Source organism: Pecten maximus, chromosome 13 (genome assembly GCF_902652985.1).
Source record: "Pecten maximus chromosome 13, xPecMax1.1, whole genome shotgun sequence".
NCBI classification, from domain to species: Eukaryota; Metazoa; Mollusca; class Bivalvia; order Pectinida; family Pectinidae; genus Pecten; species Pecten maximus.
Genome location: NC_047027.1, coordinates 10824642 through 10968820, shown reverse-complemented (window position 1 = coordinate 10968820; position 144179 = coordinate 10824642). Strand labels below are relative to the sequence as shown.

General features: G+C 35.2%; 5 protein-coding genes and 2 long non-coding RNA genes across 9 annotated transcripts in view; 5 read left to right on the top strand and 2 right to left on the bottom strand.

The window, feature by feature from the left end:
- Window positions 1-38682: 38682 nt before the first annotated feature.
- Window positions 38683-41854, top strand: LOC117341136. Its single transcript, XM_033902983.1, has 4 exons — window positions 38683-38799; window positions 39634-39741; window positions 40143-40247; window positions 40700-41854. The coding sequence occupies exons 1-4, from the start codon at window positions 38688-38690 to the stop codon at window positions 40747-40749; spliced, it is 375 nt and encodes a 124-aa protein (XP_033758874.1). The 5' UTR covers window positions 38683-38687; the 3' UTR covers window positions 40750-41854.
- Window positions 41855-60079: 18225 nt separating this feature from the next.
- Window positions 60080-62012, top strand: LOC117340287. Its single transcript, XR_004535420.1, has 3 exons — window positions 60080-60185; window positions 60552-60647; window positions 61544-62012. It is a non-coding gene; the product is annotated as an uncharacterized LOC117340287 (long non-coding RNA).
- A 16285-nt stretch (window positions 62013-78297) lies between these two features.
- LOC117341447 (DNA-directed RNA polymerases I, II, and III subunit RPABC3-like) lies at window positions 78298-96934 on the top strand. 3 transcript variants are annotated; one of them, XM_033903296.1, is made up of 4 exons: window positions 78298-78588; window positions 81437-81520; window positions 84304-84478; window positions 96353-96934. In XM_033903296.1, exons 1-4 carry the CDS (start codon window positions 78516-78518, stop codon window positions 96468-96470), a joined length of 450 nt encoding a protein of 149 aa, XP_033759187.1. In that variant the 5' UTR covers window positions 78298-78515; the 3' UTR covers window positions 96471-96934. The 3 variants fall into 3 exon arrangements, with proteins under 3 accessions (XP_033759187.1, XP_033759188.1, XP_033759189.1); XM_033903297.1 differs by lacking the exon at window positions 78298-78588 and adding an exon at window positions 78987-79213; XM_033903298.1 differs by lacking the exon at window positions 78298-78588 and adding an exon at window positions 78987-79224.
- LOC117341448 lies at window positions 88068-89381 on the bottom strand. The gene is made up of 2 exons (XR_004535631.1): window positions 88942-89381; window positions 88068-88395 (listed from the first exon to the last, which is right to left on the bottom strand). It is a non-coding gene; the product is annotated as an uncharacterized LOC117341448 (long non-coding RNA).
- Window positions 96935-109562: 12628 nt separating the features above from the next.
- Window positions 109563-110807, top strand: LOC117340423 (vegetative cell wall protein gp1-like). The gene has a single exon (XM_033902185.1). It carries the CDS (start codon window positions 109563-109565, stop codon window positions 110805-110807), a length of 1245 nt encoding a protein of 414 aa, XP_033758076.1.
- Window positions 110808-118732: 7925 nt separating this feature from the next.
- Window positions 118733-137424, bottom strand: LOC117341446 (conserved oligomeric Golgi complex subunit 8-like). Its single transcript, XM_033903294.1, has 13 exons — window positions 137328-137424; window positions 134276-134347; window positions 134031-134155; window positions 132352-132455; window positions 127638-127809; window positions 126785-126946; window positions 125935-125986; window positions 124305-124468; window positions 123717-123916; window positions 122952-123033; window positions 121795-121979; window positions 120400-120568; window positions 118733-119389 (listed from the first exon to the last, which is right to left on the bottom strand). Exons 1-13 carry the CDS (start codon window positions 137389-137391, stop codon window positions 118862-118864), a joined length of 2079 nt encoding a protein of 692 aa, XP_033759185.1. The 5' UTR covers window positions 137392-137424; the 3' UTR covers window positions 118733-118861.
- Window positions 137425-141099: 3675 nt separating this feature from the next.
- The window catches only part of LOC117340422 (contactin-2-like), a 9007-nt gene continuing 5927 nt past the window's right edge, over window positions 141100-144179 (top strand). Inside the window, exons 1-4 of the mRNA XM_033902184.1 lie at window positions 141100-141109; window positions 141828-142187; window positions 142627-142890; window positions 143376-143636. Coding sequence (XP_033758075.1) covers window positions 141100-141109; window positions 141828-142187; window positions 142627-142890; window positions 143376-143636 — 895 coding nt within the window. The remainder of the gene's footprint in view (window positions 141110-141827; window positions 142188-142626; window positions 142891-143375; window positions 143637-144179) is intronic.

The window sequence follows — 144179 nt, the reverse complement described above, 5'->3', positions numbered from 1 at the left end:
TCTGATTCAGACTCACTTGGCCCAAGGGTTACTCTCAACATCACCAGAGAGAAGGAGCAAAAGTCTAATTATTAACAAAGTGATACATATCGTAGTAGAGAGAGATACAACACTCTTAACTTCATTAGGTACATTCAAACCAGTAAAATGTATTTGTAACTTAATCGGAGTAAGTAAGACATTCACCAATAGCGGTAATACATGTAGTACAAATAGCACAAATAAGATGTCTACAAGCATAGCTCCAGACATACATGCGTGGTTGCAAAATACAGAATAACAACGATTGTAAAAATGGCCTATCCGGATACAATACAAACTAGGGCAAATCGGCATTTAAGTTACAGAGGATAATCTTTGGAGAAACATGAGAAATCATCCGGATAGGGTACATAATGAACCATTTCGTACTAAGACCAACAGAGATTTGAGTAGGAAAGTATAATGCAGTGTAGTATTTGAGGAAGAGTATATTTATAAAAGGGTGAAAGTTGTGAAGGGAAGGGGTCGTGCAAAAAATGAAAAGTAAAGTAGTCAAAAGGTTGGAGAGCATGATGAACAGTAGATGGATCAGGAGGATAGAAAAATCAACTTGGCATGAGAAAATGGAGGAGTACGCTAGGAGAATATATATATATCCATACATACATAAGTCTAGAATAAGGACATATAGAGCAGTATAATTAAAAACGTGATGCTTACCTCAATATAATAAGGTTTAAAAAGATATAGATTCACACAAAAGAAAAGACGTGTCAAGACAGTTAATTTCTACCCCAAAAGAGATCCGCGAAACAGGACATCTAAAGGAGCGTTGACAGAAAATGAAGCCAAGAGACCCGAACAGGAGGGATCGGCAATAGCAATTAATGTACAGAGCAGTGTCGCGGCAGGGCATAGGTAAAATGAAAGAAAAAAAAATCGAGCTGTTTCGCAGATCTCCCCTGAGATAGGGGAGATCTGCGAAACAGCTCTATTTTTTTTCTATTAGAAAGAGGTCGATCTCAGAACAAAACAGTACATGGTAGAATACAAATAATCAACTTTGACTCGTGTATTGTTGCAGGATATACAACGAGGACGAGGATATTTTGCAATTTTAATTAATAACCCAGACCTGCGGCCTTCGTTATTAATTTAATTGCAAAATATCCTCGTCCTCGTTGTATATCCTGCAACAATACACGAATCATCGTTAATTATTTCTTAAGTAATCGAGATCCTTATGGTTTTACTTCTTATTCGTGTATCACAAGTCATATCTTCACTGAAAACAGGACTTTAAAAGATGTATTCACAAGTCTGAGTGGGCTAGTATACCGCTAAACAATACCAGGTGTGAAAGTACCGTCCACCAGCTCGTCACACCTCTCACTACACCCAATTATGTGTATATTGGGTTTGTATGTGGCTGGGGAGGGGTAGGGGATACATGTGAGATTGTATGAATGGTGAGTATGGGCATAATCTGATTGAAGTTATGTGTAATTAAGTTTCCATCAAACACACTAATTACATCTAATTTCAAATAGATTGAATGGGCGAGAGGCGTATGGTGAAAGTTGTGTGCCAGGTAGATACTTGTGCTGTTATGTTTGCCTTTGTATATAATGTATCATGTCTTGTGATAAGTTGTAAAACTTAAGGAAATAAAGAATCTGAAACCACAGGTGTCTGTGATTTATGGTGTTCTAATCGGTACGCGCCGATAATTGCTTGTGAGTCTCGGCAATATTCTTTTACAGGTTGTACGTAAATTGAGCTTGAATTGTATTAACAATTGCGTTTATACTATAGGGAATACATTTTCATGTTGTTGAAATCAAACACATTTTTTTGGAATTCAGTGAGTTTCGTTTTCCTTACAAGCGAAAAAAAATCGTAAGTCAAAGGTTTGTCTACAGAATAATTAACCTAAGTTGCCTCGTTCATATGTAACAGTGTCATTATTTAATGACATTTGGGTATTCATTTAGATTTATCTATTTTTTGTACTACTGTGTATTTACAGGCTCCGTATTTATCATATGTATATGTGTACGCAGTTGTACTGTATGCTATTTATATATATACATGTAAACCTGTTTGACAGGTCAGAGGTCAGAGCTATTTTTACGTAAGATTGACCATGGGTCAGTACGCACCCGCGCTTTTGGGAGCTTTGTCACTCCCGTGCAAGTCTTCAATAGTGTTGGACGTGTACACGTAGGCTTCCGTCATGTACAGAGTGCTCCTAGGGTAATAAGAAATCCTAAATTGTAAGTACTTTGATAATAGTTATGGCCTTTACATTATCTATATTTCTTGTTATACCATTTGCAGTTGATTGATTGATTGATGGGGCTTAACGTCTCTGTTCCGGTTATAACCGAGCCTAGGACACTACCATTTGCAGTTGTAAATCATTTACTTTATAACGTAATTTAAACTGGTTAATCACTGGGGTCGATGTTTTTTAAAATTTGCCTTTCCCGCCATTTTGTGCTTATTGTATTCTTTGACAAAATGGTTTAATGTAATTTGATGTTCTCTTTTGCATCATATCAGTTATATTGAATATTCTTGTAAACGTCCAGCGTCGGTACATTTTTGGTAATTGTAATTATTTTCTTAGTTGTAGCGTAATATTGCACTGTAGACGGTTTGCCAGGTACGGGTTGTCTCCCTGGAGTAAAACCCTCTTCGTTTATGAAGAGGTAGGTTTCTTGTGTGATTCTCTATGGTGCATATAATTGTTGTCAAAACATTATTAATGTACATGTATATTTTTAACTATGATATCTGTCAGAAACTGTATAATGCATTTGGAAATTAGATAGACATAAGCGTTAGGCTCAGATGATTTAATTTGTGTAATGATAACGCCTGTGTTATTCAGTGTAATTGAATAGCAGTATTTATATAGTGAAGCGTAAAGTATGTAGCTGGTAGCAGGTGCGTTAACCTGTTGCGTTAGTGTGTATGGATGATTCCATTGGAATGCATTAGCTACATGTACTGTTGATTGTTTTAGTAAATTATGTTATTTGTTGTTTTAGGGTTTTTCTACAACCGCTATTAATAAATGGTTAAGCGGACCTTGCGTTGGAGTTGTTACTACAAATAACCCTAGAAAATACACGGTTACATTTGGCGCACATGTATGTGTGATCTACACAACACCCCTTCGCTGGAGGAGTCCAGGGTCCTCCTAAAGACATGAATGGACCTGAATCTGGACCTGAATGGGTTTTAAAGGTGTTTATTGATTATAAATGTGTTATTTCTCAGTGTTTTATTCAAGAATGGGTGTTATTACATGGCGAAACATCATTTTCATTTGAAAAAAAACAAATCATAATGATGTTTTTTAAAGCTCGATAAATGAGTCGCTAATCGAACGACAAACACGGCGGACCTGAATGGAATCGAGTGGACCTGAATTGGATTTTAGCTGTATTATAGCTAAGTTTGTATAATATTTTTTGTGAATAATGCAGGAAGAGATGCTACTTCATAGTAAAATACTATTTCTGTACAAAAAAACCATAATGATGTATTTTACAGCTCTATAAATAGGTCACTAATCGAACCGACAAACATGGCGGACCTGAATGGGATCGAGTGGACCTGAACGGGATTTTAGCTGTATTATAAAAAAAATGTAGAACTCTTGGCCATTTGAAATGTTTCCAGACTCAACGACGAGGACGTGGTTCTACAATGAGTCCATATAATTTTATTATAGAACATATTTTGAGTACCGATCAAGTGACAAGAAAATATATGTGAATATGTGTTTCAATCAGTGTAATGAAAAGATGAGACTCTCAGAATTAATTGATTTTATTTCTAAATTACACAATTAAATAGTATATATCCTATAAAGTTATGTGAACTAGCCACAAGGGTGTGGACTACATGTATGTCCAAAGGTACGCAGAGCAGTCCCCATAATTGCACTCTTGCAGTCTAGCCCTAATAACATAAAACATATTATACAAAAGCACTAGTAAACATCTAAATAAATATCTAAAAAAAACACCACTAATTAATGATTTACATCCGAGCATTTATACGCACAAGGCGGGCTGCAGATGAAAACCTATTGAATATTTAAAGCACTAATGAATATCTATCAACTGAAAAAACCACTAATGATTTACATCCGAGCATTTATACGCACAAGACGGGCTGCAGATGAAAACCTATTGAATATTTAAACCACTAATGAATATCTATCAACTGAAAAAAAAACACTAATGATTTACATCCGAGCATTTATACGCACAAGGCGGGCTGCAGATGAAAACCTATTGAATATTTAAAGCACTAATGAACACCTATCAACTGTAATATTAAACTCATTTTGTACCTAACCTAACAGTGCTGAGCACAAAACCAGGTATCACCTGTAGATATATGTGTACACTGTTTATGTTTCCAAACATTGCAGATGTTTTTCCCCTTGCTCCATTCACAGCCTACCATATCTTCCCAGCAATCAGGTTTGCCACAAGAGCAGTTGAATTCTACCTTGACAGTTTTGATTTTAGAATTACTGCAAACCTTACTTTGAATTTTAGGGAATGGTTTGAATGATCTATTTTCTAAACAGCTAATCAAATGAGGACGGAGATACTGGGGAAAGAACTCAATTTTCTTAGAACCAGTGAACTTATTAAAACATAACTCTACCAAAAATGCTATAGCAAATAAACCACAATCAAAACTGTTTTTCTGTTGCTGAACATCAGGAATTTTGACTAATAAATTATTACCTTTTTCATATATAGATGACAACTGGATCTGAGGAGAATCTGAAAGTGGAACTGAGTTTTGTAAACTGTCAAGAACATAAACTGCATTTTCTGATGTCTGAACAGATGTTACCCAGTGATCTTTACCATTGTGGTGTATTTGCCCAGAAGGAAAAGATGTTGATTTAAACAAAGAACTGTTTTTCCATGATCCATTTTCATGTTTTGTTGGAGCTAATAGAGTATCCTGAAATCCATTTACTAGTATTGTTGGAAACTGATTAGATAGAATTGAATTTACACTTGACATAATGTCCGAACACAACCATCCATTGTTTTCTATCTTTGACTTATGCATATATTTTAGATTTCCTGTCCATGTTCTCTTACTTTTTGACATACCATACTTCCTTTTTTAAACTGGCAAACAGTGATTTGAAGCTTCTGGTGTAATAGTTTTGATACTATCAATTTCACTAAATTGCAGTTTTTTCTTGGATTTAGGAGTTACTGGTGCACATACTGTTTCACTTATATCTTGCTGAGGTGTATTTGGATTTGAATTACTATCTAATTTTGCAGCTTTGGAATCTGGAGCAGGGATTACCTCTTTATCAACATCTAACACTCTTGGACGTTTTCTTCCTGATTTTTTGTCTGATTTCTTATGAGAGTTTTTTCTTAGCTGTTTCAAATTTACAATCTTTTTTCTATCTGAAAATGTCTGACCTATTGAAAGCTTAGCTGATATAATATGATAACAATTTGAAGTTGCTGGACAATGTTCCCTTGGAAATAAAGTAATAGCATATTTCCTATCATCTCTACCATCAACTAAAAATGTCCACCACCATGTTGACGATCACAAATCTTCGCTTCACCTACACTGGTATCTTTGTCTGACATATCACTACTACTGGGAGTATCAACATCAGATACAGTACGTACATCTTTGTCTGACCTATCACTACTACTGGGGGTATCAACATCAGATACAGTACATACATCTTTGTCTGACCTATCACTACTCCTGGGAGTATCAATATCAGATACAGTACATACGTCTTTACCTACACTAGTATCTTTGCCTGACCTATCACTCTGCTTGCTTTTCATAAACTGTCCAGATACATATCTAACACAACTTAGAATTGATTTAAAAACTGTCTTAACACCTGACATGCTGAAATGAACACCATACCTACCTAAAAGTGACCTGTCTAGACAACCATTTGTCATGAAATAGCCATGCCCTATAAAATGTAGCTGATCAATAAGTGCTGAAACAGCAGAAAGTCCCTGATTAACTGACATAGCCTCTTCATTGATTGACCTAATATAGGAATCTTTTACAAGCATGTTGCTGAATTTATTGTCACCTCTTGGTGGTGTTGCTGAAATCACTATATGTATTGTTGGATTGATTTTCCAGACATTTTCTACAAGATTTTGGTACTTTGAAAGAACTTCTTCATCAGTTTCCCTTTTAGCCAATTCATCATAACCCAAGTGGAGGACCAAAATTTTGTAATTTGTTACCAAGTTCTTCAACTGATTCCAAGCGTTTTGAAATTTTAATCCACTTTTAGAAATAACATGTATGTCACATTCATTTCAATTTTCAACATGTTGGTAAAAATACCTAATCTGAGAATTGCCAAACACTAAGGTGGCCATCATGAAAAAAAAGCTAACAACACTATTAGCACTACACAATTACTTGGTAAAATTATCTGTTGAAAATATAGGAAAAATATCTAGTCTAACAATAAGTATTAAAAATGATGAATTATTATATACAAGATTAACAGTAAAGCACTAGTAAAGCAGAGACTATGAGTGGCTATGTCTGCAGTGAAACTATACACAGTTTATATACAAACTACAGGGCTGCTGTATTGAGTGATATACCCAAGCTGACACTAATTGACTATAATGAGGTGACAATATACAGGATCACCTGAACACCTATCCAGCTGACTAGTGTTTATAGAACCATTCACAACACTGGGCAAAGGTATTTGTTGTTTCAAGGATATATACCTTTACCGGTGCAGTGTGTGTCTTAATATTATTCAAATAATTAAAGGTAATGACTTAACACTGTTCACCTATACACTCAGTCCTATCATGTTGAACAATTTGTGAACATTGTTTTTCATTATGAATGAGAGTGGTCAAATAATGTGTTAATTTTTTAATTGATATTTTCCTAACCAGTTACATCTCATTTATAATTTATGAACATACCATGTACTCCTTATAGGGGAAGATATATATTTAGGATGCTAATTAAAGATTGTTTTTCTAGCATTTTTTTCTTAGAAACATATTTATTCTAACATTAATCCTTTGCAAGGATCTTACTTCACTTATGTGTATCTTCATACAAATATATAAAAATATAAGTGAGGTAAAATCCTTGCAAAGGATAAATGTAAGAATAAATATATATGGTTTCTAAGAATAGATGTTTATTAAATAACATACTAAAATCCATAATATATTTGTAAATAAGCAGTTGCATTATATCTTCAGACGCTTTACATATTTTCCATTTAATTTTGCGTTTAAAATATATATTTATACATATACGTATATATCCGTTTTATTGTGTGGTTCATTTTGTATTTTAAGGGTTACTTCCCTTGATCCAATTCAGGTCCGCTGTGTTTTATCGAGCATTAAAATACATCATTACATTTTTAAAACATAAGTTATATTTTCCTATGTAGTAACATCACTTCTTTTATTGAAAACATGAATATTACAAAAAAAAAAAAATTCAAACAGCTAAATTCCCGTTTAGGTCCACCCGAGCCAATTCAGGTCCTACGACGTATTTGTCGGTTCGATTAAAATACATCATTATGATTTTTTTTTGTACAGAAATAGTATTTTACTATGAAGTAACATCTCTTTCTGCATTATGCACAAAAAATATTAAACAAACTTAGCTATAATTCAGCTAAAATCCCGTTCAGGTCCACTCGATCACATTCGGGTCCGCCGTGTTTGTCGGTTCGATTACCGACCCATTTATCGAGCTGTAAAATACATCATTATGATTTTTTTTTGTACAGAAATAGTATTTTACTATGAAGTAACATCTCTTCCTGCATTATGCACAAAACATATTATACAAACTTAGCTATAATACAGCTAAAATCCCGTTCAGGTCCACTCGATCCCATTCAGGTCCGCCGTGTTTGTCGTTCGATTAGCGACTCATTTATCGAGCTTTAAAAAACATCATTCTAATTTGTTTTTTCAAATGAAAATGGTGTTTCGCCATGTAATAACACCCATTCCTACATAAAACACTGATAAAGAACACATTTATAATCAATAAACACCTTTAAAACCCATTCAGGTCCAGATTTAGGTCCTTTCAGGTCCATTCATGTGTTTAGGAGGACCCAGGAGTCAATGTTAACGGAAGTCTACTGACACAAGACTGTGGACTGTGATGATGTTTCAACGGCATGGTGTTTGTTTTCGTAGCTGCTTGAACTTTGCAGTGCAGTGATAAATCCTACTGACTTGAACATGAGGTATTCTATGTTATGATGAACTTTATATCTTCTCATATGTGTTGATTATATTTGGCGATTTGCTTGTCTGTTCCACATTTCCTGTGAATTACCTCGCCATGGATGCTGTGTCCAGTGACATTTGTTTACAGTATTTGAGGCACGGGGCCAGTGTCATGATGTTAGCCTTAGCCTACGTGTAGAGACATTTCATATTTGCTTTAGTCATTGTAGTACATTTATGCTGATTGTGGTATAAGATCTCATCATACAACCTGTGAATATTGTGTTGATAATTAACCACATTTAAAACTATTTGAAAAAGTATACGTATTTCACTGTATTTATTTTGAATCTTGTCAACATATTCTAATCAGTAATTGCAATTTATTCATCTGTATACATATACATGTATTCATGATATGATACATTGAACTTGCGGTTTCCATGTGTATTACCATCTGATATACACTTTGTATTGTGGTGATTCTTTACCGATATTATTGTTTCATACTTATCACTGCAATTTATTTGAATTTTGTGATTTTTGCTGATGTACAGTACTATTTTTTGAATTATTATACAAATATTATATAACCAGTATCACATTTGACCATGGCAACGGGGGAAGATAAACTCAATTTACCGAAGCAACAGCCAGTTTCCAAAGATCCATTTAGAGCCATGGCTGAGATGTTTCATAAGATGTCTACCAAGGAGGGCAAGGCAGGTAGTGAGAACTTACAGATGTTACAGAAGCAGATGATCGATTTTTTGAGAGCTACCAAGGGTTTACCTGAGGCAAGTGGTGATGTTAAGACAGAGGCCAGTGATCAGTCAGAGGATAGTGCACATGCTGGAGATGCTGTTCCATTACAGGTCAACTCATCTGTTTCGGATACCCGTTTTTATAAATTACCTACATTTTCTGGTGAGCATGGTAAAGGGGAATCATCATTTGAACTTTGGCGATATGATGTCCAGTGTCTAATAGATGCGAGGAAGAATGATGAGGTTATTCGTCAGTCCATCAGAAGATCTCTGGGTGGTCCTGCAGCTGAAACTGTTATGAGGTTGGGGTCATCTGCAACGTCTTCCCAGATATTGGCAAAGCTGCATAGTTTGTATGGTATTGTCGACTTACAGGAGACACTGTTGGAAGATTTTTACTCGGCACATCAGTCTTCAGAGGAGTCTGTGACAGACTGGGCTTGTCGTCTTGAAGGGTTGTTGACTCGTGCTGACTCGTCTTTGTCGTCGTTGAACAGGAATAAGAGGCTTCACAACAAGTTTTGGTCTGGGCTTCGACAAGATTTGCGGGAAGTATCCGGGCACAAGGCTGACGCTATAGAAGATCTTGAAGAACTTTGTATTGCTGTGAGGTACATAGAAAGATCACGACATAGTAAAGATCGGGTCAAGGTCAAGCCAACCACAGCAAAATCAGCAACCTCAGCACCAGCTCAAGAAGATGAGGCTACCGGTCTGAAGACAATGGTAAATCAGCTCACTGCAGCTATTAAGAGTTTAGAGAAGAAATTTCAGGAGGGGCCGCCCAGTAATGCTGGATACAGACCCAGAGGTCAAGGTCATACTTCTTGAGGACGAGGTCGAAGTTACGGAGCCGGCAACCAGTCTAAGCCTAATGTAAAATGTTGGCGATGAAATCAGTGGGAGCACATTAAAGTCAACTGCAAGACGGTGTTGCCAGATGATTTAAACGAGAAGCCACCTACCCCGAAGGACCAACGGTAGGTGAGAGAAGTACAGGTCTTTCACCTATGGCAAGGTCATTACGGACAACTGAGTTAGTCGGTAGCACTAATGAGGTAACCATACAGGTGGAGGGAATTGATGTTGATGCACTCCTCGATACAGGGGCCACTATTTCTACTGTTAACGAGTCGTTTAGACGGGATTATTTACACCATTTACCGACCAGACAGCTTGATACCATTTTGAAGGTGGAGTGTGCTGATGGCCAGCCGCTGCCATATAGCAGATATGTGGAAGCTAGCGTTAGGTTTCATGGGTTAGGAGGGAGCAGGGATCTTAGTTGTTTATTCCTCATTGTTCCAGACAGCGAGTATAACACCCGTGTACCTGTTCTCTTGGGAACTAATGCTCTCACACCACTTATGGAGGATTGTCAGAAGGAGTTGGGAGTCAGGTATGCCCAGCATGGGAATTTTGGAACTCAATGGTTTTTAGCTTTCCGGTGTTTGTCCATGAGGGATCGGGAGTTAGCTAGGAATGGTAATGTTATTGCTTTGGTCAAGAATGCAGCCACAGAGGGGCAGATCTTGAAGCCTAACGCTACTGTTACAATACAGGGAGTTATTGACCAGAAGGTTCCCTACCCTGTTACCTGCGGAGTTTTACAGAGTTCCAAGAGGTCCACATTGGCAGGAGACATTGATATTACACCTTCTATCATCTCTTGTAATACCAGTAGCAACGATTTTATAGATGTACAGCTGTCTAACGTTACTACCCACACATTTGTAATTCCTCCTGGGGCTGCACTGTGTGCGATTCAGCCTGTGATAGTTCAGGAGTTGCCGGTTACTGAGGAGAGAGCCCTGCCCAAATTTATGGAGAAAATAGACTTTACCGAGTCTGTTGTTGGTGGTGAGGAGCTTCAAATGGGAATCAACCTGATCAGGGAGTATGAGGATATCTTTTCTCACGGTGATGAGGATCTTGGCTGTACCAATCTTGTGGAGCATAAGATTGAGTTGCTTGATGATCGACCTTTTAAACAGCGGCATAGGAAGGTTCCTCCATCGATGTATGAGGAAGTACGGACACACCTGCAGCAACTGTTGTCGGCGGGAGTTATTAGGCACAGCCACAGTCCGTTTGCAAGTAATATTGTCCTTGTTAGAAAGAAAGATGGATCTTTACGTATGTGCGTGGATTTCAGACAACTCAACCGAGGTACCATCAGGGATTCCTACGCACTTCCAAGGATCGATGATATCTTGGAGAGTTTGTCAGGATCCAAGTATTTTACCAAACTTGATTTAAAGTCGGGTTACCATCAGATTATGATCGCTGAGGAGCACAAGGAGCGAACAGCATTTACAGTGGGTCCGTTAGGTTTTTACGAGTTTAACCGAATGCCGTTCGGATTGACCAACGCACCAGCCACCTTTCAGCGACTCATGGAACAGTGTATGGGTGATCTTAACTTGACTATTTGTTTAGTCTATATCGACGACTTGATAGTATTCGCAGACTCATAAGATGAACATTTGGATCGTCTCAGAAGAGTATTTTAGCGTCTTCGCGAGAGTTGCTTGAAATTATCTCCCAAGAAATGTGACTTCTTCAGAGATAAGGTGATTTATGTAGGCCATGTTGTTCGGCGAGTGGGATCGAGGCTGACCCTGCCAAGATAAAGAAGGTTCGTGATTGGCCGACACCTTGTAACTCAGATGAGCTGAGGCAGTTTTTGGGATTTTAGTCAGATCGCCCGTCCACTGAATGATTTACTATCACCTACCCGTAGAAAGAGGTCCAAGAGCCCGCTACCATCCAGTGCCATCAAGTGGTCATTGGATACGGAACAGGAAGAGGCATTTAGACGACTGAAGGATGTACTTTGCAGTCCAGTGGTACTTGGATATCCAGACAACAGTTTGCCTTTTGAGTTGCATACTGATGCTTCGGGAAATGGATTGGGTGCAGTGTTATACCAACATCAAGATGGACAGCTTAGACCCATACATTACGCCAGCCGGGGAACCAGTAAGTCGGAACGCCACTACCCCGCTCATAAGCTGGAATTTTTGGCACTCAAGTGGGCCATCACAGAGAAGTTCCACGATTACTTGTATGGGAGTACCTTTACTGTTTACACTGACAACAATCCCTTGACTTATATTTTGACGAAGGCTAAGCTTGATGCTACATGACATAGATGGCTGTCAGCATTGTCTACATACCATTTTGACATCAAGTATCAACCTGGAAAGGGGAATGTAGCTGCAGATGCTTTATCCAGATTACCAGTTTCATCGGACAGCAAAGATGATCAGCTAGATACCCACACAGAGGAAATATCCATAGACGGTGTGCAGGCTGTCTGTAAGGGAATGGTATTTGCTGAAGATCCCTTGGTGGAGAGTGTTTGTATGTCAGCTGATGCTGCAGATGTACTGGACCAAGATGTTCAGGATATACAGGCAATGACACCTCACACGTGGAGACAGCTACAGTCTAAGGACCCTCTCATTGGGCAGATACTACCTTTTGTCCGTCGCCAAGAACGTCAAAGTAAGAAGGCGGTTCCCAAGAATCCTGAGTGGGCTACTATTGTTAGGGTTTGGGACAGTTTGAAGCTGAAACGTGGAGTATTGTATCGATGCTTGCAGCAAGGAGATTCGACAATAGACCAACTTTTCATTCCACGTTCTATGAAAGACAGGGTTTTGACATGCTTACATGATGATGTCGGCCATCCTGGACGCGACCGGACATTGTCCTTGTTAAGAGATAATTTTTTCTGGCCGTGTTTGTCTAAGGATGTAGATGCTTGGATAAAGAAGTGTCCGCAGTGTGAGTTGCGCAAAACCCCTACCACACAGCGGGTACCATTGGTTTCCATAGTTACGACACAGCCCATGGAACTGGTCTGCATAGATCACCTTACTCTAGAGACTTGCAAGGGTGGATATTCCTACGTACTAGTAGTGACCGATCACTTTACGCGATACGCTCAAGCTATTCCGACCCGGAACATGTCCGCTAGGACGACGGCAGATTCATTGTTAGCTTACATACAGTACTATGGTATACCACGTCGTTTTCACTCGGACCAGGGTGCTAATTTCTGTGGGGAGGTCATCCGCCATCTGTGCTTGTTGTTGGGGATTGAGAAGTCTAGGACTTCGCCATACCACCCCAGTGGTAACGGTACCTGCGAGCGTTTTAATCGTACATTGATGAATATGCTTGGGACTTTAGACGTGGACCAGAAGCGTGATTGGAAGCGTCACCTGGGACCTTTGACCTTTGCATACAACTCTACTCGACATGACTCAACAGGTTACTCGCCGTTCCAGTTGATGTTTGGACGCCAGCCGCGGTTACCTGTTGATTTGGTTTTTGGATTGGGTGAGAGTGAGGTAGCCCCGAAGGTACCCCAGTATGTTAAGTATCTCAGGAAGCGGATGAGCTAGTCTTTTGAGCTAGCCAGCAGGAAGGCTAGAGATGCTCAGCAGCGCCAGAAGGCCACCTATGACATTAAGCCTCGTCACGCAGTCTTGGATACTGATGCCTGAGTCTTGGTCAAGATTTTAGCTTTCGAGGGGCGGCATAAATTGTGCAATCGATTGGAGTCCGATGTTTATATCGTCGTGGGACAGGACAATCCAGACATTCCAGTATATCGAGTAAGGAAGGAGGATGGTCACGGCAAGGAGAGGGTGTTACACCGGAACCATCTACTCCCCATTGGATCTCTGCCCATGGGGAATAAGGTTGAGATGGCTCGGCCATGTCCAGCACCCCGGACAGGGATAAACCGGAGTCGGAGGTTGGAACCAGCTGTAGAGTCGGTCTCTGATCATCAGTCAACGAGTGATAGCGACGATGATTTTGATGACATGGGAGAAGATGTAGCAGCCTACATCTCGAGGCCACCCATACCGGAAGGGAGTTCTTCTTCATCCGCACACGACTCGAGTTCAGATGATGATGATGATGATGACGAGTTGGTTGAGGAAGAACCGGAAGCTGGAGTTCAACCTGAACATTTAGCAACGCCACCAGCCGATCCAGTCAACGCTCCGCCTACTCAGGATGTGCCACCAGCAGTACCAATTCCCACTCCAGTGCCTAGGAGATCTACAAGGGAAAGGAAGACTCCGAGTTGGATGCAGTCTGGGGATTTTGTCTGTAAACAGGCATGTTTCCAACCCGAGATTGCTGAGTGGGAGAAGAAAGCTATGTTTTTAATTAACATTACTGCTGGAGATATGTTTAATCGAATGTCTGATGTTGCCAGGGATACGTTGCTGCATATTTTAAAGTCTTAGGTAGGGGGTTTGTATACCTGGGATATATCTGTGTTTTTATCATTTTTATTTTTTTCCTGACTACATTGTACATTTTATTTCGTATTTTCCATTGGTTTGATGGAGTTTTTTGTGGAAGATGTGAACATCTTCTTTGAGAGCAGGGGAGGAAGGTGTACAATTTTTGTGTATTTTTGAATTTTTATAAGAGTATTATCACGTTCATATTTTTTGAACATGACGGTCATATACTATGTGACTGCGAATTGTATTTTAAAGTTTTTTGTACATGGGTAGTTTTTTTTTTGTAAGAACATTGTGATGCTGGAAAGATGTGGACATCTTTCATACAAGGAGGGGAGAATGTACCAGTGTCATTATTTAATGACATTTGGGTATTATTTAGATTTATCTATTTTTGTACTACCGTGTATGTACAGGCTCTGTATTTATCATATGTATATGTGTACGCAGTTGTACTGTATGCTATTTATACATATACATGTAAACCTGTTTGACAGGTCAGAGGTCAGAGTTATTTTTACGTAAGATTGACCATGGGGCAGTACGCACCCGCGCTTTTAAGAGCTTTGTCACTCCCGTGCAAGTCTTCAATGGTGTTGGACATGTATACGTAGGCTTCCGTGATGTACAGAGTGCTCCTAGGGTAATAAGAAATCCTAAATTGTAAGTACTTTGATAATAGTTATGGCCTTTATATTATCTATATTTCTTGTTATACCATTTGCAGTTGTAAATTATTTACTTTATAAAGTAATTTAAACTGGTTAATCACTGGAGTCGATGTTTTTTTTAAATTTGCCTTCCCGCCATTTTGTGCTTATTGTATTCTTTGACAAAATGGTTTAATGTTATTTGATGTTCTCTTTTGCATCATATCAGTTATATTGAATGTTCTTGTAAACGTCCAGCGTCGGTACATTTTTGGTAATTTTAATCATTTTCTTAGTTGTAGCGTAATATTGCACTGTAGACGGTTTGCCAGGTACGGGTTGTCTCCCTGGAGTAAAACCCTCTTCGTTTATGAAGAGGTAGGTTTCTTGTGTGATTCTGTATGGTGCATATAATTGTTGTCAAACCATTATTAATGTACATGTATATTTTTAACTATGATATCTGTCAGAAACTATAATGCATTTGGAAAATAGATTGACATAAGCGTTAGGCTCAGATGATTCAATTTGTGTAATGATAACGCCTGTGTTATTCAGTGTAATTGAATAGTAGTATTTATATAGTGAAGCGTAAAGTATGTAGCTGGTAGCAGGTGCGTTAACCTGTTGCGTTAGTGTGTATGGATGATTCCATTGGAGTGCATTAGCTACATGTACTGTTGATTGTTTTAGTAAATTATGTTATTTGTTGTTTTAAGGTTTTTCTACAACCGCCATTAATAAATGGTTAAGCGGACCTTGCGTTGGAGTTGTTACTACAAATAACCCTAGAAAATACACGGTTACACATATACCCACGATGTTGAAAATTTACTCTATGAATCTTGTCTGGGTGTTCCTAATCTTTCATGGACAAGTTTTATCATTTTCGGACAATTATCCGAAAATCACAATTAAATAACGGTATCTTCAAGTGTATTTTGCAACGTATCCATTGCTGTTTTGGCTAATAAAAATTCAAAATTGTCAGCATTTATTTTACATCGTGTATGAATTGTATTTTAAACTTCTATTACTAGAAGTATTATAACCGAAATCAATATTGGTATGTAACAAACCGGTCATGCCCTCATAATAAAGGCTATATGATGCAAGTCGTTATAAACGGCCCGTTATTCAAATGTCATACATGTTACAACGACCCGTTAAAATAAAAAAATTATTCAAATTTTACATGTTATATACGACCTGTAATAATTGAAAATAAGTAAGATGATACACGTTGTATTTTGCCCGTTATAATAGAAAATTAGTAAGATGTTACATGTTGTATATGGCTCGTTATGAGAGAAAATTAGTGAGATGCTACATGTTATATATGGCCCGTTATAATGGAAAATTATATGTCCCTGGTTTCGGTAGCACTTATTAACTAATTCACAAATATAACTCAAAAAGTTTATTCAGCACTTTCATTATTGATGTCTAATTCGCATTAATTGCAGGCACATGTTCACGTTTGTTTCTATAAACCTCTGACGTCACAGGTCAGAGGTCACTGAAACGAGGTCAACGGCTTTGGGCCTCAGGTGTGTTTTCGAGAAAAATCGCAATTACTCAAAAACCAAAGTCGCTATGAACGTCGGACTTTCAGCATTTTTAGTTTCATCCTAAATCACAATTGTTTTAGCTTAACATAGCAAATCGTTCCGGGTACACTTTAAAGCTTATAAAACAACTCCCGCTACACTAGGGAATCTGAACACGATACCATTCTCACAGATTTGATGATTTATTTTGGTATTATCAGTATATCAAACAATATCTAATATAAACATCTTTGGGTACCCAGAGGGCGTTACCGACCTCCGACATATGCCAGATTTACACTCTTAAAAGTAAACACAGATAAAACAAAAAAATGTTTTTTCTCGAAAAAGAAAAAGGAAGCTACTCTCTGAAAGCTGGACTTTTAATGAAAACTAAATAAAAATTGTCGATAAGTTTTGTTGGCCTAATTCTTAACTTTATTGGTAGATAACTGCAGCATTAGATACTTTGGCTTCTCAAGGACGAAAAGCATATTATCTTTTTCCTCTCCAGAAAGAAAAACTCTCCTCGTAAGTAATTAAATTAAATATGTTTTGGAAATTAAGATAACAGTTTTCATGTATAGTGTTCTTGTGTATATTTAGAAATTAGTTACTTATATCCAATAGTATATTTTTAAATTATGACGTCCTACTGTCATGACGTCAGCTGATGCATCAGTTACAGTGTTCAAAATCAATATGTAATTCATTATTGATTATGTGTCGTAATTAAATAGCTTGTGTTGTGTATCTTGTCGTTCAATTTGCAATATGCAAACATATATATGAAAATTTTGTTTTTCTATATGCTGTGTTCATTTGGAAATAAAATGAATTGAACAATTTAATTGATGTCAAACAATGTTATATATGATTATGGGGTTCGGATTTCAATGGTTTCAAAGATATAACAAAGAAATTATGTCTTAAGGGGCATATCATCCACTTTTGGGTCAGCTCGAACAATTGTAGCTTTTTAAATCCAAACACCCTAGGGAGGCTATAAGTCACATATGAGTGATATCGATAGCCTAGTTACAGAGGAAAAGTCGTCAATATCAATATTGTCAAATGAACCAAATTTGGCCCCATTATCGTGTATAATGTGCTACATAATTATACCCCCGCAACGAAGTTAGGGGGGTATACTGGAATCAGGTTGTCCGTCCGTCCGTCCGTCTGTCTGTAGACGCATTTTGTCCGGACAACTCCTCCTAAACCGATGGGCCAATTCTGATGAAACTTCACATAAATATTAATGATCATGTGTAGATGGGCATGCCACTTTATTTTTCTCAAAATTATCGTTGCTATGGCAACTGGTCACTATAAACAGGTTTTCCGATAAGAACCATAACTTTAAGTTTGTCCGGACAACTCCTCCTAAACCGAAGGGCTGATTTTAATGAAGCTTCACACAAATATAGAGGACCATGTGTAGATGAGCATGCCACTTTATTTTTCTCAAAAATATGGTTGCTATGGCAACTGTTCACTATAAACAGGTTTTCTGATAAGAGCCATAACTTTAAATTTGTCCGGACAACTCCTCCTAAACTTAATGGCCACTTTCAATGAAACTTCACACAAATATAGAGGACCATGTGTAGATGTGCATGCCACCTTCTTTTTTTTCAAAATTATGGTTGCTATGGCAACTGGTCACTATAAACAGGTTTTCTGATCAGAACCATAATTTTAAGTTTGTCCGGACAACTACACCTAAACTAAATGGCCAATTTCAATGAAACTTCACACAAATATAGAGGACCATGTGTAGATGTGCATGCCATTTTTTTTTTTCAAAATTATGGTTGTTATGGCAACTGGTCACTATAAACAGGTTTTCTGATAAGAACCATAACTTTAAGTTTGTCTGGACAACTCCTCCTAAACCGAAGGGCCGATTTCAATGAAACTTCACAAAAATATAGAAGACCATGTGTAGATGTGCATGCCACTTTTTTTTCAAAGTTATGGTTGCTATGGCAACTGGTCACTTTATTACTGGGTTATCTTAGTTAGCCTCTAATTAACAGTTCCAATTCACCATTGACTCGTGCAGATTGCGGGGATATTAGTCAGCCATCCTGGCCACAGTCCTAGTTTGAATAACTACAATACAATACAATAATACAATATTTTATTTATTAGAGTGTCACACATTTTTACAACATGGTAAAAACAAAGTCATGATAGATAAAAATACCAATTAGAGTAAAAATGTCCAGCCATATTTGGCTTACGAGACACTTAAAAATTATATCTATTAAGAATATCAAGTATCTTGTTAAAATTATTTAGGATTTAAGAACACAACTCTACTTATCTAAAATTGCAAGATTAGAAAAACTACCAGTGTAGTAACATAACCTCCATATTTGGGTAAAGATACATAATATTGTACAAATTAAACAAAATTAAAACATAATCTTCGTCTGTACATGTTGTATAATGTCGATGCTAACGTGGATTGTAAGTTCGTATTTTGCATAAGAAATTGTAATTTGATTGAAGAATCAAGATTTGTGAAATTTGGTAAATAAAATAATGCTATGTTGTATAAAGAAAGTTTCAAATCTGAGTAAAAGTCACAATCTATGAGAAAATGAGTTTCATCTTCTATAGAGCCTGAATGACATAAAGTACACTTTCTCTCCTGTAAAGGCGTAACAGGATGAGAATACCGACCCGTCTCTACTTTAAGTTTCAAATTGCCACAACGAAATTTGGCTAAGGTTTGTCGATGTTAATAATTCATGATCAAAGTCACATAAGGTTCCGGAGCTAGACTATATTTATACGTTTGGTAGGTCCTAAGTTTATTAACATTGTCTTGACCAGAATCGTTCCACATTTGTCTTTACCATGTAGTTTCATCCTCTTGTCGGAGCGATAGCTTTGCTTCATTGAGACATGATGTATAAGACGGGTTAGGTTCTAAAAGAGAGTTCAAGTTCCGTACATTTAACAGAGATTCCACGCGTTTGTCCCAGCTTCTTCCTCGGGAGAGAGACAAGATATGAATTGTTTTTATAAGACGCTCGGTTTCATAACACTTGATTTTTAGCCAAAGCCTACACACTATTTTTTGTTTCGTTGCGCATGAGTTCCACCCGAGGTCGCCTCTGGTCGCCACGTTCGAAGCATTTTTTCCGGAGCCCAAGAAGTAGCGCCCGGCCTTGTTTTGCACAGTTTGAACAAAACGATAAGAATTAACTCCCCATATACCGGCACAATAGAAAAGTACGGGCTCCACTAACGATTCATAAAGGTTCTTAAACACACAAAAAGACATGCCACCCGCGAATCTAAATTTGCTGTATAGTGCGCCGAGTGCTCGACTTGCTGATTTCGCTAATTCCTTAACGGTGAGTTCCATGTCCAAGTGTTCCGTAAACCAGACACCCAAGTATTTAAAACGATCAGCGGTCTGGATATCAAGATCGCCACATTTGAACTGGAAATTTGATCTAGATACAGACTCGTTTCTGAAGTGAATGACGTTAGATTTTCCGACGTTGACCGTAAGACGCCACTTCCGACACCAGTTATGTAAACAGTTCATCATCCGTTGTAAGGACGGCTCATCGGGCGCCAATAACGCCACATCGTCAGCATACAGAAGAATCGAGAGCATACTAACACCGATCGTGACGCTGCATCGAAGATTGTTGATTTCTTCTACAAGATCGTTTATGTATATGGCGAATGTTTTATGCCGTTGTTCACGTTGAACCAGTCGGTGACGTGATTGTTCAGCCGTACCGCACATTGCGACAGTGAATAGAGAGATTTCACTGCGTCCAGGAACAATCCACATATGCCGATCCTTTTAAGTTTGTACCATAGGCAATGCCTGTTGACGGTGTCGAACGCTTTTTTAGCGTCTACGTAACAAACAAACGTCGACTCCCTGGGAAGTTTTCGGTTATTTATGACACTATAAAGCGAATAGATGTGGCCGAGGCAGCTCCTCTTGGAGCGGAAACCGTTTTGTTCGTCCGCTAGTAAGTTGTGGCGTTCCAGCCAGGTGTTTAAGCGTTGTCCTAGAATATCGGTAACAATTTTACTAGGTACGGACAGGAGAGATATCCCGCGGTAACTAAGCGGATTGGTGAAGTCCTTTGTATCCGACTTGGGGATAGGATGAATTATTCCAGATGTCCAATCTTTTTGTACAGTACTGTTGTCAAAACAATATTTAAAAATCGTGAGAAGTATGTTCACACAAAAATAAAGGTCCTTCTCAGCGCCGTTACTGAGTTTTATCCATAAAATATCATCTGTATTGTCATTTAAAATATCTACTTTGTATGAATTATAAATGTCATTTTTTATGAAAATTCCTACACCGCCGCTTCCCCGCTTAGCGTTTTGATGTAAAGCTTTTCGATTACAGCAATACCTCATATTATTTAGCAAAAGAAGTAACGGTAAATAGTTTGGATCCCTTTGATGTCCCACACAACTCGGCGACTCTCAGCAGGCAAAACGTTTCTGATTGGTTGACCAATCAGTGTACATTGCCAGTTCGAATACAAACATTCGATTGGCGTACGATATCGGTGAAGTGTTTCGAGTAGGCGGGGTTTACCCGAGAAATTCATCGATGAAACACCCACTTCAGCATTGTCAGTCAGGTCCGAGTTTGAAATTATTTGGTATTTAACCGGATTTTGTCTTTTTACGTAAAGGACCATCATGAATTTGACAGTTTAACCCAAAAGTTAAAAAACACGTAAAATTTCGGTTGTTTACATTTAAGTGCATTCAAGTGTCCCGATTCATCGGTCCATTAGGAAAAGATTCTGAAATCACGTTAAATTGCAGGGACGAACCCACTAACGAATCGCAACATCCTACCCATCGGAGTCGACTACAAAGGACTCGTCAGTGTTACACGCGTATCACACCTGACGGTTTTGGCGTTAGGCGATATGTTTCATCATGCATTAGTTCCTGTTCAGGGTCTTGCAACGATATTTTTGAAGCACTGTCAAAATGTAGTGAAGTCACAAAACGTGTATATGTATCGGGTATCATACATGTAATTAAAAAATGTATACCATATGTTCATGTATATGTAATCTCATGTCAGTTACCTGTCTGTTGGTCACTCTATTTCTATTTGTTTGTATTTTATTCAGTGTTGCCCACTTTTGGCTGGAATTAAAAAGAATATACTGAATTGAATATTGCTTCACATCGACGGTCAAGAATACGTGTACAAATATCGACGCCAAACCAACACGTAACAGCACAGTTGATAGGCAATTAAAATAATTTACACAACGTCTATGACTAAGATTCGTGTTCTTCTTTAATCAAACCATGACTCTTTCAGGTAAAGAGGTACAAATATGAAGTGGTATATCATCATCGATACTCGAGGGGTTACGATCACAATACGCTATACGTTATACATAGGGTCTAGTTAGTAATAACGACGGTAAGGTCCAATATAGGTACTGGATATAAGTCAACTGGGATGATTTTTTGTTCGTAAATTAAGAATTATATGGTGATTTATTTTCTCGGTAAATATCATAATAGATAAGACTATTATCCTAGAGTGAGCCATATGAAAACTTTAAGTACTTGTGTTCTCCTGCAGGATTTTTTTTTAAATACGCGAAGTCCTACCCATCTTACAAAATGTAAACCTTACACGATATCACAGATAAACTTTTCTTTCACTTTAATTTGTCTTGGGTGTGACTTTTGACAACTTTATTTTATATCTATAATGGAATGTAAATCCTCGATTCTTCACTTACAATGTTACTGTAAGTTATAGTCGAGGATATCTCTGACGCAGATCGAAACAAGATTTTTGTAATCATGATCAAGATGCTACAACAATGTTTCTTTCAAGAGGGAATGTGAGGTCGGATAAATCAGCGACTTATATATGTTCCTGGTATCACGTGCAATACACGTGTTTCTTTGATGTCGTTATGACCAGATACATTTATATATCAATATATGCCTCTGTTATGATGGAGGGATGCTGTGATTCGATAGCGGACTGATAGTAATCCCCGTCCCTAATTTCTGTTCTGAACCGTGAATCGGGATACTTCAATGCAGTTTATTGTAGAAGTGTTTCTACAATTAACATGATAATTTTTTAATGAAATCTTGAATAATAATACAATCAACAGTACTGTGATTTTTCACGGCAATATGCCAATAACTAATGACCATCATCTCCGAAGCACTGCGTGAAATATCATTGGCTGACATCCACCAATTTTATCGAAATATTACATATTTTAATGTTTTAATTGGACCTCAAGTTCAACGCAGTTAATGAACAATACAAAGTAAACGGATTATTGTAGCTATTGTTTCTAATATACATATTTTGATATTCCAAAACGTTTTCTTCATTCTCACAATTTAACAAAAAAATAGTAACAAAAACAGGTTACATTTAAAATAGTTTTAATAGACTATCCAAGTTTTTGGCCAAAATACCATACAAGCAATTGTCATATACCCATTTTTTTTTTAAATATTTATCATGTTTCGTTCTCTGATATAAGATTTTTAGCTTATTGTGTAGGCTTATCTAATAAAAGAATATCTTTTGTATATGGTTATAAAAGCCTATCTAACACTCTTTCCCTCGTATTCTTTTTTAAATTCTGCAAATCAACGCGTACACAATTTATTATGAGTTGAAACCATCAATTTGGCCCAAAATCCAATCATACGAACTTTTATATGTATATTTAATGGAAACATTCCCAATTCTCCATATATCATAAAGTTTGGTGTAGATGTTTTCAATTTAAGGATATGTTTACAGAATTTCATATGTAGACGTTCTAAGAGTTTGGTGTCACAAAACCCCCAAACCTCACAGCCATATAGTATAATCGGTTTGATAGCTTTATCAAAAATATCCATTTTACAATCGATGGACAGATTATGATTTCTGCATTTTGAAATAGCACCAAACATGACCCTAAGGCCTTTTTCATATAATTATTTAATATTCAAATGTGTAAAACCATTTCTACTGAAACAAACCCCGAGATAAATTTTCACAATTTCTAAATTATTGCCATTATATGTGAACTGTATATTTCGTGACACCGTTCCTCTCCCAAAAACCATTATCTTAGTCTTGTCAATGTTAACTTTAAGATGCCACAATTTTGAGTAGGTGTGAAATACGTTAAGTTGTGTTTGTAAATCTTCGACTGACTCTGCAAGTAGAATGGTATCATCGGCATACAACATTACATACAACTTTAGATAAACTTGTATCTCTGTCTCTAGTTTTCCCGCCAAATTAGATAAACCTCTACAGTCATGTGATATTAAGAAATGTTCTAGATCATTTAAAAAGATTGAAAACAGAAATGGGGACACATTTTCCCCTTGTCTTACACCGATAATTAAAAATATTAGAGACAGAACCGCCTTTAATTACTTTGGCCTTAATTCCATTGTACATATTAATTATGACTTTAAAACATTTCCCTCCTTTATTACTTGTAATTAATTTGTTCCACAGTCCTAATCTCCAGACATTGTCGAAAACTTTCTCAAAATCTATAAATGCGCAGTACATTTTATTTTTCAATTGTTTTGATAGTTCAATTAAAGAATAGAGTGAAAAAATATGATCAGTTGTGGAATGATGTTTTCTAAATCCCGCTTGGTTTTCTAGTATAAGTTCAATGCTATCTGCATAAATGGTGAGTCGTTCATTGACAGTGGTTGTAAATAACTTACCCAGACAGCTTACCAGTGTAATTTTAACCAAGATTTGTTTAATCAGGATTAAGATGCTACAACAATGTTTCTATTCCAAAACGTTTTCTTCATTCTCACAATTTTATTTTTTTAAATAGTAACAAAAACAGGTTACATTTAAAATAGCTCTAATAGACTATCCACGTTTTTGGCCAAAATACCATACAAGCAATTGTCATATACTTATTTTTTTATATATATACATTTATCATGTTTCGTTCTCTGATATGAGATTTTGAGCTTATTGGGTAGGCTGATCTAATAAAAGAATATCTTTTTTTATGGTTATAAAAACCTATCTAGCACTCTTTCCCTTGTATTCTTTTTAACATTCGGCAAATCAACGCGTACTTTTAAGCTACTCGCTACTTAAAATGTGATTGTGATATGTTGAACACTTGCTGAAAACACCATTTTAAAACTATATGTATAAAAATGCTAGGTGCTTGCATAAAATGATTCGGAAATTTTGACCGACTATTTTAGCCCCGCCTACTTGCAAAACTGCAAATACATTGTACGTCAATCGAACGTTTGTATTCGAACTTGTAGTGTTTCACTGATTGGTCAACCAATCAGAAACGTTTGCCTTCTGAGAGTCGCCGAGCTGTGTGGGACATCAAAGGGTTACAAACTATTTACCGTTAGTTCTTTTGCTAAATAATATGCGGTATTGCTGTATTTCCAATCCATCGGTATCCATTGATATGTGGTTCATCATCACCTTTCAGGAATGTTTCGCACACCGCGAAAATATCAAAGTTCATTGCAGTAATTACTTTTTGTCTAAAATCAAAATTGTTTTTATTACTCATTGACAACCCTGCCAAATTCCAAAAACCTAGAGACAGTCGGGATTCTCCGTTTTCCTATCTACGATCTTTGTGGTGTCGCGGAATTACAGTGAGCTAATTGCCGTTGAACATCTTTATTTAGGTTATGTTAAGTTGAGGTGGTATATACCTGCGACACACCATTACGTGTATTGTACACTTAATTTGTACTACTAAAGACCGGGGGATAATACAAAGGATTAATTAATTGAAGGTATTTATAATGTAGAACTATGCTTATAATAAAACGTATATGCTTTCAAAGTTTTTTTTCCTAAATAGATTAATTTAGAAACATTATAATTTGATCACAGGCTTTTGTTTAACCTTTACATTTTACCATTCACGTTTTGTACTTCTATCATTTTATTTATATATACATATGTACATGACCGTATATTGATGACTACTTATTAGTACTATAAATATCAAATAATATAAATTCAATGGTGGGCGCCAAGATCGCTCTGGGATCTCTTGTTTTATATGACAGTGGTATGTGTACTCTGTAAAGTACAAGGCCGGAAACTCACTTCAATCGACTAAAAAACACATTTATTAAAAATGACACGGTGCACACTATATGCGACCGTCATCAGGAAACATTCATCTTTAACCTACCGTGTCACTCAATACGAATTGTTACATCCAAAACACAATAATCTGTGAAAACATCGCTCCGAACGCCACTTTTCAAACTGCTACCTCAGCCTGTCCAGATTGGGTGCCGTTTCGCTCGTAGCGGAGTTGCCCACCTTCCTTATTACACAGTACAAATACCACTGATATCATTTTTATAATTTTCATTTTCTGTGCAAGCGCCTGTGCCCTTGAATGATGAATATTATCAGCGGAATACTGTACTTATCAAGTATTTCGTCCCAATAAGCATACAGCAATATTCATGCTGTGTCGAAGTGGTTCGCTTCAGATGCATTCTGTGACGAAATAGCTTTCATCTTAAAATGAGAACACAGAAATAACAAATATGGTGTTATATGTTCATGTAACAGAGTGAGAATGAAAAAGATTGCCTGAAATTCCCTTCATAAACAGCACATCTAAGCACGTTTAATTTTCATTTAAAATTACATGTTTATTATCTTGTCATAGGATACAGCATTTATATGATGTAGCATGTCAGCATGTTTTGGGTATTAGTGTTTTTCTCCTCAGTGTTTTAAAAATAGAAGGCGGCATAAAAACGAACTAGCATTGATATAGTGTGCAAAGGTTCCTAATTAATCCAATTAGTTTGATACAGATACTTTTCACAAATATATTATATCGTTCAGAACACAATCGGTTACACATACACGCTGGTAGAGTTGGCACTATGGTAAATGCACCGTCCTTATTGACTATCGACTCCAGTTGCGTTAACGAATGCAAGAATGAGATATTTAAAGAACAAATCATTTCATATTAATCTTCCAATATGATTTATGTTTTCTGAATTACGACAAGATTGTAAGTAACGAAGTATACGTATTTATTCTACGTTTTCAATAGTACATATACAATGGGCTTTAATACCTTCCGTCTTGAAAGTGGCAATACTAAGAAAAGTTTATTTGAAACTAAAGCTATATATATATAGATGAGATAATTAATTCACAGTACTGATGTCCATCCTGTTTACCTTGAATTATTGTTATCCATTTGTTAATATTCATATTCTTTTCACTGTGCTGTTTATGTTTATAATGATAAACAATTATAATTGTATACAGCTCAAACTGCTGAAATGCACAAGTTATGGAGCAGAAAACGTTCTACACGTCATGCAGGAATAAGTACTTCATCATCTCGATCATTTGTGTGCACCTACAAAATTACAAAAAAAAACCACTGCTATGTACCCTAATGTTCGGCCGAGGACCGACCGATCGACTACACAGTTATTTTAGAGGCTAACATATTTAAAATGTTATTTTTAGATTTTATCCTTGCCGTACATGTACGTTCGAATACGGATGTATGTATAGATGTTGATGTAATACACCAGCTTCATTTATCATGCTAAAGACCAAATATATTCATAACAGTGTTAATTCAGATACAGGACCATGAATTAACAAATACATCATCTTTTTTTTAATATCCAATGAAGTATATCTAATGCAATTTGAAATATGTTATTGTTTAATTATATTGACGTGAATGAAGAACGTTTGTAGTTATCTAATATTTGAGGTCTTTTTCACTTTGTGTTTCAATGTGTTATTGCCATACAACCTTCGCTATTTGATCTTAGATTTCTTAACAAACAAAATGTCATATGTGCTAAACAAATTGTTATTAATAAGAAATTATAGATATAAAACGAAAATAACGAAAATGTTGCGCCCCTAAGACATCATTCGACACATTTAACTGGTACCGCAGACATACCATACCTCACCACCTGCAAAACAATGACATCAGAGAAAATCTTTTTTTATTCAATTACCGACCAATGTGTGACTGCGTCGATCCAAGTGTACAGTAGGATTTCCGTATATACTCTGAACCGTTTGACGAGGATTTTTATGTCAGACGTGGGATTATTTAACTCATTCATGCATGCATGCATATATCACCTATATATCTTATGACCAATCAGCGGGTGTTATTTTAATGCATTTTTATGTTTTAGCGAACTGTACACCTAAACGTAATATTAGACATTACGGGACATTGCTTCAAGCGGAGCTATTGGGTACATGTGCTACGGCTGTCTTATCCGATAAAGGTATTTATATATTTAATGACATTAATATAACATTGTAGAAGTGTATATATGTATACATAGTATATGTTTAAAAACGCATTCACCTTCATATTTTTTTCTTAATTGAAAATAGAAAAAATCATATCAGTCCATCAAGATGATAATTTCTTAATTTGAATGCCACCAAAAGACACTGTTCCATTTACCTGTTTGTTCGGTATATAAACTCTATATTTTGTTAACATACCAACACCTTTCTCAGAGTATTCTTTCTTGAAGTCTTTGAAGAGTATGGTTTGATCCGGATTTTCCGTAAATCCCTCGATGATGATTTTTTTCTCATCACAATATGCAACATATAAAAATCGGAAGATAATTACTTGTTGGGTTTCTTGTATGTCATTTGGTTCAAACGGACATGTATATACAAAATATGTTAATAACAATGTATATCAAAAGCAAAATCATCTTCAAATGGCTGAACTCTAATTATACACTTGATAGAAACTCTATCTTGGTAGTCGATGTTTATTACGTTTTTTAAACACTAAATCTATAAAACGTGTATTAAGATGCACAATATAAATCGTTTACATTCTATATAAACCGGTATTTGTAAATGCCTTGTACAAATGAAAAATGGAAATTGTGTAAATGAAAAAGTCTAAATAACATTGTTAGATATTAAGTATATAACAATAAATAATGAATAAAATGTCGTCTTTACCTCTTAGGCCAGTACCAAACACCAGTAACTTTCATTTTGCCCAGTTGGTATTCGGTATCACTTCCAAGATATTGTTTAATCACTAAATACAATGTCATTACTTCATTTATTACGTTATCATTTTATCACCGTACATCCAATATCAACGAATGATGTGGAACGGACACTGCATGTCCCTGACGCATTACGTCACGTGACACATACAGCTTGTATTGTAAACGTCACATTGCTTCAAAGCGACTCGCTTTCAGATAATTACTTATTAGATTACTCGTAGGTCGTCAGATATTAGGTAAACATACGTCCTTATAAGAAAGGTATAAAATCGAGATCAGACGAAGGAACGATGTGATTTATGAAATACTTAAAATACTCTAAAATGAACTATGCCACAGACAAAACTACCTCATTTTCCAATTCACTGTAAATATGGTTATCACGTGCACGTGGGACGCACAACACATACACTTCGCTTTAGAACAAATCTGTGTGAAAGATCACTATCGACACTTAGCGGTATTGTGGCCAATACCTTTATAATCATCACAAACCATAAATTATCAAACTTGCCTTCAGAGGAAAGACAGAAAGTGTTAACTTTCTTCTCGACTTCCCGTCTTCCGTGGCATTGTAAACACTGGATTTCAAATTGAACATACAATGCGCATGTCAGTGTAGGTCACATACATTTGGAAATCTGTGCATAATCTGTCAACATGTTAAAACTTTCTATTTGCAAGTGAAAATGCTTCTATACAATATTCACCTGCTAATTGTAGCATTTTCAATTTTCCCTTAAAATGTTTATATCAGATATAACCCGCAATACAGACACCAATCATTAATATATTACATAAAATATGTTACAAAATGGCGGACTCAGTCACATAGATCATTGTTTATACCCGTGTACCTACCCAATTTTACGATTCCCTCTCATATAAATCCATAGAACTATGACACGTTATCATTTTATCACCGTAAATCCAATATTAACGAATGGTAATCCATTATCCAATACATTTATTTACAACATGGAACATGCACATATTCCAATTCCGGAACAGACACTACCTGTAGCCTGACGCTGACGCATCACGTGACACATATAGCTTGTATTGCAAACGGCACATTGCTTCTAAGCGACTCGCCTTCAGATAATTACTTATTAGATCACTCATAGGTCGTCAGATATTAGGTAAACAAACCTTTGTGATACGTCCTTATAACAAATGTGTAAAAACGAGAAAACATGTTTAGCCAACGCGGGATGATAGAACTCAAATGAACAAAATCTTACGATCTTGAATGTATTCTTAATTTCAGTCGAATTGCCCGAATACATTTCATCCATTGTTTATGCATGGACTTTTGACACATTCTAGACTAATTGCTGATCAGATTAAAATCTAGATGGTCATTCTCACTACTTTATATATAACGTAGTGAGAATGACCATCTGGATTTTAATCAGATTGGGACATACAGATCAGATGGCCCCGATCAGCAATTAGTCTAGAATGTGTCAAAAGTCCATGCATTGAAAATGGATGAAATGATTGTGTATGTCCGAACAGAATGTGAAGAAAAGATACCCTGTAACTCTATATTACCCCCAACAGGTTTGCGGTATTACACCTCAAGTTATCATCGAACAATACCACGTTATGGCTGAAGGTAACTCGAGCAACTCGAGTTTTTTTCAGTTTTAAAACTTCCTGTAGATAAATGCTAAATTTAAATAATACACAAGAAAATTCGTTCATGCTCCGCCTATATATATATGACCATTAATTTCCTGTTTTAGCGAACTGTGCCAACTATGTACACCTAAACGTAATATTAGACATTACGGGACATTGTGTTCCACGCGGAGCTATTGGGTACACGTGCTACGGCTGTCCATTATCCTATACATTTATTTACCACATGCACATATTTCGTGCATCGGGCACTACCTGTCCCTGGCGCATTACGTCACGTGACACATAGAGCCTGTATTGTAAACGTCACTTTGCTTCAAAGCGACTCGCCTTCAGATAATTACTTATTAGATCACTCATAGGTCGTCAGATATTAGGTAAACAAACCTTTGTGATACGTCCTTATAACAAATGTGTAAAAACGAGATCAGACGAAGGAACAATGTGATTTATGAAATACTTTAAAATACTCTAAAATGAACTATGCCACAGACAAAACTACCTCATTTTCCAATTCATATGTCTAACATGAATATATTACATTTCAACACGGTAATAATCTTAATATTCGTGATGCCAGATTATTTTCTCAAGACAAACATAACTGATGCAATGGACAGAATCGAACATCTATTAACTTGGATGTTTGTTGGGAAATATAGTATAAAAAATCAATCCGATAACAGAGAACAAGATTCGTGTACTTTCAAGTTTGTTTTCAATCAAAGAAACATTATAAGTGGATCACGGGCTTTTGTTTAACCTTTACATTTTACATTTTATATTTTGTACTTCTATCATTATATATATATATATATATACAATGTATGTACATGACTGCCCTGCAGGTAGGGCGTAAGAATTGTACCTGCTGCCCCCATTGCATGATCGTAAGAGGCGACTAAACTTGGGATCTTATCTTTTCTCTTCTTTCTGAACAACTTTCTTCTTCCTAATGTCTCCCTTGACAATGCCTCACGTTTAGCCTTTAGTTGAGCGTTCGCCGCTGTGAGGAAGGTTTTGGGTTCTGTCCCCTAGCCAAGACATACCAAAGTCTTTAAAAATGGTTATTGCTACCCCTGCTTAGCGCTCAGCATATTTGGAGTGGGACGACTGGTTCGCCTGTTGTCAGTATAATGTGACCGGGTGGGGTGTGCTGCTGGGTGTCTTCGGCAGTATGCTTCAGTGAGATAGCACTATAAATCGGCAAAAGTTTCGGCCCATCACAAGGAGACTTAACACGAACATACCGCAGCCTCCCAAAACATACATACGCACTCACCACACGCATACATGTCGCAGGCACGGGAGGCCGTCCTTGAATGACCTTGGCTGTTGGTAGGACGTTAAACAAAATAAACCAAACCAAACCAAAATATGTACATGACCGTATATTGATGACTACTTACATATATGTATCAGTACTTCGTGATTTTTTTCTTTGGTTAGATCAAATGTAAAGTATGTAAAGTAATTCAAAATGTATTGTTTACTTGTATAAATATAAATAATGAACAGTTGTAAGAGAGGCCATTCTTTACAAATTTGTTTTCAATTTTCTATGATGACGATGGTTTTAAATATTTATCAAGTTACTTGCAAATCCACTTTGATTAAACATCTACGATTTATGATATGGAACCCGTCATTTGATGAAATGCCTACCCTTGAATGAATGAATATTACAAGGTAATACTGTTCCTATCTACACGCAAAGTCATTGTTATACGTAAATTTACACTTACTTCATTACTACCTTATTTAGTACTAATATAGATAAAGAAATACTACTACATACAGTATACTTATATATATGGATATATGTAACATACTATAACCCTACATTACCTATATCTCACCAAATCCCTTAACTGTTTCCCTCTCAAATCTGACTTTTATTCTTTAACTCACGTATGACATTGATTTGACTTTTTTTAATAATTGTCCTGTTTTTTGCTAGCATTTCAATTCGAGTTTGGGACTAGTCATGAATTTTTATTTTAAATACTGATATATTTTCTATTTTTGTTTATTACAAAACAAATGCATTATATAAATAGATAATTTGTAGTTATATGCGGCAGGAATGACTCACATATATACCTTCTGTAGAAGTAATCTATCCTCCAAAGAACTACTTAATATGAAGATTGTATTATGAACAAAGATGTGCAAAAACAATTACTTAATCATAATAATAAAACCAGTAAATATGTGATTTTATTTGTCTGCTCCCTTTCATCAAACAAAGCATGATGGAATATTACATAATTGTATATATACAATCAAATTATACTTCCAGAATCTTGAAAATGAAATCTGTATGCATGCGAACTAGCATGACTTAAGAGTGAAAGTATTGCATAATCTGTTAATCTAACTCGAGTAATTTTGTCCCTATAAGCATACAGCAATATTCATGCTGTGTCGAAGTGGTTCGCTTCAGATGCATTCTGTGACGAAATAGCTTTCATCTAAAAACGAGCACACAGAAATAACAAAGATGTTGTTATATGTTCATGTAACAGAGTGAGAATGAAAAAGATTGCCTGAAACGGTATGCCAGTATGTATAAATGGAACAATTTCCTTCATAAACAGCACATGTAAGCATGTTTAATTTTCATTTAAAATAGCGTATGATCAAGTTGTCATGGAACAACTTCATTTTAAAATAGCATGTATGCTTGCTGACATTGGCCACCCCTATCTTGTCATAGGATACAGCATTTATATGATTTGTCATATCTGTATGTTTTCGGTATTAGTGTTTTCAAGATCGAAGGTGGCATAAAAACGAACTAGAATTGATATAGCGTGCAAAGGATCCTAATTAATCCAATTATAGTTATTTACAGATACTTTTCACAAATATATTATATCGTTCAGAACACAATCAGTTACACTTACAAGCTGGTAGAGTTATCACTATAGTAAACCCACCGTCCTGTAGTGTCCTGAGAGTCGATATTTATAACGTTTCATCAACACTAAATCTGGAAACGTGTATTTAGATGCACATTATACATTGTGTACATGCTATATAAACCGGTATTTGTAAATGCCTTGTACAAATGAAAAATGAAAATTATGTAAATGCAAAAAGTCCACAATAACATTGTTAGATATTAAGTATAAAACAATGAATAAAATATAATCTTTACCTCTTAGCACAGTACCAAACACCAGTAACTTTCATTTTACCCAATATGATCAGTTGGTATTCGGTATAACTTCCCAGATATTGTTTAATTACTATAAACACTGTCATTGCTTCATTTATTATATATATACCAAATCTAATTAAAATCTAGATGATCATTCTCACTACGTTACATGAAAATGTAACAACATCCCATCAGAGGTGGCTTAAAAAGTCATTTCGTCCCACGTAACATATAGCTATTTACAGGCTGTGCCGAAATGGTTTGCTTGAGATGCAAGCTATGACGAAATGGTTGCTTTAATTTCATCGACAAATAGACAATTCGCCCTGAATTTGACCTACAGTTGAGTGTAGACTAAAGGTTACACCCAAGTGCACTCCGAGTGCACTCCATTTGGACTCCGAGTCTACCTGTGGTCCTATAAGACACCATGCCAAACCCAGTTCTACAATCAGACTATATCATATATATGTATTAATACTTTGATGCTTTTAATATAATTTACATATAAATAAATAGATATTTACAAATTACTTTTCTTCTGTTAATATTACTATTAACATTTATTTAGTCTACTAGGAATATTTATCTTATTGTTAATACATGGTAATAATGCCTAAATGTTATATTTATATAAAAGACAAGTTATACAATTTATGCCATAATCAGGTTTCTATGAAAATTAATTGCTTATTATTTCATTAACATGTAAGTAAATTGTATTTCATTTTATTAAGGAATTGAAAATTATTTCAATTAGAATATTTATTACTGTACATATATCATGACTGTAAAGGAAGTTCAGATAATATATCTATATTATGTTATTGATTATTCAAAATATTGGAAGTTTACAGTATTTAATGAATTATGTGTTTTTTTGATATAAGACATTCTCTACATATATGTACTCAATTCAGGCAAGTAATTATAGAATAAACATTCATTTTAGTTTGTATAGGTTATATATTTAAATGTATCATTAGAAAAATATACATTTACAACTGTACATATTTACGAGCATTACCTAGTTAAATTAATGTTCTGACATAATGTACACACAGGTATGTAGTTCTGGACTACCCATAATAAATGACAGTATCTGTTTAATTGCTATTATGATTGGCCATGCATGACTGACTCTGGTCTGACACCCCTAATACTGTGCCAGGGGAGTTTTAGGAGCCAGCTACAGGTACTGTCCTGGGATCACAGAATTTGTCACTGTATCGCTTCAAATGATGAAGCTATGCAAAGCAGGGTCACAGTGTTATAACCTCAGGACAATTAACAGAACAGTAAGATTATCTCCTGACTTGAAGGAAAGGATTGTAGCTCTCCATTTGAGAGGCCTTAATCAGACCAAAATTACATGTATAAACGAAATGCCAGTGTAATTCAGGTGGAAATGTCTAGATAAGTTGTAAAACCATTAACAAATTGAATAACAGGTTTAAGAAGACAAACTCTATTGAAATGAAGTCATTCTTTACTGAAATTAGAAAGTAAAAATAAGCTGTTTCTTATTACATTGTAACCTGTCTAAACCGTAAGTCATTGAGACCAAACGTATTGGCTGGTTTATGCAGGTGTCCGGTATGTAGAGGTACAATGTTGAATGATATAAGTTCAAAAAAATTTAATTCAAATCAAATTAAGAAATGATGCAGTTCTTATCTTGTTATATTCAAAAATATAAAGACATTGCTTTAAAAAATTAATTGTAAAGAGATTAAAATAAAAAAAAAATAATAATTTCAGTGTAATTCAAAATGGTATAATGAATGTAAATTCACCATTTCCCAAAACCAACCTAAAGCCTTATACCAGTAATTAGTTCACATTGTTCTCATCCAGAAAATAAAATTAGAGAGCCTGAGGTAAAATTTGCCTCAGGGCAGTTGGACACAGCAACCTATGTACCATTTACTTGTAAAACAAGATAAGATAGCTTATATAAGCAGCTACCATTTTTAATACGTACAAATGCAGGAAATATATACCAACAGCATTGTTATAGTATGTTTAATTCTCCTGAAAGTAATATCTTGTATTTTGTATATATGAGGGTTGGAGACTAACCATGTTTTACACTATAGGATGGTACAGTTGTAACTTTCATATATCCAGTGTGAAATTTAATTAATTATTAAGATGAGCAATTTGCTCATTAATATGCAGTACAATTATTTACTAATTAATTCAAGGCTCATGTGTAGCCTGATAATACCATAACTATTACAGACTAGTGTTAGTCTCTGAACTCCAAAAAATAAGTATGTGACATTGATAATCTATATATTTTAATCATTGTATAATTTAACAATAACGGATAGCATAATTGATAGCTTTTAATAGATTTTAATCGTAATTAGTGTCTCAAAAGCCAGTAATGGCTGGATGTCAATATGTAATTTATTGTTCTTATGTACATTTTTTAATCAAGTATTGTATTGACATGTGACACTCAAATAAAATAAAACTTGAACTTGAACTTGAACTTGTAAAACTGACCTGTTGGAACTACATCGTTTTCTATTCCCATTCAGTCAATATCTGTCATAGTATGTGTCACTCATACATTTTATGTAACAGATACAGGTCATGAATGTTCAATGGTTGTTCAAGCCAATTATAAAATCATAAAGTTAAATGTTCAATCTATAAAAAAAAAATTGCATAAAGCCCGCTGCAGTTGGTGTATGGAATGTTTGATTACTTAAGTATTTACTTAACTCAGACATGAAAATTATGTTAATCTATGTTGATTTACATATTGACCTCTAATACTCTATACATGCTTCCATTATAATATCAAAGACATAAAGTAATAGTACCAGTGTGAAATTTTTTTTTTTTTTCAAATATTTTTTTTATATTAATGACTTATAACTGTTAATATTATAATACTGTAATAGGAATGGACAATCATATAATTTCAAAAGTGTCAGATATCGACCGTCAAAAGTCTGTACCTATATTCTATATGACCTTAGGTCAGCCTGAGTTTCCTCTAGCCCTGACACCATACCAGACATGGTGCCAATGCCAGAGGAAACTCGGCCTAGGTAAAGGTAAGGTGTGATGACCAGTTTCCATCTAACAATTAAGGGGGTCTTTATCTAGTTAGATGACTGTGTGTACACCTGTCCAGATCTTCACACCTTATGAGGTAAACTTGGAGGAAGGGGTCATTATTGGGGTCAATGTTTGTCTTTTCTCCACACCCCTGTAATCACGCTTGATATACAGGTAAATATTGACCTGGAAGTTGGGGGGGGGGGGGGGGGGGGAGGGGAGGATGTATCTGATATAACTGTTGAAAGAACACCATGTAAGACCTGGATTTAATGAGGCAGGCATAACAAAAAAAAAGTTGGTTTACCAAATAGAAATGTAAGTCTGATGTTAAACTGTAAATCAAAATTAGACATTAGATCCGGAATATGCTATCAAGGTGATAAAAAAAACTTTCTTTTTTGTTGTATGTTAAGATAAATATACACTGCTGGAAGAAAAGTGTTTGAAATATATTAAAAACAGTCCTTAGTACTTCGAGTACAAGTTATGTCCAGTACACAATGAAACCCTACATTTTGAGAGACCACAAACAACTTGCCAAATACATTTTTGTTTATTGCCAATTTTCTACTAATTGACGTGGCTTGTTAAAACTCTTCAAATCAAAGGAATGCTATCAAACATTTTTCAACGACGTGCCAGATCTATTCATTTTATATAGGGTTAACTAATAGAAAAAATCAATTATATTAGATGCTGTTAGTTAACCAACGAAAAATGAAACAACAAAATAATAAGATGATATATACAAAGATAAAACAGTAGCAATATCTTATTGTTACATGTTTAAGGAGTCAAAATGTATAAGAGTATACATCTATCTATAAACATTATGTATACATGTACTTGGTTACAGGTACACGTGATACATGTGGACCCAGGTAGGATTGGGGCCTGATAGGACTCCAGGTAAACTTGGAGTGCACTCCAAGTGCACTCCAAGTTTACCTGGAGTCCAAACGGAGTGCACTCCAAGTCCAAACGGAGTGCACTCGGAGTGCACTTTGTGTAACCTTTAGTCTACACTCAACTGTACACATATCTCAAAGGTCACCCTGACGTGACCCCATATGGGATGTTGTTAGATGTTCATGTAACGTAGTGAGAATGACAATCTATATTTAAATTAGATTCATATATACCCTGCTGTCTATGTCATTGTTCTCAGTGCCGACTACCTGTATATACAACCGCGGAGTGCCAAATATTCCCACGCCATACATACAGGACATTTCTGTATCTTGTTTCAATGCAGGTCACATACATTTGGAAATCTGCATAATCTGTCAACGTGTTAAAACTTTCTATTTGCAAGTGAAAATGCTTCTATACAATATTCACATGTTAATTGTAGCATTTTCAATGTTCCCTTAAAATGTTTTTATCAGATATCACCCGCAATACAGACACCAATCATTAATATATTACATAAAATATGTTACAAAATGGCGGACTCAGTCACATAGATCATTGTTTATTCCCGTGTACCTACCCAATTTGACGATTCCCTCTGATATAAATCCATAGAAATATGACACGTTATCATTTTATCACCGTAAATCCAATATTAACTAATGATAATCCATTATCCAGTACATTTATTTACCACATGGAACATGCACATATTTCAATGGTGGAACGGACACTACCTGTAACCTGACGCATTACGTCACGTGACACATACAGATTGTATTGTAAACGTCACATTGCTTCAAAGCGACTCGCCTTCAGATAATTACTTATTTAATCACTCGTAGGTCGTCAGATATTAAGTAAACAAACCTTTGTGACACGTCCTTATTATAACAAATGTGTAAAAACGAGATCAGACGAAGGGATGATTTGTCTGTAATTTATGAAATACTTTTTGATAACAAGTACGTGAACTTCTCGCTCTTTATTAAAAGAAAACATGTTTAGCCAAAGCGGGATGTTTGAGTTCAAATGAACAAAATCTTACAATCTTGAATGTATTCTGAATTTCAGTCGAATTGCCCGAATACATTTCATCCATTTTCAATGCATGGACTTTTGACACATTCTAGACTAATTGCTGATCGGGACCATTTGATCTGTATGTCCCAATCTGATTAAAATCCAGATGGTCATTCTCACTACGTTATATATAAAGTAGTGAGAATGACCATCTAGATTTTAATTAGATTGTGTATGTCCGAACAGAATATGAAGAAAAGATATCATGTAACTCTATATTACCCCCAACAGGTTTGCGGCATTACACCTCAAGTTATCATCGATCAATACCACGTTATGGCTGAAGGTAAGTTATTTACTCTTCAATGTTTATTTGAATATGTATTTCAAACGTATAAGGTGATTCCTCCTCACACCACATTTCAACAATCTTATCCTTTCACTTGTTTGAAGAACCGGGAACTCTCGGTTTATACGAAGTCTTACATAAATCACTGATTGATTAACGTAAAAATGTTTAGTTACGACTGGTTGATGCAAAGGCAATAGTGATAAATGATCATAATTGTTTGTCAAAAACAAAACAATTATTGACTTATATACCAAAGCTGTCGGGGTATTAGGAATAATTAGCTTCACGTAAATATGCAAATTGTATGCTGTATTTGGTGTATGTATATTTATAACTGATAAAAACAATAAGATCTAGCACGGGTCGAGCAACAAAAATACATTCTTGATTTGTTATCAATTATTGAAGATATGAATGAAATAATGTTATAATTTACAATCAATCAAGTCATATGTATACTATGAGTAATACAATATGTAGTGGCCCAAGGGAGGTAATCATGCAATTTTATCATATCGATTGGTTATCTTACCGACATATTTAAAGATAGTATCGAATGTAAACAAGAGCGGGTTTCTGTGTAGTTTGATACAAAATCATAAGTTACATACTTTACACAATTACCACCCTCAGCAACTTCGAGTTTTTTCAGTTTGAAAACTTCATGTAGATAAATGATAAATTGACCCACAAGAAAATTCGTTCATGCTCCGCCTATATATCTATGACCATACCGCGGGTGTTATTTTATGTATTTTTCTAAGACACAGTCTGTATATCCAGTCGGCGATGTAAATGTGATGTTTTTAACATGTATTTCTTCAAAAGGTAACAAGCTACCAACACAGGAGACGGGCTATCCGGATCCTTATCAACACCTGCGACAACGATTCCCCGCCGATCTCGTGGATGAATGGATACAACAACAAGTATCAGGTAAACGATATACTGAGATGAAGACATATTTGAGTAATAAGATATCTGTAGTGGTCCAAGGGAGGTAAGCATGTCATTTTATCTTGCCGACATATTTAAACAAAAAACATCTTAGACGCAAAAAGATTACTGTAGAATGATACACAAAATCAAAAGTTACACACTTCATACATTTACCACACTCAACACCTTTGAGGATCTTATTATTCTTTTATTCTTATTGTCTTTATTGTGTACGGTCATGGCTAATCATTAACAGGACGCTGTCATAACTTGTTTTTGATATGTTCGTGTAAATTGAGTTATTTTGTACAGTCGGTGTAATTATTTTCATCTAATCGTGAAGTAGTCCGTATATGCTGTTAGAGATATACCATCTTTAGCATGCATTTCTTTAACAGGTGAAAAGTTACCTATACAGGAGACAGGTTATCCAGATCCTTATCAACACCTGCGTCAAATGTTCCCCGCCGATCTTGTAGATGAATGGATACAACAAGTACCAGGTATATATTATACTGTTATACACCTTGATCAATGTCAAAAGAAACGAAAACCAGTAACGTACGATTACTGTTTAAAATGTCAGGTGAATTCAACTTCCTCGGTTGCATAGATTTGTGTAATACAAGCTTAGTTTTATATTCAATTATATCTATGGTGGAATGCAAAATCGTGAAATGTTTCTGTCATTGTTGGAAAGGTGCGTGATACCTAACATTACATTGTTACGGTGTTATGCACGACAGAATTTAAGTCAAAGCATGTAGACCACAAATGTATGTGTATTTACAATACTACCTTTACTATTACAGTTTCTGAAATATTTTTTGCTATCGCACTTTATAGTGAACTCAAATACTGAGATATGTTCTTAGTGAACGGTAAAACCGTCATCGACATCACTAACCTACGTTGAAGTTAAGAAAGCTGTGACAGGTTGTTTTATACATTTTAGGACGTGATGCGTTACCTCGGCTGAGCAGGACAGTGACCCCTTCATCATAAGTAGAAACAATCGGATCATGACGTCTTCTGGTGATTCTTTTTAATGACAAAACACTCAAAATTGTATTTAAAATTCAATACATAAATTTACAAGGAAGAAGTGTGATAAAGAAAATGTCGTCTACAGTGACCAATCATAACATCAGTACAGTAACCATGGGGACGACGACGATGGGCCATCATTATAATAACTGTCTAACCTAAACAATTACACGTTCAGTAACGAATAATTTATCATAGTGTAAATCTCTAGTAAATCTAAGAAAGGTTAGATTTAGATAAAATCATTTCACTGACTCACTGTTTGTAATATGTATAAAAGCTGCAAAAGGAAAAGATGCAGTAGTGCCTGCAGCGTTATATGTATTAACTTCGGCGTTGCAATATTATCATTTGTGATATGTAAATGTGGAATAATGTATATTTAAATTATTTTTAACTAGAAAACCAACCAAACCATCGTACCGGTGTTGTTTCCTCTGTAAAGTTTTCTGTTGATAAAATCATGAATTATTCGTCTCAACGTTTTTTGGGATTGGGGGGTGGGGCATATCGTTTACTTATAGTAAATGCAAAGTTATTATTTGATTTTGCACATTACTTCCCCCTTGATGATGAGAAATTTCATAGGATTTGGAATTTGCGTAAAGTCTCAGAGAGTGACAAAATGGACACTCCGCTGTCTACCTTGGTTAGATAAAAGGTTTTCCAAACTGTTTTCCTTTTGATCCTTTGCTCCTTTAATGATACAGTATGTTGATATCAAAGACGTCCAAATGCTTCTAAATGATGTGTTGTCTATTTTAAACTAATCCTTTAGAAATGTAGATTTGCTTTCTATGATATGGTCAATTGAACGAAGACATGCCATCTAGCTATTTTGGTACGGTATGAAATATTTTGTGATTGTTTTAAAAGCAAATTGAATAACTACTTTCAAATAATATTCATAATGTTTGAGAGTAATGTTTCATTCTCCAGAAACGTAGTGGAAGAAGACAACCAAATATTTATTTGTTCAAATGTGTTGCATATATTTCAGCATTAGATGATCTTGTTATGCATGTTTTTAACGTCACGAATATCATTATTTGCTTTGTTTTATCTGCTATTGATTTTTTAATGTTATGTGCTATTGATTTTTATTTTTTATTTTATTTTTCATTTACAATTGTCTTCTTGTTATCATTGTTATTATTAAACAGAGAGAGAGAGATTTTTTTTTTTTATTTCTGTTTAACAGAATGAAGTTGAAATTTCGTATTTCATCGATTTTCATCCTGGATGTTTGACGTCATTTCCTATTTTTATATTCATTGATTGGATACATCAAAATGCAATGAATAAAGTGATTGTCGTTTGTCGTCGTGTCTTTTTTTGTGTGATCTGATCTAACAATAATACTGTATATCAAATACAATATATATACCATGCTGCAATAAAGAGTAATCTTAAACGACGAAAAGACTGTTAATATACAAATGTCAAAAGTTATATAATTTGTATGTGTTATTATAGTTGTTCATTCCTTTTGTTAATTAGATTTATTTCCATTCCTTTTGTTAATTAGATTTATTTCCATTCCTTTTGTTAATTAGATTTATTTCCTTGTTCTTCTGTGCCATTTGTCGTTGTTCAATGGTGAATTATAACGCCACGTTTTATTTCAAGAAAAAAACATTTTACCAAAAGACACTATAAATATACAAAACGCTACCCGAAACAAGAACGATATCTAAAATATAATAATTGATAAGTCCATACACTAAATTCTCGGTCAAATCTCCCGAACTCTCCCTGTCGGTCGTGCGAAAGACTTGCAATTGCTGCCCCAAATGCATTGTGTCTGCAAGGACTCCTTTCAGTGGCATACAGTACGAGGAGGGTGATTTGGTACTCAAACGCTCACAGAGCGTTGATCCGCGCAGCCATCCGCTCAGAATTTGAGCGGGTTTGCAGCGGGATTGCAGCGGGATCTAGGCGGGCTTCGAGCGGGCTTGAGCGGGTTCGGGCGCGAGCTCGAGCGGGCTTTAAGCGGGCTTCCAGCGGGTCCGCTACATGTCCGCTCAAGCCCTCTCGAGCGGACTTGTAGCGGACCCGCTCGAGCGGATTGTAGCGGACCCGCTCGAGCGGACTTGTAGCGGGCCCGCTCGAGCGGACTTGTAGCGGACCCGCTCGAGCGGACTTGTAGCGGACCCGCTCGAGCGGACTTGTAGTGGACCCGCTCGAGCGGACTTGTGTTCCGTCACTTTCATTAGATAATAACTTTGCCTATATTGATATTTACCCTATCAAAATATCTAACGAGCGTACTGTTTGTACATTTCGCATAATCTGGTTTGTCTATATTTGCTTATGAATTGTTCCTTAATTTCTTCATAACCTTGTTTTGATAAACCTTGTTGGTTTAACAGATTAATTTGAATTTCAACTTCATAGTATTTTAAAAATTCTCCGTTTTCATTCATCTAAAGAATTCAAAGTTTGATTTCAGTATGAATTTTTGATGATATTTTAGTAAGTTCATGAATGATGACGGGAACTGGGGTATTGGTGTTCCTTTTAATATTTTACCAACATATAGCTTTTGAAGCATGACATTTTACATAAAGAATATCTAGATAAAAATATACAGTCGAACCCACTTAATTTGAAATCGGATATATTGAAATATCGTTTAATTTGAAGTGAAATAAAATCCCCGTCCAAATGCCTTCTTTGTCTTTGTATTGTTTCATCGGTTATTTTGAAATCGGTTTATTTGAAATATCGCTTTATTTGAAACGAAATTATTGCCCCTGGCAATGCTAAACCATTGTTTATGTACCGCTTAAATTGAAAGTCGCCACGACTAGCTTAGATTATATAATTACCGGCCGTTACGGTACGTGCGTCCGATCAATAGATAGGTAAATATGAAATTCTAATTTACACAATACAAATATATTGTGACTTTTAATCATTAAATGCGTTCGTTATGAGCATGAATCTGTATTTGTTTATGAATATACCTCGGGGGACACAGCTTATTTTGGCTTCTGCTACATATATACATCTAAATCGACTCTCATTTAACTACACGCGAGACAATTACAAACGACGAGGCCATTCTTAGGGATTCGACAGAAAATGAAAACAACGTAACCAGACCAGTAATTTTGACAACGACCCTCAAACAATTCGTGAAAATCCATCTATCATCGACGCACATGTCTGATTTCAGACGGTAGTTTCTTGGAAATTAGCCCGGATGTACGGAAACTGTTCTCACGTGTGTCCGCGAACTCAACATAAACAAAGACAAGCAACAGTCGAAGACTTCTCCCGTCGAACTTAACATTATTTTTAATAAACTGTGAAACTATTATCATTTTGCAACCGATTGTAAATACTGACTAAATAAAATCAACTATATTGAACAATGGTGTGTTGTTTGACGTAGCGCGGTACCGAAATATGTCGGCAAAAGGCTGGATCCCGGTTATATTGAAAACCGGTTAATTTGAAGTATTTTTTCATTCCCCGAGCATTTCAATATAACCGGGTTCGACTGTATATCTTTCTCATAAGAGGGAGTGATTAAAAACAGCTAAATGCATGTGTTATTCAGCAAAATTAATATGAAATATTATTATCAAAATTATTATTCTGAAATATGTGGGAAAAAATGTGCTATTGGCAGAATTATTTATCGGAAATCACACAGCATTTGAAGATATTCTAGATCTTAATTACATGTACTTGTACATGTATAAAATGTACAATTTTGTAAATATGCTGTTCGAAATTGCCGATTATTGTTTCTGTATATAATATTAATAACAACTATCTAGATAAGATACATTTTACCTAATATCGCCTGGCATAGCTGAAAAAAAAATGAAATAAAAAAAAGGTTTGACCGTCATAGTTGAGACGGTCAAAAAGTTTCCGGATAGACAGTATTTTTACTACGACAAAGATTAGATGATTTTTAAGTGTGTCTTATTTAATTGTCACAAACATGTACATAAACCGACCGTAAAATCTTTCTCCCTTTTTTCTATGCATATTTTTCATGGTTTTGAATTTCCTGAAAAAAATGGCATTCTATGTTCTTTAATTGTTACTCGATAAAGGACATATTACCGCTGATTTAATAGCGTTTGATACCTCCTGAAGTTGGCAACAGACAATTATATAAATATCAGATTATTAGGAACTTGTGTGAATTTGCTTGTGTACTCATCACCGTTTGTCAACATGTCACCCGATCACAGCCAGGTAAGTTGTGAATTTTATTACAGGTAAATTGCAAGGTTCCTTTGAACTGCAGTCAGGGAACTTTATATCTACCGTCCTACCTGTAATGGTATTGAAGATAGGTTAAAGTGTACCCTGAACGAAAAATTATATTGAAATATGTTATTGGTATTGATTAATAAACAAGAATGCAGAAAACCGCATAACAATCGGCCGACCTATTACCGAGTAATTGCGATTTTTCTCGAAAACACACCTGAAGACCTCGTTTTGGTGACCTCTGACCTGTGACGTCACAGGTTGAACACGATCGGAGCCGCCATATAGGAAATATATAGAAACAAACGTGAACACGTGCCTGTAATTAATGCGAATAAGACAACAAAAATGAAAGTGCTGAATAAACTCTCCGAGTTATATTTGTGAATTAGTAAACAAGTGCTACCGAAACCAGGGACATATAATTTTCTTTTTAAACGGGCCATATATACCATGTAGCATATCACTAATTTTCTCTCATAACGAGCCATATACAACATGTAACATCTTACTAATTTTCTATTATAACGGGCCAAATACAACGTGTATCATCTTATTTATTTTCTATTATAACAGGTCGTATATAACATGTATATTTAAATAATTCTTTTTATTGTAACGGGTCGTTGTAACATGTATGACATTTGAATAACGGGCCGATTATAACGACTTACATCATATAGCCTTTATTATGAGGGCATGACCGGTTTGTTACATACAAATGTACCAGTATTGATTTCGGTTATAATACTTCTAGTAATACAAGTTTAAAATGCAATTCATACAAGATGTGAAATCAATGCTAATCATTTTGAATTTTGTATTAGCCAAAACAGCAAGATTGTAAGTAATTGTCCGCAATTGATAAAACGTGTCCACGAAAGATCAGTAACTCCCAGACAAGATTCATAGAGTAAATTTTCAACATCATGGGTATATATATGAATGAGGTAACTTAGGTTAATTATTCTATAGACAAACCTTTGAGATACGAATTTTTTCGTTTGTAAGGAAAACGAAACTCATTGAATTCCAAAAATAATGTGTTTGATTTCAACAACTTGAAAATGTATTCCCTATAGTATAAACGCAATTCTTAATAAAATTCAAGCTCAATTTATGTACAATCTGTAAAAGCATGTCTTCGGAACTTTTTTGAAGCGCACAGAAAACAAACACGTGAACTCACAAGCAATTATCGGCGTGTGCCGTTTAGAACACCAGAAACCACAGACACCTGTGGTGCAGTGACAGGTGTGACGAGCTTGTGGACCGTAATTTCACACCTGGTAATTATTTAGCGGTATACTAACCCATTCAAACTTTAGAATTCGTAATTCTCCGAACATGTTATACATCTTTAAAAGTCCCCCTTTTAATTGAAGATATGACTTGCGACACGAATGGAAAGCAAAACCACAAGGTCCTCGATCACTTCATAATAATGACACAATTAACAAAATAATAGCAAATTTTTTTTTTTTAAAAATGAAAAAAAATCATACACGAAAATCATTGCGAGTTTATAAGTTTTAGTATTAATTATGATTAGTCACGATGAACTAAATTGTATGTTTTTATCATAAAAAAACGGAGCTAAAATGATGGTTTTAATAAGTACCTATGCTTTATACCTGTACAGAAAGTATCAATTATATTATAATATTAAAATCAAGCATTTAATCGTCCTTAATCCCTGAGACCATGGCATGTAAAATAAGGGATAAAATCTGTATATGTAGAAGTTTGTTGTAGGCTTCACCACTGGTATTCATACGGGAGAGATTTAGTCTATTGTAGATCATGATGATTATAATATTTTACTTTCTGAATTAAGTCTCCTTCATTACTAGAAGCGGGTTTTGTATAGAATATAACGCATGCATTTACTGTACGTGTGTATCGTCTTTTCTCACAAACCAGAATATCCAGAACTGTTGTATTGTTGGGATGTTTATTTGAATATTAATTTGCGAATGAAATGGCACATAATTTTATTTAAAAATGTTGATGCTGTGTTCCTTTCTTTGGTAATAGTAAGAAATGGTAAACACATAACTAATGTACATTTATTGGTGATTGACCGATTATTACACCAGTCTGTGTTAACCAAGCGGTCATTTCCAGAGTCAATTTCACTACTCAAACTTATATTGTTGGATTCCGACTTCTTGTCGGCAATATTCGCCAAATTCAACAACCTCAAATCTCATGTCCAGATCGTATTCAGACATGTTTGTGCTGCTACTGTTCACACTGTTAATGTGGTGACATACAGCTTGAGGTGGCCAAGTAACGTACATACACGGGTGACACATAACGCAACATTTTCATTTGGATACAACAACGAAAAAAAGTGAAATTATAACCTATTTACTCGGTATCATTACAAGTAAAATGTAAAAGAACTGCAGCGTTGACAACAGGCATATATGGATTAATAGTGTAAACATTCCTATTTAACATGTCAATTTAACTTTATTTCATATGGTATTGTTTGACTACATAATCCGTTCACAACACATAGCGCGCCAATGGACCATAACGATCTATTTTGGTACGGTTGGAATCACTGGGGTCACATGATATTTCACCTGTACTATCGCTGTACGTGGCCTAGGTCAGGATAAGCGGAAAAGGACCATACCTCTTTCCCTCTCATAATATCAAACTATACACAGTTTTGTTAAATTATACCAAACCAGAAATCAAACGTGTGACTTGCGTTTAATTTCTGTCTATTTCGCCACAAAATAAGCTTTTAATCCCAGCGTATGGAACGCCATACATGTGGCTGCCTAAAGACTTAAGGTTTTATATCACCATTTTATAGCATCACGTTATAGTATTATGTCGCCATGATGATATAACATAGTGACATGATGATATAAGACCTTTGGTCTTAAGGTAGCTATGGCGTTCTATACCAGTGTATTTCGAAACGCTACGAGGCATTGCATCAAATATGGCGTCGAATTATGTGTCATCTGGGTATAAGAACGAGGCACCCCGATACTTCTTAGCGTGCGTGATATTTTGTAAGATATAGACTGTTTCAAGTCTCTGTGATATACACGTCTAGTACACGTATACAATTAATTCATATTTTGCTAGTTGACATCGTTGTATGCTTCATAGCTTGCTTGTAGATATACAATATACATGTATGGATAGTGTACAATTGTACACGTGTTACTCATTTTCCTTCGCCATGCGCTATATCATGTACCTTACTCTCGTAACAAACATACATACATTTCCTGCTTTACTGCGAATCGCAGGAAATTTCCAGTAAGATGTATCGCAGTGTCACAGGAGAGCTTATACATGTACATATGCGCTTATACAGTGGCTCCGATTACCGTTAACAAGTCAATGTGCTCAGCCTTCTCATTCGACCAGCACGGCACCACTGCAATGCGCTATCGTTCAAATTAAATCGTTTGTTAGATTTTTAAAGTTTTCTCAGACCGGAGATGTATATATATATATATATATATATGCAAGTCTCTGCTCAGACGTATATAGTTATGTGTGTTACAACGTGAAAGTTTATGCAATGTTGTTGTCTTCATATGTTATTCTCTTGTTGTATCATGTAGTACAAAACCGATTGGCTGTCAAGCCGAAAGTAATCAAATTAATTGAATTGAATCGACCAAGCATCACCTAAAAAGCAAATTTTACACATGGCAGAAACACAGCAAATGTTACCCACTCTCTACTAACACTAACGTATTTAGAAACTAATCACCTTTCCTTTTTGCCGGATCTGGGTATGTACAAATGTGCAATGATAGTTTGGAATGTATACATTTCTAACTTAGCATACTATTTCATAATTACAAATAGATAAACAATGATACTCGTCACCAACACCATCAGAACACAAAGGACAAAATGGATCATTACGATGTACATTTACGATGTATACCAGCCCGTTGTCGCATAACTACATGAACATAATTATTATTGTGACCGTTAATGCAAACATTTATATTTTAAGATATTGTTTAAAAAATAACTTTGTGTTAAACCCATTTTCTGTGATTTTACAATAACAAACATATAAATGTATTTTTGTCAAATCAACTTCTTCACTAACGCTACAGAATCACTCAAGCGTGATTACGAAACACATTTGGAAACGTTACATTACATTCTGCAGACGTTTCTGATGAAAGAAATGTGAATTCCTCCTTATTCATCGTAACATAAAACAAAGAATTCCTTATGCCCATTCTAGGGAAGCGACAAGAGAAGCTGGATCGCTGGATGAGCGGATTTGCTGGCCTGCCGGAGCGGGATCGCCTCGTGAGCGGATCGCCTCGTGAGCGGGTTCGCTGGCTGAGCGGGTTTGCCTCGTGAGCGGGTTTGTGGCCCGCCGGAGCGGGATCGCTGACTGAGCGGTTTTGCTAATCCGCCAGAGCGGGATTGCCTCGTGAGCGGGTTTGCAGTCCTGCCGGATCTAAATCGCTGGCTGAGCGGGTTGCTTCGTTATCAGAGCGGAATCGCCGTGTGAGCGGGATCGCAGCGACATCGCTTGCGCGGGATTGCAGCGGGATTGCAGCGGGGTTTTAATCCCCAACGCTCACGCAGCGCAAACGCTCTGTGAGCGTTTGAGTACCAAATCACCCTCCTCGTACTGTAGGAAGTCGTCAAAAAGTGTGTGGGGGGGCAATATTTTTTTTAATATTAAATTTTACGCACTAAACAAATCGTATGCCATCTCCGCAAAATAAGCCAATAATTATCATTTCAACATCCCATGATAATTTATGTAGTACAAAGTTATTTACGCAAATACGCAAATCAGGATATATTATTTATAGTAAAACATGAATCACCAGGCCCGGATTTTCGAAGGGGGGGGGGGGGGGGGGGGGGGGGCTGGGGAATCCAGTAATTTAGTGATAATTCGTGCGCCGTAGGCGCGAGCCGATTATTTTTGTCTTTTAACGAGGGGTCTGGGGGACAGGATTTTCGAAAGGGGGGACAGTGATTTAGTGATAATGCGAACGCCGTAGGCGCGAGCCGATTTTTGTTTTGTTTTGTTTCTGTTTTTTTTTTTGTTTTTTTTTTGCGAAGGGTCTGGGGGCTGTCCTGGTAGGGGGTTCCAGGCGGAGAATGAATATAGCACATTATAGTAGCCGATTATTTTTGTTTTTTAACGAGGGGTCTGGTGGACAGGATTTTTGAAAGGGGACTGGGGCAGTGATGTACTGATAATGCGAGCGCCGTAGGCGCGAGGTGAATTTTTTTTCCATTTTTAAAGCTATACAAAAAATTCCTCCGAAAAAAGGGAAAATTTAAAAACTTATTATTTTTCCTTAATAATTGACAGGTTTTCAACTTTTCGATTCCGATAGAATGTGTATTGTATCTAAAGCGAACCTTATATGCTGCTTATTTGTCGACAACAGATGCCAGTGCCGTTTCATATTATACGGTGTTTCCTCATTCGTACCTGTCGGTAATTAGTATCACTCTATTCACGTTAAAACCGCGCATTCTTGTCAATGTTGTGTTTTTGTCTTGTTCTAATAATGAAATCGATCAACTTCACAAATTATCATCAACTTATCGAATTTATGTGATGAAGTTAAGCAAAATTTCGTATTAAGATGTAAATATTGACTTACCAGGCTAGTGCAGATGATCGACACACAGGTCTGAGGATTGATATACAGGTACAAGTTTAAGTTTTTATCGCTGCTTCCAAGAAAACATTTTATTTCGAAAATTTAGATATTTATCGAAATGAATATAAAACATTTCTGTTTTTCCCTTTTTTTAGATTTTGGATGTCAAAAAGTGCGGGGGGGGGGGGGGGGGGGGGGGGGGCAAAAAAGAGTTGTGCCAAAAAACCAGTAAAAAAAAATATAAAAAAAATATAAAAAAAAATAAAAAAAAGAAAAACAAAAAAAAAAAACTTTAATAAATAAAACAAAAAAAAAAAAAAAAAAGAAAAAAAGCCCCCCCCCCCCCCCCCCCCCCCCCCCCCCCCCCCCTTTTTTTTTCTCCGTGCGTCGCTATTTGTTTTTATATTGCTATACATTGTGTTTGATTCTATTCTGTCATTGATTAAAAAAAGGTAGATACAATTAAAGAACAAAACACACTTGAACTCATTATGTTTAAACAGTTTTTACCCAATCGCCTCTGGAATGTGGGTTGCCAGGAATTTGCAGATTTTGCAGCATTGGTCCCATCAACTATAGAGGGTCTTCATAGCAAAACGATTGGGAAACATTCCATGTCGGAGGATCGACTTAAAACTGAGAGATATCCTGTTTCTCTCGAAAGCTGTCTGAACGTCAAAAATAATTGTTTGGAAGTACATGCATGTACACTAGAAAGCCTACACACTTAACTCTAAATAAGGGAGGTAACTACCCCTGTCCTAACAAAATAATACGGTCTACCTTATTTCAAAACAGAATATCAGGATGCTTTTACTTTTTTATTTTTTTTATTTATCTATTTTATTTAATTCTATTCTATTTGATTTTTTTTTATTTTGTCACGAACAGTGTATGTATATGTGAACGCGTCACATACATAACGGCGCCAGGATTGTTGAAACAAAAAATGAGAAATAATAAAAGAGACGCGACAGTTATATTAGATTAACAATAGTAACAGGTGGGGTGGAATTATCATAATTGAACATAATGGATGTCCCCACACAATACTATATACGTATTCATGCTGCAACACAACATTGTATGGGGGAACTCGATGTGATCAAAACGCATTTCTCTGTAATGTCGGAAGAAATCATTTTTGCACCCATAGTGTCCAGATAAGATTTCTTTCAAACTTTTGAAAACATTAGGAATTCCTCATCTAGAAAATACAGCCAGTGTATAGAGTCTGCGTAAAGGATCTTGAATGCACAGAAAAAAGTGCGAATTATAGTCACCAGGAAAGAGTTATGATAACGAGATTGTACGAAAAGAATAGGTTCGTGAAGCCTGGTATACCGCAGATTGAGACAATGGACAACCGACATGACCAGCACGTAACAAAAGGATTCCTCGAACTTCGTAGATACATCAGCTAGAACAAGTTGAAACGAAAAGAAATGGGAAAACATAACAAGTATAATATTCGGAAATATCGTTAGGGGAAATCTGTAACAATACCCGAATATGTTATTTCATCACCAACAATTAAGGACGTTGATACTCAATGGAACAATTTGCGTTGAAATACATTAATTTGAATATTTTTAATTTTTTTTTTCAGGTTGGAAAGTATGGGTTATGTAAGGAATATCGTAACACAGCCAATTGAAACATCCCGTAAAAACACGTATCTGTTATGTTATAAAAATCCATACATAAAAACAATAACAATTTGAAATTTCTGGAAATAAATAAACTATTCTGAATACGTTAACAATATATTGAGATATGCATACATAACCAACGTACCTGTATGCATCCATTATCTATTATCATACTGTAAGAACATTAAACACATACAACTTCCATCATCGATACTCCAGGGGTTACGTCTTTTTTCGCTGGAGTTTGAGGATATAAAGTTTCTGAATACATTTTGTTCACATTTTACTTGAATGGGACCATAACCCCTAGAGTATCAAGGATACATCACTTATATATTTACATTATAAGATTATAAAAAAATATTGGGTGCACTTTTTTCTTATGCACTATCAACGTTTTGGCCTACAGTATTTGCGAAAGGACATAATTCTTCTAGCCATAACTAATTCCTTTTGACAAAACCACCTTACGACGGAAATTATGACATCGCCAATTTTCTTCTTTGTGTCCGTTCTTTTACTCGTTATCTCTTTTTTTTTGTATTTCACTTAGATTCACTTGCTAATTTTTTTCATAGCATCAATGTATTGCATTTTTGCTGTTTTGTTTGGGTTTTTTTGTTGGTATTATTTTTCTTTCTTTCTTTTTGGAAAGAGGATATTAAAGACGTTACGTCGCCGACAAAAGAATTTACCGCTGTATAATTTTATACAATACAAAACCTTCTAAAAGTTGGTGCTTTTGTATTTTTTCTTTTGAATTCAAAGTGAATTAATTGCATTCCGAAAAATTCTACCATGCGCCGCGTCCATATTTGTCACTGTGATTAACATTTGGTCTTATAAACGATCACTGTCATTCTAGACGCTGTATTTCACTGTGTGAATACTGTAATTCACTGTAGAAACACTGTAATTCACTGTCTGAATACTGTAATTCACTGTCTGAACACTGTAATTCACTGTCTGGACACTGTAATTCACTGTCTGAATACTGTGATTCACTGTCTGAATACTGTGATTCACTGTCTGAATACTGTAATTCACTGTCTGAACACTGTGATTCACTGTCTGAACACTGTAATTCACTGTCTTAATACCGTAATTCACTGTCTGGACAGTGTTATGTACTGTCTGAATACTATAATTCACTGTCTGAATACTGTAATTTACTGTCTGAACACTGTAATTCACTGTCTGAATACTGTAATTCACTGTCTGAACACTGTAATTAACTGTCTGAACACTGCAATTCACTGTCTGAATACTGTAATTCACTGTCTGGACGCTGGAATTCTCTGTCTGAACACTATAATTCACTGTCTGAATACTGTAATTCATTGTCTGGACGCTGGAATTCACTGTCTGGACACTGTAATTCACTGTCTGAATACTGTAATTCACTGTGTGGACACTGTAATTTACTGTCTGAATACTGTAATCCACTGTCTGGACGCTGTAATTCACTGTCTGAATACTGTAATTCACTTTGTGGACACTGTAATTTACTGTCTGGAAATGAATGTGCACTGTACTGAATAACCAAACGGTTTCAGGTAGTAAAGAACTGAACTTAGAATCAGTTCGATATAAACTTAGAGACTTCACGTTTATATGGAAATGAATAGTAAAATACATCGCTTTAAGTACAGACGAGGTATCTATCTTTACGGTCCACAATGACCCCGGTCCCGGTAAGGGAGGACGTCTGATGATGCGTCACTGACTAAACTGCGTCCAGTATAGCAATTATAAAGCATAAGTGATATATATGTTTCATTACATCCAGCTACATATGGCCTTTCAATAAGGTTATATATCATCAAGACGGTTTATCTTTGATGAGAGACAACACGCAAACTCCAATGTCACACCGGAGAGTTCAGTTTTTATATAAATGTCAGATGTCTTGCAAATAAACATGTCTTTAATTACCATCACGTATATTCAGTGAATGTTTTGTAGTATGAACACGTGTATCCAGGTTAATATTGATTTGTATCTTCTCTTTTCTCCCTGAACATATTTCCTCCTCCTAATGTCACCCTTGTTGCTCTTGAGTTACAGTTGAAGAAAACTTGAATGGACTAAACCTACACATGCTCATTTTAAACAGATTCATGTTTAACACTGGCTCATTGCCATTTTAAAGTCACAAGTAACGACCATTATACAGTGCCATTTCTGCAATACCCTAAAACCTGATTACGTGTATTCTGCTCAGAATACTTTTTGTTTAGTAGGATTATCAGATAATTACTTATTTGAAAACTGATAGGGACATTTTATCATGTGTATCAACACTTAAAGATGTGATTCCTTAACATAAATCGTTTCAAAATGTCTTCACGTTGTACCAACTTTTTTGTTGTTTTTTGGTTTGGTTTAGTATTATATTTAGTATTAATATTTAGTTCGCGTTCGGAAGTTCGATGGGGAGTAATTTATTTATTTATTGTATTTCATGTGATGTAAGCATAAGTATTCCAAAATGATTTTGCAGCTACCGTACCTTGAAGAGACGTTTAAAGAATCTTGGTCTCAAGAAACGGGGAAATTGGAGTTTAAGTGAAATTGTCACCGCTATTAAGGTTAATATATCATCTCTCCAATAGTATGTTCCAATGTTCCACGTCTTATAGTATTTCGACTGATCCTATAGTATGTATATATGTATCTTATCCATCTTAAAGTTGAAAAAGTGGCTCAATGGACCAAACTCTTTATGAAAACTCTCCGCCCACACTTCATTTTTCTTTCATCTTAATATTCTTAGTAGTTATCTTATTACTGTTTTCATGTGGTGTCTTTTCTAAATCCGACATTTTGTTAAAAATAATAGAAAAAAAGAAATGTTCACACAGATTTAAGTAAGAGTGATTAAAGAAAATTGTACTGAAAACATCTATTATTAAAAGCACAATTTCAACTTGAAACTAGAGATAGAGCTAGGTTTCATAATACTATGTCGATTAAATAAAATTGGGTATAGTTTAAGTATTTACCGCAAAAATCAAAGATTTATCATGATAAGTAGCTTACATGAATTAATTTAAATCTTTATTACATATGTCATATTCAACTTGTCATTTCATATTTTCTTTCATGAAAAGCAAGATCAGACTAAAGCTGAAACTTACTCAGGTGTTGAATTTGACATGTTTGCCATGAAATACAGGTAAATTTCAGAATGTTGGCTAAGTGAGAATGAATCTATACTATAACGGAAATAATTGTTTGTGTGGTTTCTTGTAAGTCATTCGGTTCAAAAGGACATGTAATTATCAATTACATCTGTGTTGATAACAACGTATATTACTACTGTTGACTGCGGTGTATAGTATACGTGTATATACACTGGTATACATTTTATTCGCCGTTTTTACTAAACATAGATATTAAAACTTAAATTTTCTTAAATTAAAAGAGTTCCAGTTGACATAGAATAATTTGTATTGTTATCAACACAACAACTACACTACTTGTTAGTTGGCATCACAATATACAGCCATGAAGGCAATATTAGTCCAAAAATAGCCCCAGAGAACTAATCAATCGTTATACCTGGGTAAACACTACCTGCCCACCACCAACAAATGCGGAGCATACACGGTGTATTCTCACTTAGCTAACATTCTGAATTTCGAGGTATACAGATAAGGTCTTTTTTTCGTCAAGTGATACAAGGTGTGAAAGGTAGAACAACAGGAGATAATTACAGGTAAGGCTATATACTTCTTCATCAAACTTCAAAATTTAATGGAGATGCCATCGGGATCTATTTCTATTGAGTTATTTCTTATTTATTTCAATTCAACAGACCAAAAGATCCAATTGCAGAATTGATAACAAATTGATAAAATATATCATAAGAGTAAATAAAATGCATAGTAAAAACAAATACGGTATATAAAGAGCAGCATACACATTTAGAATAGAATTGATGTCCTTAATCAATATCATCTAGACAATCATGTTATGAACAGCAAAAATACCTAATTCTTAAAACAAATCTCCAAGTCCAACTTAAATCTAAGAAATCTAAAGTAAACGTTAAAAACCTGTCTGAAACATGCCCAGGGTAGTTAGAATTGATTTGGACACTACATTTTCTTACATTAATCCGGCATTAACAGGGAACTGCTCAATCTTAAAAACCGATGTGGAACTAAAATGTTCATTTCTCCTGTGTAATAACTACAAAGTTCAATCAAATATATAAAATATATGAATTTACCTCTACATTACAGACTAGGAAAGTTGAATTGTGTACACAGTTTTATAGTATAATTTTGATTTGATGCAGAAACGATTAAAACGTTCTCTGTACTACTTCAACCTGGTGTATGAGTGTTGTTTGATATAGTGACCATATTTCAGAGCAGTACTGGTATGCACGGATATATTTCATTTGGTGTCTTTTCTAAATCCGTCATTTTGTATCAAACAAAAACAAAAAAGAAATGTTCACACAGATTTAAGTAACAGTGATAAAAAGTTGTACTTAAAACATCTATTATTGAAAGCACAATTTAAACTTGAAACTAGAGATAGAGCTAGGTTTCATAATACTATGTCGATTAAATAAAATTGGGTATAGTTTAAGTATTTACGGCAAATATCTAAGATTTATCATGATAAGTGACTATATTCATAAAAAGACATCTTTTTTGATAATGAATGTAGATAACGTTTGATAAACACTAAATCTAGATAGATACGTGCATTTATATATATAATATACATTGTGTACAAACACTATGGGCCATAATTGTAAATTGTACAATTGTAAAAATAAAATAAAAAAGTCCACAATAAAATTGCAACATAATAATTACGTAATGATTTGTTTTCATCACTGGTGAAATATCAGTGTTTCCTCTTAGTACTCTACTAAACGTATGATCAGAATACTTCCATTAACATATTCCAGGTTACTGTTTAAATCCTACATACATTTCCCTGCTGTCTAGTCATTATACTCAATGCCGGTTATATATAGCTTCCTGAGCGTCACATTTACCCATACCATTCCCGTCACATATACATGGCACGTCTGTGTGTTGTTTAAGTAGGTCCTACACATATGAAAACCATTACATAATCTGTTAACATATTAAGACTTTCTAATCATGCATCAGTGAAAATACTGTTATACATTATTTGTTTGTTTAATGTAACATTCAGAATTTCACCTTAAAAGTATTAAACATCAAATATACCCTACAATATAGACACCAATCGTTAACATTTCATATACAATATAGGATAAAATGGCGGACTCAGTCACATAGATCATTGTGTAATGTGGATTATTGTTTATACCCGTATATCTACCAACTGTAAGATTCCTCCTCATTTAAATCCCGAGAAATAAGACATTTTATATTTGTATCAGTGTAATCCAATCATGATAATGATAATCCAGTATCCAATAACTTTATTTACCCTCAGGAACAGACATAGTTCTAGATCCCAGTGTTGATAGGGGAATTACCTGTAACCGCAAGCATTACGTCACGTGACACATATAGCTTGTATCATAAACGCCACACTTCTTCAAACACGTCTTCAGAAAATCACTTTGTAGATCTCAAGTGTGGCTTCAAATGTTTAGTAAACCAAAGGTTTGTGGTGTGATGCCTTGTGGAAATGTCGTTATAAGATATCTGTAAACAAGGAGAGCAGACAAAGGAACGTCTTGTCAGTAATTTATGAAATATTTTTAATATCAAGTTTATGAAGTCATTAATAAGGAAACATGTGTAGCTAAAACGAGATAATAGTGTTCAAATCTTACTATCTGTAATGTATCCTTAATTTCACTGGAATTTCATAAATACATAATCATCTGATTTTATACATGGACTTTTGACACGTTCCAAACTCCTTGCTGATCGGGGCCTTCGGGCACAATACTTTCCGGAACCATACCAATCAGTTACAAGACCCTATGTTCGGTCCATGTGGCCGACTATACATTCCAAGGACTGTTGTGGGTTCAGTTAATTGTTCCATGTACCTGTTCGAGCTGTATATAAACAGAATTACCTTACACACAAATTAAAATAAAACAAATAAATAGATAAAGATAAAAAAAATAAGATCAGTCCAATCGGGTAATCTTAAATTGTGACCTAAGGCATTGCGTCACCTGATTGGACGGATCTTATTTTTTCTCTTTCTATATTTAACGAAACATTGTTAATTTAAATAATATGTAAATTGATGTCCAGATAATCATCATGTCCCCTTGGAAAGTTAGAATTGGTGATATGATTTTATTTTGTTTAATGGACAAACTGTATATGTGGATTATCCATTCCCCAAAACCCATCTATACACCGTAAACATGACTGTCCTTGGTATTCTCTTTATAGGTAAAACGACGTAACACCAGACATGTATCCACGACAGTTTTAGCAATTAAAGGTATTTGTTATTTCTTTCATGATATTAGAGCATTAACTGTTGTCTTTTTTTAAACAATCTATTGTTAATGGATTAGGTTATTGTGTTAGCGTCATCAGACAAGTTTATTAATTTATGTCACCAGACATACGTTATTTGGAAATGCTTATTTTGTCATATTTATTATTATTATCATAACCAGAGGTATCACTTTTCCATGATCGATGCAGAATCAGTAAAGTGTTCGGGATTTAAAGCCTATATTTCAACTCACAGTACAAAATCAAAAACAACAACCGCTACACCAGGTCATCTGAACACGATATCATTCTCACAGATTTGATGATTTATTTTGGTAATATCAATATTGAAAAAAATATCTGTAAACATTGTTGGGAACTTATGATCCAACACACATGTAGGAAAAGTGGTCTAACTTTGTGTGGAGACGTTACTGATCTTCTTTGATTTGTTATACGGGTGTTTTTATCCGTTTGTATAGTTTGCCTGCTTGTTTCATGTATAAATTTAAGACTATTGTGTTGACATATTACATACTGGTTGCCAGTGCATTTCTAAGCATTGTCTTTTAAATATTTCCTTTCAAATATGTTTAAGCTACACTTCTACATCAATAACAATTGATCTGTATATAACTCATTTCAGATTATTGGCAGTATAACACTAAAACAGCAAAGAGATTTTCATTCTGATCCACGTCAACTTTTTTAAAATACGACGTCATGGCTGAAGGTAAATAATATATTTGAAATAACAATTATGTATTGATCTTTGTATTTCAAATGCTGCTGTTGTTGTTCCCGCTGTCTAATCTGATCAATTTACAGGTTTTTCAAGAACCAGGAATACGCGATTTATAAGAAATTAACATATATAAAATATTTAGTTGTGATTGGTTGATAAGAACATAACGACAATTATCACAATTGTTTTTGAAAAACGAAACGAAAATGTTTCTGACTTCGATTATAAAATGTATAAAAAATATCGTCTGGACACACGGGATAACTCGTACTTTAAAACTCATTATGGATACAAACAGATACAAAAACGAAATTATAAAAAAATAAATGCTGATTGATGTTCGGTATAAACCAGATATAGGCCTTCCCCTCTCCAGCACGTGTTGACCACACATACCATATTTGTTTTAGTAAACGAATCCGTTAGAAAATCCCGTTGAACATACATACATAAATAATTATGAATTCGTCATTAAACATAAGTATTTAACGTTCATTCATCACATTACGTGGTCGTATAATCAACATTCGACAACTTAAAACATCTGACTACAACACAAATATTATCTTTAAATGTATTGAAGGTAACACGGTCCCCATACAGGAAACTGGAGTCCCTGATCCACTTCATCACCTACGCCATTTCCCCCGAGACGTGCTTGAAGATTGGATTCTCATATCTGCAGGTATCTCAAAAAGACAAATATTGCTATACTTTCAGGTGGAGAGACTAAACAATGTTTCCACACATTTTCACTTTCCCTGTTTTGTATTAATGACATGAATGAAATACTTTTCTGTTTTCTCTGATGTTTAAAATCTATCAATGATGAAGGAAACAAATTGTGGTATCCTTGCTGTCCCTACCCGTGTATCAAATATATATGGATCCGTACTAAGATATGTAGTGGTCCAAGGGAGATAATAAGGTATCAATATGTTTTTAGCATTATACGATTATCAAGCACAGTGCACATTGGCATCGTTAGCGTTCGCCAACTTAATAATATGTCTCTTAATGAACAAAACTATTTCTTTTAAATATAATGAAGGTTACACGGTCCCCGTGCAGGAAACTGGAGTCCCTGGTCCACGTCATCACCTACGCCATATTCCCCAAGAGGAGGATAGGCTTCTCCTACCTGCAGGTATCAAAGAGAGGCCAAGTAATCATATTTCAATACCTTCCCACTTTCTCTCTTTTACATGGAGATTATTAATGACTTAAACGAAATTACTTTAATAGTGTCTCCTATGTATCATAACTTATCTTTATTTTGTGTCTATATACACACACGTTAACTCGTAGGTGATATTCATATCCAATCAAACCCGTTAATTATCTTTGCGATTGTAACCAGCACGTCTGAGTCACTTTTGGTTACTGATGCATGACTGTGGTTCCCAGTCCGCCATTCTTTGCGCATGCTCATTAGCATATATAGAGTAGAGATCTCCCGTAATCAGTTGGAAGTTTTCTGTTTTGCAATTATGAAAAACGACGGTATTGTTTCTCGTTCTCACGTGATATCTGTCTTTCATTACTTTTTTTTGTAATGTTGTCAAAATGTGTATGTTACAAAAAACAAACAGAGGCATTAATCGAAAGTTCCCCGCTGAACTAGTAGATGTATTAATACAGGCATATACTGTTATACACAATGATCAATGCCAAAACGGCTATCTTGGTACAATTAATTTAAACATATACCCGTTTCTGATAATTACTTGTGGAACAAAATATCGAGATAATTTTTTGTCATCGTCGGAACGAACTGTGATACTTTTACTAATGATTTACACGAATATTTTGGTACGAAAGCCAAAACATTAGTTACATCATTGGTATCGCAGCTGTATATACATTTACCATGATTAAAATGTGCGTTTGAATATCGCTTCGATCATTACCTTTAAGATTTTAAATATAAGGAAAGTTAAACATGACAGTTATTTTCTCTATGAACGGTAGCTTTAACCAATTTCATTACTATGAGTTGAAATGAAACAAACATTGAAAATATAAAGTTCTTGTACTTTTTAGGACGTGATGAGTTTATACGGCTGAGCAGGACTGTGGTCCCTTCTTCATAAATATGGACAACCGGTTATCAAGTACAGTACACTTATATTGGAATTGCAGTGTCAATACATCAACTTAATAGGAATAAGTGTGATGCATTTAACTGTAACATTCAAATGAGCTTATCGATCATGACGTCATTATTCCTGCCATGGAGACGACAACGTTAAAGTATAGCTTTTCCACGGGAACATATCACGTAGAATTGTGTTTGGCTGCAACATTCAATTGTATGGATTCTTCATATCATAGCAATACAGTCCAATACCTTATAACATGTCAAGGCGGAAAAAAAGAGAAATCAAAACCATTCCTCCAATTCGCATTCAGTACGAGAACAATGATTTTAAGAATCTAAATAAAATGTTCTTGGAAATAAAGTAAATACATCCTGGTTTTCTACCGTCCTTAGACATTTGGATCAACGCGCCTTAATGGTCTGTTGAAGTCAAAGACGACCAATGTCTATAATTGACTGGTTGTCAAAAATAAACAATCGCTGTAGAAATAAAAGTTGTTGGTTTTTCTGTGAGATTTCCAGTTGGTAAGAGGCATACCATTTAGCTATTTTGAAATAACATAAATCATTTATGACAATTACATGTCAGAGTGGCTTATCAGAAATTATTTCAAAAATGATATGGTAGTAGTTCAGAGTGTTACTTTATTCTTCTTGATAGAGAAAGAATATGTTTATGTAATTCAAATATTTCTTCATTCATATGTACAATGTATCTATCTTTCAGAATTGAGTATTCTAAAGATGGAATTTCCTTACTTCCGAATCTCATTATTCCTACATAACTGTGTACAGTTGATAAATATTCATCAAATATGTCTATCGCAAATACTTTGTATGCTCTGATATGATACTCTATCACCACAACTATCTTTGTTTTATTAGCTCACCTGCCCGAAGGGCAAGTGAGGTTATGCCGTGGCGCGGCGTTCGTCCGTCCGTCCGTCCGTCCGTCCGTCCGTCCGTCCGACGTTAACTTTTCCATTCAAACAACTTCTTCTCAATAACCAAAAGGCCCAGAGACCTAATATTGGGCCTGTAGCATGCTGGGATGAAGGGCAACCAAGTTTGTTCAAATGAATAATGTTGACCTTCATTCAAGGTCACAGGGGTCAAATATGCTAAATAAAATTAATGACTTCTTCTAAATAGCCAAAAGACCCAGGGACTTGATATTGGGTCTGTAGCATGCCGGGGTAAGAGGCTACCAAGTTTGTTCAAATGAATGACCTTGACTTTCATTCAAGGTCACAGGAATCAAAAAGGCTAAAATCTTTAAACGACTTCTTCTCAATAACTAAGAGTCCCAGGGAGTTGATATTTGGTCTGTAGCATGCTGGGGTAAAGAGCTACCAAGTTTCTTCAAATGAATTACCTTGACCTTCATTCAAGGTCACAGGAGTCAAAAAGGCTAAAATATTTAGACGACTTCTTCTCAATAACCAAGAGACCACGAGACCTAATATTTGGCCTGTAGCATGCTAGGGTGAAGGGCTCTCAAGTTTGTTCAAATGAATGACCTTGACTTTCATTCAAGGTCACAGGGGTCAAATATGCTAAATAAAATTAACGACTTCTTCTAAATAGCCAAAAGACCCAGGGACTTGATATTGGGTCTGTAGCATGCCGGGGTAAGAGGCTACCAAGTTTGTTCAAATGAATGACCTTGACTTTCATTCAAGGTCACAGGAATCAAAAAGGCTAAAATCTTTAAACGACTTCTTCTAAATAACTAAGAGTCCCAGGGAGTTGATATTTGGTCTGTAGCATGCTGGGGTAAAGAGCTACCAAGTTTCTTCAAATAAATTACCTTGACCTTCATTCAAGGTCACAGGAGTCAAAAAGGCTAAACTATTTAGACGACTTCTTCTCAATAACCAAGAGACCACGAGACCTAATATTTGGCCTGTAGCATGCTAGGGTGAAGGGCTCTTAAGTTTGTTCAAATGAATGACCTTGGCCTTCATTCAAGTTCACAGGAGTCAAAAAGGCTAAAATCTTTAAACAATTTCTTCTCAATAACCAAGAGTCCCAAGGAGTTGATATTGAGTCTGTAACATGCTGGGGTAAAGAGCTACCAAGTTTGTTCAAATGAATTACCTTGACTTTCATTCAAGGTCACAGGAATCAAAAAGGCTAAAATCTGTAAATGACCTCTCAATAACCAAGAGTCCCAGGGAGTTGATGTTTGGTCTGTAGCATGCTGGGGTAAAGGGCTACCAAGTTTGTTCAAATGAATGACATTGACCTTCATTCAAGGTCACAGGGGTCAAAAAGGCTAAAATCTTTTAACAACTTCTTCTCAATAACCAACAGTCCCAGGGAGTTGATATTGGGTCTGTAGCATGCTGGGGTGAAGGGCTACAAAGTTTGCTAAATGAATGACCTTGACCTTCATTCAATGTCACGGGCCAAAAAGGCTAAAATCTTTAAACGACTTCTTCTCAATAACCAACAGTCTCAGAGACCTAATATTTGGCTTGTAGCATGCTGGTGTAAAGGGCTACCAAGTTTGTTCAAATGAATGACCTTGACCTTCAATCAAGGTCACTGGAGTCAAAAAGGCTAACATTTTAAAATGACTTCTTCTCAATAACCAACAGTCCAAGAGACCTAATATTTGGCCTGTAGCATGCTGGGGTGAAGGGCTCTTAAGTTTGTTCAAATGAATGACCTTAACCTTCATTCAAGTTCACAGGAGTCAAAAAGGCTAAAATCTTTAAACAATTTCTTCTCAATAACCAAGAGTCCCAAGGAGTTGATATTGAGTCTGTAACATGCTGGGGTAAAGAGCTACCAAGTTTGTTCAAATGAATTACCTTGACTTTCATTCAAGGTCACAGGAATCAAAAAGGCTAAAATCTGTAAATGACCTCTCAATAACCAAGAGTCCCAGGGAGTTGATGTTTGGTCTGTAGCATGCTGGGGTAAAGGGCTACCAAGTTTGTTCAAATGAATTACTTTGACCTTCATTCAAGGTCACAGGGGTCAAAAAGGCTAAAATCTTTTAACAACTTCTTCTCAATAACCAACAGTCCCAGGGAGTTGATATTGGGTCTGTAGCATGCTGGGGTGAAAGGCTACAAAGTTTGCTAAATGAATGACCTTGACCTTCATTCAATGTCACGGGCCAAAAAGGCTAAAATCTTTAAACGACTTCTTCTCAATAACCAACAGTCCCAGAGACCTAATATTTGGCTTGTAGCATGCTGGTGTAAAGGGCTACCAAGTTTGTTCAAATGAATGACCTTGACCTTCAATCAAGGTCACTGGAGTCAAAAAGGCTAACATTTTAAAATGACTTCTCAATAACCAACAGTCCAAGAGACCTAATATTTGGCCTGTAGCATGCTAGGGTGAAAGGCTACAAAGTTTGCTAAATGAATGACCTTGACCTTCATTCAATGTCACGGGCCAAAAAGGCTAAAATCTTTAAACGACTTCTTCTCAATAACCAACAGTCCCAGAGACCTAATATTTGGCTTGTAGCATGCTGGTGTAAAGGGCTACCAAGTTTGTTCAAATGAATGACCTTGACCTTCAATCAAGGTCACTGGAGTCAAAAAGGCTAACATTTTAAAATGACTTCTTCTCAATAACCAACAGTCCAAGAGACCTAATATTTGGCCTGTAGCATGCTAGGGTGAAGGGCTCTCAAGTTTGTTCAAATGAATGACCTTGACTTTCATTCAAGGTCACAGGGGTCAAATATGCTAAATAAAATTAACGACTTCTTCTAAATAGCCAAAAGACCCAGGGACTTGATATTGGGTCTGTAGCATGCCGGGGTAAGAGGCTACCAAGTTTGTTCAAATGAATGACCTTGACTTTCATTCAAGGTCACAGGAATCAAAAAGGCTAAAATCTTTAAACGACTTCTTCTCAATAACTAAGAGTCCCAGGGAGTTGATATTTGGTCTGTAGCATGCTGGGGTAAAGAGCTACCAAGTTTCTTCAAATGAATTACCTTGACCTTCATTCAAGGTCACAGGAGTCAAAAAGGCTAAAATATTTAGACGACTTCTTCTCAATAACCAAGAGACCACGAGACCTAATATTTGGCCTGTAGCATGCTAGGGTGAAGGGCTCTCAAGTTTGTTCAAATGAATGACCTTGACTTTCATTCAAGGTCACAGGGGTCAAATATGCTAAATAAAATTAACGACTTCTTCTAAATAGCCAAAAGACCCAGGGACTTGATATTGGGTCTGTAGCATGCCGGGGTAAGAGGCTACCAAGTTTGTTCAAATGAATGACCTTGACTTTCATTCAAGGTCACAGGAATCAAAAAGGCTAAAATCTTTAAACGACTTCTTCTAAATAACTAAGAGTCCCAGGGAGTTGATATTTGGTCTGTAGCATGCTGGGGTAAAGAGCTACCAAGTTTCTTCAAATGAATGACCTTGACCTTCATTCAAGGTCACAGGAGTCAAAAAGGCTAAACTATTTAGACGACTTCTTCTCAATAACCAAGAGACCACGAGACCTAATATTTGGCCTGTAGCATGCTAGGGTGAAGGGCTCTTAAGTTTGTTCAAATGAATGACCTTGACCTTCATTCAAGTTCACAGGAGTCAAAAAGGCTAAAATCTTTAAACAATTTCTTCTCAATAACCAAGAGTCCCAAGGAGTTGATATTGAGTCTGTAACATGCTGGGGTAAAGAGCTACCAAGTTTGTTCAAATGAATTACCTTGACTTTCATTCAAGGTCACAGGAATCAAAAAGGCTAAAATCTGTAAATGACCTCTCAATAACCAAGAGTCCCAGGGAGTTGATGTTTGGTCTGTAGCATGCTGGGGTAAAGGGCTACCAAGTTTGTTCAAATGAATGACATTGACCTTCATTCAAGGTCACAGGGGTCAAAAAGGCTAAAATCTTTTAACAACTTCTTCTCAATAACCAACAGTCCCAGGGAGTTGATATTGGGTCTGTAGCATGCTGGGGTGAAGGGCTACAAAGTTTGCTAAATGAATGACCTTGACCTTCATTCAATGTCACGGGCCAAAAAGGCTAAAATCTTTAAACGACTTCTTCTCAATAACCAACAGTCTCAGAGACCTAATATTTGGCTTGTAGCATGCTGGTGTAAAGGGCTACCAAGTTTGTTCAAATGAATGACCTTGACCTTCAATCAAGGTCACTGGAGTCAAAAAGGCTAACATTTTAAAATGACTTCTTCTCAATAACCAACAGTCCAAGAGACCTAATATTTGGCCTGTAGCATGCTGGGGTGAAGGGCTCTTAAGTTTGTTCAAATGAATGACCTTAACCTTCATTCAAGTTCACAGGAGTCAAAAAGGCTAAAATCTTTAAACAATTTCTTCTCAATAACCAAGAGTCCCAAGGAGTTGATATTGAGTCTGTAACATGCTGGGGTAAAGAGCTACCAAGTTTGTTCAAATGAATTACCTTGACTTTCATTCAAGGTCACAGGAATCAAAAAGGCTAAAATCTGTAAATGACCTCTCAATAACCAAGAGTCCCAGGGAGTTGATGTTTGGTCTGTAGCATGCTGGGGTAAAGGGCTACCAAGTTTGTTCAAATGAATTACATTGACCTTCATTCAAGGTCACAGGGGTCAAAAAGGCTAAAATCTTTTAACAACTTCTTCTCAATAACCAACAGTCCCAGGGAGTTGATATTGGGTCTGTAGCATGCTGGGGTGAAAGGCTACAAAGTTTGCTAAATGAATGACCTTGACCTTCATTCAATGTCACGGGCCAAAAAGGCTAAAATCTTTAAACGACTTCTTCTCAATAACCAACAGTCCCAGAGACCTAATATTTGGCTTGTAGCATGCTGGTGTAAAGGGCTACCAAGTTTGTTCAAATGAATGACCTTGACCTTCAATCAAGGTCACTGGAGTCAAAAAGGCTAACATTTTAAAATGACTTCTTCTCAATAACCAACAGTCCAAGAGACCTAATATTTGGCCTGTAGCATGCTGGGGTGAAGGGCTCTTAAGTTTGTTCAAATGAATGACCTTGACCTTCATTCAAGGTCACAGGAGTCAAAAAGGCTAAAATATTTTAAACGACTTCTTCTCAATAACCAAGAGTCCCATGGAGTTAATATTGGGTCTGTAGCATGCTGGAGTGTCGGGCTACCAAGTTTTTTTCAAATGAATGACCCTGACTCACATTCAAGGTCACGTCGATCAAGTATGCTTAAATCTTTTAATGACTTTTAGTGAAAAGCCAAAGTGCAGAGAGACATTATATTGGTCATGTAGCATGCTTTCAAATAACTGCAGGATCCATATATGAAAAGATCACTGCATTGCAGGTGAGCGATTTGGGCCGATTGGGCCCTTATTATTATTATTTGTTCATTGCTGAATTCCTTGATGATTAACTTGTTGTTATAATTTGATTTGAAATATTCTTATTTTCAGAGAGAGAGAGAGAGAGAGAGAGAGAGCTTACGAGGGCTGATTGACAAGTTATGAGCCTCGTATTGAAGGATTTAAATTTTACCCGCCATATTGTATTGCTTTTCAACATAATCCCCTTCAGTATCTATACACTTTTGCCAGCGATGTTTAAAGGCCTCAATGCTACTTTCATAGACCACCTTTTCTTGGCTGTTCGGAAAGTCTTACACGGCAAGTTAGAGTTAAGGGGCCTGAAATAGCTGTTTTCAGTACTAGATGAAAGTCTGATGGAGCGAGATCAGGTGAATAAGGCGGATGCTTAATCAATTTAAAGCCACAATCGTGAATGGCAGCCATGGCAATGACAGACTCTTTCACCTTAACCCTAACCGATTTTGTCCATTTTGCAAGCCGCTTGTCTTGTTTACTTTAGAGTCCTATATCTTCTACATTAACAAACTAAATGAAACCAGTCCTTGGGTACACGATTCTATATAGTCAGAAAATAGTAGGACTTAAAAAGAAGATCTCTGAGATCCTCCTTCAATACGAGGCTCACAACATATCAATTATCCTTAAAATTGTTAAAGATTTAATTTGTATATATTGATATGTCTTTTCTAAATGATAACAATGGTTGGTAACCAGCACTATGTACATTATTTATCCGGGACGTTTGACGTCATTTCCTCTATGCATGTTTACTGTTGAAGCCATTAAAAATCAGTAATGCTGTATATGAAATATATTCCCAATTGCAGTAAAGATACTATTTCCAAATCAAATAGTAAGTATGAATGATAGAAACGAGGGATTGACAGTTTATATACAAATATCAAAGGTTAAATACCTTATTTCCCACATCACAAAAATATAAGCTTTGCTTTATTTTGGGGATTTAAAAAAAAATTCAATTGCATCCATCTGTCATCTTATCGTGTTCCTTCTCTATATTTTAACTAAAATATATCATTATATGTACAGTGTTCTTTTCTTAATAATATATATTTATATCCCTTGTTTTTATGCATTTTGTCGTTGTTAAATGGTGAATTGTAACGTAACTTTTTTCCAAGACAAAAATATCTTTACAAAAACCACTATAAACATAATATACGCTTCCCGAAACACACACGTATGTATCTCACACACATTGATTAAATTACCATAACTGTATATAAGACTTTAAACAAATGTCCCTGATCAGTTTTACTCAGACTGGAACTGGCAAGCTATATTTCATATCGAGCTTAAATGATCAAATACACTTCTCCAGCCAAATTTGATAGTTTAATCCAGCAATCAATAAATAATTGAGATTAGAAAGGAGATGAAGCTCTTCGAGAGAATTATTCGGGTTTTTTATACAAATATTGCACTAAAGAAAGTTGGTACCATTCTTGCTTGATTATAATAGATTGGATAGTGCGAGAATACATATTTTCATAACCCTCCCCTTCCAGATAAAACCACCATGTTATATTATTTTCCTTCAGATGGGGCCTGGAAATTATGTAACTGCTGACGGTAAAATACAACTTAATAACGGTGCTTATTATATATCTTCTTTCAAAACAATCTTTGTCTTCCTAATGTCTCCTTTGATATGGCCTTGTAGGTTGTTTTTTTTTGCATTTTTAGTTAAATTTAATTTGTATATGTTGATATATCTTTTCTGCATGATAACAATGGTTGTTAACCAACACTATGTACATTATTTATCCAGGACGTTTGACGTCATTTCCTCTATGTATGTTTACTGTTGAAGCCATCAACTGCGCAATGATTAAAGTGAGTGTAATTTGTCGCCGTGTCTGTATTTGTAAGCAATCAAATCAGTAATGCTGTACAAATGTATATAAAATATAAATACCAAATTGCAAAGATACAAAGATACTATATCCACAACAAATAGTAATTATAAATGATAGAATCGAGGGAGAGACTGTTTATATACAAATATCAAAGGTTAAATACCTTATTTCAAACATCACAAAAATGTAAGCTTCGCTTTATTCTATTGAATTTGTTTTGAAAAAAAAAAAAAATAATTCCATCCCTATGTCATCCTATCGTGTTCCTTCTCTATATTGTAACTGTAATCCATCATTATAAGAACAGTGCAATGTTATTGTTTATTTTTTTCTTTATAATATATATTTATATCCCTAAGTTGTTTTGTATACCTTTTGTCGTTTTTTAAATGGCAAATTGTAATGTAACTTTTCTTTTCAAGAAAAAAAAACTAGCTTTACTTAAAAAAAAAACACTGTAAATATAACATACGCTTCCCGAAAAAATAGTTTATACTAAATTATAAATCCAGACACTAGAATATTTTGTCGGCACATTGAAATTCTTCCGACCACTTACTGTAGGTAAAACGTATGAATTGTAATTGCTGTCCTGATAGCGTGATTCAAAGAGGCGAGTGGTTGGGGATCTTATGTTTTCACTACACTACATCCTCCCGAAACACACACGTATGTATCTCACACACATTGGTTATTACCATAACTATATATAAGACTTTAATCAAATGTCCCTGATCAGTTTTACTCAGACTGGAACTGGCAAGTTGTATTTATTGCTATCAAGATTAATGTCAAGATTAAATGTTCAAATACACTTCTCCAGCCAAATGTGTTTAATCCAGAGATCAGAAGGGAGATGGAGCTCTCCGAAAATTATTATGAGAAATGCTTTCTATTCCGTCCGCGGTTTGTGAATACTGCTTGGTAGGTACTGCTTTCTGATTGACATCAAAGCTTGTGTTAAGGTTTATATGTTGTCAGTAGTACACATTTGATAAATTTCATATCTACATATGTTTCTTTAATATTAAAGACAAAATTTAAGCTTAGTTAAAAGTTGTTTGCCTATTCAACAACCATTTATGCGACCGTGTCGATGTACATATCCTGTATTTATATAAGAATGTGTTAAAGTACGTCGGCAGCATTCTGACGTTTTGATGTTGTGATGTTTTGTCACTACTTTACCCACCATTTATTGTCCCTAATAACCGTATTATGTGACGATTGACCGGTAAGAGCAGGAAAATAAAGACACTATAATGTGGCATGATCTTGTATCTGAAATTATTAAATTGAGCTTTCATAGAGAGTTTGTTCATTGTCAGAGGTATATATTTTATGTTTTAACAAATACATTATTTTAGTCTTATTCTTTATTCTAAAGTCACTTCTCATATTGTTTTGAAGCTAGATAAGCAATCCCGCGGATACACATTTCCGAGTGTAACTATTTGTATTATCTTTTCATACATTGAATCAAATTCTATTCTGTCATTACTTCAACAAAGTTAGATACTAAACGCAAAGAATAAACGTATACACACAATTTAATTGATAAAAATGTACTAATAATATTGACATACTCTGGCACTTTTGTAAGTTATATTGCCAGGCATCTCAAGATTTAGCAGCATTGGTCCAGTTTACTGAAGAGGGTCTTCATACCAAAGAGATTGGGAACAGTTCCTTGTTGCATGATCGCCTTCAAAATTGAGAGATATCCTTCAATGATTGTCCTAGTTCTCTCGATTTCTGTCTCATCGTCAACAATCAGTGTTTGGAAAATAGAGAATAAGGGAGATAACTCCTCTTGTCCTGAAAAATAGTTCGGTCTACAATATCCTAAGACTATCTTTGTTATACGATGTATGTGCAAGAATATGAGAATGATAAAAAAAACATGCATGGATAAGGTGCTTCCTCTCCGAAGAAGATTAGAAACACGAATAGGCTGTTGTATTTTTGTTTTGCATAATACAAAAGGTTGATACTTTACACTAGTATCAGTCTCCAAACGTCGTTACTTCTTTTTTTCCATCTTTTATTCATAGTATCAGTCTCCAAACGTCGCTACTTCTTTTTTTCCATCTTTTATTCATCAAGTAATTGATTAATTGAATGTCGGATTGTATTTCATCGCGCCTCGACTCCATACTTTGTATGTAACTTTACGTGTATACTGTATAAGCGATCATTATCAAGATGTTTTTATTTATTTATTTATTTATTTTCTTTTGAGAATTAAGACTCATTCGTGAAAAGCAGTACTAAGTATATACCCAGTCGCTGGCGTAGTCTTCTTTTCAGCTTTTAATATGCCTGGATTGTTGAAACGCCAAGTGATAATTATAGTTGTGACGTCACAGTCACTTTAATGTAACAGTAGTGACACCTGGTTATAATTAAACATAAAACACATCTAACGGTTTGCTCACACTATAGGAATCCATGCAGTAAAACGATATTTAATGGAGAAAAGGCCGAATACAATTATTTCCGTATACTGCTCATGATTTGTGTCAAATTTCTTTCAAAGAACTTTCCAAAACTTCAGTAAAGCCTCATCCAGAATATGAAGTCAATTTATGAGACCACATCAAATCATAGAAAAGGTACCAAGGGGATTCGCCTGGAAACAGTTATCATACCGCGAGCGTACGAAAGGAATAGGTATTCCAACCCTGGCATACAGAGACAATGGACAACCAACATGACCAGCACGTAACAAAAGGATTCCTAGAGCTTCGTAGATACATCCCATGGAACACTTGGACACGCACAAAACGTTGCGAGCATGATATTCGGAAATACTAATTTAGCTTTAGGGTTGTTGAAGTCTGGAATAGTCCCCGAATATGATATTTCATCACCAACAATTAAGGACTTATTTCATTTTCATACTCGATGGAACAATTCAAGTTAAAAATGCAATAATTTGAATATTTCTAAACATTTTGTTCAGGTTGGAAAGTATGGTTTATGTAAGGAATATCGTAACACAGCCAGTTGATACATCACGTATACACATTTATTAGTTATGTTATAAAAATCCTTACATAAACAATAACAATTTGAAATTTCTGGAAATGAATCAAATTGTCTGAATACGTTAACAATATATTGAGATATACATACATAACAAACGTGTCTGTCTACATCCAGTCTCTATTATCATACCGTAAGGACAACAATCACATACAACTTCCATTACGATACTCCATGGGTTACGTCCATTTTCGTAGGAATATTGATGATATAAAGTTTCTGAATACATTTTTTTCACAGTTTACTTGAATAGGACCATAACCCTTGGAGTATCAAGGATACATCATTTATATATTTACATTATAAGATAATCAAAACTATTGGGTACACTTTTTCTTATGCACTAAATCAACGTTTTGGCCTACAGTTTTTGCGAAGGGACATAACTCTTCTAGCCATAACTAATTGCTTTTGACAAAACCACCTTACGACGGAAATTATAACATCACAAATTCTTCTTTTATGTTCGTTCTTTTTCTCTTTCTTGTATTTCATTTAGAATCACCTGTAAAGAGGATATTAAAGACGTTACATCGGCGATAAAAGAATTGACTCCTGCATAATTTCATACAATATAAACCTTCTAAAAGTTGGGGCTTTTGTTTTATCTTTTTAATCAAAGGTGAATTAATTGCATTCAGAAAAATTCTACCATGCGCCGCATCTATATTTGTCACATTGGGTCTTATAAACGATCACTTTCATTCTAGACCCTGTAATTCACTGTTTGAATACTGTAATTCACTGTCTTAATACTGTAATTTACCGTCTGAATACTGTAATTAACTGTCTGAACACTGTAATTCACTGTCTGAATACTGTAAATCACTGTCTGAACGCTGTAATTCACTGTCTGAACCCTGTAATTCACTGTATGAACACTGTAATTCACTGTATGAACACTGTAATTCACTGTCTGGACATTGTAAGTCACTCTCTGAATACTGTAATTCACTGTCTGATTACTGTAATTCACTGTCTGAATTCTGTAATTCACTGTCTGATTACTGTAATTCACTGTCTGAATACTGTAATTCACTGTCTGAATACTGTAATTCACTGTCCGAAAACTGTAATTCACTGTATGAATACTGTAATTCACTGTATGAATATAGTTATTCACTGTCTGAATACTGTAATTCACTGTCTGAATACTGTAATTCACTGTCTGAAAACTCTAATTCACCGTCTGCATACTGTTATTTACTGTCTGAACACTGTAATTCACTGTCTGAACCCTTAATTCACTGTCTGAATACTGTAATTCACTTTTGTGATTCACTGTCTGAACACTGTAATTCACTGTCTGAACACTGTTATTCACTCTCTGAATACTGTAATTCACTGTCTGAATACTGTAATTCACTGTTTGAATACTGTAATTCACTGTCTGAAAACTGTAATTCACTGTATGAATACTGTAATTCACTGTATGAATATAGTTATTCACTGTCTGAATACTGTAATTCACTGTCTGAATACTGTAATTCACTGTCTGAAAACTCTAATTCACCGTCTGCATACTGTTATTTACTGTCTGAACACTGTAATTCACTGTCTGAACCCTTAATTCACTGTCTGAATACTGTAATTCTCTTTTGTGATTCACTGTCTGAACACTGTAATTCACTGTCTGAACACTGTTATTCACTCTCTGAATACTGTAATTCACTGTCTGAATATTGTAATTTACTGTCTGAATACCGCAATTCACTCTCTGAATACTGTGATTCACTGTCTGAATACTGTAATTCATTGTCTGAATACTGTAATTCACTGTCTGAATACTGTAATTCACTGTCTGAACACTGTAATTCACTGTCTGAATACTGTAATTCACTGTCTGAACACTGTAATTCACTGTATGAACACTGTAATTCACCGTCTGAATACTGTAATTCACTGTCTGAACACTGTAATTCACTGTCTGAACACTCTAATTCACTGTCTGAACACTCTAATTCACTGTCTGAACACTCTAATTCACTGTCTGAACACTGTTATTCACTATCTGAACACTTTAATTCACTATCTGAATAAGTTTATTTTCTGTCTGAACACTGTAATTCACTGTCTGAATACTGTAATTCACTGTCTGAACACTGTAATTCACTGTCTGAATACTGTAATTCACTGTCTGAATACTGTAATTCACTGTCTGAATACTGTAATTCACTGTCTGAACACTGTAATTCACTGTATGAACACTGTAATTCACCGTCTGAATACTGTAATTCACTGTCTGAACACTGTAATTCACTGTCTGAACACTCTAATTCACTGTCTGAACACTCTAATTCACTGTCTGAACACTGTTATTCACTATCTGAACACTTTAATTCACTATCTGAATAAGTTTATTTTCTGTCTGAACACTGTAATTCACTGTCTGAATACTGTAATTCACTGTCTGAATACTGTTATTCACTGTCTGAATACTGTAATTCAGTTGAATTTTGTCAAGATGCAGATTAAAAGTTAAAAAGTAATTTGTTCTTCAATTAGTTTGTAGGATAATCTATGTAATTCTTGAAAATAATATTAATTCATTAGAAATAATATATCGCCTATACCACTCGCTTTACCTTGTATGCCAGAAGTCTCTTTTAGCACGGCTCAGGCACAAGTATAGTGGTCATGAGAGTGATTTATTTAGTGTAGGTATATATCCTTCACCTTTTTGTCATTTCGGTCACGGTAAGGAAGGTGAGCGTCATTACTTTTTCTTTTGTCCGCAATTTGCAAATGTACGTTAGCTTTATTAAATTTTCCAACGCAAATTGGTATTTATAGTCATTTCCTTATATCAATATTTTTGTGGCGAGATCCTGACCTTTCATTTCAAACAAAGGATGCACGGTGGTGTAGTGGTAGGATGCAGGGCTACGTGACCGAAGGGTCGCTAGTTCGAATCCCGGCACAGGCGCTGTTTTGTGTCTTTGAATAAGATACTTTACTCCGTTGTGTTCCAGTCGATTCCGCTGTAAATAAGTACGTGGTAGGGCAGTACAAGAAATGTTATGTGTGAGCTGTAAGGGCTAAAATGGCAGCTCCAGCTGTATGCTGAGAAATACAATGGCTGTTTGTTAAAGGCCCACAAATATTATAAATAATAAATAATAATTTGTGATCCGCTGTGAGGCGGCTATGTAGTTGTGATATAGCAGTATGTAAAACACCAAATTACCGGTATTATTAATTATTACTTTACTTCACCCACTATAAAATCAACAAAAAGTTTTAAATTTACTTAATGGACAACCTAGACAACCAGAACTTCTTATGTGTGTCCTTTTCTGTCGTGTTCTATCCCATTCTTTGTTATCTAGAGTAATATTTAATAACAGTAATAACAGTTAGTAATGGTACACGTTTAAAATTATGCCATCACGTGTTAATTGTAACTATTTTGTACTGTTATACGAACTTGTGTCAATCTTCTTGGTGCCTTTGTCAATAGAATATATTTGGATGAAAAATATGACATTTGCATAATGTTGATGTGGTATAATGGTATAAGCTGCAGGTATTTCTGTCTAGAAGATTAGGTGACGTAGATCGTGAGTTCGAGGTCCCGGTCCGGGCACGACTCATGAAATTATCTTCTTATTTCATTAGCTTTACTATGCGTAATATAAAATATGTACTATATATATAATAGTATATAATGTGTCATATATATTATACAAATATATCACGGGTGTCTGTGCAATAGTCCAGAATATTGAAAACGAGGTACCGGTAATTGACCGATGTACTATAGCACATCGGTCGATCGTTAACCAGTACCGAGGGTCACAGACGCCATTGGTGTACATATTTTATTACATATCAATAAAACACACTTAGAATCACTAAAATTTCGACTTTCCTTTGGCCTAGAAATCGCCAGTGCTGTTGTCCGGAAGTGTTCACATTAGCCCGAGTTACCAGCCACCATTTTGATACACTGTAGCAAATAGGCCAAGTGATATTATGTTTTTTCCTCTCTTTTCAAAAAGGAGGGAAGCAGTCTATTTACCAGTTAACTTTTAGAGAAAATAAAGTAGGGGTATGATAATGAAACGGTTAAAGTATGGGGTTGAGAGATATAGCAGTTTTCTGGTGACCCTTGACCATGACTATTTCCCTCGGCTTCGGGGCATTCCTTCGTTTGAATAAAGTTTAGGTCGTCCAAATTAAGCTTACTGGAATTATTTTTTTCCAAATAGTGAAAGTTATAATCTTTACACCAAAAAGGCAGTTTCACTCTCAAGATAAACCAAAGTTCCTCGAGATTTAAGTCATGGACATTTTTGATTAATTCGACCCGAAGTATCACTAATTACCCCAAAACATACGGTAGTTGTATACGATACGCCTTTTTCTTGTACGTTTCTGCATTAAATTTCATTACTTGTAGGCACAAACATGCACTCGTATAATCATTGTTCTCATATAGAATTCATCAATATAAATTGTGCATGTTTCTGATGTGCGAACGAAGGAATAACCCTTTAACAACAGCTAGAATGGATTAATTTTGGCTGAATTAAGAAATTTATTATAGCAATATTTTAGTCCAGAGTAAAGGAGGCATATTGGACGTTGTACTGGAAACTGGCTTTATCTTAATCAAAATTTTATGATTTTTTTTTAATGCAGACATGTGTATAAATGCTTGGACAATGCCTTCGTCTCTCATCTATCGTATCTTTTATATATGTTACACATGCATGGTCCGTTGTCGGCTGTGGTTAAACAGATCTTTGTTAAATATAGTTGAATTTAAGATCAGTATCGTGGTGTACCGACACACTTGTTAATTCTTTGGTATGTGTAGTTTATTAGACCACATTTACAGTTGTTCTTTAAACCATTTGTATAACCAATAATAAAAAGACAGCTAGGTAGGGTACGGACATTGACCTGAGTGTTGGGCCTGTGAAGCGGAAAGTTTTAGTTCTCCTTATTGAACAAGAAATAATTCAAGAAAATAATGTGTTAGTTTAAGTGTCACAATTATTAATAAAAGAAAATGTGTTGTTGTTTTTTTTCTCTGTGAGGTTGAATATCAAATTGGTTAAAATATCCAGCACAAATGTCTTCAGAATGTGATAGCTACATTAAATATTTGTCTTAGACACTTTTCCATGAGCATATTATTTTTGTCTAAAATAAATTACTGTAAGTAAAAAACATAAGTAAATTAAACCAGAGACTTGTATATCACAAGTCTCTGATTAAACTAACCTATAATTAAGAAAAAATATGATTACAAATCTCTAATTATACCCTTTTTCACAATTCTCAATTCAATGCGTCTATTAAATAAAACTCGTAATGTCACCCTAAATATAAGCACTAAAAAAAACAGTTAAATAAATGTTGTCCATATCATAAAATTACAGACAAGTTAAAACACGCGTCTTGTCGAGTTACTTCCCCTATAAATACTCTCTTACGCGTGAAAACTAAACTAGTGTACATGAAATCACTTCCTGTCCAGAAGGGGATTTGTTGCAAATAAAGTTATCCTTGTGTATTTTGTGAAACTGGATAGATTTCACATATTGTCTAGAATCTGTGTCATTAAATTGATAGATAGAAACATCTGTTAGTCAAGACCGACGTTCTTTTGATACATATTTTATGTAATAGTTATAAACTTGAGAGGTCACGCCGGATTTAAAGAAAAATGGCGGGTGTGCTATTTGAAGATATATTCGACGTTAAAGATATTGACCCTGACGGGAAAAAATTCGACAGAGGTGAGTTAAAACTACCTATGTTTATTAAGATTTTTTCTCTAGTTGTCAAGTTGTGTTTCTTTGGATTTCTATAAGTTCGCTTGACAGTTCTTGACCCGAAAACATGGACGAACCCCGGGGAGCATGTGCCTACTTGATTTGTACACAGTCATGAAAAAAATGGTGCATGTCGTTGTTTTATATTAATTAAGATCTTAAGAGTTAGCGTTATCTTTTTGTAACAATTTAAATTGACAACCTTTCTTAAGAATTAAAAACTAACTGTAATACGATCAATACAGTTTTACACTGTTGAATGAGTACCCGGTACTTTTCGGACTTGTCAAAACTTGTCAACACTGAAGTTGTCTGATTGGTTACGGACTTCAAAAGCCCTACAAAACCCCCTGTGGATCGTGACGATTCTGACAGACCAAGGCGTAACACTGACAGTCGTACATCTACACGGGACAAGAAAGCCGGTATGCCTTTCAAGATTTTTACAACCGGTAACCTGGCCGAAGTAAGAATGGCTACATTCGACATGCATACTAAGCTAGAATCATCCGAGGGGCGAGAACGACTTTCCAGTGTGGACTGACGATCGGTTTTGAAGAAATGAAACCTACAGAAAAAAAAATGCCTGGTAAATCATGTGTGAGCCTGTCTTGTCATTTTGAATGTTATCAAGCAACTGATAATTCTGCTTAAACAGTGATTATGCCGTGTCACTTTTCATGATATGTTTGAAAGAATTATCAAATGTTCAATTTGTGACTTGAATTCAAATTATTTTATAAATATTATAAATGTTAACCTGCCATATATATTTTAACAATGTCTGTGTGTTTAATGGCAGGCTGAGACATGCCATGGAATGGAATCTAGGATTGTCAGATTAAACATGGAAAATCTTTAAGTATGAATTCATAAAACTTGCAGAAAAATATTTTTTATGCTTCCTTACAACAGTAAATTTCTTTCTGTTTGTTCTTTGTCTGAAACTTGGAAATTTGTTTCGACTGTAGAAATTTCACATGTTGAGTCTTGCAGCATGGGTTGCCTAGGTATGGAATACACAATCATACAAACCAGGTGGCAGCTGGTCTCCTATACAAAGTCAATACATGTTCTCTGAAATATTTATAGAACTATGATTTAATTGAGTGGGAACAATTTATAAAATTGTTATATTTATTTTTTGCATTTTTTGAGAGGATTAGAGAAGTTTTCATTGATTTTAAACATGTTATTAAAAAAATCACTAAGCTAATCTGTAAGTTAAGATTTACTGGGAACTTAATCACCTGCAACTTATTGAAGTTAATGCATTAAGTTTGTCCCAATTTTCCTGGATTTTCTACCAAAAGTCATATTTTATTTTTGCAGCACTTAATAAAAGACGGTACCAATATTGATATTAAGGGTTAAATTTTGCATTTATTCTGGTTGATGTGGTCAGTTCTATTATAGATGTCTGAACAATGTTTTATTTATTATAGTTATTATTATGGAGTGTTCATCAAACTTAGCTAAATTTTTTTTTTTAAATCAGGCCTGTTTTGTATGTGTTCTGTAATAAGTCACAGGGTTTTCAATAAAAATATTTGTAAAAGGCTACAAATGAATAGTAGCAGGTATACATGTATCTGAGGATTACGATAATATTTTTTTAGACAATTTTTAAAAAGTGAATTAAGTCATTTGAACCGGCCAAAACACTATTCTAACCGGTCAATTTGGCCGGCGACCGGTTCTAAATGAAAACACTGTCTTTAAGATCAATTTTATGCTCACAATTTTTACCAAAAAGTGATTTTTAATCTGAATGGATTTTTAATTTATATAATAATTGTTGAATTATACATATTTATGAAAGGTGGACATTATTATAGTGATAACTATCATGATGCCATCAAAGTTATTGCCATGACGATAGACGCATAGTGATATTTGGAAATGTTAGCAATGGAAAAACAACTATTTTGTGTGTTTTCTTTTCTTCTGAACTTGATATAATCCATATATAAACATCACATTAATGGAATCTATGAGCAGTGTGATTTTGAATTATGTAGGGTCAACTTACATTTGTGTATGTATACGTAGATTATGGTCTTGTATCTGCACACTTACAATTCCCTGGAAGGTGTGACCTGATCTGTGTAAATATATTTATCTAGGTAATATAAAACTAATACACCTGACCAAAGACTATGTCTGTTATTATGTATACATGAGGGTGAACTTTGACCTTCAGATGTGCTAGATTTATGACTTAATTAGCAGAGTAACGGTGATAAATACACATTTAGTGACTGAACATGTCAATACAGATCTCTGGAACATGGATTGAAATAGCAAAAATTTTCATGCTTTCAATAAACATGTCCATGAATCTCTGAACATATTGTAAACTAAGCTACATGTTCAGTCTATGACCCGTCACCAGTAACTGTCATTTTGTGCCCCAGTTTGTTATTTGTAAAGATTGATATGTAATTATGTATTTTCTGACTTCACTGACTTCATTAGAAGATTTTTTTCTATGGAATGATTTGTAGCTTTGCAGTATAAGTAAACTATGTACAGTTGTGTCAAAACACAACATCCATGAAGGTAGTAAATCGTAGAAATCTATCTGAATTATTAGATATGTTTCGCCTAAACTTTCGGTTAAAATAATAAATTCATCTAGATTCCTTACCCTTAAAACGATCTTTGATATAAAAATTTACTGAAATAGAAACCAGATTGACTTCTTGGTTTAATTTGTATGCAAATTTTAGTTAAGATCAATATTATTATTATGTAATATAGAAAACAGTAATGTGTTTATCTTAACCAATCTTGTTTTCTGTCATTTCAGTATCCAGGCTTTTCTGCGAGTCCGAGTCATTTAAGATGGACTTGATCCTGGATGTCAACACGCAACACTATCCTGTCGATCTAGGTAGGCAGTAATACTAATGTGCAAAAACATTTTTTAAGTGTTTCAACAAAGAAAAATGAAATATTTATTCATACTGCTGGTTTATATTTTATGAAAACATTCTTCTATACAACTGTAAATATATACCAATTATGGGTTTTTAATAAAAATGTATAAAAAGAAAATGTCAATCAAGTAGAAATTTAAAGGCCAATTTTCATAGTCAAAGGTGAAAAGCAAAATAAATATATTATAAACTTAATTATCAAAAGTTAGAGTTATAAAAAGGAGCAATATATGCAAATGAAAAAATAAAAGATTGAATGAATTCATTATCTAACATGTTTCACCAAAAAATAATTGTATAAATAAATCTAACTTTCTGCTTGTTGGATGCAGATTTGTAATGACATAATAGTCTAGATTGGACCATTTTCATGTAAATGTTGGGGGATTTATTTTCAATTTTATAATTATTTTGTTAAGATTTCTTATGATTAATCTTAATTATAAACAATCAAGTTAAACATTTTAACTGGAGATTGTTAACTGGATAACAGTGTGATCTAGACACCCGGCGGACCGCCGCGGTATCTCCAGAAATTCCTTTCAGGATAAACCAACTATTACAGTACAAACTGTACATGACAAAGACATCCATTTAATGAGATATCTGATCATGATTTAAATTAAAATTGATCAGGTTGAATAGATATCTTTTGTCATTTAAAATCACTGCATGTGGTAACTTAAAACAAAGCCGACCATTAAAATGACCATAAACAATAGATATGTGTAGTTAAGTTCTCATCATTGATATATATACATATGTTTATACAATGTACATGTATTATTCTTATGATCAATGACTTCATAGGTAAACCTATCAACTTGGCTGGCTATACTGACACAGCGCTATTGTTATCTAATTCCAAATGTCCATTTAAAAATGCCATGGTGACGGTGTAATCAGCCGCAAACCTTTTCTTTTGTGGTTCTAGTCCCCGTATACAGGAAACAATGACAAGGTTATTCTAGCATATTGTACTGGTACAAGATTGAGGTGCATTTTCTCGTTGGCAAGTTCTTTGAATTAAAGTCCAGCAAATTTTGAAGAAAAAATTTGTCTCAACTTGTTGAAAGATTGAACATTGGGAAAGAAACAATGACATTGTGAAGTAATTGAACACTGGTGTGAAGTGCATACTCAGTATATTGGGGCATTTAAATTCTAACAGGAACACTATACAATTCTCAAAAGAAATATAGGCCTGTGCTTGTCATGGGCCCAGTACTGTTGTAGCTTACTAATGGTGTGAAATGGTAGCAGTATTTCTATGAGCACAAACTTGTAGATCAATGTGCAGTATAAAACACAAAACGACACTACAAACACTACTTCTGAAGAACAAACAGCAATTCAATAACACATTTCCTTTCTTTGTATATCATATTGAATTTTAATACTGTTACGAAACTGTTATGTTTGTATTTCATGCATAATATACCATGTTGAAAATATACAATCAACATTTTAAAATTGAATATTGACTACCCTAGCAAGTATGTACATGTTGCTTACATGAAATACAAAGCAGCTAGTTAAAAGGATGTTTAAAACTTTCAATATTAAATACAATGCAACTTGCCTGATCTGATACGCATTACGTCAATGTCATATAGCAACATCATACATGCAATTGTAGTGTATAATGCATCAGAGTTGGAACAATTTTATTGAAAAAAAGAATTTGGACTTTGATTTATTTTCTTCTGAATTTCAATTATGCAATAAATGTAGAATCATTGTAATATGAAGTTTATGAAAGATGTTATGCTGGCCGAAGTACTTGTAAAATATGAAACTATTGAACACTTTTGTTAAATTCTGTAGAATATTGATAGAGAATTAGTAGAAGACACTCATCCATTTATATAAATGCCTTTCCAATTCTATAGTATACTTCTTCACCAAAAGTTGTTTAATATAAATCAAATATTTTTTTATTATTCCTTATTAAAGTAGTAAAATTAATTCTCCAATGAGTCAATGACCCACCCTCAGGTTTGAAGAACAAATGCACAAATATCAGCTGATAACTCGACTGACCTAAATGTATCATGTCGATACAGGCTTCCTAGGTTTGCCACCTAATTATATAATTGTGACCATTCCTTGTAGTCAACTGAATGAAATATGATATCATTACCCCAGACCTATTAACATGTAGTATTACAATGATGTTGATGGCTAGTCAAAAAAAAATCACTTTAAAAAACTGCCAAAAATCTACATGCATTCAAATTAAAGCTGACCACTCAAATAATTTCTTATTACTTGATTATAATAGTGGACATTTTTTGAACATTTTTTCTATGAATATGTGTACATTGTGTTATCAACATTATCAGTGGTGAATTATAATAAGCTGTTCACTCACAGACTGTATGTATATGCACCTCGAGACGTGTATAGAGGATATCTGTTCTAACTTGCTTTATAGTAGTGCAAACAAAACACCCACGTTTAAATACCGAGGACTTTCCAGGGTACTTACATATGTACATTTTATCTCATGTCCCTTAGTATTTCAATTGAACTATGACTCATAAAAAATAGATAATATTAAAGTTATATATTGAATACCTGTCTGTTTAAAGCACTCTTTTGATTTTCATTAAACAACACTGGTAGTCTGGTACAGTTTAAAAGTTTTGTACACAATTAAAATTATTTTTACTGTTTTACTATGAATAATCAGCTAGTAAAATGCTACATTAAATGATTAATTTTCTTTCTTAAGGTGACAAATTCCGAATGGTGTTGGCAACAACCCTAAGAGAAGATGGATCTCCGGACGATGGAGAGTACAACCCTTTGGACACCGGACCTTCCCGTGCGGACAGCTTTGAATATGTGATGTATGGCAAAGTGTACAGGATTGAGGGAGACGAGACTGGTCCAGATTCATCTCGATTGTAAGTCTACACTATACATTTCTGTGGTAAAGCCAGTTATTTACTGTAATAGATGTTGTCTCACAGTACAGTTACTTAGGGTCTTGTCAGCTTAATATCATGTCACAAAAATAAACAAAACCATAAAATCAAAATTAACCAATGAAAAATACATACCTGTGTTAAATTATTGACATAGATAATCACTTTATTGTTTTGATCAATTAACATCTTGATATTTGTAGATTTGTTATCGAATCATCAGTATGTAGATTTTTTTTTGTGCACTCCTAAGCTGATAAATCATGAGTAGCTGTATATATTTGTATGTCAGGGGAGGCAAATCATTACATCTGTAGATGATATTCTTTTAGATTTAATATAATTTAATATTCATACAAATATTTGAAATCTTCAATCAGTCATGTCATTGTTTTGAAAGTCACAAACTGCAGTGAAATGATAATGCCACCTCTTACACGTAGATAGCAATGTCCAGTACGTACCTGTTTCATGGTGATCTGAAGCAAAATAATATGACTTTTTACAAAACTATGAATTATTAAAAAAAATTCTTGGAATTAATACTTGATGAGCAATTTAGACCAATGTCAGTGTACATACATATGTATATGGATTTTTTTTTTTAAATGAAACAAAAGAACATTCTCCTCACGGCAATATTTGAAGAAAAAAAATTTTCATTCAAGTTTTGTCATATGATTTTTTGGTTATTTGAAGCATGTAAGTTTTGGACATTTTAGTGTTTTAAAAGCCCATCTTGTGTTATATGTTCATTTATCTCCCCTATGTATTTCGTAGACTAATAACAGTTACTGATCCTTATATCATTACACAGTGTCGGGGAAACTCAAAGCTCTTTCAACAAGGAATCTTGTTTCCATTGAGGTTTTGCTTATTGATTCATTTACGTTTTCAAAATGGTTCCAGAATGCATTGTTACAATACAGATAAAATGCTATTTGAACATAAACATGATTCCTGATTTCCCCCTTTGAATATGTGTAGTATAAGTATTCACTTGACTAGGTGATTCTAGAGTGTTATTCATGAAAATGTAGTTGATACTTTTTTATGTATTAAGTCCTAAAAGTCACAACAAACGCGATTGTATTATCTATCAAAAGTAGTAAAATACTTAACTGTAAAACAACCGACAAACTACAGTTATTTCCTTTAAAAACAAGTTAAATTTTTAACTAAACATGACTAAACAATGTTCCTTGTTGTCTGTTAGATCTTTATCTTATTAACCTAGTTGACTATATAACTTGCATGTGACCTCACTTTATGTTAAACAAGCAGTATGTATGAATGCATGAATGTTTGTACGAATGCATGTATGAATGGCTTCAGATGTTTTCTTTTGTTTCAGATTATTTTTGTTGTCGTTTTTAGTTATTTCACAGAATAGTTTGTTGATGCGCGGTCAAGTGTCATGGGTTTTTTTTTCTTTTTAATATTCTGCATATCTGTTAATGAAGATTGAAGTCAATAAAGGACTAAAAAATATGTAATGAATACTTTAGCATTCTAAAAAGATTGTCAACACAGGATTGTTTTAGTCAGAGGTAATTATATTCTTACATAATATATAGTAGAATTACTCTGAAGAAAAAATACTATTCGGTCATCAAACACATAAAGATTGACTAAGACTAGATTTACATACAAATATACCTTTAAACCAGGAGGTTAAAATGATATTAGAATTTGAACTTTGGTCACATGATTGGTCACATGATGTGTGCTATCACTACCTTGAAAGTTATCACATGGATGTCCCCGATCTGTCTGATAAATGCTGTGAAGATATATGTTGTATAAACATGGTATATGTTAGATGTCCTCCACTGAAAGTGTTGATTTAGGCTACATTCGTGAGGAAATCAACAAATATCAAACTCAGTATGATCACCTTTACATTACAGGTCATTGTATATAAGTGATAATATAGATAGAACATGTCTCTGTAGATAATTTGCATTATATTAAAAAAAAGATATAAATATACATGAAATAAGGTATGATAGAGTAAATCATATAAATATATAAATAAAATCATTACGTAAATTTTATAAATATATCAAATACTTCAGTGTGTATACCGTGATGGGATACTCCATGTACTTGGATTAACACCAATAACGAAATCCAATCAAAAACCTAAAACAATTCTGTAATAAAATTTCATTGTCTGAAATAAAAAAATTGTTATAAAGTTATATAAATTAGAGGAGCCTGTTATTGAGCTGTACATTTTAGCTGACAGGTCATTAATAAAAGATGATGAGTATAAGTTAAAAAGTAAATCTAAAACTGTTTACTAAATAACAAGAGCTTTAATAAACGTATTAACATGGCATTTGATATTCATTTCTCATTTAGTATACTATTCTATAAAAGTTGATATCGGAAGATGATTTTTTTATCGTAAATTTGTTCGATAAGAATTATATTAACCTCTATATAGAGTTTATAAATATAGTCTACAATACTGTGGTTTGTGTCTGTGTGATGGTTAATGCTATGTTTAGTGGGATCGTATTTACGGTAGCATAACAAGGTTATATATATAGTGGATAAGTAGGCGTACTTAACAATGTTGCATCAGATCTATTCTGGGAGTGAGAGTAAGCAGTAAGAAAGCTACAAATGTGAGTATTAATTATATATCTAACACGTTAATTGATATTTCTTCATCAGAAAAAAAGTTATGTTTGGTAGTGAATAATGCTAAATTTAGAGAAAGTTCTGACTTCGTGAAGTTTTGTATCTGACAGGCAGATAAATATAAATACAGAAAGTTTAAAATGCTGTGGTATTTTTATTATCTTACACACCTGCCTACCTGTAGATCCTATTTATGAAGTCAGTACTTGAGGCAGACAGAGCATTACAAGGCATACATTGAGTGTATCCGTGATGATTTACACACACAGGCAGATTATCATAAAATAGACATTTTAGTTACTGGAAATTGAAAAATACCATACGCAAATTTTTCCTTACCAGATCGCATAACCTATTTTTCTATACTTTGTACTTTCGTTTTTCTATATCAAATTACAGATTTTGTATGTAGAATCATCTAGTTAGGATGTCCTTGTAAAACTATGTAATATACATAATCTATAAATAAACACCAGTCATACACAGCTTCTGGTCAAGGACTAGTATCTGAAGTGGAGAAGCTTAAGGGGACATATTCTATATCGTATGTGTTTTCGCTACCAGCCATCATTCGTTGTGTAGGAAAAGACATTATGATTCTTTAGCATAGGATGTAATCTTTAAAGGTAAACAGGCGTTCTAGTTGTCCGCCTGTTTCAGCTGTGGAGACATTGTCCATGTGTGTTTATTGTGAGGTAAGGTATGATAGGCCAGTTTACCAATAACAGTACCAACATCAAAATAGTATTCATAATATATCATTAACAATGATTACTGTAAACTAGCAAGAAACTTTGTTTTGCATCATATCAATACATTCCTTGAAGGATTGGTTATGTTAATTGATGTGACAATATATCGTTTAGGTTAAATGTATTTAAAATATAAAAAAAAATACAGTTTGCTAAGGGCAAAACGGGGGAATCAGACTCATTTTATTAATGAGGTTTCATAAGATACAAAAAAATCACATAATTAAATACATCACCATCATCATCAGTCATCCCTCATCTCGTACTTAGCGTTCATAGTTACTCATAAAATGTCATCAAAAACACAGTTCAGATGTCACGCTCCAGCAAGTTCCTTACGAATATCCCAACAAGTGGACGGAGACTTCTGGTCCTGTGCAGGAGAAGATACCATTGTGTGCTCGCATGGGTATCTATTCTGTGAACACAGCTGGTGGTATCTTTTTCTTTGCAGCGAATTGCTACACGAAGAGGAGGCACGCTGACAATGACCTGTGAATGGAAATACTAGTTAATTCTTGAGTTCGAATAGTAATTACATGCATTTCGTTGATAATTGTCGATTCTTCTGTAATATAATTTTCCTTTTTCTTCTTTCTCTCCTGGAAAGTGAACACGATAGATTTGTAAAAGAAAGTACAATAGCGTATTAGTACAAGGAATGAAAAGGGTTTATTTAGTCATTATACGTTTTGTTTCTCTTTTTACACCGTTATTATAACTCAAAGTCAGCGTGAGCCCCGGGGTTACGAAAGATTTATGTAAAACTGTACCTACCCCGGACTTACTATTTATATTCGGTGAAAATAAAAGCGAAACTAAAGTGACACATTTCATAATTGTTGGACTAATAAATGCATTTGACGTATCAAATGCGAAGTTCTAGGAATGTACGTCTTCATTTTAAAGAGAGTACGCCCATTGTCCAGTGTCCACATACTATAGACTGGCTTTTGACACAAAGCCAAATTCTCCGTAAGGTAAAAAAATGTTTTCTCAGTGAAATACATCAAAGTTAATTCGCTGGTATGTATTTACCTATCAAATATTATGTCATGCTGAGATTATTGTCAAATCCAATCTTGGGCCATGGTGGGGGTGGTTTGTATCCTTCTCTCCATGGTAACTCACGAGGAAGTTCAACATATAGGTACACTATTGCTGGAGACCTATTCCAAGATTAGCGTTTTTGACGCTCACCCACGACCAAGTCACTGTCATAAATACCTTTAAAATGTTCGCCAGTGCCTGTCCGTACACGCCTGTCTGTCTCCGGGGCTGTCTTACCTGTGAACATTTAATAGAATATGCCCATGTATTTCTTAATTATCAACGTTCCAATGTAATATCGTATCTTTCTTTTAAGGTATATTTACCCAAATAACAGGGCTGTGATACTTTGGTTAAATGAGTGTCACTTTTCTGTGATAATCATCAATTGAATATTAACTAGGTTTAAACTAAAACATTAGAAAATAAATAATTTACAAAATAAATTAGGGGAATTTATTCTGACATTACTACCACATCCACTTTACTCAAATATCCTTTTGATCAATGTTATTCTCATTTCAAATTAGAACCTAATAACAACTAATTGTAAAAATACTAAAATCATAATTTCATATCAACATGCTGTTTTCAGTTTTATATGGAACCGATGTCACTTCATATATATAATGTCTTGACCAAATATAGATTGCGCCATAATAGAGTGTATATATTTGGTTATGGCAGTTTTCGACAAACGTGACGAAGAGAAGATGCCTTTTAAGACATTAACACACCTGTATTAGATTGAATGTTGTGTGGTTTATTTAGTTCGTAGAGTAGATATTAAATGCCAATAAATGTCAATAAATGTCCCTTTTCACAAAATTTTCGTTTTCGTTTGTATTTATGTAAAATACTGTCAAATTAATATAGCATACGACGAACATGGGGAATTTTCACGTTTTTGATTTGCGGAATGACTAAATATAATTGTAGACCTATATTCGTATATAGCGGTATGTAAGTAACATGCAATGATATTTGTGTGAGTTGTACAATTAGAATTGACGTATATGGCTGACTAACCTACTATAATTAGGTGTATCTACAACTAACAGTTTGATGTCGAGTTTGCCAAGGACCTCATTCACTTGATAAATGCTTGGGTATGCAATGTAGGGACTACATGTTGAAACGCGTTAAACCGTCCTCTAGGTCACCAGCTAATATGACAGGGCATTATGATCCGCTCCTAACTGTGTGTACACGGTAACGTGCGGTCTATCAGAGATTAAATTGAAAGAAATATCAATAGTATACTAAGGAAAGAATGGACTTGCTATCGATCTGTAAATTCTAAAATATTTGTTAGACGGTGCTATGGGGAGTGCATACCCTGTTTCACCATACGACACATACAATTTATGAATTTTGACAGAACATTTGTATAATCGATTCAGCCAAGTTGCATATATATTAAAAAATGGCGATCTTTAACATGTTTATTGTTGCGTTATAGTTTTTGAAGAATTAAACTTAGAATGGTTCCAAAAGCTCTCTTTGTTTTGGCCTGAAATCTTTATGCCTGTCACGCGACTATATCAGACTATCTTTCTTTACAAAAGCATTATTCGTTGAATACGTTACGCTTCGACTGCTTGTACAGGTAACTATATAGATTTGTATAGATCTATCTGTCAGGTACACGGTAAAATTTGTCGTTAATATAATTACCTATTGTACCCGTGCTAACCTGAATGAACCTGTTCCAGTATCACACATATATAGGCTTGACAAGGTGTATATATGTATACCTGTATTATGTGCACGCCTCCCGTTCTGGGTATATACATACACCTACGGTCTCGCGTTGAGATCAGCTTCGTATATAAACTCGTACTTACCTGGTATCGAGTGGATTTCCAGGTAGATGATTCAGCAATCATTGAGGTATAAATCTGTGAGATTTATCTGCGGGAAAGCATATGACATATCCTTGTCCGTACGTATTATTGGCATAGGAACAGGCAGATGGTACAACTCGTCAGAGGTAAAACCCAACCAGACTACTAGTTTTTGAAATGCCGGAAAGACATAACTTTCTATCTTAATTGTGCCTTGGTAATTCTCTTAATGTTAATATGCGTTGTAAGGTTACTTTGATTACAATTGAAAATAATTGTCTTGAACTTTTACAGATATTGTTCAGACAAAATGTGTTGTAAGGTTACGTTTACAAAGCTTTTTTCTGTGTTTTATTATTGACAATGCTTGTTTTGAATTTTTCCTCAAATATTCTTTAGACGAATTTGTCCGATATTTGTCTTAAAATATTCCATTTAAATGTAACATAACGTATTTTGTGTGGATTTTTAAGCCATAATTATTTTCTTAGGCATAATATTTAAAATAATGTGTTTATTCTTTTTATCTTTGCGGTTTCAATCATCTAACAGTTATTATTTTTGGTTCATCACCGATGTCACTTTCGATTTAGACGTTTCCCTGTGGTGAGTGGTATTGCTTCTATATCACTTGGTTAGGAGGCTTATGTAACTAAAAAGAAAGTTTATATCTAAATGCGAAGCCGAAACATTTCCACATCCTGTTGGGAGACAATGAAACCGTATAGATATATTGGACACCTCTTACACGCATGAACAATTATAACCGCTCATGTAGTTCTGATGTGTCGACACATACCTGGAATTTTATTAGCATACATATGCTTAACATGAAATAGATTTATCTTAGTTATTAAAACGGTTGATACAAGTGCAGTAAATATTTCGTTTTACACTGCGATACATAATATGCGATATCATAAACACATCAGGGGATATTATACATTTTGAATAAACCTTGGTCAATAGATATACGAATACAATTTGGATAAAACATGTTTTCACCTGAATCCGGTTTTGCCGTGTAGGTGTTTAAATGTGTGATGATTCGATAATCATAATAAAAATTTTCGTTTTCGTACTTTGAACTTTAATGTACAATTCATGTTAGGCCTGTACCTCTACGTAACTAAAATTTCACCTATATACTAGGACACTTTGATAACGAAACACACAGGGACTGAGATATCTTTTGGGTGGGTGCCAATACTCTTTTTCATTTTTGTCGTGTAGTGAGGTATCGCCGATGTAAACATTGCAGACATTAGGCCAGAGGATTTTGACTTTACTTATCAAATTACACAGCTATAAATAATTAACTATTGTCCTATTTTGCAACTGAAAATTTTAGAGCTGTTCTATTTAAAGAGTTGTTGAAATAGTAATTAAAAACTGAAAGAAGAAGGCATCTCCGATTCAATATTTAAATTAGAAATTGACAGTTCTCTATACACAAATATCATTTATAGCATGATATTTAATACAAGGAATCATTGATAATATTCTTCATAGAAAAAATCAGCATCTGGATAATTTGATAATTCGTACCATAATTTGATAATTCGTACCATAATTGCCTGATCCTTCATCGGCGATACATATGTGTAATGTGTACAAATATGAATTAATGGTTTACAATTTAAAGTAATGTATTGATAGACTGAACGCTACATCTTTCACGAAGGACACTAGAATTTAAATAGTATATCAAAAGAGTTTTTTATAATGGGTAAACGCCTTGCTTACGTTTACCTTATGCTTACGTTTACCTTAATTCAATGCAAGTTTAAAAAATAATTAAGTTTAAATAAATCCAATACAACATGTGGTTAAAAAGCAAACATTTATTGTAATATCCCTTTTATTTCACGTGACGGGATTGTAAAATTTCCGCTATCTTGTTGTATAGGCCGAGTCGTGCTGATACATGCATAACTCAGGTTAGCCGCGAAAAAATGTTCATTAAAGAATCAATACATTTATGATATGATCAAGAAAAAACATGACTTTGTTGAGCGCGGTAATTGTCTACTTCACCTAATAAGGTGAGGATTTAAAGACCACGTGGAAAAGAGTGACGTAACACGAATTCCCAGTGGGAGTGGGAATACTTGAGTGGATTCAGTGTACGGCTGTTGGTTTTAAGTAATCATGTATTATGTTAGAAGTAGATATTAAGGTATTGATCTTTAACATGCTTTGAATATCAAATGGATTAACACATTGATTGTGTAATACACTGTTGAACCTATTGTAATACAACGTTATACAGTGTTGAATCTATTGTAATTGAGGCATTTAAATGTTTGTTATTTACGTTTAAGCTGTATTACAATCCAAATAATATTTCTTTGATTGTCTTAGTGTAACGGACGGTTGATCTTGGCTTATATGCACTGATTTTATTGCCTGGTACCGTTTAGGCGGTAATTTCATGTCGAAGCCTGATGGTCGTATGCCTTTGTTTTACCGCCTCAACCTCACTGATAGCTCATTATATATATCGACTTGTGAATATTCTAACCTTAAACAGATAATTTTCAGATAGCACATCTTCAGAAAATTCATTTAAATTATTTCATCTATCATACTTATCTTTGTAATTTAGATTTAATTCCGATCAAGTTCTGTTCGGGAGGTTGGTTAGGAATCAACCAGCTGTGAAATATATACTCTGTATAAAGTTATCTAAGGTACAATTAGATGAATTGTGGAATTTCAACAACTGAATTTGGATACTTTTGTTTGAGATATATTTTTTTTGAATTAAAATTCATATATCCGGTATGGTAAATAAAACTCTTTTTTTTGTGCAATACGTTATTCTAAATTATAATATTCATTTGGGTTCAACATGTAAATGTCGAGTTTCTTCTCGTTTAAATAGGACAAGATAGTTTAGATTGGAACATTTGTTTTTGTTAATATCTGTCTGTATTGTAATATTTGATTGTGGTAATACATTGTACTGTCGAGTTTTGCATGACATCGTATTGTGGCTAGTTTGCACCTTAATTGTATTAGTGTATTAACATGTAGTCAGTGTTTACATGTATTGGCCTGTATTACACATTGTTACATACATTGTATTGTGTACATGTATTGCATCATTACCGTGACGAAGTATCATTTCCAATATACCACACATTCTGTTTAAAGTTTACACAATTATGTTTGGCTTTCCGTTTTGAGACGATGGTTTTATTGGAAATCCTACTTTGTTGACTTCTCTTTAACCTGCATGTAAACTAACATTTACTATCTGGTGTATTTAATATGAAACGTTTATTGACTCTATTACACGTGTATGTGTATGAACTGTTACTTACAGGAAATGTCACGTACTGATATTTATTTTTATTCTCTTCAAAATTTCAAACCACTCTTACATATTTATATGCCACACACTACATCGGGCATTTCATCAGCGTTCCTTAACTCAATGAGATCCCGTAGCTTAAAAAAGTATATAGGAAATCATTTTGGATTTTAGGAAACTTTAACCAAAATATTTCTTTAAATTCACTTGTGCTTCCCAAAATACGGTGTAGTTGGGGCATCGATTTCTATCAGTTCATACACATTGATTTAGCATGGTAAATGTGAATATTGTTGTGTGAATAATCTGTGTGTGTGGAGGATATACCAACCGACAATTTTGGCATAATTGCTGATTAATCAACTCTGAAAATTAGACATAGACAATAAAACACGTAAAAATTATGATATAACGCGCATTCAAAACATACGTTCTTTCGAAAAAAATAATCATGCCAAAATTGTAATGGAGAGAAGAGGTCAAATTATCTAAAACAATATATGAATTCGCTTTCATTTCAAATTCTGCACATCATACTCTTGCACCTATCGCATTCATTTTTGATTGACGCTTTATAATTCAACATTTTATCTTAAAAACAAGTTTCTACTTTTTGGATGTAAAAGTGAATGAAGACAACAATTCGGGCTCGAAGAGTTTAGTAATTGGTAGAATCTGTGTACAATCACTACCAGCTGTGCATTCTACAATCTAATTAGTATCTGTAAATGCATAATCTGGTATGTGATTGGACCAGGACAGTCACCTGACCTCTGTCGTCATGTGGATACCACGCACTCTCACCTTCACTTGTGACCTGTGACCTCTGACCCACCTGTTAACAGTGCATGATGGGTACATTAACAACCGTTGGACTCTAATATTATTTTAGTTGCATGTTTTACCCATGTTCTTAACTTACTATAATGCTTCAGTCAATTAAAGATATTCTTTCTGTGCCAAAATTAAGACAAAATCATAACTAAAATATCACAGAAAAAATATTTTATTGATTGATGGACTTGTTATTCATGTAACTAACACTTCTGTAATCTTGTTTGTTGTAACCCGTTCAATTGAATATATATTGTTTTGTTTATAAGTTCATTATCTATTAACTTCAATCTACAAATCTAAAAAACAATGTGTATGGCTAGAAATATTTTTTTGGGAAGTGACATATTTGCTTTGTACACTTGTGATTTTACAATCTCATCCATCCATCCATTAACTATCAACCAGTTTCCATTCGACCATCCATCCAGGCATTCAGGCTATCTTGTATCTCTATTGGTCAATGTTCTGCCAATCATCAAATCTCATGCAAATTTCCTTGGATGTTTTTCTTCCAATGATATTGATTGGTGTGTTTTTGTGGCAGTGTGGTTAGCTGGTTGTCATGGCAACAATGAAACAACCACTATTTGCACTCCCGTGAAACCATGCTCTAATTCGGCCATTTTCGGTCATTTTTATTCAAACTTTCTCATTAACTATTCATATTTGATCATGGTATTCAGCCAAACCAAAATGGATGTATGGATGAAGTCGATGGATGTGTAAGGTGAATTTAAATATTTTTGTTATTGTATGACACATCTCTCTAAATCATTCATACATTCATCACATCATTCATAAATCATTTCAGTCATACCGGGGATGAGGAACGCACTCCGTGGATGTCATTTCAGTACATATACTACCATATTCTCTCATGTCATCAGATTCATTACAAATACATCCAGTAACCACAGTTTGATCAGATTTGAAATAAATGTTTACTGAATATTAATTTTTGAAATATTACTAATTGATGATTTTCAAAAAATGTCTAGTGTATTTGTCATCATTAACGTCACCATTTCATACTTACCTGAAGTCAAGGTCTTGGAATTTCACTCATTATGATGTTGTAACGTTTTCCAGACGTCAACTCACCATCTTTTCTCGGCCGTTCTTCTCTGAGTAACTCTGCTGTATAGTTATATAGATTTCTATGTGTTGATACATTCCACTTCATTTCATCTACACATGATTATGAATACAAATGGGAAAACTAAATACCGGATAAACGAACTTATAGGTCTATTATTTACTAGATATACCAGCGATAACGACTCTAATACAAATATCTAATATAGATATTTTATAGTGAAAGAAAAATATGTTTTAAACTGTTTTCTTATAATGCAAAATTCTAATGAAAGTGTTTTGTATTTTATTTTCGTTGCAGATCTGCTTACGTGTCATATGGTGGTCTGCTGATGCGGTTACAAGGGGACGCCAACAACTTACACGGATTTGAGGTGGATTCCCACGTATATCTGTTGGTGAAGAAGTTAGCGTTTTAAGTTGTGTGTATGTATTTCGATTGTAAATGTGTGGGCGTATGGACGATTGATAATCTTTGTTCAGTCGGAAACTGAAATCAGGGTAGTTGTGATTTTATTTTCCGTATCAGTAAGATAATTTAATATACTTAAAATGATCCCGTATCAGTCAGATAATATATACAATAATATACAAAATGATCATTTGTCGAGAGTACACTATCAAAAGTAAAATATTTTGTTAGCCACAATCTGTTAACGGTTTAAAGTCTTGAAAAATCACATGTCCATTAGTACCCTTCTGTCGACTTGTTGATGGATCGAAGAGATATATATATATATTCCAAGTGGGACTGGGAGTGAGAGCGTGGATGGAGAGTTGAGTGGTATGAGAATTGCGTTGTGAGAAGTCACCAAGCCACCATTTCATGTGTTCATTTTACATCAGACCTTTTATAAAAAAAATAAAATGAATATCTCAAATATGTACTGAATTTGTTTTTCAATATACATAATACATGATTTGATATGAAAGTGGATTTTACGTAATCGTGTAACTAGGTTTGTCTTTGTTGTTCCACAAAATTGTGTTAGCGCTGTGAAAGTTATTTTAAGTGTTTGTCTTGACATTGTCTGCGATATGATAAAATATTGAAAATCAGATATCGCATATCAAAAGTTGTAGATAAAAATGAAATTTAAAAAAACAACAACAAAAAAACAACATAGAAATGTACTTTTTATGAACTATTTCTGTAAAAGATATGAAAAAAAAGTTTTAAGTCTATATCGAGAATTCCAAGAATAAATTCATACCAATATATATAAACAGGGATAAAACAACCTCTGTATATTCCGAAAGACTTCTTTTGATACCAACGAATACGTAAACATCCACTTTAATTTAATGCTGGTTTGGGGCGGTTGTAAGATTCTTGTACGAAAGCAAAGGGATAAGGTCACGTCGAATTTTCAAAATTTACAGTTTTTGAAACCTCTGGGAAAGTAAGAGACAAGGACACGTTATTATAATGTCAACTAGAAGGTACCAATGTATATATACTGTCAAGTTCAAGACGCTTCGAAATGTACAATAGTTAAATATGATATGCTTGAATAATGGCTATAATGTAATCGTTTAACAATATATAAGCATATACAATTTTTTGGCTCTACTGTACAGAACTCTCAATAATATGTTTTGTACATTGTGCCAATCTTCGTCAGTTTTCCCGGTGTAAAAGCTTCATTGGGATTGCATTTCATGTAAGAAGGTCAAAGGTCAAGGTCCTAGAATAAAAAAATATTTTACATTCACAAGGATTCCATAATTGATGATCTAAATGATAGGAAAAGTAACAGGATATTAAATAAGTGTTTTTTGCCGACTTAATCAACAGTCTTATTGATAAAGGATGTCATATACGATATTATTTGACCACTTTTACCCATCTTCGCTGTCGCTTGATACAGCTAACATTCCAAACCATTAAAAATTAAAATATGATATACAGTAGTCCTTTGATTAACACATTTTTTTTTATGTATATACACATGTATGTACATAATATTCAAATACCTCAACTGGAATATTTAATTCAGTAAGCTCAACATAGGCATACTATTCATATCAAGCATGGTGTGAACTTCGTAATATTCGTGGTGAATTTAATTTCACTTAATACTTGCGATATCAGATAAAGCGCAAAGTTAAATACTCAGCTAACATAATATTCATGATAGTAAATATGGATGTCTTGTTCATTTTTGTCAGTGAAAAATCGAAAACTATTCATTCTATAAACGTGATATTTTTATATCACTTTTTAAAATATTTTCCACTAGTGAATTTTTTCTGATTTAACCAATCAAAATACTGCTTACAAACGATCATGGAAAAGTTAAAAGCTGAGCCGGTATATTTTACCATCAAAATGCAGAAACAGAATATCTACAAGTATCTTCAGTAATACTAAATATATTTCACTCATGAAGCTATTTTTTTTATATATTTTTCACTCATTTTACGCACTTGTGGAATATATCAAAATATTAGCCCCACTTTTGATACTTGGGACACTGTAATAACGACAGTACAGACATGTAAATTGTCGAATTTTCGAGACAATCTGCCCCTTTATCAAGACACAGGTAAATTACATACGATCACGTATAGACACATAACATGGAACAGTTACATAAAATATATATATACATATCCTCTATATATTTTGGACACAAATGTATAAGTTGTTCACTTGGTTACTGTAGAATATTTACAAAGCGGTGTTGCGCTAATTCTAATTATCGCAAAGTAGTTCTGACTGGGACAATCGCGATTTATTAGTTAATGAAACTCAATTATACAATTATACACTATATTGATTAAAAAGTACATGGTATAAACGTAGCACTAGTAAATCTAAAATAGAATAAAAGAATGCATACGGCGAATGAATTCCTTAATTGCGTTCATTTAATGTGATTGCAGTTGCGTTTACACATAACAATATTCACATAATAAATACGAAACAAGTATTTGGCAAATAACTACCGGTATAACAATTTACAAAGAAATGTTATATTACACAATTCAAAAAGCATGCCCGTAAATGTATTTTCATTGCCCTTCCCCAATAAAATAGTATGGCTTCATAAAATTTAAATATCCATGGTCCTTCCATTATGTTATGTACGACACGTTTTCTATGGAATCGTCATAAAGAATTTATCATAACGTCCTCTGTTATTGAAGGAAAATAATTGCGATTCAGAACGAGTAACGTATTTGAGACTTATAGAATTAAAACACGCTATGCTGATCTGAGTATTCAATTTATAGAATCCCATTGACTAACTATGTAACTATCCAAATCAATCTCGATACGAGTCATATTCACAACAAGCTATTCCCGAAAAGACACAACGAAAACCCGACGGATAATCTGGAAATTAAGTGATATTTCCATCGATTGCCTTTTAAGCACAAACGTTAGTAAACCTTATAATTGATTATACATTGTATGTAATGATATATTTTATAATGTACAATTATAACATGCACATTAATACCACGCAAGTCAATATTACATTATTTAAATCATCACATACAAAGCTATACCGTTCACGATATATATCACATTACATAAAGTATTACACACATCTATTCCACACACGATATATTACATTATATAAACTATTACACACACATCTATACCACACGATATACAAAATTATATAAGTTATTATATACACATCTATACCACACGATATATTACATTATATGCATTATCACACACATATACCACACACGATATATTACATTATATAAATAATTATATACAAATCTATACCACACGACATATTACATTATATTAATTATAACACACATCTTTACCACACACGATATATCAAATTATATAAATAATTATACATTATTACACACATCTATACCACACGATATATTACATTAAATAAATTATTACACACACGATATTTTACATGTATAAATTATTATTTACACATCTATACCACACACGATGTATTACATTTGATAAATTATCACACATATCTAATCCACTCACGATATATTAAATTATATCAATAATCATATACACTATACAGCTCACTATATTTTACATTATATGAATACTTATATATACTATACCACTCACGATATATTACATTATATAGATAATTATATACACTATACTACTCACGATATATTACATTATATAAACAGTTATATACACTATACCGCACATGATATAATTTATCGTTTCGTGTTCCTTTATAGAAGTTTAATATTTGACCCTTCCTTGTCAAAATCTTTGCCAAAAGCACAGAAAAATACTTTACTCGTCTCAGGACGCCATTCTGAAATAGTGCATAAATCTTTTCATGACATAAACGCTAAGGTTAAAGTACAATAGGAAATTGCATACTTATATAATACAATGTATAAGCATTGAAGCCTTGGTCTTTGATATAGATTATACAGCATTATACTATGATAATCAAAGCTAATTAAACACCAATGATTTGCCAATCTTGAATCCGATCGTATTTCGACCTCTGCAAGGTTGAACCCATTTGGTTAACTATCAAATGAACGATCTAGCCCGAGTAATGTACAGAAGGCCTATTTATCTCATGGTCCCTGTGTATTAACATACACAACAATTATCAGTAAATGCGAAAATGTTCAAGTTAGATTTAAACCGCACACCCTTACATTTAATAATTTTCTCGTCTACGAAAACGGTATACAAATACAAATGTACATGCATAATATTACTGGTAGGTATGTAATATTCTTCAACTTTATTTGAATTTAGATTTATCTCGAGATTATCGAGATATTGAAACCTCATACGGCTCTATCTTAGTTATCGATATATTAAGCATTTTATCACAATTTTAAATCCATTAGTTCATTTTAAAATATTGTATATATTTTGAATAGAATTTCTACAAATGCACCGATTAAATTTGTCTTCAGGCAATTTAAGTTTTTACATTCTAATTTAAACATAAATATATATTACTGTATACAGATTATTATGTCATGTAACCATACTGTCAGTAACATAAATTATATATACACATTGACTGTTTATAGCGCAATATTCACAAATCTAAGTAGTTTAATACGAAAGTCAAGCGTATTACCACCAATATTACCAGTGAAACTACAGTTAATACGCTCATACATGTATAGAATGGTGTACTGTATATATCAATCCAGCATTTATAACGTCATGATACTTTGATCAGGTGTTCAGATTTTCTCTTAGTCCCTGTTAATTCAAGTAATATCGGGTATGCATTGGTGATTTTAAGCAAACACGATCAATTGTAAGTTCATCGCACCGTGACTAAAGACTGACCAATGTTTTTTTTCTTGTTCACAAGCCACAATTAAGCGACGGTGAACTCATCAAATTAGTCTTTTCAATGGCAGGAATTTGATGCCACTCTATATTTCATTTTTATCATGACTGGACTACATAATTTAAAAAAAAGACTGAATTTTTTTAAATAACTTGGTATGTATCATTTTTAAATTGAAAATGCTAAGCCTAGTACGTGATTTTTTGTGATCTGACTACATTTGTACTATGGTTTATAAATCCTTCAACTCAGCTTAAAATTTTCGCCTTCATCTTAAATTCGCCCTATCTTCAAAGGGCGAAAATGGCGAATATTAAACGGGGGCGAAAATAACCAGGTATACAGTAATATCTGCTTATCTGCAGTGGTTGTAAAAAATAAGACATTAACACCTTTCCACACTACTTGGGAGTAAGGTACTATGGATTGAAAAACAAAAATATTCAAATACATCATATAGATGTTTTGTCATTCAAATATTACTTTATCAAGTATGAAATTGTAAAATTGGGTATATATCGTTCAAGATAGCTAAGTTATCAAATAAGAACTATTATGCAATGCGACAAACCTATGCATATCCGAGGATTGTCTCAATCCACGCAAACTTTAATATGATAAAATCCTTGGATCGCCCAAATCCCCCCAAACGTTTATATGTCTTAAAACCCGTGGACCGCCGCCCCTCCCCCTCCCAACTTTTTTATATAATTAAACCCTCGGATTGCTTAAACTTTTATTAGTTTCTCAATGCATGAAGTAAAGATGGGTTTTTTTTTCAAACTTGGGTGAAATCTGATATTATTAACTCTACGTTTATACCACGGAGACAATTGATATTAATTCCCTTGTGTGTTGACAATCTTTTGTACCTTTTTTTCTGTTGATGCTTCACTTACTATTTGTTTTCATTCCGTAAAACCATCCCAAAATACTTTACTTTATGCTACATTGTCATACACTTAGATGGAACTAGTCAGGCAAACGTTATAGCAATGTCTAATGATGAAAAGATAAACAACAGCCACACAATATAGAAACCCTAAAACACATATCGACAAAGTATAACTAAAGCATCCCCTAAACGTCAATGTTGTTCTGTCGATTCGAAATAATGAAAACATAATGAATATCTAGAAAACCAAAATAAAATCCGGAGCATCATGGCTCCATGCTAAAAGTATGTCCTTAAAAACCACGTTTACCTTATAAGGTTATTTTATAGCGATAGAGAGAAAAATGCGGAAAACACACAATGGCATCGTAATTAAAACCAGACACCAGGGTGAATATAATCATTCGCATTTTTTTAGTGTTTTGATATGTATGATAACATAACATCGACAGTATTCATGAAGGTGGAAGCCTATCAACGAAATTCTGCTGAGCAGTAGTTAAAGAGTAAATCACAAAAATGTTCGTATATATTTTCGTATACCTGTATACTCAAAATGGCCATATTAGATACCATCTATACCAAAATGTAGTTGTTCGTACAGTAGTAGATTGATATCAGTCTGTCTTATCTTATAATTTTAATTAACTATAATATCTCTAAATATTACATGCGCACAGTCAGTAATCCTTATGCAGAAGATATTTAACATTAGCAATCCAAATAAAAACAATTCATGAAATCTTTTTACAGGAGTGAACCTATTTACTAAAACCTCAAGCATGTTAAAACAGGTAGTCTGTTTCTAGCCGTGCATATTTCGCCCGCGAAATATTCGCGCTTTGTCGTTAAAATTCCCACAGTCAGCCCACTAAGGGTTAACTGTAGGACATATATTTTCTCTTTAATGTATAAGTTGAAACTTCATATATACAGTATACGTTATAACACATGGTAGATACAGTGACTAGTTCAGATGTTCTGAATACAGTATTATATGTCTGTCATCAATTTAAATCAATGACAGGCACTTGTACAAACACTATCAATACTTAAGGTACTCTTCACCGACTTTAGTATTCCTCACTGTTCAATTCCATGAGTGGGGGAATTATATTAAGATAGTATGACTGTAAAAATGTTCAGTTATTTATCAATATTTAAGGTACATTGTATATTGGTAGTGAAAAAGCTATACATCTTATACTAAGGTATATAGCTCATTTACAAAATTGATCAAAAAATAACTTAATCTTGTTTGTAACAAGCATTTCATTCGCTTAGAAATTTGTTGTTTTCAGTCCATAACGTAAAAGAAAATGACGATGACGTTTATAACGTTGCTTTTAATTTGTAAAAGAGTCCGTCAATAAAGTGAATGGAGTTGTTTTGTGTTATAACATAAAAATATATTCAAGTTAATCCTTATATGGCAATATAGATTTACACCAACCATACAAATCTAGGTCAAATCCCGGTAACGGCGCCTTCTCACAATAATACCTAGGCTGGGAACTTATTACTGTTGACTAAATGGTCTGTAGAAGGTACCATAATGGTGACTCCTCGCTAGGTATGCATACTGAAAGTCACCACACAGAACCGAAATCTGCAGTGGAGCTTTGTTCGTTCTCAGTTTGTATTGGAAGGTGTTGAAGTAGTGTGTCTTTGTGCAATCCGGTGTAATTACAGGATAAAGACGCTGCTGGTAGCATTTAGTCCCCTTCGTTGGTCATAACCTATGTTTCACGTTTTGATTATTTAAATAGTTATAATAATCAGAATATACACATGTCCTTTAACTTCTGTTAGAATCTTGTATCAAAAATTATGAAATTTATAGAATTCTGACATTTCTTTGATAGAGTTTCCTCCACAAAAGGCCCTCAACATCACTGACGAGTCTCAGAAAAAGACTGAATAATGCAGTTTGATTATATTTTTTTTTACTGTATCTTACTCTCTGTACTGAACAATGCTGATATTTTGAGTGTCTTTTGTTCAGTTTTAGGTCTTGTGAATGGAAAACCTTCAAATATTACATTTCCATCACGTATAACATCATATGTGACATAGTATATAACAAGTGTTATTATAATTCAAGTTAATTAAACAACGAAAATGTGGAACTCTTCTTCGTTAGAAGTGGAACCTAGATTATAGAGACATTCCTCCTTAGGGGCATCGTAACAGTAAATCCAGTCAAAACTTTAATAGTTTACAAGCCTATAAATTCCTACTCTGGTGCAATTTAACAGAAGTAACATGATGAACGTTTATTATGTATCCCGGGAAACCGTGGGGCTTGTTGTTGACATGTAATTTGTTATGCTGTTTGTATTTTTCACCAAAACATACGAACAAAGGCATGTTTCAGGGGGACATAATAAGCTCATTCGTATCGCACAAAATAGCCATGTCATTTTGCTCACAAGTGTCTAATGCACAAAATAGGAGCATTGGTTTGACCAGATTTGACTTTATAATATGTATAAACACTGTTTTTATTTTGACCTTGAAATGTAAATGGCGGTCGTGAACAATATCGCACAAATATGGCATATAGGGAGGTTTATTTATTTCAAACATCAAAAATGCTCATATTAGACACCTTAAACAACTTTTGAAATGGCAAGATGATTACTTTTAGAAAAAAAAATGTTCAACTGTTGAGTTTGATGTAAAATATGCCTATTTCAGGAAGAGGCCACAAACTCATCAGTTTAACAATTTGACTTTAAAAAAGTCATTCTTACTACGATCAGATGTCTTAAAAGTATAGTATTGGAGCATTTTAAATGATTGAAATGCCTTCCGTCATGCCATAATTGTATAATATACACAGTCGCCATTTGCATTTAAACGTCAAAACAAAATATGTGTTTATACGTACATCAAGTCAAAACCGGTCAAACAAATGCTCCTACCCAGTGCTAAAGACACCTGTGAGCGTAGCAGCGTGGCTATTTTGTCGGGTTTGGTCATTTTTATGACTCAGAATTATAACATGCTACATCTTACCACAAAGTAACTGTATAAAAAAACTAATAATATCAACAGCAATTTATTGGTGATTGTAAGAACCTACATGTCCAAACAAACATTTTGGTATATTACATGACTATTTTTGTGCATGTTTATATATTTATTCGTGTTTGAAACTCAACATGTTTCTGCTATATAGATGACCCTTAACATAACGATAGTTTTATCATTGTAGAACGCTTGAGTATCTGTGTGCAGTGGACAAGATGGTACCCGACCTAGCTTTCTGTGTATTGACTATTGATTGACAATCGTTTTGTAGTCGTTAGCATTTTTAATGTGCGTCTTACGTGTACAAACAGGAATTATTGATTTAAATCATAATGCATTAAATTAATCCCCGACACTCAACAAACTTTAGCCTTATATTTTGTCAATATCGACGCGGTCTTTTTGATTATAACAATAGGTTTGCCATTGATAACAATACACACGATGTATTGGACTGGTGTATTCTAACTAAAACAATAGGGTCGCCGTTTGTGTGGTGTTGTACGTGTAATTAGAATGGTCCTGATCTAGAACCTTTGAGATATCATATGATTTTTGTGTGCCAGTTATAGTCTGTCTCGAGAGGTCAATATACCACGGTAAAATCATCAATTACCGCCAATCATACACACGGAGGGGCAGTGTGATCCTGGGAGGGAATGATACAATAACCAGTTATCAGTGATCAGTCCCTTGTTAATCGCCCATTGTTTATTCTGTAGGAATGTACAATTTATAACACAGATTTATACTTCATCAATTTCCTTGTATAGCATTTAACGGGCGAACCTGTATCAGGGCTATCATTATCTGTATTTAAAACACTATATGTATATATATGGCTCGTCGGTCAGTCCAGCATTATCTGTATCTAAAACACTATATGTATATATATGGCTCGTCGGTCAGTCCAGCATTATCTGTATCTAAAACACTATGTGTATATATATGGCTCGTCGGTCAGTCCAGCATTATCTGTATCTAAAACACTATATGTATATATATGGCTCGTCGGTCAGTCCAGCATTATCTGTATCTAAAACACTATATGTATATATATGGCTCGTCGGTCAGTCCAGCATTATCTGTATCTAAAACACTATATGTATATATATGGCTCGTCGGTCAGTCTACCATTATCTGTATCTAAAACACTATGTGTATATATATGGCTCGTCGGTCAGTCCAGCATTATCTGTATCTAAAACACTATATGTATATATATGGCTCGTCGGTCAGTCTACCATTATCTGTATCTAAAACACTGTATGTATATAACTCGCCGGTCAGTCCAGCATTATCTGTATCTAAAACACTATATGTATATATATGGCTCGTCGGTCAGTCCAGCATTATCTGTATCTAAAACACTATATGTATATATATGGCTCGTCGGTCAGTCTACCATTATCTGTATCTAAAACACTATATGTATATAACTCGTCGGTCAGTCCAGCATTATCTGTATCTAAAACACTATATGTATATATATGGCTCGTCGGTCAGTCCAGCATTATCTGTATCTAAAACACTATGTGTATATATATGGCTCGTCGGTCAGTCCAGCATTATCTGTATCTAAAACACTATATGTATATATATGGCTCGTCGGTCAGTCCAGCATTATCTGTATCTAAAACACTATATGTATATATATGGCTCGTCGGTCAGTCCAGCATTATCTGTATCTAAAACACTATGTGTATATATATGGCTCGTCGGTCAGTCCAGCATTATCTGTATCTAAAACACTATGTGTATATATATGGCTCGTCGGTCAGTCCAGCATTATCTGTATCTAAAACACTATATGTATATATATGGCTCGTCGGTCAGTCCAGCATTATCTGTATCTAAAACACTATATGTATATATATGGCTCGTCGGTCAGTCTACCATTATCTGTATCTAAAACACTATATGTATATAACTCGCCGGTCAGTCCAGCATTATCTGTATCTAAAACACTATATGTATATATATGGCTCGTCGGTCAGTCCAGCATTATCTGTATCTAAAACACTATATGTATATATATGGCTCGTCGGTCAGTCTACCATTATCTGTATCTAAAACACTATATGTATATAACTCGTCGGTCAGTCTAGCATTATCTGTATCTAAAGCACTATATGTATATAACTCGTCGGTCAGTCCAGCATTATCTGTATCTAAAGCATTATATGTATATAACTCGCCGGTCAATCTAGCATTATCTGTATCTAAAACATTTATTTATATATATGGCTCGTCGGTCAGTCCAGCATTATCTGTATCTAAAGCATTATATGTATATATAACTCGTCGGTCAGTCTATCATTACCTGTATCTAAAGCATTATATGTATATAACTCGTCGGTCAGTCTACCATTATCTGTATCTAAAACACTATATGTATATAACTCGTCGGTCAGTCTACCATTATCTGTATCTAAAACACTATATGTATATAACTCGTCGGTCAGTCTATCATTATATGTATCTAAAACACTATATGTATATAACTCGCCGGTCAGTCTAGCATTAATGTATCTAAAACACTGTATGTATATAACTCGTCGGTCAGTCTAGCATTATCTGTATCTAAAACACTATATGTATATAACTCGTCGGTCAGTCCAGCATTATCTGTATCTAAAACATTATACGTATATAACTCGTCGGTCAGTCCAGCATTATCTGTATCTAAAACACTGTATGTATATAACTCGTCGGTCAATCTAGCATTATCTGTATCTAAAATACTATATGTATATGTATGGAGTAATATTGATACTCGTCTGTCAGTCTTTATTCTGTATATATATATAGGTAAAGCATATGAGTATGTTGGTATAGATGGTGTTATCAAATTTAGTAGAATTGTTTTTGTTTTTTTTAGATTTACATTAGTTTACTACCATTCCCAAATGATGATTCTCTTTAATGATGTTTAACCGAGACAACTGTCATTCATACTTTACTTTTCACATGATTTTTCGTCATTATTTTATTTATATTCTACTCAGTGGTACTGATATTGTAAATTAATTCATCAAAATCTTATATAGATACTAACTGTTTTAATTCTAATTCTGTTTTGCCAATTTTACTATAAACAATACATACACATGATTGTTAAAGTATAACATCAATATGTCTATAGACTTTCTGTCTGTTCCTTCTCTATGTTGATCTGTGTCCTCTGTTTCCACACGTGACCCACCATTCGTTAATTAAGAAATCGAATTGTCTTGTATTGGTTTATGGATAGGAATTGAGAGCTTTGCGTGTGCGGACTTTTGACTTGAAGTCTCCTTGCACTTTTATTCCATTGATTTCTTAAAACAAATACTACGGAAGTGCGTCATTAATTAAAACATGTCCATAATTACAGAATATGTACCAACTTAATGTTTAGAAAATAACCTTCAAATCCCACATCATGTGGAAATGTGGGTGTGTCTTTCCTGACATGTCGACAAGCAGTGCATTCTACAACCTAACATAAAACAGGGATGGATTATATTCCAACATGTCATCACAGACCTGAGCTATCAAGGTCAGATGACACCTAACGACGACTTTATAACTAACTGTAAATAATACATAGAACATTTGCTTTTCGCGAGTGTTTGGATAGATGGGGTGATCCGTGTTAGAAAAATATTGCTACTGTAGCATTCCATGTCTCGGTTTTGAAATCGTTGATGTCACGAATCAAAGATCTGTCTCCTCAGTCGCAATGTACATAACACTTAGAATCTTAGAATGAGCAAAAATGTGGTAATAAACGAAACGGGGGCTCTTAATCAAAATCGGTAAAGCGCGGGAAAATATTAACGAAACAGTTTTACACGGGGAGCCTTGTAAGCGGACAAGAATACCAGCTCCGGTATTATTTGTTTTATTTATCAATATTATTCTAGTTTTTCTTTCTTCTGCTGCATCGATGACAGCAAAACCGTTAAAATACATCTCTTACTACCTACGCTTCATAGCAGGCATATTGAAGAGATGTATTTTAATTATATTGTGAAGACAGCCGCAGTGCAAGTCAGAACAAACAAATTCTGACACGGTTGCCCCATCTAGCCAAATGCAAAGTTGGTATAAAGTAGTTATTAGATTTTCTCTGGCCAGGAAATTTTAGTTCTTTGATGACATCATGTCATGGAACTTTGTGATTACAAAGTCTCTACTCGAGATGGTACAGAATACTTTTGTACGTTGTAGCACTTGTTACGTTATCATCGATCTTTTTCTTATTTTATAATCTTCAATGTTAAAAGACGTGGTCATGGTCGTAAATGAGGATATACAGATATACACAACACTGCCGCACCTCAAACACTGAGAGCCAGTTACAGCGGAGACAACCCAATCGAGCTACAACACAGCCTCCCCGTCCCGACAGCGGCTCCAAATACCCAACACAGCCTCCACGTCCCGACAGCGGCTCCAAATACCCAACACAGCCTCCACGTCCCGACAGCGGCTCTAATGACCCAACACAGCCTCCACGCCCCGACAGCGGCTCCAAATATCCAACACAGCCTCCACGCCCCGACAGCGGCTCCAAATATCCAACACAGCCTCCCCGTCCCGACAGCGGCTCCAAATACCCAACACAGCCTCCACGTCCCGACAGCGGCTCCAAATACCCAACACAGCCTCCACGTCCCGACAGCGGCTCCAAATATCCAACACAGCCTCCCCGTCCCGACAGCGGCTCCAAATACCCAACACAGCCTCCACGTCCCGACAGCGGCTCCAAATATCCAACACAGCCTCCCCGTCCCGACAGCGGCTCCAAATATCCAACACAGCCTCCACGTCCCGACAGCGGCTCCAAATACCCAACACAGCCTCCCCGTCCCACCAGCGGCTCCAAATACCCAACACAGCCTCCACGTCCCGACAGCGGCTCCAAATACCCAACACAGCCTCCACGTCCCGACAGCGGCTCTAATGACCCAACACAGCCTCCACGCCCCGACAGCGGCTCCAAATACCCAACACAGCCTCCCCGTCCCGACAGCGGCTCCAAATACCCAACACAGCCTCCACGTCCCGACAGCGGCTCCAAATATCCAACACAGCCTCCACGTCCCGACAGCGGCTCCAAATACCCAACACAGCCTCCCCGTCCCACCAGCGGCTCCAAATACCCAACACAGCCTCCACGTCCCGACAGCGGCTCCAAATACCCAACACAGCCTCCACGTCCCGACAGCGGCTCTAATGACCCAACACAGCCTCCACGCCCCGACAGCGGCTCCAAATACCCAACACAGCCTCCCCGTCCCGACAGCGGCTCCAAATACCCAACACAGCCTCCACGTCCCGACAGCGGCTCCAAATATCCAACACAGCCTCCACGCCCCGACAGCGGCTCCAAATATCCAACACAGCCTCCACGCCCCGACAGCGGCTCCAAATACCCAACACAGCCTCCACATCCCGACAGCGGCTCCAAATACCCAAAGTGCCGATACCCAGCGTGCGACTCTAAAGAAACCCAAAGCAGGTCGAATGAAATGCTAAGATCTTGATACGAATGTGAAATATACCCAATATTTTCTTAAACACTATTCGCAGACTTTGGTCTCCGGTGAATGTCACATTTCCCGTATGGCGTTTGTTTTAGTGTTCGTTCTTGTTTCGTTTGTTTTTGTGTGTGTTCCGGTTCTAGTTTCAGAGATATCTTTATTATTGTCCTTCAGAACTCTGTGTTTAATATTGTAACCTTTATATCGTTACAACAAAGTGTTGGCAGTTTTAGAAATGGACATTGGCAAAAGTATTAAAATGTTTAAACATGTTAACAGTTCGGAGATTCGGATAACTTTGTATATGTATATTCAGACTATTCTTGTTTATATGTTGATTGTATGATGTAATTATTCTATTTGTGAATCTTCATTTGTGGAGGAAATAAAGAGAATAATATGCGTGTGAATATGTACTCGGATGAGTAGGTCCGGCCGTTATTTCTGTGATTGATATATACCTTTATCAGTTCGTTACAAGACATTGGTGAGTTTAGATAAAGTTGATACGAAACACGTATCTACGAATAAGGATTTTGTTTAAACAGAAACAACTTTTTGTACCGTTTGTCAAGGACTGCAATTGCTAAATTCCAAAAAAAAAATAATATAAATTTCCGCACATATATTTTGTAATACATTTGATGGAGTACGTGCTATCATAGCATAATTCTAACGGTTTTTGAAGGTATAACATTTTATTTAATTGAACAGCTCAGCTAAGCAGAATAACTTTATGTATTCCTATCAGTGTCGCTACCATCGAAAATCAAAGGGTGGACGACCCCATTGTCTGTACGATGGTTACAAATGATTTGGAATGTTGCCAGTCGGCCAGTACCCGTCCAGTACCCGGCCAGCTGTGGAACAGGCCACAACTGCGTCTCAGGAGAACTATACAATGCCAAGCTAGTATCAAATGTACATTGTTTTATTGTCTTTTGACAAATATGTCATTAAATTAAGAGCTATTGTATAAGAGATTTGACTGGAAAATTAGAAATAGCGATAGATATACACAGGAGTCGTGTTGTACATAGTATAACCACTCGAGACTTCAAAAATCTTCTCGCTCCGACAATTCTGACCCGTAATTCACGATTTTATTACAGATAATACCACTATGTTTTAAAAGTCTAGATGTCACATAAAAAATGTCAAAGTCGTTACTTACTAAAGTACGAATTAATTTACGGTGTAGCCGGGGAGTACACTTTACAGGTTACAATAGGGCGTACAGACACGCTATATATTATTGTTCATGTTTGCTAGATAGTATTTGGAGAATTGCTGATATAAGCTTTTTGGATGCCCTACTCTTTTGCTTTTTTGCAATAAAATTTGAAAATGAAAAAAAAAGTGTTATAAATGGTTATCTGGGCATAAATGTTTTCACCCATTTTCATTTTCCCGGCGTCCCCTCTGGATTTGTCGCACTGGATCCAAATATCGCTGACGAGTCCTGGAAGGACGAAACATCTGTATGGTGTCTCTAACATCACTGACGAGTCCTAGGAGGACGAAACATCTGTATGATGTCTCTAACATCACTGACGAGTCATAGGAGGACGAAACATCTGTATGGTGTCTCTAACATCACTGACGAGTCATAGGAGGACGAAACATCTGTATGGTGTCTCTAACATCACTGACAAGTCATAGAAGGACGAAACATCTGTATGGTGTCTCTAACATCACTGACGAGTCATAGGAGGACGAAACATCTGTATGGTGTCTCTAACATCACTGACGAGTCCTAGGAGGACGAAACATCTGTATGGTGTCTCTAACATCACTGACGAGTCCTAGGAGGACGAAACATCTGTATGGTGTCTCTAACATCACTGACAAGTCATAGAAGGACGAAACATCTGTATGATGTACCTAACATCAATGACGAGTCATAGGAGGACGAAACATCTGTATGGTGTCTCTAACATCACTGACGAGTCATAGAAGGACGAAACATCTGTATGATGTACCTAACATCACTGACAAGTCATAGGAGGACGAAACATCTGTTTGGTGTCTCTAACATCACTGACGAGTCATAGGAGGACGAAACATCTGTATGGTGTCTCTAACATCACTGACGAGTCATAGAAGGACGAAACATCTGTATGGTGTCTCTAACATCACTAACAAGTCATAGGAGGACGAAACATCTGTATGGTGTCTCTAATATCACTGACAAGTCATAGGAGGACGAAACATCTGTATGGTGTCTCTAACATCACTGACGAGTCCTAGGAGGACGAAACATCTGTATGGTGTCTCTAACATCACTGACGAGTCATAGGAGGACGAAACATCTGTATGGTGTCTCTAACATCACTGACAAGTCATAGGAGGACGAAACATCTGTATGGTGTCTCTAACATCACTGACGAGTCCTAGGAGGACGAAACATCTGTATGGTGTCTCTAACATCACTGACGAGTCATAGGAGGACGAAACATCTGTTTGGTGTCTCTAACATCACTGACGAGTCATAGGAGGACGAAACATCTGTATGGTGTCTCTAACATCACTGACGAGTCATAGAAGGACGAAACATCTGTATGGTGTCTCTAACATCACTAACAAGTCATAGGAGGACGAAACATCTGTATGATGTCTCTAACATCACTGACAAGTCATAGGAGGACGAAACATCTGTATGGTGTCTCTAACATCACTGACGAGTCATAGGAGGACGAAACATCTGTATGGTGTCTCTAACATCACTGACGAGTCCTGGAGGGACGAAACATCTGTATGGTGTCTCTAACATCACTGACGAGTCATAGGAGGACGAAACATCTGTATGGTGTCTCTAACATCACTGACGAGTCATAGGAGGACGAAACATCTGTATGGTGTCTCTAACATCACTGACGAGTCATAGGAGGACGAAACATCTGTATGGTGTCTCTAACATCACTGACGAGTCATAGGAGGACGAAACATCTGTATGGTGTCTCTAACATCACTGACAAGTCATAGGAGGACGAAACATCTGTATGGTGTCTCTAACATCACTGACGAGTCATAGGAGGACGAAACATCTGTATGGTGTCTCTAACATCACTGACAAGTCATAGGAGGACGAAACATCTGTATGGTGTCTCTAACATCACTGACGAGTCATAGGAGGACGAAACATCTGTATGGTGTCTCTAACATCACTGACGAGTCATAGGAGGACGAAACATCTGTATGGTGTCTCTAACATCACTGACGAGTCATAGGAGGACGAAACATCTGTATGGTGTCTCTAACATCACTGACGAGTCATAGGAGGACGAAACATCTGTATGGTGTCTCTAACATCACTGACGAGTCATAGGAGGACGAAACATCTGTATGGTGTCTCTAACATCACTGACGAGTCATAGGAGGACGAAACATCTGTATGGTGTCTCTAACATCACTGACGAGTCATAGGAGGACGAAACATCTGTATGGTGTCTCTAACATCACTGACGAGTCATAGGAGGACGAAACATCTGTATGGTGTCTCTAACATCACTGACGAGTCATAGGAGGACGAAACATCTGTATGGTGTCTCTAACATCACTGACGAGTCATAGGAGGACGAAACATCTGTATGGTGTCTCTAACATCACTGACGAAGTCATAGGAGGACGAAACATCTGTATGGTGTCTCTAACATCACTGACGAGTCATAGGAGGACGAAACATCTGTATGGTGTCTCTAACATCACTGACGAGTCATAGGAGGACGAAACATCTGTATGGTGTCTCTAACATCACTGACGAGTCCTGGAGGACGAAACATCTGTATGGTGTCTCTAACATCACTGACGAGTCATAGGAGGACGAAACATCTGTTTGGTGTCTCTAACATCACTGACAAGTCATAGGAGGACGAAACATCTGTATGGTGTCTCTAACATCACTGACGAGTCATAGGAGGACGAAACATCTGTATGGTGTCTCTAACATCACTGACAAGTCATAGGAGGACGAAACATCTGTATGGTGTCCCTAACATCACTGACAAGTCATAGGAGGACGAAACATCTGTATGGTGTCTCTAACATCACTGACGAGTCCTAGGAGGACGAAACATCTGTATGGTGTCTCTAACATCACTGACAAGTCATAGGAGGACGAAACATCTGTATGGTGTCTCTAACATCACTGACGAGTCCTAGAAAGACGAAACAACTGTATGGTGTCTCTAACATCACTGACGAGTCATAGGAGGATGAAACATCTGTATGGTGTCTCTAACATCACTGACAAGTCATAGGAGGACGAAACATCTGTATGGTGTCTCTAACATCACTGACGAGTCATAGGAGGACGAAACATCTGTATGGTGTCTCTAACATCACTGACGAGTCATAGGAGGACGAAACATCTGTATGGTGTCTCTAACATCACTGACAAGTCATGGGAGGACGAAACATCTGTATGGTGTCTCTAACATCACTGACAAGTCATAGGAGGACGAAACATCTGTTTCATGTCTCTAATATCGCTGAAGAGTCCTAGTGGACCTATCTAATTAAAAGATTCTGGAAGTAGTCATTTGATTGGCTAATCCAAAAGGTTACCTTGACGTGACCCCTTATGGGATGTTAGGTAGATGTTCATGGAACGTAGTGAGAATGAGTATCTAGATTTTTAGATGACGTCTTTTACATCACTGACGGGACCTAGAAGGACGAAACAGCTGTATGATGTCTGTTACATCACTGACGAGTCCTAGAAGTTGAACGACGTAATTCAGGGGTATAGCTGTTTGACTATATTTTCTAATTAGGCCACAGATTTCCCACACATATCTTACAATTGATAAAACTACATTTGTATACAAGAGTCTTTCAGAGTATTGTATAACAGATACACAAGGGAAGAGAATATTTCAAATCATGTTTCTTGTGAAATAGAAACAAACTTTAGGATTTGTCACTCAAACGTTTATATCAACAGTACAATTATTATATAATCGTTACCTTAACAACAAGTGCCCGGCTTAAATTAGCCCACTAAGAACACATTCGGCAGGCCATATGAAATAGGTGTTTGATAGGGCGAAAAGAAAACCCTGTAACAGTATGTTCTTTAATAAGTTTAATATATTCAATACACTATATAGATTGTCATTTGACATGACACCTATTACAAGCCCTATAGTGTGAGAACCCACATAAAATATCTTAACAAAAATGTATTAAATTTCAGTAATAATGATTCATACAAACCGGTCATTTTCATAAAAATAAAAGATTATAATATTTTTTTCCAATAACACTGCCAAAAAATGGAATTTAGAGAGACAAAAGTTTAGTAAATACATCAGGAACAACAAAGAGCATGGCATTAATATCCAATTAAGGTGGTTCCACATATTTTGATCCAAATTTTTTTCTATTGTTTAATTTTCTTTAAATTTTGTCAACTAAAATAAGTATATACACACTGTTAACAAGCGATTTTGTTTAAAGTTTTGATCACCAGTTATGGAGATACAGTGTCTCAAATCAACCATCCTTGACATAGAATAGGATCAAAGTGATAAGTTGTATATTGAGGGAAATTGTCTCTGAATCAGAATGTGTTATTGTATATCACTATATTTTTTTTACTTTTAAATGAGAAATGGCATTGCTCTTAAGATAGTTAGGACTTAGTTTAGTTCATAAAAGCTCTTATCTCCATTATGTTTACGATAATGATGTTACAAATGGTCAAAAATGGGCTTCAATTTCGATTTGGATGTTAAATTGGGAAATTAATTGTGAAAAATCTATCGTTTAATTTTCTTCAAATTTTGTCCTAGTCAACCATTATATGAATTGAAAGCAACATCACTTTGTAATTACCTTGAAACCAAATTGTTCTCAAACTTCACTCTTAATATTTTCCTCTGTTAATTTGATTAATGAAACACATATTCTCATAATCTATACATACCAATTAAGGTTGAACATATTTTTTTTTATAAATTAAGTTCCACAACTTGTAGCTGTTATTCATTTATTGCATTTAAATTTTCAAATTCCAAACAAAATTGAAAATATGAAAATAAATTCTAGGCCATAGACACAATAAAAACAGCCAGATTTAGGAATCTCTAAATTACAAGAAACAGTGTCTATATCACAGACAAGTTCTCAAAAAACAATGTATCAAGCTTAGTTAACATATAGCACTAGATGTTTGGGGACAATATAGCTACATAATGTAAGTCGGTACAGAATCAAACAATGTGATACTAGGTAAAGACTAAAGGTGATTACAGATTTGTGTCTCGTGTGGATGTCAAGATTACCAAGGATTTAGTGCTGGTGTGGTTGGGTCCTTGGGCAAGACACTGTACACTTATTACTCAGGATATTCAGGAAGTACAACATAAAAAAAAATAACTCTGGCTGTTCAAGGGGAGATAATTCTAGCAAATATAGAATATCATTATCCATATTTATCTATCAAATGGAAAATATTTGAATATTATGCCAAAATTTTAATTTCTTTTCCCCTGTATCCAAAAACGCCTTAATTTATCAAACATAAGCTGGACAATAGTTGAGGATCAGAACCCAGAAAAATTTCTGTAAACAAACTGTCATAGAGCTGACACACCCTGTCACATACATGTATACTCTTAGCCTAGTAGCACGGATATACAAGTATAATTAAACTGTATTGATCAGTATATGTAAGGAGCTGTCAGGAAACCCCTTTAGTGAATTATACTATTGTTGCTGGTTGATGAGTGACACTAATTGTACAGGTACGAGCGACACTCATTGTACAGGTATAAGAGAGACACTGATTATACAGGTACGAGTGACACTCATTATACAGGTACGAGTGACACTCATTATACAGGTACGAGTGACACTCATTGTACAGGTACGAGTGACACACATTGTACAGGTATGAGTGACACACATTGTACAGGTATGAGTGACACTCATTATACAGGTACGAGTGACACTCATTGTACAGGTACGAGTGACACACATTGTACAGGTATGAGCGACACTCATTGTACAGGTATGAGTGACACTCGTTATACAGGTACGAGCGACACTCATTGTACAGGTATGAGTGACACTCATTATACGGGTATGAATGACACTCATTTTACAGGTATAACAGAGACACTCATTGTACAGGTATAAGAGAGACTCTCATTGTACAGGTACGAGTGACACTCATTGTACAGGTATGAGCGACACTCATTATATGGGTATGAATGACACTCATTTTACAGGTATAAGAGAGACACTCATTGTACAGGTATAAGAGAGACTCTCACTGTACAGGTACGAGTGACACTCATTATACGGGTATGAATGACACTCATGTACAGGTATGAGAGTGACATTGTACAAGTATGAGTAACATTCATTATACAGGTATGCGAGAGACACTCATTGTAAAGGTATGAGAGTGACACTCATTGTACAGGTATGAGTGACACTCATTGTACAGGTACGAGCGACACTCATTGTACAGGTATGAGTGACACTCATTATACAGGTATGAGAGACACTCATGTACAGGTATGAGAGTGACATTGTACATGTATGAGTGACACTCATTGTACAGGTACGAGTGACACTCATGTACAGGTATGAGAGTGACATTGTACAGGTATGAGTGACATTCATTATACAGGTATGCGAGAGACACTCATTGTACAGGTATGAGAGTGACACTCATGTACAGGTATGAGTGACACTCATTGTACAGGTATGAGAGTGACATTGTACAGGTATGAGTGACATTCATTATACAGGTACAAGAGTGACACTCATTATTTAAGGTAGATGTTATAGAATTTTTTTTTTTCTTTTTTACTTTAATCGGTTATCAATTCTTCTGCAATAATCATAAACATGCAGGATGTCTCCAAAATAATCAAACTGCAATTGAAACTTTGAATACAATAACAATTGTTACATTCTTTATCATAGCTTTTAATTTTTTGAGCCCAGTTATAAGTTAAAGCTTGTGTCACACCAAGGGTCTTTTATGCACCATATAAACAAATATGTATTACTGCAATAAAAAGTATTTTAAAAACCTTCAATTAGTCATTCTTTTCCCCCACTTGACCGAGCGTATTTAATACCGAATCTGAACTGTCCTGACTTTCCGTAGGAATTTCTGTAGGACCAGTAGGAGATAAGTCCTCATTGTCGTCACTATCTCCCGTAGAAAATGTCACTTTGGGTGAAGTTTCTTCAGTGCTTATATCTTTTAATTCACCATGTACACTTGATTCTGATTGGTCAACAGGATTCTTTGTATCTTCTATCACTGGTTTTGATTGGTCCATAAGAATTAGAGTAGTATCTATCTCAGATTTGCCTTGGTCAGACGGTTTTGTTGAAGAATCTGATTGGTCACTATTTGTAACATTCGTTGACTCTGATTGGTCCAGTCTTGTAAGACTGACAGAATCTAATTGGTTGGTTTGTGTACCACTGCCTGCATTTGGTTGGATAGTTGCACCTACATTGGCATCTGATTGGTCAGAAATCGGATCTTCCTTCTGAGGCAGCAGGTGGGAGATAGGGTCAAGAACCGCCAAAATATCCACCAGTCCCAGTCTACCCTGTAACCATAGCAACAATTTGCCAGAATGTCATATGCTTAATTTTGTACAAAATAGTGAAGATTTGTTTAGAACAAATGTAATAACTTTGTATATATAACACACCTGTACAAGATCATAACATATCATTTTTTCTGTTTCTTTTTAATTTTTATTTCATGCATTCATACAGTTAACCAGGAAAATTAAAACTCCCAGCATTACTTAAAGAAAACACAAATTGTGAATTAAAAATTCCTACCCTGCAGTGCAATTCTGTGACAGGGGAGATAACTTTAATAAACAGAGAGACAGGAGGTACCAAATCATAAGGGTTATCAAAGTGAACTCTAGGCTGCCAGATTTGCGTTAGGAACAAAACTAGTGGTCTGATAATATTTTCAGTTGACCCATTTCATCGCGTTATAGCCATGAATTCATAGAACCCATTCCTATATGACCTGAGATCAGTATATCTTATTCTTGGACTGGCAGTCTCTATGATAATCTCATTAGAGTCGGGACCGAGACAGATCGACCTCTAACACACAATGGTACAGAGTCTTCTAATTGTAGAAAACACACATAGAACACTATGAACTATGTTAAGTTTAGGGTAAGTATTTATGAACAACATTTAGCTTACTATTTTAAAATTGCTGTTGCACAAATGAACAATGGGGCTTATTTGTTTGTGGATATCATTTGTTACCCATCAGCAAGACATTGTCAGTTTAATAATGATGTGTGCTTTTGCCCCTAGCCTTACTATTATCTCCTGAAAACCTTAAGCTCTGGGAACCACAGCTTAAATATAGCTGACATATGTTGAACTACTGCACATGTTACTCCAAACAGATTATATGAATATATTTTCACTCTTTTTTTTAACAAAGTATAAAATCGAGAAAATAAGACACATTAAACATGGAAAATAAGGATTATAGAGGAAAATCTTTTGGTAAAATTACAAAAAAATTAACCGTAGAAAAAGCCATGTTGTACCAGTAACAGGCTTCCACATAACTTACCATCTTGTTAAGGTCAGTCAGAGTGACACCTAGTATCTGGGCGAGAGTGACAGGGGGAAATAACTGCTGTAGACATTTGTTGAGGTAAGGCAGAAGATCAGTGGCATACACCTGACAGAATTGGCAAAAATGGTCCTTCTCCCTCGGGTCAAAGGTCGACTCCTCCGCTCTTTAGGGGAAAAAACATTTCATTATAGCATCTTTCAAATCATCATTTCAAAGTTGGATCATGGAATGAAACATGAACCCAACAGGACAAACGCTATTAAAGATAAAGTTCGGGTTGAAGGAGTTTAAAAGCGTCCTATGTTAACGAGTAAAACAGTTGGTAAATATCATAATTATGGTAACAGAGGTCAAAGGGAGATAATGAAATGTTCTTCATATGCTTTATTAGGCTTTTATTATTAAAATGTGTTTTTGTTTTTCAAAATAAAACAAACCATGTTAAATGAGATATTTTCAAATACAGCAATAACAGAAAGGATGTAAATAATTAGTGAACAGAATGAAAATAAATATCAACAGATATATAAAGTTAAAAATTTCACACCTTTTTTAAGCAAATTTTTCAACAAAAGTTTGTTCTCAGTCAAATGTACAATAAACCTGTAACAAGGTAATGGTTCAAAACAAACTGTGATAATCCCATTATACAACACAAACTGTGATAATCCCATTGTACAACACAAACTGTGATAATCCCATTGTACAACACAAACTGTGATAATCCCATTGTACAACACAAACTGTGATAATCCCATTATACAACACAAACTGTGATAATCCCATTGTACAACACAAACTGTGATAATCCCATTATACAACACAAATTGTGATAATCCCATTGTACAACACAAACTGTGATAATCCCATTTTCTACCACATTACCCTGTGTTATTCAACTCTCAGACCATCAGTTAATCATTACAGCTGTTGATTAACAATCTGTTTATACCACACGTGGTATAAACTCTGTACGCATTTTGATTGGCTAACACGGTGAACTTTGACCCAAGCTGCAATTGTTATTGACGTCATCAATAATCTAATGACGTCACATCACCGGGTCCCCGATGTCACCGGTACACTTTATTTGCATACGCCAAATTATACTTGGCAACGTTTCCCTTTGATTCAAGGCGATATTATTGTGGTAGAAACAGGTCACACGACTCAAAATTGTTGGATATGGAATTTATTTCACACTCATAAGTTATTTTTTAAAAGCTGCAAAAAACACTCGCTAAAGCTCGTGTCTTTTGTAACTTTTAAAAAATAACTTACTCGTGTGAAATAAATTCCATATCCAACAACCACTCGTTGTGTAACCTCTATATACAACACAACTTTGTTTAACACAAACTTGAAATAAGCCAATTGTAAGACACAAACCTGTAATAAGCCAATGTGATGCGGCTGATCTGAAGAAGTGATTCCTGTACAACCTCAGCAATACTACATGCCAGAGATATAGGAGAACACAGACGTAGTTCGTTAAAGGCCGACAGAACATCGTTACAATATGCTGCCAGTGGGTGGTAGTCCAGAAGTATAGCTGGAGGAAACATCTGTCCGGACTGGAACACAGAACGGAAAACGGAGACGTAGGATACAATCAAGGAACTTTCATAGGTTTTTTCATATTTAAATTAATTCTTCTGTTTGCGTTTGATTTAACTTTGATTTGGTAAAACAGATTATAAAATAAAATCCAAGAGAGGTGCCTTCTTAAAATAATAAATGGCCGGCTGTTATTAGTTAAGGACACAATGATTATTTCACTAAACATTTAATAGCTAGTATCCTCATTGTTTACTACAGATTGTGTGATCATGATTGTTTGTATTATATTGAAATTTATTAAATTAATTTTGTAATATTAAATGAACAGTACCTTTATCATATCTAACTAAATATATAATTAAATGTAAAGTTTGATGTGCCAATACAATGTTTAGTTATGAACAAAATGTTAATAAGGGATCATTTTACTATGGACCGATGCATAGATGGATGTATACAAAGGAGTCACTTAGTATATCAAAATAGAATGTGTCAGAGTCATTTATTTCCTCTCGTTTAAAACAAATTTTCTCTGTGTAAACATAATGTTTTGATTTTTTTTTTCAAATATCTACCACCTGTATTTCCCTAAGAAATTATCATAGTTAGTAAATACATATATAATAATCAGATTTTGATGAAACATTTTGATGAAACAAACTAGTTTTTTTAATTATTTGTACTGATTATGTTCTCTACAGTATCCTACTATCAGAAGTCGCATAGGAAAGCATGTAGTATTAATTGACAGTATTAATTACCTGTGTTCCTGTACTATAGGACAGACTACCTACAGTATTAATTACCTGTGTTCCTGTACTATAGGACAGACTACCTACAGTATTAATTACCTGTGTTCCTGTACTGTAGGACAGACTACCTACAGTATTAATTACCTGTGTTCCTGTACTATAGGACAGACTACCTACAGTATTAATTACCTGTGTTCCTGTACTATAGGACAGACTACCTACAGTTTTAATTACCTGTGTTCCTGTACTATAGGACAGACTACCTACAGTAGATGTCACTGCCAGTAAATTGTATGACTGCATGTTTCCCTCAAACCTATAAAACAGACATTATATTATAGGGTATACATCTCATTGTATAAATTACAGATTACGTTAGATTATTTTTCTCTGTTCACAATTTTTTGTTATTTGTTGACTGCTAAGATATATTTTTAACAGGGTTAATTTTGTTACTGGGAATTCAATGTAACATGATTAACATTATCAGCACAGAAAATGATATATATATATATATACTCGTATCCATGTATGTAAATACATTGCGATCCAGGTATTCATATATCATCTTATAGACGACTTCCACAATGATCATGTCAGGGTATCAGGGCCGACCATCACTGCGCCATTGAAACATTCTTTATTTAGGAACGCCGATGTGGCGCAGCGATAAAGGCTGCGGATATTTCTGGCTAGGCGATTGGGTGCCGTAGATCGTGAGTTCGAGGCCCAGTCAGGGCACGAGTCAAAAAGCTGTCTTCCTTCGTCATTTGTGTTTCTAAGCTATATATATATATATATATATAAAAAAAAAATCATTATTCTAAGTTACTCTATTTTAAACTAGCTATTTCAGCTTTTAAACTGATAGCTCCAATAGGTCTCAGAACAGAAAATGAAACACAAACTACAACAAAGAATCACTTGTCAGTCTTTGTAATTACAGGAAAACTAAATCACTATATCTTATTTCTTTATGAAGTTATAAAAGCTTAATACCTTTGTAGAGATTCTGCCAGAGCTAACTTGAACCCTTGAAGAGCTGCTCTCTGGAAAATAGGCGCCAGGAGTCCACGGAAGTCAGCACCCACACGACTGAAGGAGAGTCCAAAGTACATACACTGGCCCAGAATAGAGTCGAGACGTCCACCAACGCCCTGACGGAGGTTCATTTCCAGGATTGACAGGAACTGGGAAACCTAAACAAAATTTAATGTTTTTGTATGACCTGAACTTTTAACAATGTGCCTGATTATACTGTTAAGATAGAGAACATGGCTCACCTTGTATAGAATATACAAAACAAAACTACTTCTCTGTTACACCTCATCATGTTTCACTATTTTAAATGGGTTAGAAAAACATGTCAAACAGCTGATGACATCACAAGAATGAATAAAGAAAATGTATATTGAATTTAGAATACATGTAGTTCATTTCTTGAGCGGATTTCACTATGTTGAAGACACCGAAATTAAGATTAACACCAAGAATTAGAAAAAAAAATATATAAATTTGAACATGTTATTTTTTTTCTTTCAAATTTCAGAAACGTTCTCCCCCAGCTGCAGCCATATGGTAAAGTACCTTTTGTACAACCCAACCATGAAACAGTGCCGATTCATTTACAGTCTCTTCCTTACTCGTAGACAGTATGGGATCCTCGTCTGAGAAGATGGCGCGATACTGTGTGATGATGTCAAAAAGATGGACACGACTTGCTTCTATCGTCTTGGTAATGTGGACATAGGCTAGAAATAAACATGTTTTAATGCATCATCAAAATCCAAGAAAGTTTTACTCTTGATAAAACGATATTTACAAATTAATGTCAAGATTCGCATTACCAAGTGTATTAGTGTAAGTCACCACTGATGAGGCACCTGTTATCACAAAATTATACAATAAGGGAAAATACCTTTTGATCCTGGTCAAGTTCTGGATTTATTATAAGTGATTTATTTATAATGAATTAATTAATTACAGAATATTTCAAATTTCTTTCAAAGCTCTAGTGAACAAAAGAGATCACAATACATGATACAGATTCCTACACCAGTGTTATGTACCGTATTTGACCTAATAAGGGCACAGGGCGCGGGTAATTGACAGTGGGGGCGCCCTTATTAAGATAAGTTATTCTGAAGTTTTATGAAACAGACTATACCTTATAGCAGAATACCCAAGGTTGTGGAAACGGTAAAATATTCAGTCATAAAAATATTCCAGATGAAGATATCTAATCATTATCATATATTAAGCTTTAACACCACTTGAATACTCCTGTAAACTTGTAAACCATGCCAGCTGATCTTTAGACCAGAGAACGTGTACGTGTTCCACCATTTATGTTCAAATGGAACTCTTTTGTGTTCTATTTATAGAAACAGGTGATTTCCCAGATCATATCAAACATCGTTTTCTTTGACCTAATAATTGATTTACAATGTCTTTTACTAGCTTTATGTTCTGAACAAAAGTTATTTATCAACAAGAATGAAGTCTTTACTTTACCTTCAAATAAAGATGGTAAGTTATTATTTGTATATGTGTTTAGTTTTGGGTGCTCTTTGCACTGACATGTCATCTGTAGCCTGTAGGAATACACAAAATGTGGCGAAAACATGTGTTCCAGTTACTTAATTTGCTGAAGAAAATTGAACACATAAAGTAGCAAAATATTTCACATGAATTATTACTTTTGAACACCATTTTGACACTCAGTCAAAGATTTATTTCCTTGAAAAAAGGTAGGGGCGCCCTTATTAGGGCAGGCGCCCTTATTAGGTCAAATACGGTATATGGTGTTACTGGTCTGTGAGATATCTTATAGTATTATGGTCTAAGGGGAAATAACTCCATTCCAGATATTGTTGTTTATTTCTAATTTTGTTTTATTAGTTTGTACTTGATTCCGGATACGTTGGTCCGATTTGTGTTTTAGAAGTTAGTTGAATAAAATGGGGACAACGCATCAACATGCTGGTCCTCGTTATTAAACTATATTTCCTCTCACAGCCTGTCAGCAACGACATATTACACCAGGTTTTCTCAACTCAGAACTGGCAACAATAACAACATCAAAGCCTAAAAATCAAATAATAAAAAAAAACCTGACTTACTAGGTTTCTTTTAATAAAACAACCAGAAACACACAATGTGATATTAATTTTACTGGCCTTGCTTACCATACAATTAATATGAGATATGAACTTACGGTCATCCTTTGGTATGGCATCTAGAATACCCTGGAACCAGGAATCTCGAGCCTGAAGCCACACAAGAAAACTGTATTAATAGTTACTACAATGTATTAACAGTCACACAGACATGTAAATATTCTATCTATCAGAGTTTGCATTGAAGCTGTCCTGAAATTTTGTAAGCTTAAAAATTGAATGAATCCTTTAATTTTTCTGAAAGCCCATTTGAACTATAAAGAAAGAGTAAAGATATTTAAACCTGAAAGGATATCACTTTTAAAATATCCAGTTCACACCATCTTCTATGTATGTTTTCAAAGTGAAACTTTGTAATGCGACATATATACAATAAAGTCATGTACAGTGTACTAGTATTTTCATGTGTTCTGCATTTTAGCGTGTTATTTTGGAGGATTGGGAGAATGATACATACCTGGTGAACTACATTTATTTGAGAGTGATATAGGTATTTTTCTTAATCTCATGGAGTTTAATACATGTATAACTTTGTCATCGTCAAACAAACATTTAAACAAAATCTCTAATAGCAATACACATTATATATTTCAAAGTAAAATTGTATTGAAGATATTTACAAACTTTCAAAGTTCAAATCATATAATTATAAAAAAATGTGTAATTGAAATTCTCAGTAAGTCTCAAATTTCACCACAATTTCCTCAGTTTTCTTATTGCTGCTATACTTTCCTGGGAGACCAAGCTAAACAAAACATTTTTATGCTGATGTTGGTGCCAAAGGAAAAGTAAAACTGGAGTCTTGTTTTTGATCTTTTCTACCAGCACGACAAAAACAGTCATACAAAACTAAGTTACAAATGATCCTTTAGGAAGCATTAAACAGACCTGTAGGAACTTGATACGGAGCTCAGCCTCGGTAAAGACATCCATCCTGCGGAGGTAGCCGATGACGCGGAGACAGGCGGGGAGCTGGACATTTGTTCTCAGCTGCTGAATCAGCTGGTTTAACATAAGCTGAGCGGAGTTCTTCACCTCAGACACGATGTTCTGTAAATTACCAGGGGTAAAATAACACACTTAGGTAGCTGGTTGTTCATATACTATCAACAAAATACCATTCCAGAAAAGTATCTGTCCAATAGAATTCTGGAAATTGAGAAATTCTATACATGGCCACCACAGGAGTGTATCACAGTATTGTCTTGTAACATGGTATTGTTTGTGACCACTGAAGTCTTCCCTGTTTTCTATTTTGATAGTTGGTTTACTGAAACAGTCCCTATTATATTATGCTGACTTGATACTTTTTATTTATAAACAGTGAAGGTCATTATCACTTTATATATGTTCTCCTATGGAGTCTCTATGCTCTCTGCTTGTGCAGAAATTTTCTCTATTTTCTTTCTTTCTTTCTTTTTATTACTGCCTAAACAGGTTTTCCCGTCTACAATAACTAAATTTTCCTCGAAATTCGTAGTTAATAGATATCAAATTTTTATCCCAATCACATCACCCTTTCCCAGAGTTGAGAAGAAAACAAGTCTGATGTATTACAGATTTTGAGTCATTTTGACCATAAACTCATCCTAAGTTAAATGGAGAAGCATTGACAGTCTTATTGATGTAAACTTTTCATGCTCTGTAATTAATTATAATATGGTAGACAGAGATGTCTGTACTGTAACATTAATTAATTAAAGCTTTCACGACAATCTCAGTACTTGTATATATAACGTACAGCAATAACTGGAATGTTGGCGTGTTTCTTCTCGAGTCGTTTGACGTGTGCCGCCAGTTCTAATGCCTCCTCGTAGTAACTGTTCCTCACACATGTATCCATCAGCTGTGGCATTTCCAGAATCTCTAACAGCTGGGTGTGACGCTGGAGTGTCAAGGTGTTCATACGACGGCTGCAAGACATACACCGCACATACAACAAGGTAACAAAACATGGGTACAAGACATACACCGCACATACAACAAGGTAACAAAACATGGGTACAAGACATACACTACACATACAACACGGTAACAAAACATGGGTACAGGATATACACCGCACATACAACAAAGTAACAAAACATGGGTACAAGACATACACCGCACATACAACAAAGTAACAAAACATGGGTACAAGACATACACCGCACATACAACAAGGTAACAAAACATGGGTACAAGACATACACCGCACATACAACACGGTAACAAAACATGGGTACACGACATACACCGCACATACAACACGGTAACAAAACATGGGTACAAGACATACACCGCACATACAACAAAGTAACAAAACATGGGTACACGACATACACCGCACATACAACAAGGTAACAAAACATGGGTACAAGACATACACCGCACATACAACAAGGTAACAAAACATGGGTACAAGACATACACCGCACATACAACAAAGGTAACAAAACATGGGTACAAGACATACACCGCACATACAACAAGGTAACAAAACATGGGTACAAGACATACACCGCACATACAACAAAGTAACAAAACATGGGTACAAGACATACACCGCACATACAACATGGTAACAAAACATGGGTACAAGACATACACTACACATACAACAAGGTAACAAAACATGGGTACAAGACATACACCGCACATACAACAAGGTAACAAAACATGGGTACAAGACATACACCGCACATATAACAGAGTAACAAAACATGGGTACAAGACATACACCGCACATACAACAAGGTAACAAAACATGGGTACAAGACATACACTACACATACAACAAGGTAACAAAACATGGGTACAAGACATACACCGCACATACAACAAGGTAACAAAACATGGGTACAAGACATACACCGCACATACAACAAGGTAACAAAACATGGGTACAAGACATACACCGCACATACAACAAGGTAACAAAACATGGGTACAAGACATACACCGCACATACAACAAGGTAACAAAACATGGGTACAAGACATACACCGCACATACAACAAGGTAACAAAACATGGGTACAAGACATACACCGCACATACAACAAGGTAACAAAACATGGGTACAAGACATACACCGCACATACAACAAGGTAACAAAACATGGGTACAAGACATACACCGCACATACAACAAAGTAACAAAACATGGGTACAAGACATACACCGCACATACAACAAGGTAACAAAACATGGGTACAAGACATACACCGCACATACAACAAGGTAACAAAACATGGGTACAAGACATACACCGCACATACAACAAAGTAACAAAACATGGGTACAAGACATACACCGCACATACAACAAGGTAACAAAACATGGGTACAAGACATACACCGCACATACAACAAGGTAACAAAACATGGGTACAAGACATACACCGCACATACAACAAGGTAACAAAACATGGGTACAAGACATACACCGCACATACAACAAGGTAACAAAACATGGGTACAAGACATACACCGCACATACAACAAGGTAACAAAACATGGGTACAAGACATACACCGCACATACAACAAGGTAACAAAACATGGGTACAAGACATACACCGCACATACAACAAGGTAACAAAACATGGGTACAAGACATACACCGCACATACAACAAGGTAACAAAACATGGGTACAAGACATACACCGCACATACAACAAGGTAACAAAACATGGGTACAAGACATACACCGCACATACAACAAGGTAACAAAACATGGGTACAAGACATACACCGCACATACAACAAGGTAACAAAACATGGGTACAAGACATACACCGCACATACAACAAGGTAACAAAACATGGGTACAAGACATACACCGCACATACAACAAGTAACAAAACATGGGTACAAGACATACACCGCACATACAACAAGGTAACAAAACATGGGTACAAGACATACACCGCACATACAACAAGGTAACAAAACATGGGTACAAGACATACACCGCACATACAACAAGGTAACAAAACATGGGTACAAGACATACACCGCACATACAACAAGGTAACAAAACATGGGTACAAGACATACACCGCACATACAACAAGGTAACAAAACATGGGTACAAGACATACACCGCACATACAACAAGGTAACAAAACATGGGTACAAGACATACACCGCACATACAACAAGGTAACAAAACATGGGTACAAGACATACACCGCACATACAACAAGGTAACAAAACATGGGTACAAGACATACACCGCACATACAACAAGGTAACAAAACATGGGTACAAGACATACACCGCACATACAACAAGGTAACAAACATGGGTACAAGACATACACCGCACATACAACAAGGTAACAAAACATGGGTACAAGACATACACCGCACATACAACAAGGTAACAAAACATGGGTACAAGACATACACCGCACATACAACAAGGTAACAAAACATGGGTACAAGACATACACCGCACATACAACAAGGTAACAAAACATGGGTACAAGACATACACCGCACATACAACAAGGTAACAAAACATGGGTACAAGACATACACCGCACATACAACAAGGTAACAAAACATGGGTACAAGACATACACCGCACATACAACAAGGTAACAAAACATGGGTACAAGACATACACCGCACATACAACAAGGTAACAAAACATGGGTACAAGACATACACCGCACATACAACAAGGTAACAAAACATGGGTACAAGACATACACCGCACATACAACAAGGTAACAAAACATGGGTACAAGACATACACCGCACATACAACAAGGTAACAAAACATGGGTACAAGACATACACCGCACATACAACAAGGTAACAAAACATGGGTACAAGACATACACCGCACATACAACAAGGTAACAAAACATGGGTACAAGACATACACCGCACATACAACAAGGTAACAAAACATGGGTACAAGACATACACCGCACATACAACAAGGTAACAAAACATGGGTACAAGACATACACCGCACATACAACAAGGTAACAAAACATGGGTACAAGACATACACCGCACATACAACAAGGTAACAAAACATGGGTACAAGACATACACCGCACATACAACAAGGTAACAAAACATGGGTACAAGACATACACCGCACATACAACAAGGTAACAAAACATGGGTACAAGACATACACCGCACATACAACAAGGTAACAAAACATGGGTACAAGACATACACCGCACATACAACAAGGTAACAAAACATGGGTACAAGACATACACCGCACATACAACAGAGTAACAAAACATGGGTACAAGACATACACCGCACATACAACAAGGTAACAAAACATGGGTACAAGACATACACCGCACATACAACAAGGTAACAAAACATGGGTACAAGACATACACCGCACATCCAAAAGGTAACAAAACATGGGTACAAGACATACACCGCACATACAACAAGGTAACAAAACATGGGTACAAGACATACACCGCACATACAACAAGGTAAAAAAACATGGGTACAAGACATACACCGCACATACAACAAAGTAACAAAACATGGGTACAAGACATACACCGCACATACAACAAGGTAACAAAACATGGGTACAAGACATACACCGCACATACAACAATGTAACAAAACATGGGTACAAGACATACACCGCACATACAACAAGGTAAAAAAACATGGGTACAAGACATACACTGCACATACAACACGGTAACAAAACATGGGTACAAGACATACACCGCACATACAACAAGGTAACAAAACATGGGTACAAGACATACACTACACATACAACAAGGTAACAAAACAATATCAGTTGTATAGATATGTGAATCAACAAAATGAATTTAACTTAACATTTCTATCTCAAGGGTGAGTTTATCTCAAAGTAAAAAATCTAGAAAAACACTTTTAGCACATTTTTATGGAATTTTTGAAGTTTAAATTGCAACAAACACAGAAAAAATCAGAAACCAGTTTGTAAGCTGAACATTCTCAAGTCTGTCATCATCTCTACATTAGTGACATAGCTTGACTGGAATTAAACTATCATTGTTTAGACATCCTGATAAGTATAGACAGGCTTTAACGTAATGTAGAGAAAAAAAATACATCATTTTCTTTACACCACAAGGCAGGTACACACTTTTTTAATAAGTTTGACACTAAATAATGCACATGTCGGTAAAAAAAATATAAACAGCTTCATAATCTAGAGTCAGGTTACGTTATCTCGTCTTGTATGTGCAGAGACTGTAAGTTGATGTAACCACTGTAATCTCAATCATGGCTGATGGTTGATTTTTTACATACATTGTTGTGTACATGTTTTTATCATTTTATTACTGACAAATTGAAAATTGCCCAATGGTTGTGGATGGAGTAGGGTGTTGATGATTGTCACAAAACGTCCCACCTTGTAACCTGATTCTAGTCCTGCATTATATACATATAAATATCAATACTATCATTTTTAACCTCTACCTGGCATTTATATCCTCAGCCTCTTTCATAACTTTCTCACATTCTTCTGAAAAGTCAGGCAGCTTCTGTAGCATATCTCCAACATGCTTTTCTATGATTTGAAACTGGAATGAAAATGAACTTGAATTAATCTCCAAATGTAAACTAAATCAAACAAAGGAAACAGATTAGGTGAAATAAGAACAGGGAGACTCTAAACATAAGAAACAGTAAGAGCCATGGCTGATAATACAAAAGGTCAGGGAAGTAATGATTTACAGAAATCTTCATATCAATTCATTTTGTTTAAATTATTCATTATGTACATGAAAATACTTTTTTATAATGACAATAATCTGAACTAGCCATTCTCATGTGTTTTATGTGACATTTATGGTCATTATAAATGACAGACCTTCACAGACAAATATCACACATTGCACAAGTGTGCAATATGATGTTGCCTGCATGTGCAGCCGTTATTTAAAGTATAATAGGAAAGAAGCTCAACAAACTCTCATAGCTCATTAAGTCAACATTATAGGGATGATTTCAGACCGAACTTATTCATTTTAATGCCATAAGAGCAAAGTGATAACTTCCAAAAGATTTTAATTGAATGGTTCTTATTTTTGTTGACATTTAAATTCATTTACAACAGGAATCACAATTGATTGATTACTATCTTATTCATTTTGTGTCCTGTTTTTAATTTGATGCAATAGAACAAAAACAAAGTCTTATCAACATGAAGTTAATGGAAATGTGCTGGACAGACATAAGAAAACTAAGCTGTGATAATGTACCTTGACAATCAAAAGACCATTCTGAGAAGATAAGTTTCATAAAACACATAGCTAGGCTGGGTATGAACAATTCATCTTAAAGAAAACCCTATGAATGTTTTTAGATATTTCTCAAAATCCCCTGATGTTTTGACCAGTTATTGGACTACCATATTTGACCTAATAAGGGCGCGGGTAATTGACAGTGGGGGCGCCTTTATTAAGATTAGTTATTCTGAAGTTTATGAAACAGACTACATGTATACCTTATAGCAGAATACCCAAGGCTGTGGAAACGGTAAAATATTCAGTCATGAAAATATTCCAGATAAAGATATCTATTCATTATCATATATTAAGCTAATTTGTTAACCATACCAGCTGATCTTTAGACCAGAGAATGTGTGTTCCACCATTCATGTTCGAATGAAACTATTTTGTGTTCTATTTATAGACACAGGTGATTTCCAAGATCATATCAGACATCGTTTTCTTTGACCTAATAATTGATTTACAATGTCTTTTACTAGCTTTCTGTCCTGAACAGAAGTTATTTATCAACAAGAATGAAGTCTTTTACTTATCTTCAAATAAAGATGGTAAGTTATTATTTGTATTTGTGTTTAGTTTCGGGTGCTCTTTGCACTGACATGTCATCTGTAGGAATAGACAAAATGTGGCGAAAACTGTGTTCCAGTTACTTATTTTGCTGAAGAAAATTGAACACATAAAGTTGCAAACATCTCACATAAATTATTACTTTTGAACACCATTTTGACACTCAGTCAAAGATTTATTTCCTTGAAAAAAAGTAGGGGCTCCCTTATTTGGTCAACTACGGTATATGATATTCATAATATTCATTTGAAGACAAGGTATAATGTATTTATATATGTATATATGGTAATTTATTACATCTTCAAATATTTCTCGGGAACATTCTGCTGTCTGGATAAAGGTTTTGTAGTGTTGGAAAGCCAAGTGCTGAGTTTCTTGTAGAATCTGGCTCTTTGCCTCTGACAAGCGATCTGGTTCCTGAGCTGTAATAACAAAGCAAAGAGTGTTAAAAGTATGATATTTTACGTATTATTTTAAGTTAAATCTACATGATTTGATACAAAACTTCACTAAAACATTTAGTTATGCATACTCATACATACCTAGCTTGTCAACACCATATGAGCTCAGTTCCGATAAATACTGTACAAATTCAGGATTGTCATTCCAACTCTCTGTGAAAGAAAAAAAATGTATAGTTGAACAAAATGCTAATGAATACTTAATGAGTACCTGGTGGCTCATTATCCTACACAGACATGAAGACCTCATCAGGTTTAAACACCACTATATAGGCTAGGGCCCATCCAATATATTTCACTTGATTAGCTAAAGCAACATGGCCATAAGGCCGAAATAACCCATGAAATAAATTTTATTTATTTTATTGGGTACAAATCAACTCAATTGTCTGCTTTCAATCGTGCCATATAACTAATAATTAAACCCCTTATTGAAAAAACCTATGAAACTATAGACAAGTTCTACTAATACTAGCCTACTGATCTAGAATAAATAAGTTTGGTATGGCCAGCTAACTAGCATAGCAAAGAGAAATATAGCTGTAGTTGGTAAGTCCATTCTTGAAAGAAGTGTGCTGCACTGCATGTTGCTTTTTAGTCAGAATGAATTCAATTTGGTGTATATTGGCCGACGAAGCCCGTGTTTCCTATGGCCTTCACCAACAGTGTTAGAGGTTCAACTCGACGAGAAGCTTTTCACCGTAGAGTAATTGTCATGTTTGGAACAATTAGATGTAGACAGGCGCCGTGGAATGCAATCAGGCAACCAGATACCTCTTATACAGTGATATGTATATGACATAGGACTAACTCCTACACCAAACATCTATCTTTCAGAATCTGCAAGTTGTGAACCTGACAGCCCACTTTTTTCATTAGTGTCCTGCAGAATCACAGTAATCACAGCATGACATCAATGTAAGCCTTAAAAGGCTTGTGTGATGTATTATCGCCATGTCATTACAGAATGAGGTTTGTCAAATAGAAGGTTAGCGACTTCGGATTGGTTGTTTCTTCACTAAATAGATTATATATATGTCTCTGGATATACATAAATGGTAATGCACATTTTGAACACTTGAACTAATGTGCACTTATTTACACATACTATTTACACTTGATATATATGTATCTTGACAATTCCTGGTGTAGAACTTTTCTTTGAATTAAAAACACAATTTCACATTTCAGTCATTTGTTCAGTAAGAAAAAACAAGCTAATTGATAAAATAATTTTAAAAGTAGCACTGCAATCACTTTATAAGAGCGCAGCTCTTACGCGGCCGACTTGGACTTTGAAATTGTGTCCCGCGGGAAAAGTCTCGCGCCTCCATGCAGGCAGCCATGTTTTAATTCTCGTTACCTGTATGGTGAGACTTGATCCATTTCTTTCTGATCGACATACCTCACCGATATTCACTAAAAATTACCTCATTCTTTACATATTGATATAAAAACTGCCTAACCGCCGGTATACCGACTATCTTCCATTTCTGTTATGACTGATGACATGAATGTAATCGGCGAATTTGATTGGATGAAAATATTTGGTTTGTTACCAAAAATAGGAACGCTAAGTGCAGACGACTAAATTGTGATGCGCTTGAACTGCCATTGTCGCAAAAATAAATTTTATGATAGAATGGAAATTTTAAAACACTTAGATACATTCTATACTTTTATTTTTACTTTGCACACTAAATTTCCTGTTGCAGACGACAATATTCGCCAGACGACTGCAGGTTAACCCAGCGTCATAGAAATCTAAGTCGGGCCTATCCCATAGCATATCAAGTGTAGTAAGTTCATGCAAGGTGTCTATATACACGTACATGTAAACAAAATGGAGTTTTAACTTACAATCAATACAGTTTAAATCAATAATAACAACAATTATTTTGCCAAATTTATCAGGAGAAATGGCATAGAATTCTAGTAGAAAATATTCACTTTCAAAGCTTAAAATTTTTAGACTAACTTTACTGCCGATCGCGCGGACGGCTGGAGATTAAGCTTACAATGCATGTAGCTAGTCTATAAGATATGTAGGACCTATGTACTGTACGTAAAGATGAAAATTCACGTGATCATTTGCCCAGAATAGACTATTGTCGAAAAAAATATTTGTAATTTTCACTTTTAAAAGTTGAATTTAAAATAATAACAAGGCCTCCCTTTTAATTTGAAAAAAAAATGCAATGTAGGCTAGATGTTTGATCTAATTAGAGGTAGATTATGAAATAAAGCCAGTCTGTCTTAAACTTAAAACCGGGTATAATATTAATTCTAAATTCAAGCAGGCAGATTTAAACATGTAAATATTCATTGTGTGTTTACTAGACTTTTTTGGCGCCAATTCTACCAGTATCTTGGAACACTGTGAATAAATTCTTCATCTTTTTTTAAACAGTATTAAGGTTAGTAAGTGAAGGTGTGGATTGCCTCATCTCACTGAAAGTCTTCAATACAAGAATATTCTTCTTTTTTTTTAATAATTTATAAATCATTCCAAACTATTCAAATACACCAGTACCAGTTTTAGCAATTAATGTGATATCATGTGAATTTATGAACTAATGGTAACTCCACTATGTCATCACCTCCACTATGTCTTGACACCTTGCATGAACTAAACTGTTATATACATCATGATAGACCCATGTATACTGTCGACGGACTCATCATCATGAATCAGAAACCATTACATAAGTACTGTAAGTATTTCAACAGAATCATTGAATTTGTTGTTATATCAGTTCAATCACAGGAGTTTGACGACTTGTTTTGATCATGAATTAAATATAATGTAACAAACCAAACCATTTTAATAAGTAGAAAATGTCACACTCCTGTTACTAGTGTTAATGTTATTACTAATATCGTTACTAAGTTTGTGTCATTAATTATAACTAGCTGCGCTCTCCCAAGGCTTTGCCTTCATTCATATTAAAAATGAAGGTATAAACTTCCGTGGATGGTCCTTCCAATGTTTGTTCAATCTATCCTTGAAGCAATATTAGAAAGCATCTCGATAGATTTTTGATGGTAAGAAGTGTATATATTTATCGTGTACATTCAAGTGTGTATGCTTTTAAAAGTATGTAGTTCGTAAAAAAATAATGCAACCCTCAACCTGGAAATGAGTCCTTGAACATAGAAGTCAAAATATTCTCGTCTTCCACGTCAATGTTCGCCATCTTGTTTACTAAAGGTGATCATGGTCTATCAGACGTTTTAGAGCTGATCATGGTCTTTTAGACGTTTTGTAATTACGTGCACCTAATACACGGAGTCGGCTGGGCTGTCCAGCAGACCACGAAGTAGCTAATTTTAGCTTGTAAGCAAAGTGCAGGACTACCTAGTCCTGATTAAAGAAAACAAAACAAAACGAGCTACCACGCGAAACTGATAATGTTTGCATCGACACCTCTACAATAATACATGTTGTGAACACTATAAATTACCGCGCGTAAAAAAAATCCTTAAGTAACTAATGATCCACGCTGAAAACAAATGCAAGTATCATTTAAAAGATATGCCTTTTTAAGGCTGATGACGATGAATGAGATGAGGATGGCAAAACCCTCCAATCAGGCAAAGCGCTGCAAATAGGCATGCATTCATAATATCTCGATTCTCCAACAATATATAAAAATAAAAGTTCAATAAATGATGAAAAAAAAATGTTTTTGCTGTCTCGGAAACTCATTTATTGGAATATTAGATGATGAAAGATCCCAAAGGTATACCGAAAAAAACACAGTCTGCGAAAGAATTCCTCGACCATGGATGACCCCTGTTTTAGTATTCTACTCCTTATTACTGAACAAGAAATTATATCGTGTATGATAATTGATTTTGAAAATGTGGCTGAAAATGTGTGGCGAAGTTGTCTTTGTAATAATTAAGCTGTTAATCAAAAGATGTCTCCCTATATGCAATAATTATTTCAGGATATTCACAGTCACCATTTCCATTTGAAGGTAAGAAGAGAATAGAAAATTGAAATGAATGATTTTGTGATGCTTGCGTCTCTGCTCTATAGAGTGCCAGCCTATGTTTCAAGATAGTTTCACTTTACTTTACTACTAGTTTACCCTAGTGTCTGCAGTAACAATACGCATTGTCTCCAATGGAAAAGTTTTTATAAGAAGACAGATTGAGCTTTAGTAGAATTATCCCCGATTGTGTAGCACGGTCTCACATGCATGCGCGTTTTTATAGGCACAGATCCCCAGTCTCGTATCCAAGCAGACTTCAACAAAAATGTCTGCCACTTCCTTGGTAAACGGTGACCGGAAGATATACATTTATCACAAAGAACATCTTCAAACCATTTAAAAAATTATGTTTTTTTTTTATTATTTCAAAACGAAAGCTTTTTAACTTGCGTTGGCAGCTTTAATGTTCGACCAATTGGAACATTTTCCATTGAAAGCAACTCAGAAACTATATAGCTTACGAAGAAGTACCTTATGCCAAACACGATCAAATATTTCATTAATACCACAAAAAAACATTCGTATTTCTATACCAATATACAGAGCAGGGTAAATGTTATGTGCGATCGCAAGAAGCTGAATGACGGGAGGGTCGACAAGTCTAAATCAAGATTGCAAATAACATAGTAGAGTGATAATGCAAGAAGTTGTTGACATACTGAATGATTCATCAACTGACTAACGATCGATAATAAAGAGATAAACCTCTGATTTGTTAAGACATATTTTTCTCTCACCCTGGACAGGGATATCCGCAGTTTTACCAGGGTGAGATTTTCTTATCTTACTCTAGGGAAAAAGACTGTTTGAACGTGCTCTTGTTCTCGATAGGGTAACGTCACTATGACCTGACCCGAAACGTTTGAATGCTAAATATCAATATTATTCACAAACGAATTTAAAATAAGTATTAATGATCAGAGTTAACTGAGTGTTTGGTGTTCTTTTTGACAAGCTAATCGGAACTATATTTTGTATGAAATCAACATCGTAAGGTGTAAAGCGTCTGCTGCAGCCTTATCAAAACTGTCATCCGCCATCCACGTGGTTTTGTTTACATACGTTCGGATTTGGTTCACACTTCGATTGGAAAACAGGATAAGAGAAAAATAATTATTCAGCCCTTCCTGTGATGAGATAGGGGGATATCAACCCTCGGGGGAGATTGATAAGTTCCCAAACCCTCGGCAAGCCTCGTGTTTGGGAATTTAACAATCTCCCTCTGAGGGTTAAGATCCCCCCTATATCACCCCAAAAGGGATGAAAGATTCTATTAGTCTTCTTTTTTTATGCACGAATGTGACATTTGCAGTCTTCCATTGTTGAGTGAAAACGCCAGATGTGAGGGATGTGTTAAAAAGGGATAGAGCAATGGCTTTAGAGTAATCAAGGTAAAGTATATCATCTCTAACATCATAAATATGAATATTAGATTAAGTGGGTTAAATTTGGCGTTTGTTGTCGGAAGAACGACATTACTCTCGCCAACGGTGGATTATGCACATAAATATAGATCATTGAACATTGTCTGGTGGTACAGTAAATCACGATTATAACGAATCTCTGGGGACCAAGGCAATTAGTAGCTCTTCGTTATAAGAATAGTTCGCCATATGTGTATAACGAAAATTGGGGGAAAAAATCATGAACAATTCGTCATAGGAAAAAAAACATACAATACAGCTAACGACAGACGTATTTCTGGATAATATTTAATAGTACATATAAACAGTTAAACGCTTCAGTCTACAAATTTGATGTCATTTAAAGAAATCACAATTGATTTTGTAAATAAATAACAGGCCCGGGCAGATTGGATGATCATACACAATAGTATAGGTACACAGAGATTGGGAAGCAAAATATTGAGACGTAAGTAATCATTTTGTCACTGTGACATGTGATTTAGTCACAAACAATTTACGGTAACATTAAGCGCGATCTGTATTGCCATTACCGTATATTCTCGTAGTCCAGGAAACCAGCAATAAGATGTGAATAGTTAACAAACCAAAACGGAGAGAGAATCAGAATTTATGAAGTTCTCGATAAATCGTTCTATGGCTGTTTTCGGCCCAAAAAGTGAAAGCAGAAAGTGCTTTTCAAGAGGAAAACACAGGAAAGGACATGTCAGTGCTGATTAGTTTTACTTCCTACACGTCAATAAACCTGCAGACGTGATCAATCTAAATTTCATTAAAGAAATTCGTTGTGAATTGCTATCGATAAGGTACCCACCCATAACAAAACTTACATATTACGCCTTCCTCTAATGTTAAGGGCATGCTGTGATGACAAATACTGCCATTTACCTTTCTTGTTTGACATCTATAGCACATTTATATAAAAAAAAAAGGGGGGGGGGGGGGGGGGGCCTAACACATGTCTGGGTCACTGAACACGCTGGTCGTGTGTTAGTATAGATATTACTTTAAAAAACATGTCAATAACGTATGGATCTATTATATCGCAAACACAGATAAGCTGCAGCTGACATACACATATACACCTAGTGAATCGGGGTAAAGACCAGGAAGTTAAAACATAATCTAGACACAACACACAAATCACATTCATATACACTAAAGGAGTTGTAAACGAAGGTTGGTTAAAATGTATCTATTTCTGGTCACAGTCCTTTCCGTAGCAGGGTATGTATTTTCATATTTATAAAGAGTACTAGTTGCTTGTCGATGATTTCCTCAGTTGGCATATATATATTAATCTATATAAAGGTACTAGATGCTTCTTCGTACTTTCATTAGCTGGTATGCATAATTATATATATATAACGGTTACATAGTTGCTTATCGGTCTTTACTCAGCTGTGCATGTGTATCTATATAGAGGGTATTAGGTGCTTGTCTGTGCTTTCATTGGACTGTATTTGTATTTCATTTGTAGATGGCACAAGGTATATCATGTGCTGAAAAGTTATAGACACGGACATATAATATTGTTGTTTATATGTACACAATGTTCTGGTGAATCTTGTCCACTCATATAGTGCTATCAATAAGGAAATATATATATCCAAAATATCGAAACCATATCACGAAATCACGTGGTTCTGTGGTATACTTCGTTTTACCATTACACTGGTAATAGGTCCTTCGAATGACCTTCCATAATTATAGCAGGTCATTCCGTAACCGACGAGGATTAAAAGTCCTGAATAAAAAGATACGTTTTATAGCTCGAGTAACATAATGTCAATACGTCAAAATTGGGTAATTTTACCTCAAACCTAACATACGTTAAATGAGAATTTAAACGTTGCTCACGACTGTTTTCAGATCGTATTTTTACAATGACACCATTGAAACAAACGTAACAACCAGACAACTCGTGCAATTAATATCGTCTGATCGCTTTGTGCAGGTTTATATACAATTTAAGGTGATTTCAATGAACACAAAGGGTTCGTCATAAAACTTCCCAAAAAAATCATGTGCAACGTTTTTCTTACGTGTAACGTCATCAATAAAAAGAAAGAAGACGCAACGCATAGTTTAATTTACTTATCTTAATGCGATTTTATTCTAAACACTTTTATTTAAAGGCCGGTGATACATTCATGTGTCGAAGGGGGTAGTGATCAGTGCTTAGTCAGATTAACCCTCATATTACAGACGCTGTTACATTGACCGGGTCGTCTGAGTACGCTGTCCCTGGGGCTGAGTTTACACTGACGTGTGATGTACCAGATGAGGCCAATGTTGTCCAGTTTTACCGCCGTCATGACGTCATTACTTCAGCAGGTGCTGTACAAGTAGGTAGTGACCAATGCTATAATGTTGGGGTCAGCCCCGCCGTCCCCTGTACACCAGATGTCTGTTCCTGTGTAACGTCTGGAGGCCTTGGTACAGTGTTCCGGTGGATCATACAGCCACAGACGGGAGACCATGGATCTGTGTGGTACTGTAGACGTACTAACATTAACCTACCTAACCAAACACTGGACAGTGATGACTATACACTCAAAATAGCAGGTAAATCCATGATTTAATAGACCTATAGTTAGTGCATGTTAATAATTTATTCACTTAACATTTCGCGGCGTCATAATATCGGAATAGACAGTTTCCATTTGATAATATATTTGTACAACCCAAGTAAGCTTTAAACAGACTGAGCGTGTGGCAGAAACGTGTCGATATCAAATAACCAAAGCAACATAATCTCATTTTTAACATTTATCATATTTCACTCTTTTTGAGTGATAATTATATAAATCAGTACTGTGACGCAGAAGTTTTTCTTTTTTCTTTTTTATCTTTTGAAGAGATCGTTTTGACTTTTTTTATAATCTTATTAAACTTTCAAATGTTATGACACTTTTAATAGGATTAAAATTAAAATTGAATTAAAAAGCATTTTCATTGTCCTTTTCTGTACTGTTTTTCTAAATACACATACCATTATAAGCAGCTGGTCCAGGGAATTCTATATCCTTGTCACCGCTCGACACTACCTACACCAGGACAGAAGGTGACACGTTACCGGACATCACCTGTACAGCGGACTGTAGACCTGGCTGTACCTTTGTCTGGACACGACCGGACAACACCAACTTCACTCTTTCACCTGTGTTGTCACTGGGACAACTAGACAGATCAGATCACGGGACGTACACATGTACGGCTAGAAATGAAGTCGGAGAGTCGTCGATTTCTCTTGATATAACCATACAAAGTAAGATATACAGTAATTGGGAAAATATTTACTTTTAAATCTATTTGGTAGGTGCAATGAATCATTTCATTTTATTTAGATAAAGGGTGAAACCGGTATTTAAGTATCCCAAGGCGTTATCTCAGGGTCTGTACTTTTGATACAGACTGTAACAGATGCTGCATAAACAGACATCTTTATCATTTATATATTTTTTCATGTGACGAAATAGTTCATTTTGGTAAAATGTGTATGATGTATTAAAATGGTAACAGTTATTTATGATATATTGAAATTGACATTGCCGAATCTCCCAAAAATTCATTGAAATGTTAACCTGCTTTATTGTATTAAATGAATAAACGAGCAATTTTATGTGTTGAATGACTGATTAAATGTTGATATTTAGGTGCCAATTTTAGAAAAAGACGAAAGATTATTTCAGAAATTCGTTTTCTTTCAATTTGATGTTTAAAAACAATAGTTTCTTTCCTTTGCTTTACCAGATCTACCTTACATAGTCATCAGCCCGTCTACAAACCCGTTCATAGTTGCTGAAGGCCAGACTGGTGTAACCTTACAGTGCGCAGCAACTCCAACAAATCCACCTGTAACGTCAATATCCTGGACCAAGGGGTCAACCGAGGTATCGAGTACCGGTATATACAATATACCTACTATAACACCAGGACACGCTGGAGTGTACACATGTTCCGCCAGTAACACTATTGGTACCACGACAGCCAATATCACAGTACAAGTTATCTGTGAGTGTTGACATATTGAATATGTGTTAAACGCTTAGAATCTACGACCTTTCCCACAAAACTAACCTATGTTTTAATTGATATAACTGGATCATGCGAATGAAAATATCGTCTGATACTCATTTACTTTGAATATTAAGCGTGAATGCGATTTTCGTATGTTAAAAATCGGTAGGTAATTATTATCGGTACAAATAATCCTAATTATCCTAATAATAGGACGGAGAACAGTTGTCAGTATCACCTTATTTAGGTTATGACGCTGAAAACAGAACAATGTAAGGTATCACACTTGACATATATTTTCCATGCGATCCTAGGCCACTCCAATCCGATTCCCCTCATAAAAGGGGGCTCTTGTTTTTCTCCTGGTACTCTTACCACAGTCAGACACCTTGTGAGCTTCAAACCGGGCCATACGCAGGATTAATATTAGTTAATATAACGCGAAATGTCGACATTTGTATCGCGTGCTACCAATGATACAACAAGAGTGATTTGTATAGATAGATGTAGATTATTTCCCAATGGTTGTAAAGCAAA

What these genes read in the sequence shown, in the direction of transcription:
- LOC117341136 (XM_033902983.1), top strand. Translation starts at nt 38,688, where the DNA reads ATGTCCGAACAGAATATGAAGAAAAGATATCATGTAACTCTATATTAC. An exon ending in GATACAACAACAAGTATCAG is followed by an intron (nt 39,742 to 40,142) that starts GTAAACGATATA and finishes TTTCTTTAACAG; the next exon opens with GTGAAAAGTTACCTATACAG. An exon ending in ATGGATACAACAAGTACCAG is followed by an intron (nt 40,248 to 40,699) that starts GTATATATTATA and finishes TATACATTTTAG; the next exon opens with GACGTGATGCGTTACCTCGG.
- LOC117341447 (XM_033903296.1), top strand. Translation starts at nt 78,516, where the DNA reads ATGGCGGGTGTGCTATTTGAAGATATATTCGACGTTAAAGATATTGAC. An exon ending in CGGGAAAAAATTCGACAGAG is followed by an intron (nt 78,589 to 81,436) that starts GTGAGTTAAAAC and finishes CTGTCATTTCAG; the next exon opens with TATCCAGGCTTTTCTGCGAG. An exon ending in GGTCCAGATTCATCTCGATT is followed by an intron (nt 84,479 to 96,352) that starts GTAAGTCTACAC and finishes TTTTCGTTGCAG; the next exon opens with ATCTGCTTACGTGTCATATG.
- LOC117340423 (XM_033902185.1), top strand. Translation starts at nt 109,563, where the DNA reads ATGAGGATATACAGATATACACAACACTGCCGCACCTCAAACACTGAG.
- LOC117341446 (XM_033903294.1), bottom strand. Translation starts at nt 137,391, where the DNA reads ATGGCGAACATTGACGTGGAAGACGAGAATATTTTGACTTCTATGTTC. An exon ending in CCAACATTCCAGTTATTGCT is followed by an intron (nt 126,947 to 127,637) that starts GTACGTTATATA and finishes GGTAATTTACAG; the next exon opens with AACATCGTGTCTGAGGTGAA. An exon ending in TGCCATACCAAAGGATGACC is followed by an intron (nt 124,469 to 125,934) that starts GTAAGTTCATAT and finishes GTTTATTTCTAG; the next exon opens with CCTATGTCCACATTACCAAG.